Genomic DNA, 118,753 nt, shown 5'->3' on the forward strand with positions numbered 1-118,753 from the left:
CAGTGTTTTGGACTTTCTAATCCCATATCTGCGAGAGAGGAAGAGCAACATGGTGATGAATCAGACAATGAAACCACCTCTCACCACATCAAATAGGTGACAAGGCTTTCATCAAAAGAGAAGGAAAGCTCTTGGTCCTGCCCTTCCTATGACATTGGCCCCCAGTCTTACCATGAATGGCATCCACATACTTTTTATATTTTTCTACATTATCATCCTAGTCATACATTCCAGAAAAGATAAAAGGGAAGGAGATTCACTGGTAGCTCTTTGCTTCATGAGTAAACATGGAAAAAGAAGAGCTGAAATGATCTCATTGATTAGAACTGACACAGAAACAACAGACCTTCCTTTCTGTATGGGCTTTAGAATGACTCAGGCACAACTGCTATATTTATTGGCTGCAAAAAGGCACACACAATCCTTACAAACCAACTACCACCGCCCTTTCCAGAAAGACCTGTACAAGGAGGTATCAAAGGAAATTGAAAACATTTGCAATTGTATAGTGCCCTTAGCACAGTGAACGGTCCAAAAATGAACTAGTGGGAATTCTAGTGAGGAAGGGAGTTATGCAGCTAAAATATTTCTCCATATATTGTTTGCAAAGATACACAACCTCAAGAGAAATTAATACATTTTAAACATATTTTCAAGAAAAATGATTTACTTCATTTCTCAATGTCTACAAGATACAAATAGTCCACCCCCAATTCATTACCCGATGACTGCAGTTAACAGTCCATGCAGTTAACAAGTCTCATTATGCTGCTTGCCTGCAATGTATCATGCAGGTTTGTCCTTCTACCCTGCGTAGTTTTGGTGAGGTTGTGTACTCTTCCTTTTATTGCTCTGTGGGGCTGTGAGAAGGGCCACTGGAACTTCTGCTCTCAAATTAATTTGCCATGAGTAAATTGATTCCAGTTGGGAGGACTTTGAAGACCCACTTGAGAAAGTGCATTCGTGAGCTACTTGAAACACGCTCACAGACCTCTTCGTGCCATTTAGTCTCTCAAACGCTTCCTCCACATTCAGTCTCTTCTTGTTGGTTTCCTTATCATCATTTACAAAGACTTTGGCTCTTTACATCACCATTGAAGGTTCATTTTCAGTCATGCAAGCTTATGAGGCTACCCAGGATTGCTCTGGTGCAGATATCATTCTCCCAGGTCGAACAGCCAAGGGCAAATATACCTCCAGCACTGGTGTGGCTGAAATGTGTACAAATAGTGATCATGGTGCTGCTTCATTTTAACCTCCCTGACCCATTATCAGGACACTTGCAATATTCTAATCACCAATCCTGGCCTTTTCAAATTGTCTGACGACTGGAGTGTGGAACCCATGTCAGATACTCAGTATCAAACAACCCAGCATGAAGGGACCATTGTACCAGGACAGGGGACTCACAAAATTGGTCTGTAAGCCACCCAGAATGATGGTCTTCTCACATAAGAATGGAAGAGATTGTGTTTGTGAGTAGTGTTCTCAAAATAGCGCTAGGGCGTCACAGTAGTGTTGCTTGGGGTGTTCTGGAGTATGGAGTTCAATTCCAGCACCGCTCTGTCAGGAGACTCTGCATGTCTTCCCCGTGGAACGAACTGGATTATCCAGTTTCCTAACCTCAGTCCAAAGACATACCGGGTAGATGAGATGGTCATTGTAAACTGTTCTGTGATTAGGATGGAGTTAATCAGGTTTGTTGGGGGTTGCTGGGCAGCATAGCTTGAAGGGTCAGAGGGGCCAACTCCACATTGTATCACTAAATAAATAAAAATAGAGAACTGTATCTGCTGGTCAGTACTGGATACTCCTCATGGACGTGATTGCACTCGTCATTCTCCGTGGAAGCCCCTTTGTTGCTTGTCTGAATTCTTCGGGCTTTGCCTTCAGAGCCGTTGCAATCTGCTGCAAGGTTCGGGATGGCTGCAGGCCAAGAGCATCCATTACGTTGCTCAGGTAATCTGGGAACAGGAAGGTACACAGGAGATTGATTAGAGAGCTGTCCACGTACTCTGCGCACACAGTGCAGTGCAGCATCAAGGCAGAAAAGATCTAAATGAAGACTCAAAGTCACATTAGCTTTGGAATTCTAAGATGAGCCACAAAACAGCAAAGTTCACAAATGGGCAGCACGGTTGTGCAGCAATTAGCACAACGCTTTACGGTACAGGAGGTCCGGGTTCAATTCCTACCACTGCCTGTAAGGAGTTTGTATGTTCTCCCCGTGTCCGAGTGGGTTTCCTCTGGGTGCTGTGGTTTCCTCCCACTGTCTAAAGATGTACCGGTTGGTAGGTTAATTAATCATTGTAAATTGTCCCATGATCAGACTAGGATTAAATTAGGGGATTGCTGGACCAGAAAGGCCTATTCTGCACAGTATCTCAATAAAGTAAAATTTTAAAATTACAAACCTGATTCTAAGCTCAATAGCTGAGGTTGGGGCATACCATTACAGTGAGAGCATGAGATAGAATACTTAAATGCTGGAAGAAATAAGAACTGAAAGGTTAGAAAAACTTTCCTATTCAGATGAATTCTTGGAAGACCCAGCACAAGGTATGAGGGCCAAATGGCCAGCTGCATGCTATAATAACTTCATGAATACAACAGAGATGCTTCTCATTGTTTACGACTCTCACCAATGTCTGTGATGAGTTGCTTGGTTGCGTGTGGTGTAAGCTCCGAGATCTGCAGAATGGATTCACAGTAAGTATGCATTGTTGCCCTGGCAATAGAGCCCAGCCAGTAATCAGCCATGTTGTCCAGTTCTGGCACCTCATCCCCTAGGAGAGATTTGAAACGCATAAGTTGAACAAACAGTAACATTTCATCAGTAAATGAACAGCAACAGAAAGCTCCCATGGAAGTATTAGTGCATTCAATCTATTTTGCAATTTATCCCAAACTACTGGCAACCTCATCCTACCCATTCACCTACCACCCTCCAAACACAAATAATCCCATTGTTCCTCCTGACACCGATGTTGACACCACACACCAATTTCAGCTTATCCAGATTCCAGTTTTACAGAAGGGTCCACCTCGTGACTCCTACACTGACCTGCACAACTGAACTACACCGACTCTAATGTGAAGTCAAAGACTGAGAATAGCACGCTTTCTATTACACTGAAGTGCTCACTTCACAGACCTGAGCTGGTTTCCCATTCGTGAACAATGGTTATGCACTCAACATTACTGACACTGTCCACCTGCTCACTATCAACTAATAATGGATCACTGCTCACACGCAAGGATCAGGTCCCAGCTGCTCACACACTGACCAACGCACCAATACTGGTTCCCTGCTCCTCACACTGGCCAACATTAACAGCCTCTTATCAGTGACTGACCTTTGCCAGTGATTAGCATTGCCACATTGCATGATTTAAATTGGATCCCAACTCACCTCACTGATCTATTCACTGTCAATACCATCTTCCCTGATGCTCTCACCCACTGTGGCTTACTTCTCTAAATAAAGACATTGATTCCTCCTATAATCTACTCATGTACCGTGGCAACCTTCACACTTCTGGTGGCTGCGCTGATCTACATTGGTGTACCCTCTGTTTATGCATCTACATTTGCGGTACCCATCATCTCACAGAACCACATTGTTTTTTCTCCCACCTCTCGATTTAAAACTGTCTCCTGACTCTCATACGTTCGGTACTCTCTTACTCCATTGACCAATAATGTCTCCTCCTACCCCATTCCCAAAGACCAGCATTGAGCTCCCTCATTGTGATAATTTTCCTGACTTCAATGTCACACCAATCAAAACCAGCTCACTTCTCCCCACCAGGTTCGACTACTGCCCTAAATCACCTACATTCCCCATGCACACACCTCCTCGCTGATCTAAAATAGCTCTCATTACACTGGTCACTGTCCACAGGGTATTCTGACTGTGGCCCAACCAATGTCTGATAATATCAAACCAAGTCCTCCCTGTTCTTACACCCCATGTCCCAGCAAATAAAGATTAGCATTCCATATGCCTTTTTCCACCATTCTCGTTACCTGTGCTACAATTTCAGGATTCTTGATCTTTACAGTAAATTCCTTTGTTCCACAATACTTATCAGAATCCGATCATTCATGGTAGTTGTCTTATCCTTACATAATACATCATCTTACACTTGTCAGAACTAAAATCTATCTGCCAATGCCCTGCCCATCTTAACAGCAGATTAATATAATTCTGTAGCCAGCACCATCACTCATTTTTGTATCACCTGTAAACTAGTATTCACATCCAGGTTGTTAATGTTGATCGCAAACAATGATTCCAGCATCAATCTCTGTGCTACGCTGCTGGTTACAAACTTCAAAGCACAAAAGCAGCTCTCCACCGCCAGTCTCTGTTTCCTATTACCAAGCCCATATTGGATCTAGTTTACCAAGTTGCCCTGGATCCCATAGACCCTAATTTTTTTAGACCAGCCTACCATGTGACACCTTGTACTTCAGTAAGGCCTTTGATGGTAAATTACATCAACTGCACTGGACTCATCAAAATATTTAGTTACCTCTTCATAAAACTCAATTAGATCATTCAGACAATCTCCCACCAACAAATCTGTGAACTGTTGCTAACTAAGTACAGTCTTTTCAAGAGTGGGTTAAACGTCCCAATTATTTTCCAACCACCAACATTAACTGGCCTATAATTACATGGTTTATCCCTGTTACCTTCTTGAATATAAAGTACATACCTATAAAAAGTATTCACCTCCCCCTTGGAAGTTTTCATGATTTATTGTTTTACAACATTGTATCACAGTGGATTTAATTTGGCTCTTTTGACACTGAACAACAAAGCAAGACTTTCATGCCAAAATGAAAATAGATCACTACAAAGTGATCTAAATTAATTACAATACAAAACACCAAATAATTGATTGCATATGTAATCAACCCCTCCCTCCCCTTTAATACGACATACCAAATCATCACAGGTGTAGCCATTTGGTTTTAGAAGTCACATAATTAGTCAAATGGAGATCACCAAGGTGTCTCAATTAGTTGTAGTAAAAACAGAACTGTATCTGGAAAGTCCAACTGTTTTGTATCCTGACAAAAACTACATCAAGAAGACAAAAGAACACTCCAAGCAACTCCGCAAAAAGATTATTGAAAAGCACAAGTCAGGAGATGGATACAGTGGCATGCAAAAGTTTGGGCACCCTGGTCAAAATTTCTGTTACTGTGAATAGCTGAGCGAGTAAAAGATGACTTGATTTCCAAAAGGCATAAAGTTAAAGATGACACATTTCTTTAGTATTTTAAGCAAGATTACTTTTTTATTTCCATCTTTTACAGTTTCAAAATAACAAAAAAGGAAAAGGGCCCGAAGCAAAAGTTTGGGCACCCTGCATGGTCAGTACTTAGTAACACCCCCTTTGGCAAGTATCAAACACTTTCTGTAGCCAGCTAAGAGTCTTTCAATTCTTGTTTGGGGGATTTTCACCCATTCTTCCCTGCAAAAGGCTTCTAGTTCTGTGAGATTCTTGGGCCATCTTGCATGCACTGCTCTTTTGAGGTCTATCCACAGATTTTCGATGATGTTCAGGTTGGGGGACTGTGAGGGTCATAGCAAAACCTTCAGCTTGTGCCTCTTGAGGTAGTCCATTGTGGATTTTGAGGTGTGTTTAGGATCATTATCCTGTTGTAGAAGCCATCCTCTTTTCATCTTCAGCTTTTTTACAGACAGTGTGATGTTTGCTTCCAGAATTTGCTGGTATTTAATTGAATTCATTCTTCCCTCTACCAGTGAAATGTTCCCCATGCCACTGGCTGCAACACAAGCCCAAAGCATGATCGATCCACCCCTGTGCTTAACAGAGAAGTGTTCTTTTCATGAAATTCTGCGCCCTTTTTTCTCCAAACATACCTTTGCTCATTGCGGCCAAAAAATTCTATTTTAACTTCATCAGTCCACAGGACTTGTTTCCAAAATGCATCAGGCTTGTTTAGATGTTCCTTTGCAAATTTGTGACACTGAATTTTGTGGTGAGGATGCAGGAAAGGTTTTCTTCTGATGACTCTCCCATGAAGGTCATATTTGTGCAGGTGTCGCTGCACAGTAGAACAGTGCAGGTGTCGCTGCACAGTAGAACAGTGCACCACCACTCCAGAGTCTGCTAAATCTTCCTGAAGGTCTTTTGCAGTCAAACAGGGGTTTTGATTTGCCTTTCTAGAAATCCTCCGAGCAGTTCTCTCGGAAAGTTTTCTCAGTCCCAGACCTCAACTTGACCTCCACCATTCCTGTTAACTGCCATTTCTTAATGACTTTACGAACTGAGGAAACGGCTACCTGAAAATGCTTTGCTATCTTCTTATAACCTTGTCCTGTTTTGTGGGCATCATTTATTTTAATTTTCAGAGTGCTGGGCAGTTGCTTAGAGGAGCCCAGTGTTGGAATGAGATTTGAGGAGTCAAAGTATTTATAAAGCTTTGAAATTTGCATCACCTGGCCTTTCCTAACAATGACTGTGAACAAGCCACAGCCCTAACAAGCTAATTAAGGTCTGAGACCTTGGTAAAAGTTATCTGACAGCTCAAATCTCCTGGGGTGCCCAAACTTTTGCATGGTGCTCCTTTCCTTTTTTACCCACTCTAAAATTGTACAAAACAAAAATAATACACTAATCTTGCTTAAAATGTTGAAAGGAATGTTTCATTTTTAACTTTATGACTTTTGGAGAACAGTTCATCTTCTACTCACTTAACTATTCACAGTAACAGAAATTTTGACCGGGGCGCCCAAACTTTTGCATGCCACTGTACAAGAAAATTTCCAAGTCACTGAATATCCCTTGGACAAGTCAATCATCAAGAAATGGAAAGAATATGGCACAAATGTAAATCTGCCTAGAGCAGGCCATTCTCAAAAAATGAGTGACTGTGCAAGAAGGGGACCTATGACAACTCTGGAGGAGTTACAAGCTTCAGTGCCTGAGATGGGAGATTGCACATACAACAAAATTGCCCAGGTGCTTCACCAATCGCAGCTTTATGGGAAAGTGGCAAAGAGAAAGCCACAGCTGACAAAAACTCACATGAAATCTCACCTAGTGTTTGCCAGAAGGCATGTGGGAGCCTCTGAAGTCAGCTGGAAGAAGGTTATACGGTCTGATGAAACCAAAATTGAGCTTTTAGGCCATCAGACTAAACACTATGTTTGGCATAAGCCGAACACCACACATCAAAAGCACACCAACCCCACCATGAAGCATGGTGGTGGCTACATCACGCTGTGGGGATGTTTCACTGCAGCAGGCACTGGAAGGCTTGTGAAGGTAGAAGGTAAAATGAATGCAGCAAAATACAGGGAAATCCTGGAGGAGAACCTGATGCAGTCTACAAGAGAACTGCAACCTGGAAAAAGATTTATTTTCCACCAAGACAATGCCCCAAGCACAAAGCCAAAGCTACACAGGAATGGCTTAAAAACAACAAAGTTAATGCCCTGGAGTGGCCAAGTCAGAGTCCAAACCAATTGAGTATTTGTGGCTGGACTTAAAAAGGGCTGTTCACTCACGATCCCCATGCAATCTGACAGAGGTAGACCAGTTTTGTAACAAAGAATGGGGAAAAATTGTGGTGTCCAGATGTGCAAAGCTGATAGAGACCTATCCACACAAACTCATGTCTGTAATTGTTGCTAAAAGTGAATCTACTAAATACTGACTTGAAAAGGATGAATACTTATGTAATCGATTGTTTTGTGTTTTATATTTGTAATGAATTTAGATCACTTTGTAGAGATCTGTTTTCTCTTTGAGACAAAAGAGTCTTTTTCTGTTGATCGGTGTCAAAAAAGCCAAATTAAATCCACTGTGATTCAATGTTGTAAAACAAACCATGAAAACTTCCAAGAGGAGAGACAACTTCATATAAGCACTGTATCTCTGTCAGGGCAGCTGCAATCTGCTTCCTTACCTAACACAGCTGTCAAGAATGTATTTGTCAGGCTCTGGAAGTTATCCAGCTTTGGCATAAAGCTGGATGAATTTCAGAGCCTGATGAGATGCATCAATATCATATAATAACAACACCACAAACAAAAATCATACCAAGGTTATTGCTGTTTATATTGAGAAGCTAAAATTCCTTACCACTAAATCTTATTCATCTTGTACCTCTCAGTGATTTGTGCACATCTGTGCTCTTCTATTTCCTGCTGACTATTGAGAGGTCTGTAGTAGTGATCACTCATTCTTTGTTTTTAAGATCTACCCATAATATCTCATTTTTAAGAGCTTTTGAAGATATCCTCCCTCTTTACAAGAGTGATACTCACCTTGGTCAGTAATATAACACCTGTCCTCTGTTACATACCTCTTATCATGCCTAAAACTTCTGAAATGTTGAATTGCTATTCCTACATTTTGCAACCATGTCTCAGTAATTGCAACAATGTGATATTTCCATTTACTGATTAATACGAATCTCTTGCTTTAAAAGAGATATAATTTGGTTTCCTATGTGTCTTTATCATGCCTGTGCCTGCTCTGCCTACAAGAATGACCTAGTTTTTTTTAATCTATGTTTGACTGAACCTCACCCCAATCAGCACACCTACTGTGTCCTAACCCCCTGCTAACCTAGACCACCATCTCCCCACCAGCACATGCAGACCTCCCTGCAAGGATATGGGAGTCATTTTGGTGCAGATGCAACCTATCCTGCTTGAATAGGTTCCAGTTCATCGAGACACATTCCCACATGATCCAAGAATTTAATGTCCTCCCTCCTATACCATCTCTTTTCATCTAACCCTAAATGGCAGAGGGGAAGAACAGCTTCTTCCCCTCTGCCGTCTGATTCCTAAATGGACACTACCTCACTTTTTTTACTATACAGTATTTCTGTATATTTGCACAGTTTTTGCACATTTTTAAAAATCTATTCAATATATGCAATTGATTTACTTGTTTAATTATTATGTTTTATTTTATTTATTATTATTCTTTTTCTCTCTGCTAGATTATGTATTGCATTGGACTGCTGCTGCTCAGTTAACAAATTTCACGTCACATACTGGTGATAAAAAAATGATTCTGATTCCAGAACCATGTGGCTTTGGAAGTAATCCAGAGATTACATCCCTGCCCTTTAGTTTGCTCCCTAACTCCCTAAATGCACGTTGCAGGATGTCATCTATTTTTCTACATGTTGTCAGTAATGAAGCATACCACAGCCACTAGCTGTTCACTCTCATCCTTCAGAATGCCCTCTTTCCACTTCAGTCTTGTGTGATTGTTGATGCATTCACTAATGGATCAACAATCACACATGCCAAGTAAATTCCAATGGGTTCCCTCTTGGAACAATGATATGTACAGGCTCTGTGCCTGTATCTCAAATACCTCAAAACTGTCTAAATCTCACCTCACTGATTCCCACCTTACAGTAATTGAACTGGTTCCCCATCAGCTCACTGACCATACTGGCTCTTCTTGCAATGTGATGGAGATTCACTGTCCAGCCTTTTGGCCAAGCTCAGCTTTCTAACACAGCAGTTGACACTTCTAGAGATCAAAGAGCTATTTTTTGAGTAAAATAAACTTCCAGCCAATATTCTTTGTTCAGCTTCTTGTCATAAACAGGAGCCAGTCTTCAGTTCTTAATGTAAATGGTAAGCAATAATTAGTCTGAAGTTAAAAGGCCAGCTTTGCAAACAGGCAGTACTGCCTATAGAGCACACTGCTGGCCCACTACATGGGACTGACTGCTCAAGAGATGGAATGCAGGACAATGGGGTTATGTTAATTGGCTTGCATTAAACCATACAACACTGGCTAAGCTATTTAGTTTAAGAAAGTTTGTAGACCATAGTGATGCTATCACTTAGCACATCAAATAGCTGATTTACTAATAGTTGGAAAACTTACGTATTTAAGAATCAGCCCTAACAGGATTAATTGCGGGTGTTTGGGATTTCTGTCACCAGCAGATGTTAAGACCATCTATGTGAAGTCACACAAGTGGCACAAAAACAGTACAAATGTTAGAGAGTAGTCAGCCTTGTTAGGAATGGTTAAGGAACAGCAAGAAGAATGACAGAAAGATGCGGTGACTATACTTTGTTCCTCTGTCTTCACTATCTGTGACATGTTGAATCGTTTGTCTACAGCTCACTGGTGTGTCCTTTTAGCTTATCAGAACTGTGCCTGTATTTTGGAAATCCTGTGTGTTTTAGAAATTATTTGTAATTTGGAAATCTTTTATAAGATAGAACTCCTCTGTGAGTTTTAAATGTGTTTTAAGAATTTTGTCTGGGTTTAAACATGTAGTACTAAAACAAATTAACTGTGTTTAAACTACTTTGTGAGCTGGAAGTATCTCCTCCTTGGTAAGAAGGGGGGAGCCCAATGCTCAAGTAGTGTGTTTGGCAGATAAACTCACCATGGAGATTAAACAGGGAAGTGATCCAGCCTTTGAAGAGTAGGTGGTTACAGTATAACATTTCCTTAGTGAGCCTATCCGTAGCCATCTATTTCAGATAGGACTTAAGATCTTCTTTTGAGTTCAGAACTTCACGTATAGCAAACCAAATACTGAATGACAGATACTCATACTCCTCTCTGTGTTCACCTAGGTTAAGTCATCTGCTCCCCCAACTATCTAGTTTATAACTATCCTTGCTTTTATTTCATGCTACATCCTGGTTCTCACCTCTGCACACCACCCCCCAACCCCAGTCTGTAATGATCTTTGAAAGTTGTACTGTCCTCCAAAACCACTATTATCAAAGTTTGCCTAATTCTGTCCTTGAACACTCATTGCTTTATCAGATGTTTTCAAAATCCTTCTTCAAGCCCATCTTCCTTATCTCCCCTTCCCTCACTTCTCATATTGTTGCTTAATAGTTCATTTTTAGAAGGTGCTTCAGAAATGCAAGCTTTTGCATTTTGGTGAAATTTGGATACTGACTTAACATTTGCAGTAATGAAGGACTTCCACTTTGTTAGAACTCCATTCAAACCCAGACCCTTGAATAAGACTCAAATCCTTTTCAAACAAGAACTCTGTCACGCAGACATAACAACTGAGAATTAAGCAACTTTAAACAGCAGTCACAGGAGCCTAGGTCCTCACCAACTCCTATCTGAAGTGGATAATGAGCAAATACTGCAGACTTTGATTTGATTATGCAGGATAAAATGTTTTTGTAGTGAAATTACTGAACCAAACAGAAGCGTGTATTTTTTGCTCAAGTGCACAAGGATCGGAGAGTAACTTCTCTTCAACTTGCTCCAGCATTTAACATGATCATGATAGTTCTGGATTTACTTTACCTGACTTTACTCATAATTAATTACCCATCTCTCCTTACCTTGCTCTGGGGGATATGGGAGTTTTCCAGAATGCAGTGCCAACTCAAGTGCCAGATCCTCCTGTGTCACAAAAGGTTCCAGATGTAGAGGCAGGGACATGATATACTGCCCAATCTGAGAAGAACACAACACACTATCAAGTGATGAAAACCAAAACGTTTTGCTTGGTAATACGTTCTCCAATGTGAATTGGAGTAAACAAATATTGTACACTCACGTGATTATGATAAGCCTCATCTAAAAAACTTCAATGAAAAATACAACAACAATTCCTAACAAGTGCACTAGATTATCAGATGAGATATTTGTGCTTAAGGTCTTTTGGTGAGGGTTCTGGTGCTACAACAGCTGACAGACGAGAAGTACTGACAGAGTTGCAATTGACACCTCTTGTGGGAGTGTTACATGTCTGTGCAACAGGGTAACTTCCTGTTGATTTATAAACTTCATACTGATTAGCACTATAGTACAACAAGCTGAACAGCTTTTGAAAAAGATAGGTCATCATTTCAGGCATGAAACCACATCCTCCTTCAGGGTCTCCACCCAAAATACCGATTTACACCATCTGCTTCCAAAGATGTTGCTTGACCCATTGAGTTCCTGCAGTGTGCACATTCTAGCATCAGCAGTCTCTTTTGTCTCTTTTCATCCGGACTCCAATTTCAACCAAAACAATTTCATCCTTTTAAAGCAACACACACAAAATGCTGGAGGAACTCAGCAGACCAGGCAGCATCTGTGGGAAAAAGTACAGTTGATGTTTTAGGCCGAGATCCTTCAGCAGGACTGGAGAAATCTTCTCTTTTTCTCCAGTCCTGCCGAAGTGTCTTGACCTGAAAGTTGACTCTACTTTTTTTCCATAGATGCTGCCTGGTCTGTTGAATTCCTCCAGCATTTTGTGTGTGTTGCTTTGATCTCCAGCAACTGCAGACTTTCTTGTTTTTGATTGGATCATCCTTTTAGATGCTAATTTCTAGCATTTCTCCTTTCTGTTTCAATGATCTTGTGCTGTCAAACTCAACAAACTGATGCATATAATCACATAATCTCAGCATTTCTCAAACCTGTTCCCACTGTAATTATATAAGGGACATCCCCACATGCACGTTAACCCCACTCTGAGTGCAACAGAATCAGGTCTCCTTCATTACCACTGAACTCTCTACCGAACAACATTGCTGGAGTACCTTCACCATGCTGACTGGAGTTCAAGACATGGCCTTCTGCTGCAGTTCAGTGTACAGTACATGGTGGCCTTGCCAGCAATTAATAAAACACTTCCTTGTGAAAATTTCAGTCTGGCTGAAGGCAGAAACTGAAGACAAAAGATGCACAAAGAAAAACAAAATGAGTTTGAGAAAATAAGGTTCTTACGTTGCTGATGTATTCAAGGGGAACAAGGCTGAATGTTGGAAGATCCTCAGTCAGTGTCTCTCCTGTTGTCCCTGCATTCCAGGTCTTTTCAGAAGAAAGAATACATGAACCAATTTGAACCATAGAGTAGCCAGACATTGGTGTGATGCAATGATAACCCCAACATACGCATTTGAACCAGCACAACAAACAACATTTGTAACTTCTTTACTTTTTCAGAAGTTTTCTATTCTATTTGGTAGTTAGGTTTTAATCAATAATACTTAAACCTAAGTTAAAATCAAGTATTGGAAACATTAACCGCTTCAAAGGAGATTATGAATTTCAACTAACCTTAATAGATCATACCTCCTTCAGATATGTGACTTATTGACTTGCATTAATTTGATGACTACATTTCCTCTAAAAACTACATTGTTTCCAGAGTTGGCCTAGTACTTCTCTCAGAAACTGATTCAGGAAGACATAAACATAACGAGGCCTTTTCATTCATATAGCAGGCATCCCAGTCCAGAAAGCCCCAGAAGCACTAGTGACGGGCACTTCCAAAACAGCAGAATAAGTTTTACTGCAATACTTCAAACTGTGTATGAGGGTCTTTACTTTCTTAGAAGGTTAAAGAGATTCAGCGCATCACTAAACACTAACAAACTTCTACAGATATACTGTTGAAAATATCCTGGTTACAACATGGTCTGGTACGGCAATTTGAATGTGCAGGAATATAAGGAGCTGCAGAGAGTGGAGCACTCAGCCCAACAGATTGTGGGTACACCTCCCTACCACTAGTAGCATCTACATGAGGTGCTGCCTCATCCAGTATCAAAGATCCCCAGCATCTGGGTCATGCCATCTTCTCACAACTACCTTTGGGCAAGAGGTAGAGAAACCTGAAGTCCTACACCACCAGGTTCAAGAACAGCTACTTCTCTTCAACCATTCGGTTCTTGAACCAACCTGCACAACATTAAGCACTACAGAAACACTATGACCACTTTGCACCACTTCCTTGTCCTAACTGTGTTCTCCTTTGTTGCTCTTGTGAATGCTGCTTATCTGATGCTGTTTGCCCATGATACTGCTGCAAGTAAGCATTTCATTGTATCTATCCATACACACACTCGTGCACATGACAATAAACTCAACTTTAGCTTTGAAGCACAATCACACGGGGAATGAAGTCACCCATGCACTGATAGCTAGAAGAGCCTGGCTGAATTTCTGGCACGATGCATCAGAACACTTCACTCTTGGCAGAATAGGGTGGGTGGCTGGGGGTGAGTGGAAATCCAAGCTACACAATACTGAAGTGAAAAACTGTTTCAAATGAATTTTAAACTTACATCTTTGTACAACTCCACGTAAACATCCGTGAAGAGAAAATGAATATGAGACATCCAAATTTGACCAGAAGTTAACAGTTTGAATTGATACCTTAATTTCTTTCCTCATAAACTCCACTGAATCTGCTGAGTTTCTCTAGAGTTTCCTGTCTTTAGGAAGTTGTTGGAGCCAGGAAATGTATTATTTAGATCATATATCGCAGACACCTCACCCAGATCAGCATGAATAAATTGAGCCATTCTCTGCTCCCACCTCACCTCCATCCTAGGCACCTGTGCAAGCTGCTGCTTGATGCGGAGGAACACAGAGTCGAAAGCGAGCTGATGTGCTTGCTGGTTGAGACGGCCCAGAGTCGCTCGAGGCTCTGACAGCAGGTTGTAGTTCCCTGTTCCTTTTTCCTGCAATGCAGGGAAGAATTTTAGCATGACTATTTGACCAGACAGCCAATTTACTTGAAAGACAATTGATCTGTCTTCTATTGCACTTTCTCTACTGCTCTGCTGTAAGAAAGGCAGTCTTACCTTCAAGGTGTAAAGCATTTCCATTAGACGAGCATATTCACTTGGATTTCCCTTCAGTAAGTAATTGTATTCTTGCCAAGGATTCTTAGTGGAGGATTTTTTGTCAGAACAGCTGGTTTCTTGTATACCGGTCAAACTACATGGACTGTACGATTCTGATAAATATTTCCCTGCAGTGGACAGTATTCTGCAAGAGAGATTCCAATGGATTGGAAAACTGCTCACAACCTATCTTAAATCTGCCAAGTCATCAATAATATTGCCAATAACTGTACAACCAAATTACCATTGATAGATTAACTTATAGATTCAATTTTCCCAATGGCTTGTAATAAGAACATTCCATATCATAATGGAATTCTATGAAAAAGAAAATTGTGAATTGGTAGGAAGTATGCCCTCCTTAAGTCATAAAGATTTTGAGTTCAAATCCAGTTCCAGTGACTTGATCACCTCATGAGAGGTGGAAACAGGTAAGGTTGGCCAACAGGGCTCGGGTGAAACTGTATAGGCCAATCCCCTCTAGAGTTTATACAATGGATTACAGAAACACTGATTAATTCCAAGGACCTAAGGGCCCAAGAAGAAGATGACTTTATCATCAGTGTGTTGAGGGAGTTCTGACCTTTAGTGACCATGTTATTGAACCAGATCAGGATCACACTTTACATGCAAAGCAGATTGGGATGTTCAGAGCTTGTGAGATGTATTATAGGAATAGACATCTTTCTATCCGTTTTCATTATTTCAACTTGGGACTTTGCGTTGTTAACTAGTGAAATCAATCCATAATATATAAGTTGAAGACTTTGTAGATTGGCCGCAGCAAAAAAAAAGACTGAATTAGTCACTTAAGATCATGCATGTTTAATATAGGGAGCATTAAGATTCTTCTCCAGTTATTCAGCTTGTCAATGCAGCAACTTGCTGGCTCATTCAGATAGGAAACTGGCCGATTATAGCTGAGGCCAAAGGAGTGGTAGATGTCTTATTAGGGGAATCAGCATCCTGGTATAGGAAGGGCAGAACAAAACGCTGGCAGGGCTCCGTCTCCTGCATCCTATACGTTGGAACTGTATACAGAGTAAAAGATAGGGGAAGGACATAATCCAGTTGTGAGGTCTCTAAATTAAATCAGCAGTTCACATTCACCATCTAGTCTTCTCTATGGATATTGGCCAAATTTAGCAAAGTACAAGAGGAGGGATCAGACACTGAAAAAGGGCCAGAGCTGAAAAGTAGCAAAGGAAAAAAAAACCTTTAAAGATTATGCACGTATTCACAAAATGCAGGAACTTAGGTGTGAACTGTTGTACAGCCACCAATTTGACAGGTAACTCCCTTTCTTAACAATTCTCCTCCTGGCTCAGTGGCCTGACCTGTGACTTGAAAGGGTGAAGTAAATCTGTAACCAGCCTTACTGCTTTAACAGTGCCCCTTCCTCCACCCTGGCTTCCTTCCCACCCCATAACTAGATTTATGATAGAAGCAGATACGTTGCTCATGGCTGACCTGTTGGAGAGTTGCTGTTCAAAATCTCCAAACTGTCGCAATAGTTCACCACAGGTCGCTATAATTCTGGAAGTTAAAAGGAGGGTGTTAGAAACCAGAAAACAAAATAACAAACAAGGCAGTTGAAAACAACTTATAAACTTGGCTAGAAGAGGACTAGACCAAAAACACACGCAGAAAATGTTCACATTCATACACAGAGACTCCTATGAGAGGGGAAAGAGCTTCCAAATACTGGGTGCAATTGAACCAAACATCAGCACCCTACCTGCAGCAGATTTCTCCCGCTCTGCTGCAAAGCGGGTCCATTACAGGGTCAGTCTGTAGCGAACCACAAAACTGATCATGTCCCAATGCAACAAATAAAATGTTAAAATATGTCTGCTTGGTATAACTCTTATTAAATAAAATACACCCTGTTACTCCTTTATATCAAACTGGTGGGCTGTTAGTGTGAGGAAGGGTATAAAACAAGAATTACAGTGCCTTGAAAAAGAATTCAGCCCCCACAACTATTTTCATATTTTACTGTTTCATTTTCTAAACTTAAAATATATTTAAGTAGGAATCTTTGAGCGAATCTACAAAACATTGTGCATCGTGTCAAATCAAAAGAAAAATTCCAAAACCTATCAACAAATTAATAAAAATTAAAAATCAAAATTGTGAGGCTGAAAAAGCATTCATCCCTTTTGTAATTACGATGCTAACTTTCCTCAGGTGCAATATTACCTTCCCAACTCCCCCAATTTGTTGATGTAGAAAATTGGAGGATCACCTTCTCTCTGTAAGGTCCAGTAGTTTGGTAGATTTTCAACAAATCAAACCAAAATGAAGACAAAAGAGCATTCAAGGCAAGTCAGGGAAGTGATAATAGAGAAGCACAATCTGGGGAACAGTCCAAGACCATCTCAAAGGCAGTGAATATAGCTTGGAGCTCAGCGCAGTCCATCGTGAAATGTGAAACCACAGTCACATAGCCTAGATCAGGCCGCCTCACTAAAGTTAATCACCAGAGAAGAATGGCGCTTGTAAGAGAGGCTACTGTGACGCCAACAGTCACTCAGAGTAAGTGGCAGATGTCAGTCGCTGCAACTGAAGTTCATGGCTCCACAATCTCTCAGACCTGGCATGAAAAGGGTATTTATGGAAGAAGCCCTGGGTAGGGGAAAAAAGTATCCCTGCCCTTTAAAGATTTTGCAAAGCGTCATTTAGAAGATACTGTAAAGATGTGGAAGAAGGTCTTGTGGTCAGATGAGATTAAAGTGGAACTTTTTGGCCTCAACACTAAGCAGTACATGTGGTGCAAATCTAATACTGCACATCAGCCAGGTGACAGCAGCCCTACTGCTAAGTATGGTGGAGGTAGCATCATGCTATGGGATGCTTTTCAGCAGCAGGGACTGGAAATCTGGTCAGGACTGATGGGAAAATGAATGCTAATAAATACAGAGAGATCCTGAATAAAAAATGCTAGCCTCTGCCAACAAGCTTGCAGTCTTGAGGTAGGGAAGAAGGAAAACAACCCAAAGTACACTGCCAGAGCAAGCATGGAGTAGCTTCACATGAAGAAAATTGACGTCCCTGAGTGGCCCAATCAGAGTCCTGACCTTAGCCTGATTGAACATCTCTGGCAAGACCTCAAGATTGCTGTCCACAACTGCTCCCCAGCTAACCTGCCACAGCTTGAGCAATCTGGGCAGATCTTGCTTCATCAAAGCTAAAAAAAGACTTATCCAAAAAGACTACTGATTGCAAAAGCTATGAGAGGTGGTTCAGCTAAGTACTGAGCAAAGGGGGATGAATACTTTTGAATTTCTGATATTTCAGTTTTTGAACCGTTACTTTTCATACTTTAAAATTTACCGTTTTTTAACTCTACTGTGAAAAAAAGGAGCATGTGATTAACAAATAAAATATCTCAGTTAAATTGATCAAAATTCCTGGTTGTAATACTCGTTTACTGTATGTCAGCAAGGGGCTGGAGGCTGAATATTTTCACAAGGCACTGTACATCTTAAAAAAAGGGGAGTGGTACAGAAGCTAAGTGGTTAAGGAGGGGCTGCTGAGCATCAGTTTTCATAGCTGACTGGATGACTATCAATGTGTAGCAAAATGTTGAAGGAAAAGGTATCAAGATATAGCAAAAAGATATGGGCTGGAGGAAATTACAGAGATGGGGTGGGGCACGTTCTTCGAAGGATTTGAAAATCCCTGAAGATGACGATGTTACAATCAAGACATGGGAGCCAGTCCAATTCAGTAACAGGATGATGGATGAACCATACTTGGAAATAATCTGTCTTAATGATACTATGGACAAAAGAATACAACTCTGATTAACTAAGACTCTGAATGATCTGATTCATTGATAGTTGTCAGAACATGCAATAGGGATCGGTCTGTGACAGAGATTACAAAGAACTGTTTGACGTAATATTCAGGTATACAAAACTTCTGCTCATCCAAAACTAAATGCCAAAGAAACAGGTGACAATTTAGACGTAGTGGGGGAGTGAATGAAAGTAGTGGTGTGAAGTAGGAGGAAAAAAATCTGCTAATGCTGGAAATGTGAAACAAAATAGAAAATGCTGGAAGCTTTCAGATGATCCTCCAAGAGGACAACTTTGTCGTGGTTTGGAGGCTTGCGTGGACAGCTATGCTGACTGGGCTCAGGGCTTTATGCTTTAGCACTTGGTAGGGTCACCCACACCAAACAGGTCAAAGGGTAGAGGCCAGACCGGGAGTGGTCCACCAGTCCTCCAGGTTCAGGTCTTTAGCTCAGGACTAACAAACCGGACTGGTAAAACAAAACTGTTATGGAAACAGAAATGGAGAACCCTTCTGTAGCTGAGTTTGGTGGCATTCCTGAGTCCCCACCTGGAACTTGTGTGACTGATAGTAGTGAAAACCGAGCTACTGACATGATGAAGGAAGCCTTGAACACCGGCAGAGATAGAGGACCTTCATTGCTACCCTAAATGCCAGCAGCATAAACAGACAGGAGATTCAGCTGATAGCAAAACAAAACCTGCAAATGCTGGAAACTGCTGGTTGTTAGTGATACTTCAGTCTATACTCGATTACAAACATTTTATCTGTTCTCTCCACCCCTTCCCTTATGCACAACTTAAAATATGCTTGCCTCTGCATTCTTCCAGTTGTAGTGAAGAATACCTGTCATAAAATATTGACTCTTGTTCCCCATCCGCTGAGTGGTAATAAAGTACTGTGCCTAAGGCTTTTGCACTATACTGTATAAATTTTGATCTCATCAGTGAGCCATTAAGCTGGTGCGGATGGGGCTGGAGGAAAGTGAGGACAGGACAAGAGTCATAATAAAGGATAACTTCCAGGAATGACTTAATTACATGGCAATCTGGGAGGAGGAACGTTGCACATTTGCACATAATATCCAAGTCAGGGATATGCATTGGCAGCATGGAGGCGGAAGTGTACTGGCGGAGTGAGATGGGGTTATAAGCATGAATGTTCTATATGGCTCACTGGGTCATCACCTGATAGAGTTTTGGAAAGCAGTCCAGTCTTCCTGGAACAAGGAGTCATTGGAAATTTCCTCCAGTTTGCATTTTTTGCGGATGGACTGCAGAGTGCTGGCAAAGTCAGACACATACCTAGGGCAGAGAGAGTTAAACATCAGCCAGGAGCAGATCCTCAAACTCCAATCATACAACACGGGAGAACCTGCATCAGAACCTCCTCAGCACACAGCTGATGGCTAATTCAGATGGTCAACACAAATACTGTCCTAAACGACTATGTAACATGATAGAATAAAAACAGAGTTAATAATATTCTACAGGAGGGTGTACTGTGAATGATCCAAATGCAAAAATGAAAAATGATTGGGTAAAAATCAGAGAGATCGACAACCAATACAGGAAAAGATTTCAGCATTGTCCTCTGGATTTCCAAACTATATTCCCAGTTTGGGAAAGGCGACCAGAGGGGATAAAAGTGCATTGAGGATTGTGCAATGCAACACCCAATCGGGCAAAGTGACATACACACAAGAGACTCTGGAAATCCACAGCAACACGCTCAAAATGCTGGAGGAACTCAGCAGGCCAGGCAGCATCTATGGAGGGGAATAAACAGTCAATGTTTCAGGCCAAGACCCTTCATCAGGACTGAAAGGGAGGGGGAAGAAGGTGGGGAGAGAAAGAAGTCCAAGCTGCCAGGTAAGATGGAGGATGAAGAGCGAAGTAGGGTGGTGATAGCTGCATGAGATAAAGGGCTACAGGAGAAGGAACCTGATAGGAGAGGTCAGTGGATCATGGAAGAAAGGGACAGAGGAGGGGCACCAGAGGGAGGCAGATGAGAAGAGAGGTGGTAAGAGGGGAGCCAGAATGGGGAATGAAAAAGAGAGGTGGGGGAGAGAAATTACTGGATGTTAGAGAAATCGATGTTCTTTCTTTTTCAATCTTTTTATTATTGTTATTAATATCAACAAAATAAAATTGATACATAGATAATGGGATTACAAACATACACATTTCAACTGAACATGAAAGAATACATAAGCAATGATTACAGTATAAATGAGTATTCCCAAATCATGGACGATACAATATACAAATGAACAAGGCAAACCTAGGTATATCATAATATATAATTTTAAAAAACAGAAAAAAGAAAAAGAAAAAAAAATTATGCAAAAAAACTAATCTAATAATCTAATAACTAATAAGGAAAAAAACCAAAAAAAAAGAAAAAGAGAAAAAGAAAAAATGGAAAAAGAAAAAAAAGGGCTGTTTATAATATCTCACAAAAATACAAAATCATCAGTGTCGTCAACTCTGATCCTCTCAACATATATAAAATCGAAACTGGAAAATCAAATAGGCTTGGAACAGGGTCATATTACCTCATATGAAAATATTGAATAAATGGTCTCCATATCTTTTCAAATTTAATAGAAGTATCAAATACACCACTTCTAATTTTTTCTAAATTTAGACATAACATAGTTTGAAAAAACCAATGAAATACAGTAGGAGGATTAATTTCTTTCCAATTCAACAAAATAGATCTTCTAGCCATTAGTGTAAGAAATGCAATCATTCGACAAGCGGAAGAGGATAAATGGAGTGAGTCCACCATTGGTAAACCAAAAATTGCAGTAATAGGATGAGGTTGTAAATCGATATTCAATACTGCAGAAATAATATCAAAAATATCTTTCCAATGTTTTTTCAAAAGCGGACACGACCAGAACATATGAGTTAAAGACGCTATCTCAGAATGACATTTGTCACAAATAGGATTTATATAGGAATAAAAATGAGCCAATTTATCCTTGGACATATGAGCCCTGTGCACAACTTTAAACTGTATTAATGAATGTTTAGTACATATAGATGATGTATTAACTAATTGAAGAACTTTATCCCAATTCTCAATAAGGATAGTAAGGTTAAGTTCTCTTTCCCAATCATTTTTAGTCTTATAAAAGGGCTCTGAATGTATCTTCATAATTATATTGTAAAGTTTTGATATTAGCCCTTTCTGAAAAGGGTTTAGTTCAAACAAATTCTCCAAAATACCTGAAGACACAAAATTTGGAAAAGTAGGAAGTACAGTATTTAAGAAATTCCTAATCTGTAAATATCTAAAAAAATGAAATCTAGGTAAATTATATTTATTAGATAATTGCTCAAAAGACATAAAACAATTATCCAAAAATAAATAGGAAAATCTTAGTAATCCTTTAGTCTTCCAAGCTAAATAAGCTTGGTCTATAATAGAAGGATAAAAAAAGCAATTGGATACAATAGGAATATTTAAAACAAACTGAGTCAACCCAAAAAATTTCCGAAATTGAAACCATATACGTAAAGTATGTTTAACTATCAGGTTGTCAATTCGTTTCGGCAATTTAGAAAGAGCAAAGGGAAGAGAAGTCCCTAAAATAGAACCCAATGCAAATCCTTGTACAGATTTAATTTCCAGGTTCACCCAATGAGGGCTAAAAGATATATCCCAATCCTTTAACCAACATATCAAATATCAGATATTAACTACCCAATAATAAAATCTAAAATTAGGCAATGCCAATCCACCTTCCTTCCTTGCCTTCTGTAAATATATTTTACCTAACCTAGGATTTACCTAACCTAACCCAGACAGTGGAAAACATCCTGTATTGTCCCGGTACCGAAGAAACCACAACCAAAGGAGTTGAATGACTTCAGACCTGTTGCCTTGACGTCGCACGTTATGAAGACCATGGAGCGGCTGATAATACAGAATCTGAGGCCACAAACCAGGCACGCCCAGGATCCTCTTCAGTTTGCGTATAAGGAGAAGGTGGGAGTGGAGGATGCTATCACGTATTTGCTGCACAAATCACTCTCTCACCTAGAGGGGGTCAGTTGTGCTGTGAGGATTACATTCCTTGACTTCTCTAGTGCCTTTAACACCATCCAGCCCAAGATCTTAAGGCACAAACTAACGGAGATGGGAGTAGACTCTCACATGGTGGATTGGATAGTGGACTACTTGACAGATAGACCTCAGTATGTGCGGTTGGGAGACTGTAGGTCTGACACGGTGGTCAGCAGCACAGGAGCGCCGCAGGGAACCGTACTCTCTCCGGTCCTGTTCACCCTGTACACATCAGACTTCCAATATAACTCGGAGTCCTGCCATGTGCAGAAGTTCGCTGATGACACGGCCATAGTGGGGTGTGTCAGGAATGGACAGGAGGAGGAGTATAGGAAACTGATACAGGACTTTGTGATATGGTGCAACTCAAACTACCTGCGTCTCAATATCACCAAGACCAAGGAGATGGTGGTGGACTTTAGGAGATCTAGGCCTCATATGGAGCCAGTGATCATTAATGGAGAATGTGTGGAGCAGGTTAAGACCTACAAGTATCTGGGAGTACAGTTAGACGAGAAGCTAGACTGGACTGCCAACACAGATGCCTTGTGCAGGAAGGCACAGAGTCGACTGTACTTCCTAAGAAGGTTGGCGTCATTCAATGTCTGTAGTGAGATGCTGAAGATGTTCTATAGGTCAGTTGTGGAGAGCGCCCTCTTCTTTGTGGTGGCGTGTTGGGGAGGAAGCATTAAGAAGAGGGACGCCTCACGTCTTAATAAGCTGGTAAGGAAGGCGGGCTCTGTCGTGGGCAAAGTACTGGAGAGTTTAACATTGGTAGCTGAGCGAAGGGCGCTGAGTAGGCTACGGTCAATTATGGATAACTCTGAACATCCTCTACATAGCACCATCCAGAGACAGAGAAGCAGTTTCAGCAACAGGTTACTATCGATACAATGCTCCTCAGACAGGATGAAGAGGTCAATACTCCCCAATGCCATTAGGCTTTACAATTCTACCGCCAGGACTTAAGAACTTTTTAAAAGCTATTATTAATGCTTTTTGAGATAGTGATTTAGATGCATATCATATTTTTTACTGAGTTAAGTATTGTATGTAATTAGTTTTGCTACAACAAGTGTATGGGACATTGGAAAAAAAGTTGAATTTCCCCATGGGGATGAATAAAGTATCTATCTATCTATCTATCTTTTTATTCTGCCATATATATGAGGAAATTTTTGAATCAACATTAGCAAAAAAAGATTTCAGAATAAAAATTGGTACCGCTTGAAATATATATAAAAACTTGGGTAAAATAACCATCTTAATAGCATTAATCCGACCTATCAGAGATAAAGATAGTGGTGACCACTTAGTAAACAAACATTTAATCTGATCGATTAAGGGTAAAAAATTAACCTTAAATAAGTCTTTATAGTTTTTTGTGATTTTAATCCCTAAGTAAGTAAAAGAGTCATTAACTAATTTAAAAGGTAAATTTCCATAAATTGGAAGCTGTCTATTTAAAGGAAACAATTCACTCTTATTAAGATTTAATTTATACCCGGAAAAATCACTAAATTGAGCCAACAATGATAAAACTGCAGGAATGGATTTCTCAGGATCAGAAATAAATAATAATAAATCATCTGCATATAATGATAACTTATGTATATCTGTCCCACGATTAATGTCAAAAATATTCTGTGATTCTCTGATAGCAATTGCCAAGGGTTCTAAAGCAATATCAAATAATAATGGACTAAGAGGACAGCCTTGTCTAGTGCCCCGAAATAAACGAAAAAAGGGAGATCTTTGATCGTTAGTAAGCACCGAGGCTACTGGGGTATGATAAATCAGTTTAATCCAGGAAATGAATGTCGGACTAAAATTAAACTTCTCCAACACATTAAATAAGTATGGCCATTCAACTCTATCAAATGCTTTCTCCGCATCTAATGAAATAACACATTCTGAAGTGCTATGTGAAGGAGTATAAACAATATTCAATAATCTCCTAACATTGAAAAAAGAATAGCGATTTTTAATAAAACCGGTTTGATCTTCCGAAATAATTTGGGGTAATATCTTCTCCAACCAGGATGTCAGTAACTTGGAAAAGATCTTGGAATCTACATTCAATAAAGATATTGGTCTATAGGATGCGCAGTCAGTAGGGTCTTTATCTTTCTTCAATATTAAAGAAATGGAAGCTCTATAAAAAGATTGTGGCAAATTGCCCAATCTAATTGCTTCTTCAAAAACCCTGCATAACCAAGGAGAAAGAGTAGCGGAAAAACATTTTTAAAATTCTACTGTATACCCATCTGGACCTGGTGCTTTCCCAGAATTCATGGAGGAAATAACCCCTTTAATTTCTGCATCCGTAATAGGTTTCTAATATTGAAAGATCATCTGATGATAATTTTGGAAAATTCAATTTCCCAAGAAAATCACACATGGTATTGCGATCATGAGGGAATTCAGAATGATACAGGGAGGTATAAAAATCTTGAAATGATTTATTTATCTCATCATGGTTAACTGTCAAATCCCCATTCTGCTGACGGATCTTAGTAATTTGACGTTTAACCAAAGCATTCTTCAATTGACTAGCTAACAGTTTACCCGATTTATCACTATGTATATAAAAATCAGATCTGGTTTTCATTAATTGATTTTCAATCGAAGATATAAGTAATAAACTATGTTCCGTTTGAAGTTCAACCCTTTGTTTGTAAAGCTCCTTACTAGGAGTGATCGAATATTTCTTGTCAATCTCTTTAATTTTATCAACCAATAAAAGAGTTTCCTTCTTAATGCGTTTCCTCAGACCACAGAGTAAGAGATAATCTGTCCACGTATATATGCTTTAAAAGTGTACCAAAGTGTTCCGCAAGAAATATCATCCGTGGAATTAGTTGAAAAGAAGAAATCTATCTGTTCCTTCATAAATTTAATAAAATTCGGATCTTGCAGTAAGGTAGAATCAAATTGCCATTGTCTAGCATTAGAAGCTGTATCCGTAAATTTAATAGAAAGTTTTACTGGAGCATGGTCAGAGATGGCTATGATATCATAATTACAACCAATTACCGATGGAATAAAACAAGAGTCAATAAAAAAATAATCAATTCTCGAGTAGGAATGATAAACATGTGAGAAAAAAGAAAACTCTTTGTCCTTAGAATGCTGAAATCTCCAATTACAAAAATTCCATTATCAGTCAAAAAAGAGTTAATACAAGTGGCCGACTTATTGGGTAAAGTCTGAGTAGATATAGATTTGTCCATCAAAGGATTTAAACAATTAAAGTCACCACCCATTATTAACTTATATTCATTTAGATTAGGTAGAGAAGTAAATAAGGACTTAAAAAAATCAGGACAATCCACACCTGGAGCATAAACATTAACCATAGCAACCTTTTTGTTAAAAAGTAAGCCAGTAATTAACAAAAATCTACCGTTCGGATCCGAAAAGATATCATGTTGGACAAATGCAATAGAGGAGTCAATAAAAATTGAAACTCCCTTTACTTTGGCATTCGAATTCGAATGATACTGTTGACCCCTAAAAAAGTGATAATTGTCCTCTTTCCTCACATGAGTTTCTTGTACAAATATAATATGAGCATTAACTCTTTGGAATACTTTGAAAAAGAAATCGATGTTCATGCCATCAGGTTGGAGGCTACCCAGATGGAATATGAAGTGTTACTCCTCCAACCTAAGAATGGCCTCTCCATAGAAGAGACCCTGGACCAACAAGTAAGAATGGGAATGGGAAGTGGAAGAAGAACTAAAATAGATAGACATCTGGAAATCCCACCCTTTGTGGTGGAAAAAGTGAAGGTGCTCAACGAATCAGTCCCCCAATCTACGTCAGGTTTCCCCAATGTAGGTGAGGCTACATCAGGAGCACCAGATACAGTAGATGACCCTGTTAGACTCACAGGTGAAGTGTTGCTTTACTTGGAAGGACTGTTTGAGACCTTGAATGCTGGCAAGGGAAGAGGTGAAGAGGCAGGTGTAGCACTTTTCCTGCTTGCAGGGATAAATGCCAGGAGGGACGAGTGGACAAGGGAGCATGTAGAGAGCGATCCGTGTGGGAAGCGGAGAGTGGAGGGAAAGGAAAGATGTGTTTAGTGATAGTATCCCGTTGAAGATGACAGATGTAACGGAGAATGATGTGGTGGATGGAGAAGCCCGTGGTGAGGTAGGGAAGGTCAAAGGAAACCTTATCTCTGGTAACGTGGTGAGAAGATGGGGTGAGCACAGATGTCCAGAAATGGAGGAGGTGCGAGTGAGGGCAGCGTCAATGATAAAGGAAGGAAAACCTCACTCTTTGAAGAAGAGGACATCTCAGGTGTTCTGAAAGAGTAACAATTTGTACATAGAGCAACCAGACAAAAGACATGATGATGCGTGAGTGAACAGGGCATGGTCACTATATGACAGGGCAGTGTATAGCAGGGTAACAGTCACTGGTGAACAAAGAAACACATGATCATAGCAAAGAGAAGGGAACTCACTTCGAGAAGAGACCCTTGAGTGCTTTTAGCAAGCCGCAAAATGCAAGCCCATCAGTCAGTTTCACGCATCTATCCACTGCACCTCCAGCCAGGCTGAAGAGTTTATTCACCGACTGACTGAGCTCCTGCACGCAGTCAATCAGTTCTACACGCTCCTAAAAAAGACACAAAAGTGTTTCACTGCAACAGAGAAGTACACATTCTACTGAAGGGGTGTTGGGGTGTACGAACGGACCTAAACCAGTTTTGCTCTATTTTGCACCATCGCTATCCCCTCTATTCCGATCATTCCTCTCAAGTTGCAAGAACACACCTAACCTGCTTTGCCTCCCAGCACTCCACCCAGATGAAAAGTGAAAACATTCTTTCCTAATCTGCTCCTCCAGTCCTCAATTTCTACATTCGACAGCACCTATTTCCCGTTTGCTTTCCCTTCTCTCTGATCATTTTAAAGTTTGGTGTCTGACAGTGTAGCCCGAGCCTTTAAATATAACAATCAAATTTGAATGCTCTCACGATCGCAGATACACAGCCTATATTCAAATCTACATTGCAAAATTCAAACTTGAACTGCAGTCCAACATTTGGACAGTGAGTGCACAGTACAACATGCAGTGGACCAACAGCTAAATTACTGGAAGTTATTCTTCACAGATTTTAGACAAAATTGGCAATGATTAACATATGAAGGTTTGATTACTCTTTTTTTGGCCAGTCTTCATCATGCACCCCTTCCCCTCCCCATTACACAATGCACCCCTTGGCCAGCAGAATGCAATGAAGGTCTTACCAGAGGGATCGCACTGATCTGGATGAGCAGGTTTGAACCTTCGAGGTCACCATACTGCAGCTGATATGGCACGTAAGGACTATGGATTGCTGCAACTAGCTCCGTAACTTTCACCAGGTTGGTCTCACCTGTGGTCAATAACAGTAATAATGGTTTGAAGACTTGCAACTTGGTGCCAGAACTTGATCTAACACTTAGTCACATTCAGTTTGCGGGCAAGACTCAAAATGAGTTAAACTGAGCAACCACGTTGGAATCAAATCCCAAAGACATGGGCCATTCGGTTAATTAGCCACTGTAAAATGCTCCTAATAGGTAAGGGTAGATTTGAGGGACGTTGATGGGAATGTTGGGAGAATAAGTGGGATAGTTGTAAGATTAAACTGAATGTGTGGTGATGGTCAGTGTAGAGTCAGTGATTTGAAGGACCTGCTTCCATGCTGAAACCAGAAAAATTGGTGCTGGGTGTCATTGTGAAAATAGTTTCTACATCTTCCCTCTTTCTCTTTTACACTCCTTCCAGTCCACATTTTCCACTTTGGAGTTTTCAATGGCAAGACTTGGCTAGAACAAGTTATCCACACACACAAAATGCTGGAGGAATTCTGGAGGTCAGGCAGCATCTATGGAAATGGATAGACAGTCGATGTTTCAGGCCGAGTTATATTATTGTCCAAAAATGAAGAGGCCAACCATACATGATTAACATGAGTAAAGTTGCTTTAGACAAAAGGTAGCAAAACTTTGGAACCCTGAACTGAGAGGGTGTAGATGGACGGCAATTGAGTACATACACAGCTGTCAAATAGTTCTCAGGTACGAAAGGAATCTGGATATGTAGCCACAGGGCAGGAAATTGGAATCATGCAGAATCAGCCAATGACAACACTGAATAGTTGACATACACAAAGGAATGAGTGTGCTAATCCTCTTTCTTTCTCTACTTCAATGGCAAAAGAGTGGCTTTCTTGTCCTTTAGCTCCAAATATGAAATTACCCACTGTTGTATCTAGTATAATTTGAGAGAACAAAGCTTCTATGTAGCTGTCAGAATAAAAGGTAAAGATAACAGGTGTAAGAAATTTCACCGCCAGCTTGTACCACATTTTTCTTCCCTTCAACAGGTGTAAGGAACCTTAGTTTTCAAGAGATATAGAGGCCACTGGTTAAGAAAAAAAAGGAGATGGATAGCAGGTATAGGCAGGTAAGAACAAATGGGGTGCTCATGAGCACAAGAAATGCAAGAGAAAAGTTAAGAAAGAAATCAAGCGGACTAAAAGTATGAGATTGCCCTAGCAGACAAGGTGAAGGAGAATCAATGGGATCTACAGACATGTTAAGAGAAAAATGATTGCAAGGGACAAAATTGGTCCTCTGGAAGATCAGAATGATGATTCATGTGTGGAGCCAAAAGAAATGGGGGAAATCTGAAATTTTTTTTTGCATCTGTATTTACTCAGGAGATGGACAGAGTCTATAGAAGTGAGGTAAAGCAGCATCAACTTCATGCACCCTAAAAAGATTACAGAGGAGGAGGCATTTGTTGTCTTGAGGCAAATTAGGGTGGCTAAATCCAGAGAGCCTGAGAGGGTGCTCCCTCGGACCCTGCAGGAGACAGGTGCAGAAATTGCTGGGGCCCTAGCAGAGATACTTAAATCATCCTTAGTGACAAATAAAATACCGTAGGATAGGAGGACAGCCAATGTTGTTCCACTGTTCAAGAAAGGCTCAAAAAATAAACAAGGAAATTACAGGCCAGTGAGCCTGACCTCAGTAGTGGTAAAGTTATTGGAAGTTATTCTAAATGGCCAGATCTACAAGTATCTGGGTAGACATGGACTGATTAGGAATGTCAGCATGAATTCTTGCATGATAGGTTATGTCTAATGATTCTGATAGAGTTTGAGGAAGTTACCAGTAAAGTTGATGAAGGCAAGGCAGTGGATGTATGTGGTCTACATGGACTTTATATATTCTTGTATACATTAATAAAAATACTGAACGAGAAAAGCATTTCATAAGGTCCCACATGGGAGGGTGGTCAAGAAAGTTCGGTCACTTGGCATTCAAGATGAGGTAGGAAATTGGATTAGACATTGGCTTTGTGGGAGAAGCCAGAGAGAGACAGTAGATGGCTGGCTCTCTGACTGTTGGCCTGTGACTAGTGGTGTGCCATCGTTGCTTGTCATCTATATCAACGATCTGGATGATAATGTGGTTAACTGGATCAGCAAATTTGTGGATGACACCAAGATTGGCAGTGTAGCGGACAGCAAGATTTGTAGCAGGATCTGGATCAGCTAGAAAAATGGGCTGAAAAATTGCACTTCGGTAGGACCAACCAGGGTAGGTGTTACACAGTGAACAGCAGAGCACTGAGGAGTGTGGTAGACAAAAGAGATCTGGGAATACAGGTCCATAATTCATTTAAAGTAGAATCACAGGTAGATAGGGTTGTAAAGATTGGCCTTCATAAATCAAAGCATTGAGTACAGGAAATCAGATGTTCTGTTGTACAGTTTTGGTCACTTTCCCACAGAAAAGATATAAATAAGGTTAAAAGAGTATAGAGAAAATCTACAAGGATGTTGCTGGATCTGGGAGACCTCAGTTATAAGGAAAGAGTGAATAGGTTAGGACTTTATTCCCTGGAATGTAGAAGATTGAGGAGACTTGATTGAAGTATACAAAATTATGAGGGATCTAGATAGGATAAATGCAAGCAGGCTTTTTCCACTGAGGTTGGGTGGGACTGCAACAAGAGGCTATGGGTTAAAGGTGAAAGGTGAAAAGTTTAAGGGGAACATGAGGAGAAACTTCTTCCGTCAGAGGGTTGTGAGAGTGGGGAATGAGCTGCCAATGCAAATGGTGCATACAAGGTCGAACGCAATGCTTAAGAGAAGTTTGGATAGGTACATGGATTGTGGAGGTATGGTGGACTCTGGTCCTGGCACAGGTCAACTGGAGTAGGCAGTTTGAATGGGTTGGCATGGACTAGAAGAGCCTGCTTTATGTGCTGTACTTTTCTATGACTATATAAAGATTCTCTGTTGTCCCTACTGTTTCTGTAGAGTATCAGTTCTACTGTGTTAACATACCCAGGTGTGGTAGCATTGCCGCCTCCAGGCTCTTGGCAAAGTGAGCAGTGCTGTCGTAGAGATCCAGCAGCACACTCAACTTATCCTCCTGGCTTGCCTTCTCAATTGCAGTGCTGAGGCAGACAGGGATTGATGGAACGATGGCCCCAAGCGTTTGGATCTGTAGCACCGTAACAATCTCATAAGGATTCCTGAAGACCTGTTTCACAGGAAGTTCTGGATGTCGGTTACAAAGTCAGCATCACAGAAAGAACGTTCATCACAGTTACAGCTAACTTATTGGTGAATTAAATTGGTCAAGGCAGTCTTGAGAAGAACCTCATACAATGCATCCATGATGGCTTTCTTGAACAGCATGTTACTGAACCTACAGGGGAACGAGCTATCTTAGATCTGTTGGTCTTAGTATGTGCAGTGAGACAGGTAAAATTAGTGATCTTCTAGTTAGGGATCCTCTTGGAAAGAGTGATTACAGTATGATTGAGTTTCTCATACAAATGGAGGGTGCAATAGCTTGATCTAAAACCAGTGTATTATGCCTAAACAACAGAGACTACAAAGGGATGAGGGAGGATTTGGCTAGTGTAGACTGGGAACACAGGCTATAATGGTGGGATGGTTGAGGAACAGTGGAAGAGTTTCAAAGAGATTTTTCACACTGCTCAACAAAAGTATATTACAGTCAAAAGCAAGGACAGTAAGGGTGGGGAGAACCAGCCTTGGATAACAAAGGAAATAAAAGAAGGCATCAAACAGAAGGCTTGTGCATATGAAGTCACCAAGAGCAGTGGATTGCTTGTGCATAAATCGCAAAAGGTTAGTTTACAGGTGCAGCAGGCTATCAAGAAGACAAATGGAATGTTGGCCTTCATTGCTAGAGGGATTGAATTTAAGAGCAGGGAGGTTATGCAAAAACTGTACAGGGTGCTGGTGAGGCTGCATCTGGAGTACTGCGTTCAGTTCTGGTCTCCTTACTTGAGGAAGGATAGACTGGCATTGGAGGCGGTGCAGAGGAGGTTCACCAGTTTGATTCCAGAGATGAATAGGTTAGACTATGAGGAGAGATTAAGTCGCCTGGGACTGTACTCACTGGAATTCAGAAGAAGAGAGGACATCTTACAGAAACATATAAAATTATGAAAGAGTTAGATAAGATAAAGGCAGGAAAGCTGTTTCCACTGTTAGGTGAGGCTAGAACTGGGGGACATAGTCTCAAGATTCGAGGCAGTAGATTTAGAATGGAGATGAGGAGGAACAGCTTTTCCCAGAGCGGTGAATCTGTGGATCTCTGAATCTCTGCCCAATGAAGCAGTGAAGATTACATCAGTAAATATATTTAAGACAAGGTTGGATAGATTTTTGCATGGTAGGGGAATTACGGGTTATGGGGAAAGGCCGGTAGCTGGAGATGAATCCATGGTCAGATCAGCCATAATCTTTTTGAATGGCGGAGCAGGCTCGACTAGCCAGATAGTCTACTCCTGCTCCTATTTCTTAAATTCTTATGTGACAATATTTAATTTTAACTCTGTTTGCACCATAAATCCTCATCCTATCCATTGAATTATATCAAAAAGGCACTATAATATGTATGAGAAGTATGATAGAGTAGCCCTGATGTTCTTGGAGTAAAATTATCTTGTGATCATAAAAGACACATTTTACAAAGAAAAAAAGCACCCTCCGTTGTCCCCAGTTCGCACGTGTTGCCATCTTACCCGAAGCAGAATTTGAACAATTTGAATTTAAGTTTATTAGCTGCCATGGTGAGATTAAAACATATCACTATGTCAACAGCCAAGGCCTCTGAAAACTAATCTAACAACTACAGTTCTGTCACATTTTCTTCATAATTGTCACTAAGCCAGCCATTGCCTGACGGACTTCCCCAAGTTCTCCCTTAAAGCATCATTGACCAAAATATTTCTGTCTGTTAACAAATTAAAGTCCCTCTATAATCTAATTATTTTTACCTCATCCCCTTAACCTGTTTCATTTATACAGTCCGGTACAGGTCGATGGTGACAGGTAGAATAATAATTCAGCATGGACTAGTTGGGCCGAACAGCCTGTTTCTGTGCTGTAGTGTTCTATGACTATTTAAAACTAATTGTTTCCCAACTTAGACATTACCCTCCAGAGAGTAGCAAAGAAAAAAATGGGCCCAATAGAGACTAGTGATAATGGGCAATGTAGAAATACCTAAATATTTATGGCACACAGAAAACACAATTAGCAAACAAGAATAATGGTGAACCAAGAGCTTGATGATAGAAAGGAACCTAACTATAAATAACAAACACAAGAGAAAATCTGCAGATGCTGGAAATCCAGAGCAACACACACAAATGCTGGAGGAACTCAGCAGGTCAGGAGGTATCAATGGAAAAGAGTAAACAGTTGACGTCTCGGATCGAGACCCTTCATTAGGAGCTGTGGCTTGGCCCAAAATGTCGACCGTTTACTCTTTTCCATAGATGTTGTCTGACCTGCTGTTCTTCCAGCATTTTATGGGTGTTGCTAACAATAAATAATATTATTAAAGAGAGAGTGTGGGGAAATTAAGGGGACGGAGAACCAACAAGTCACCGTACTCTGGTAGTTGTATCTGTTCTAAAAGTGACAACTGCTGAAACAGTTGTATCAGATAGCTACATCATAACTGAGAGGTGCATACAGTACATCTCATAACGTACAGCAGCTGAGGTATCTACATTAGGTCTAATTTTCCAAATACAGCTGTCCCCTGTTTTACGAAAGTTCGCTTTATGCCACTTCGCTTTTACAAAAGACCTACATTAGTACTTGTTTTTGCTAACTGAAAGAAATCTGAAGAGGATTTTCGCTTTTACAAAAAAAGGCACCCGCTTTAAACTTGTGCTTACCCCGAGAAAGACTACCATGACTGTGAAGCCTTGCACGGGCAGGTGTGTGCGCATGTGAGTATGTGCTGATTTTTTTCTACAAATCAGTTTTGGCTAAATCTTCCTGATTCTGGTAAGTGAAACTAGACTGTACATACATTATTTCTACTTTATATAGGCTGTATATTTATCATATCATTCCTGCTTTTACTATATGTTAGTGTTATTTTAGGTTTAATGTGTTATTTGGTAGGTTATTTTTTGGGTCTGGGAACGCTCAAAAATTTTTCCCATATAAATTAATGGTAATTGCTTCTTCACTTTATGCCATTTCGGCTAATGAAAGGTTTCATAGGAACACTCTACTTTCGGATAGCGGGGGAAACCTGTAACTTAGATTCTGAAACAGTCCCAATTGATGGTAAATTATCACTATTATTCAAGAAAATCTCTTCAAGAGAAAACTGTAGACTAATTGGATATGAGGCAATGGAAAAATATTAGAATCTATTATTAAGAATATGATAATAGGGTAATTAAAATGATTAGACACAGTTAACATAGCTTTATGAAAAGAATGATGCTTCACTAGTCTTACAGTCTACTGAGGATTGAAAAGCAGGGTGGATAATGGGTAAAAATTGTGGATTTTCAAAATGCATTAGTTTCACCACAAATACTATTCACATAAAATACAGGCTTACGAGAATGGGGGCAACATGCTGGCATGAAAATAGGATTACTTAAAGGACAAAGAACAGTGTAGGGATAAACAAGTCTTTTACAAGTTGGCAGGTTTTTGCAGTGTGATGCCAAAAGGATTACCATACAGGGTCCTCAGCTATTCACAGTTTATATTATGAAATGGATGAAAACTGCAAGTTATATTCCAGATATACTGTGATACAATGCACAAAGATAATACAAGAATAAGCAGAATGCGGACTGGGACATGGACAGATTAAATAAGCAAGTAAGATAGCTGATGGAGAATAACTAGGTAGGAAGATGAGATAAATGGAATAATCGTCAAATTAAAAGAAACTAATAAATATTGGTGAATGGTAGATTGTAGCATGCTGTTTCATGAAACATAAAATGTTATCATGGGGGTACAATGGCACATAAAGAAGTGGTTTGTTGGTCTTTATTGCAAGGTAGCTATACTACAAAAGGTTATGCTATAATTGTGCTGGCTTTGGAGATAGTACCCAACCCCTTCTATGTTCCGTTTTTCATATTAAGAAAACATTTACCATGTCCTCTGGTCAGATAGTAAAGGGGTGTTCTTTAAAAATCAAAGTAATTTACAGTATAAAAGGAATTTTTTCCCTTTATTCATATGTTGATATTGGCCAAAAATGGATATTACAATTAACTCCACTTCTCAACTCTTGGTCCACAAGTGTTCATCCAGCATTTTTAAACATCGTTGAGTGCTTCTGTCTCCAACACACTTCCAAGTAATGAGTTTCAGATCTCCACCTCGCATGGACGAAACTCTACCACTAATTACCGAGTTCCCTACTCAATAAACATTCATTTGCTTCATATAATTAAGCTCGTCTTGTTTCTCCTGTCAAGATTTAGTTGAATAGCCCTCAGTTTCCTCTGATCAAAGGAAGCAAAGCCAGTCTGGATACTCTCCTCATTCTCCATTCCTGTCAACATCCTTGTAACTCTGCAGCCACTCTAAAGCCATCACATCCCAGGAGGAGAAACAGTGTAAGATTAGACACAAATATTCTCCAGCCAGACAATACAGACTTCAAACCTCACCAAGTCTAATATGCCTCTGTAAGATCATCTCCTATTCTTCTTTAGCCAAGTGAGTATGGACTCTTGTGCACTTGTAGCTCCATTGACTGGTGACCAATGGACAAAAAGAAAACATCTTCCATAAAATATCTCCAAGCTAATTTCAACTGGAGTTACTTTATCTTGTGCAACTTTTCAGTAAATGACATGATCCAACCATGTATCATCCTTACACAACTAACCAACTAACTTAGTTGTCATTGCATTTTACAATAATTTAATGTATGAGCCACAACAGAAGACAGCAATTCACCCCATGTCTGCACTGGTACAAGCAGTCACAATAACCCTCTCTCTTAATCCTAACATCATTCCCCCATCCAGGCATCCTCCAGTCCATAATATTCCTTGGTGGCATTTAACTGATTTCCTCTTAAAACTTACAGTGGTCTCAGCCTCAAGCGATCCCTGTGATAAAACATACAATGGTTTTAGTCTATGCGTAAAGAAATATCCCCTAACCACTTTCAATGATAACAATAAATGGGTACCTCGAAGCAGAGAAAACATTTTCTCTTGTAGTCACTGCAGTTAGCTCAGCGGTCCCATGACTCCAACAGCTGGAGTCAGGTTCCTGACCTCAGATGCTGTCTGCACACTCTCTCTGTGATCACACGGTGTTCAGTGTAATGTCTATTGCAAATTGACCCTGGTGTATGGGTGGATTAGAGGAGAATCCAGGAGGTGGGTCTGATGGGCTTGTCCAAGGCGGCAAGGGGGACAACGGTATTGATGAGATTATTCCTTGAGCTGCCTTTGACAGCTCATGGCATGAATGACCCCGTCTTACATCTTGAAACAAAATACATTCACTTGAAATTAGTCATTCTTCCTTAATTTATGATTACGGCCTCAAGTGCTTTGAACTTTTTTATAACAGTTCTAGCTGGAAACAAGAGACGGCCAGAGTTAAAACCGTCCAGTGCTGGTCCGATCAATTGGTCTCCATGCTACAGGACTGCTTTGATGACATCAACTGGAACGTCTTTCACGATGAGGATGTCTCCAAGTTCAAGGATGGGTTCACGAGCTTCATTCAGAAGTACATCGAGGATGTTGTCACCCAAAAAATGGTCAGGGTCTATCCAAACCAGAAACCCTGGATCAACAGTTCCATGCAAGCAGCACTCATCACAAAGATAAAGCTGATGCTGCTGGTAATCAGCAGGAACTCAAGAAATGCAGCTACGATCTATGCAAAGTCATCAAGGCAGCGAAACGAAAATACAGGGTCAAGATCCAGACGCAACTCTCCACCAACAACACACGCAGCTTATGGCAAGGTCTACACACCATTGCAGACTTCAAAGCTAAGCACAGTGATGCTGCCAACATCGCTGCCTCTCTCCCAGATGAGCAAAATCTTTTTTACTCTCTGTTTGATGTCACCAACGCTGAAACCCGAGGAGAGCTGTTGAAACAACCTGCACCTTGGTCATCTCTGAGGCTGAAGTACGCAGGTGTTTCCAACAAGTGGACAGTCGCAAGGCTGCAGGACCGGACGGCATCCCAGGGTGGGTATTCAGGATGTGTGCTGCACAACTGGCAGGTGTGTTTACAGACATTTTTAATCTCTCCCTCTCCCAGTGTAGAGTGCCCTCCTGCTTCAAAACATCCACCATTGTTCCTGTACCTAAAAAGACCAAGGTATCATGTCTGAATGACTGGTGTCCTATCACACTCACCTCAATAATAAGCAAATGCTTTGAGAGGCTGGTCAAGGACTACATCTGCAGCATGCTACCACCCACATTGGACCCCCTACAATTCACAAACCGACACAACAGATGATGCAATAGCCACAGCTCTACACACCATCCTTACACATCTAGAGAAGAAGGATGCTTATGTGAGAATGCTGTTCTTGGACTACAGTTCAGCATTCAACACTATAATTTCCTCCAGGCTTGACAAGAAGCTCAGAGACCTCGGCCTTCACCCTGCCTTGTGAAGCTGGATCCTGGACTTCCTGTCAGATTGCCAGCAGGTGAGAAGAGTGGGCTCCCTCACCTCTACCCTCTGACCATCAACACAGGAGACCCCCCCCCCCCCCCCCCAGGGCTGTGTCCTAAGTTCCCTCCTTTACTCTCTGTACACCCATGACTGTGTCACCACCCACAGCTCCAATCTGCTAATTAAATTTGCAGATGATACTACATTGATTGGCCTTATCTCAAATAATAGTGAGGCAGCCTACAGAGAAGTCATCACCCTGACACAGTAGTGTCAAGAAAATAACCTCTCCCTCAATGTCACAGAAACAAAGGAGTCTGTTGTGGACTACAGGAAGAATGGAGACAGGCTAACCCCTATTGACATCAATGGATCTAGGGCTGAGAGGGTGAATAGCTTTAAATTCCTCTGCATAAACATCACCGAGGATCTCACATGGTCTGTACGTACCGGCTATGTGACGAAAAAGGCACAACGGCACCTCTTTCATCTCAGACAGTTGAAGAAGTTTGGCATGAGTACCCAGATCCTAAGGACTTTCTACAGGAGCACAATTGAGAGCATCCTGACTGGCTGCATCACTGCCTGGTATGGGAACTGTACCTCCTTCAATCGCAGGACTCTGCGGAGAGTGGTGCGGACAGCCCAGCGCATCTGTAGATGTGAACTTCCCACTATTCAGGACATTTACAGAGACAAGATACGTAAAATGGGCCCAAAGGATCATTGGGGACCTGAGTCACCCGAACTATAAACTGTTCCAGCTGTTACCATCCGGGAAACGGTACCGCAGCATAAAAGCTCGGACCAACAGGCTCTGGGACAGCTTCTTCCACCAGACTGACTAATTCAAGCTGATACAATTGTATTTCTATGTTATACTGACTGTCCTGTTGTACATACTATTTATTACAAATTACTATAAATTGCACATTTAGACAGAGACGTAACGTGAAGATTTTTACTTTTCATGTATGTGAAGGATGTCAATTCAATTCCTGCACTCACAGGTTCAAGGAATTCTACAATTGAAACCATCTCAGTATATCTTCACCTTTCTATTGAGCAGATATTTTCCTGCCTTGTATTTCGTCTCATAACCCATTATGTTGCACATGTCCTTTCACTTATTCTGCTCACCACTGCTTTCCTACCACCTTTCACAACCACCCTCAATGCTCATGAATTAGCCTCTTATAAAAGACCGAATTAAATGCCTTTTTAAAATCAACATATGGTGCAGCAACTGGACCTCTTTTATCGCTCATTTCCAAAAAAAGACATACAGTTGATGAAAACCTTTGAAGGTCAATATGCCGACATAAATTCACCATCGCAGACAGTGCAGCACTCCCTCAGTACTGTGCTGATGCCTCAGCTGTTCGATGTGCTTGAGTCTCGGCAGCAAGTTAGAGAGCAGGAGTGCCAACAAATTAATCTATAGTTTATTGGTTTCCCTTATTTTCCAACCCATTTGTCTGCTCAAGGTCCCATAAAATGCTACAAATCATTTAAGGAACAGAACAACACCAGTATGGATATAGCTGACCACCCTAAAAATGTTGCCTGCAGTTATGGAACATAGCATGCCAGAACCGGATATATTTTACATGACAAATCACAATTATGTGTTTTTTAAGACAGAACATTTTAACATTTAATCTACTAACACAAAGTTATTCCTGGAAACTGATCAGAGATAAGACAGAACATTTATTAAGCTGTAACAAATCGTACTGAACTGAGGGCCACAGCCTCTGGGAAACAATGTGTAAAATGGCAACAGAGGCAAGTACTTTTCAATCCGTGGTGGGCTTAAAATCTCCATTAAAGAGGAAGAAATAAATCCTGGAGAGTATAAATATTCCATTAAGGTCAGAAATCAAAACTCTCTCTTGGCTTATTTCACTTTGCTCTCTTCACTACATTCTTCCTAACGCTCTCCATCATTCCCCTTAAAACAATCCCACGTGCAGAGCAGACAAAATTGAGAGAACGCAGCTTTTTGTAGAATGCACGAATAATGCAGACAATATATTCCCAGTGCAGTGCACATAACTTGCCGGAGGAACTCAGCAGGTCAGGCAGCATCTATGAAACTGAATAAACAATCAACCTTTCGGGCTGAGAAGGAAGGGGGGAGATGCCTGAATAAAAATATCAGAATCAGAAACAGGTTTATTATCACCGGCATGTGTGGTGAAATTTAGGGGGGTTGCTGGTGAAGACAGGCATCTGCTGAAGCCTGAACTGCTGAGTTCCTCCAGCATTTTGTGTGTTGCTTTGGATTTCCAGCTCCTGCAGATTTCTCATGTTTGTAATATATTCCCAGCGTTAGTGATTGAAAAGGAAACCATGTTGACATTTAATAGATACACAACACAAACTGTTGAACAAAAGAGTGGGAATAAATGATTCATGCTCCTTTGATATTAATCATGAAATATTGTGTGCAAACTATTTTACATACACTGACACGCTCAATGAATTTGTCTAACTTCGTATTTCCTTTCCTAGGCATACAATAAACACCAGTAACACCTTTGGCGGAACTGGAAATAACATGGGAAATGCGGTGAAGTTGTATACGACTAAACGAGTGGCTGTATGGCAATAATTTTTTTATTGGTCTCACACCCTCTCGATAATGGGAGTGTGAGACTGTGTTAACTCAGCTTACGTTGGACAGCAGTGATGCAATGATCAACATGGAGACAGATGGTGTAATATCAAGCAACACACAAAATGGTGACCTGTCTCTCGGAAGCAATTAAAAAGGCAAGTACTTTTCAATCCATAGTGAGAAGGGTGGGTAAACGTTTCCAGTAATGACTATGAAATAAACTCCAGGGAGTACAATTACTCAACTAAAGTGAAAAATCAAGATTTTCTCTCTCCAGCCTTCAGCACCCAAACTTGCAACTCATTTCTCCGCAACCACCTGAATGTGATTAAGGGCTCAGATGCAGGGGTTTAACCCAAGAACATCGAGAGTCCGTTTGCCTCCATGGCTGCTGCCTGATCTGCTGAGCTCTTCCAGCATTGTGTGTTGTTAGAATGGTCAATGTGGGAACACTGCCAATCTTATTTGCCCTCCAACTCAGAGTGGAGATCACATGGAAGAATTCCAATCCCGACCTTGCTAGAGGTCAGCCATCGTGGCGGGGAACCCAGACTCTCAGGCCAACTGGGGCTCAGCTTTGCCTTCATCGGGATGATTGCTATGGTACCGTTTTAGGTGATTTTGTGAGCAGGTGAGAAAGAACTGGAGGGAGGAAGGAAGTGAGCTGTGAAGCATCATGCCTTTTCAGGGCACTGCACACGGATTGTCATTAAACAAATTCCACTCGTGCAGTCCGGTGGTTAATGGAACTTCTTATCTAGATCTCATCAGAAGCTAAACTGACACGGTGTTGTTCATTTTTACTGTTATGGGAACATAAAAATGGGAACATTGGAATACCTGCAGGCAACTGAGACCTATTCTGCCCTTGCAATATCACACTTAGCACCTCAGTGCACACCTGTCAGACTGCACCACGATGGTCTACCCTTCACAGACGCACGTTCCCTCCGCCCAGTACAAACACTACATGTTCCACAAAAGCAACAACAGCCCTAGAACTTGATGGAATATAGCTAACCCCTCAGCAGGATAGGCAGCTGCTTGATTCCTTACTCAGATAGATGACTCGTAGGGACAAGGGATCTCTCACTTAAGCTCAGTCATCTTTACCCAAGATACATGCCCCCAAGACACAGTCCATGCATCTCAAGTTCACTCTTGCTGGAATGTAGTCAATGCTTCTACAGGGGTTCAGGCATGATAAGCTGGAAAGAGTGCAAAGAGAATTTACGAGAATGTTGGCAGGACGCGAGGGCCTGAATTATAAGAACTGGTCTTTGTAAATTGTCCTGTGATTAGGCTGGGATTGAGTCATGGGATTGCTAGGGAGTGTGACTCGTAGGGTCAGTAGGGCCTGTTGTGAGCTGTATCTCAATAAATAAATTAAATAAATAGAGGTTGGTCAGGCTAAGACTTTGTTCCTTGGAACACAAGAGACATAGAGTTAACCCTACAGAAGTATGGCATCCATTAGTCTCGCGAGATCATGGATCTGCGCCTGGAAAGTCTTCTCCGGGGTGTAGGCCTGGGCAAGGTTGTATGGAAGACCGGCAGTTACCCAAGCAGCAAGTCTCCCTCTCCACACCACTGATGTTGTCCAAGGGAAGGGCAAGGGCCGATACAGCTTGGCACCAGGGTTGTCGCAGGAGTATATAGATAGGAAAGGATTAGAAAGATATTGCCTCAACGTCTGCACGGACAAGTTGGGTTAAAGGGTCTGTTTCCAAGGTTACTCTATGACTATGGCAAAGTCTTAGCCACTCAGTCACCAGCCATCCTGAGTTTTCCCACTCCTATTATCACCTATGCTGAACTCTTTGATAATGATGGCTCAAAGGTCGATCATGCATCAAAGTTCAGACTTGAGGATATCAAGCTCAGCTAACTAGTTCACATACTCATCAAGTCATCAGAGAGATAAACCAGTGTCGTTCATTTTCTCTGTGCATCAAGAGTGCAAAAGCATGCAGGACAAAGACAAAACGAGCTTCATAGCCAGGTATGATAAGTGGGAGAGGCGAGGTCCTTATTTCCAACTGACACTGATGCACCATGAAAACACACTACAAAGTCAAAAAGTAAAGAGAATCAACACTGAGTGAAAGCACTGGACTGGGAGAAGATGGGAAACAGAGCTTGGGAAAACTACTTTTAATTTCTCCCCCATGAGATTTGTGCTACTGAACTATCAACACTGTTAAAAAAAGAAAAAAAAACGGTTTGGACTAAGAGATACATTTAATACCCAACAACCATAAACAGATGATCTTATCTTTATCATGTTGCTGGTCGTGGGAGTATACTGTGACTGAAGTGATGGCTATGCTTCCTAAATTACAAAATTATCTCAATTTAAAGCACCATTTACTGTACAGTGCTGTGGGGAATCACCTGGTACTACAGAAATACACGGCTTTCCTATTTTTAAAAGTCATGATCTGTGGTATAAGTCGTTACCTGACAGGTCCATTGTATTTGGGAGTGCCAAGTCACCAGGAGGGTGTCGTAGAACTCTCTGAGCTGGTGATCCAGACTGAGGTCACTTTGGCAAAGTTCCTGCCACACCGAGACCAACTGGCCCTGAAGGACAGCACAGTTCAATCGATGGAGTCTTCCACAGTGAACAACCTCCACCCACCAGCAAAATTACAGCTACATTTACATTATTAATTCATCCCCATTCAATTGCCACATTTTAGAATGAATAGTTAACACAGCAAAGTCTCCATTTTATGTGTAATAGCCAATGAGAATGCTCAGGTGAGAGAGATCCCAATTAGGATTTAAGTATAGACACTGTCCTAAGTAAAGGATCCTCTGCATCCACAGGAAACTCTTAGTGGGGGAGAGGGAGAGAGGGAGAGAGGGAGAGAGGGAGAGAGGGAGAGAGGGAGAGAGGGAGAGAGGGAGAGAGGGAGAGAGGGGGAGAGGGGGAGAGGGGGAGAGGGGGAGAGGGGGAGAGGGGGAGAGGGGGAGAGGGAGAGAGAATGGGACGAGAGGGAATTGAATCGAGAGAGGGAGAGAAAGAGAGAGAGAAAGTGGGAGTGAAAGAGAGAGAGTGGAATCGGGGGGGGCAATCACGAGAGGGGGGTGGGCGAGGGAAGGGTGGTTGAGAGGGGAGAGCGTGTGAGAGGGGAGTTGCCCAGAAGTCCTCACCCAGTTCAACAGAAGTACTTGCAATGATTCTCCATCACTCAAAATATCTCTGCCAGATAGTCTACTCTTCAGATTTCAAGCAATCTCTCACACCCACACGTTTCCCAGCGTTTGCTCTGAGAGCAAGTGCTGCAACCTACCTTGTGACACTTGTAGTAGTAGGTCAGGAGTTGAGGCATTCTATCCACAGCCACAAACACTTTCACAAAAAGGCGGGCCTGATCTGAAACACAAGGAAAACAGTCAAATGTTGGTTATGAAGGGTCTCGGCTTTGTTTGTACCTGCTCTTTCTCTCCCTGCCAGCCTCATTCTTGCTATCTGTTCTCTCCACTGGACATGCAACAGTAAAAGGTGCAGATCCCCTCAGTATCTTGGTAAACATTTATCCCTGAAAGTCAACCAAATCTGGATCATGTATTACACAGCTGTCTGTGAAAGCTTGCTGCAACATTAGCTGCCATTTTTATTCTCTTCCACACTTCAAACCTACTCACTGCCTAACAAGCACTTTGGATGTCCTGGGCCATGCACAATGCTGGAAGAATGCAAGTCACAGAATATTTCCTGAAGGAACAAAGGGGAAGGGTAGAAGGAACAGAGGAATAGTAGGGGAAGGGGAAGCTCCTTCTCCAGCTGCAAACCGTCCAGGTCATCAGGTTTCTGGCTATTATCATCAGACTTTCTTCAGGAATACCACAAGGCTTGGATTAGGGTTACTAACTTCTCTACGGAGCAGACAAATAAGGTCCCATTCTGATACCTATCTTTCAACAGGAAAATACTACAGAATCCATCTCTATCCTTAGATGCTTTTTTAGATACTTAGAATTGGGGAAGTATTGTTGGCATGCTAGCCATCTAGCACACATTTCTCTATTTCATATTTCCCTTAAAAACTATGGAGATGTTGTGATTTCTGTTCTCCCCTAACCTTACCCAATGCTGGAAAGGTCAAGAGAAATAAGTGTTGGTTTTAACTATTACTCACTGCTACCCTCTGCTGGCTGGTATAAAGATTTTCATACAAAATGCAAAATGGCAAATAGTCAAAGGCCACGTACCTCTCTCAAAGTCCTATCTTTCCATTTCCCTTCATTCTCTTCACCCATATGCATACTAACTTATGGTGTCTAAGCTTCAATTTTAAGATTCCTAGCCCTGTTTTCAAATTAGTACGATACTACAGCATCCATTCCAGTTGACCTAAAGCTTCCAGCCATTGGAAGCAGATTGAAAAAGGTTTGTGTCTCTCTGCTGAACAAGACACAGAAAGCCTGCCAGACATAGTGAACCATACACTCTATGGCCACTATTTGGTACAGGAGTGGAACCCAGTGTGGTCTTGTGCAGTAACTCTGCACACAATTCAGTTACTGTCACCTTCCCGCCAGCTTGCACCAGTTTGGCCATTCTCCTCTGACCTCAAGGCATTTTCACCCACAGAACTGCCACTCACTGGCTTGTTTTGTTTTTCACACCATTCTCTGTAAACTCTAGAGACTGTTGTGCATGAAAATCCCAGGAGATCTGCAGTTTCTGAGATACTCAAACCATCCAGTCTGATGTCAACAATCATACCACGGTCAAAGTCACTTAGAGCACATTTCTTCCCTATTCGGATGTTTGGTCTGAACAACAACTAAACATCTTTTACGCACTGAGTTTCTGGTACATGATTGGCTGATTCAATATTTACATTAACAAGCAGGTGTACAGGTGTACCTAATAAAGAGGACACTTTATTAAGTGATAAGATGTCAACAGTAAAGAAGACCTCAAAGAAATTACCCTCTATTTAAGAGAGGGAAAGAGCAAAGAGGGTAGTTAACCTAAATCATTAGTAGACGAAACGGTGAAATCTTTTTTGCAGATAGTGGTATCAGGGCCCTGGGAAAAATAATAAAAGGACAGAGGAGGATCAAGAGAGATTAAGAAAGGAGCAATAAATTATGTCTGACAAATCCATTGGAATTTTAAAAAGTTATTACTGGCAGAATAATGGTAATCTAGTTGATGTGGTGGATCTTAATCTTGAGAAAGGCTTTGATAAGGTATCATACAAGAGCTTATTACATAAAATTAGAACACATAGCATTGAGAATAATCTACTGACATGGATTGAGGTTTAGATAACAGAGAGGAAAGAGAACGGGAACATGATAATGGCACATTTAGTCAAGGCTGTGACCAGCAGGATGCGGTAGGGACTGATGACAGGGCCCTAACTGGTCGCAATTTATTTCAATAATCTGCTTGGGAAAATCATGTATTTATTCTATTTTGATGTTTATACAAATTTATGCAACAAAATAGACAGTGAAGAGGATTCAGAGAAGCTGACAGACCATAAATAGGCAAGGGCAGGGCAAATGAAAATATGCAAAAACACAAGGTCATTTAGTTTGACACAGGGAGATGGAGAATTTTTCAAAAGTTGTGGAATTGTCAGCTGTGGTGTCCATGTACACGAATCATTGAAAATTAACATGTAGGTGCAACAGTCAATTAGAAGCAAATTGTATATTGGCCTTAATTCAAGAGGATTTGAGTACATAGCTAATAGCGTAGATAGATACTTGATAGCCAGAACATATGTGGTGGAGCAAAAGGCCAACTTTTGTACCACACGACTCTAACTTTTCAGGATTTGGACACTACCAAAACACCCACCATTTATTGCCAACTTCCAAATGCCTCTTCAAAGGGGACTTGATGCTTGGTGATATGGAGTCAAAAACAGGCCAATCCAGGTTGGAAGACAGATACCTTCCCTGCAATGTCTTGGGGTCAAAATCCAGGAACTCTCTCCCTAAAGGTATACCCCAGTGACTGCAGTGGTTCAAGACGGCTGCTCGTTCCAACCTTCTCAAGGGCAACTAGGAATGAGCAACTAAGTTGCCGGCTCAGCCTTTAAAGCCCACGTCTCTTGACTGGATATTAAAAAAGTGGTCAAGTTTTTTAAATGATTTTGCTGTCATCATTACTTCAGATTACTAATCTGAATTTAAATGCCACATCTTCCATCATAAGATTTGAACTCGGGTCTCCAGCAATTTAGCAACTGCACCACCTCTGAACTTGTTTCATCTTCTTTTGAACACTCCCTATACCGCACTTTTTGGCCACGCTTTTAGTCAAGTGGCCAAATGACAAATTCTAGTGACATTTCCATGTACCTAGAGATGCCTTACTATATAAACTGAGATACAGAAAATACTGCAGGTACTGGAAAACTGAAATAAAAAGAAAATACTGTTAATACTCAGCAAGTCAGGCTGCATCTGTGCACAAAGAAACAGAGAAAATGTTTCAGTTCAATTACAGAAAGGATATTAATAAGGTTGAAAGAGTGCAGAGAAGGTTTACAAGGATGTTGCCGGGACTTGAGAAACTGCATTACTGAGAAAGGTTGAATAGTTAGGACTTTATTCCCTGGAGCGTAGAAGAATGAGGGGAGACTTGATAGAGGTATATAAAATTATGATGGGTATAGATAGGGTGAATGCAAGCAGGCTTTTTCCACTGAGGCTAGGGGAGAAAAAAACCAGAGGACATGGGTTAAGGGTGAAGGGGGAAAAGTTTAAAGGGAACATTGGGGGGGGGCTTCTTCACACAGAGAATGGTGGGAGTGTGGAATGAGCTGCCAGATTAAGTGGTAAATGCGGGCTCACTTTTAACATTTAAGAAAAACTTGGACAGGTACATGGATGAGAGGTGTATGGAGGGATATGGGCCAGGTGCAGGTCAGTGGGACTAGGCAGAAAAATGGTTTGGCACAGCCAAGAAAGGCCAAAAGGCCTGTTTCTGTGCTGTAATGTTCTATGGTTCATTAACCCTTAATCAGAAATAGGGAAAGTTAGAAAGTTAGCTTTAAGAGGTGACTAGCAAAAAAGGGAAAGTCTTCGATGTGATGGAGACAAGGAGATTGAATGACAGAAGGGTAGGGGTGTGCCTGAATGAAACCTGAAATACAAGAGCAAGGTACTACTGCACACAAAGTGGATATGTGTCCCATTAACAATTAAGGGGGCTCACCAACAGACTGAGAGTTGAATGCTGCCACAATCTGTGGACTAGCCATAGCCTCGAGCCGATTCTTTAATGCCTCCAGGTGAACGCATTTCTCAGAGTAATCAGGCGTGTCCACTAGCATCGCAAGACTGTTCTGCATACTGGTCAACTTGGCCGAAATGGCTTCAATGTCCTGCAGGAGTAAGGTTCATTTCCAACAGGTTATATTAACTAGTTTACATGTCGTCTTGTAAACAAATTGCTCTGACATGGTCACATAGCAGGTAACACGATGCTATTACAGTTTGGGGCATCGGAGTTCAGTTCTGGCATCGTCTGTAAGGAGCCTTTGTACATCCACCCTGTGGAATGAGTGGGTTTCCCCGCGGATGCCCAGTTTCTTCCCACAGTCCAAAGATGTACCGGGGCATTGTAAACTGTCCTGTGATTAGGTTAGGGGTCAGTTGAGGTTGTCAGAGGTTGCTGGGGTGACGGAGCCCAAAGGGCTGTATTGCTCAATAGAACTGATACTTCATTAAAACCCAGAGCATGCAAGCCGGTGGCACCTGATGCAACTTCTGCAGCAGTGAGCAGTATAGGTTGCAATCCAGCAGAGGCGCAGAATGTGGTACTGGTGCTGGTGGTGAGGGTTGTGGAAGAAAATGAAGGGAAGGACAAGATGGTCTGCTATAACTTATTCAACACACAGAATGGATGAAGCACCGAACCATTATCTATCTGCTTGCCACACCAGGGATTCCATGGTTAATTTTCTACACAACTGATCACACAGCAAGGTTCCAAATACTCCCTTCCATAGGCAGTGTATTTGCCAAAAGAACTAATATCATCCAAAAAGGCATCACTTCCAACAATGCAGCACTCACTCATTCTGCAGTGTAGTATAACATACTACATTCTGGATAACATACTCAGGTTTCTGAAACAGTGATAAAACCTCAACGTTCAGATTTAGAAGTGACACTGAAATCCAATTACAGATTACGAAGAGTTTAGAGCAGGGGTTTCCAAGCTAGTGACCCCTTGTTTAATGGCATTGGCCCACAGCATAAAAAAGGTTGGGAACCCCTGGTTTAGAGACATCTTACTATCAGTGACTTATGCCACAGGGAGTACAAAGCCCTGAACTTAGCTTGCAGCAAACTGAACAACTCACACCCTTGAGCCTGGAACATTTAATATACACACTGTAATACTTGTGTCAGTCAGCTCTGATCTCAAAGTCACCACACTTGCCTGCGACTTCAGTGTTTCTTCAATGTCGGCACTAAGTGTACTCCACTTGTCAGCCTCCTGCAGTGCCTCTGACGCCATCTGCATTCTTGACTTCACTTCATCGATCTCGATCAAAACCTGCGACACAAAAAGCAGAGGGTCCAGTCTGATGACTCACTTGCAATTATCTTTTTTCAGCAAGTTTCACACAGGTTAGAGTTGACTCAGCTCACCTGCGAACAAAGAAGAGGTTCTACAAAAGATTTACGAGGACATTACATAAAGGAGATAAATGTCAAGAGTTATTTATTTTCACAACTAACAGGCCCATCTGGCCCAACGAGCCCACACCACCCAATTACACCTATGTGACCAAGTAACCTACTAATCTGTACATCTTTGGAATGTGGGAAATGCACCCAGAGGAAACCCACGCGGGTCAAGGGGAGAACAAACAAACTCTCTACGGACAACAGCAGGTAAAATATTACACTACCATGCCACGTTAACGGCAGTTAACTGGTGGCTAGTTTCCCTTAATAAAGGAAGGTTAACAGATAACATGATAAAAGAAAGGAACATACATTTATTTAGCACTTTTCATGGAAACCATAAAGTATTTTACAAGTGTAGACATTTGTAAGTAATAACCAAGGCTAGTTTGGCCAAACGTACCTTTTGACTTCAAAAATAAACTGCTGGACAAATTCAGTGAGTTGTGAAGGAAAAGGGTTAGTCGACATTTCAGGACTCACCAGTTGAGAGAGACATCATTATTGGGCAAAACACTGGGAATAAATACCTTGGATCTTCTGTGAAACAAAGTAAACCTCCTGCAATACAGTTCGGTTTCATTCCGAGCAAATTGTCCATATTATGATTTTCCATAATGTCGACCTTTGACAAAAATTGACAATATTCGCCATTTCTTTTGTACTTTTTGTTTATTTAGTTACTTTTTCCTCACATAAATTCTTTAATAGGAATTTTTTATTCTATATGCCAAATATCATGGTAGAGGTTTGTAAAGGTAAAGGTAAATTTCCATAGAATGTATTCTTCAGTACGTATTGCTTTTATGTCCCCCTGGTGGGGATTCAGTTCAGCAAATCATCTATAAAATAGCATGTTCAACTATGCAAAAATGTTGTTTCAGTGCAGGCTCTTGCACTCCACTTGTTAGAGGGATTTTAACACAAGGTGAATGCTTATTCTTCTCCACAGATGCTGCCTGACCTGCTGATTTTGTTCAGCATTTTGTGTGTGTTACACAGCCGACATGAGATGCTTCTGCTTTCGGGATGAATAGAAATGGGCCCCATAAACATGCAATGGTCATCAATAAATCGTTTTTATGTAGAGAATGGTGAGAACCTGGTGACAGTGTGTAATACAGTATGGTCACCCTCGAAGACAAACAGTGGAAGCAAGGTGGGTTGAGTATATCATGTTTAGCCTCAGCTGTGCCTCCAAGCTTAATCCCCATATCATTTGATTCCTCCACCATCTAAAAATCTATCTCAGCCTACAAAATAATTACTTGAGTCAAACCATTCTTACTCTTCTCTTCTCTGGAACAAAGGTCCATTAATCTCGTCTCTGGAACAAAGGTCCATTAATCTCAATTTTCTTTTCTCTCTCAACTAGTTTTCCTTCATCCCAGGAACTATCCACAAAACCATTGCTACATTGTCACTAAGCCTAGCATCAATAAGGAGACCAACGCAGTGCACAGTACTTCTGATGCACTCACAGTCAAGTCCAGCAAAGTTAAGGAAAGAAATCTCCATCTGCTTGTAGTTCATCCTCCTTGCCACAAGAGCAATATTCCATTTGCTTTCTGAGTCACTTGCCAAAATGTTTGTTAACATTTTGCATCTTACTTTACAAGAACCCCCAGGACCCTTTGAGTTTCAGCACATAAACCTCATTGGATTTAAGTAATCCAATACCCCACTATCGGATTGTTAGATGCCGATGGACTGGCACCTGGCTCATCATGGCAGAGTGCTTCCTCACCAGGACCCCATTTTCCTCACTCCCTCTAAACTCGCCTGGTTCACTTACATTGATTGTACTACTCCACAGTATCAAAAAAAAATGAAAATTAGGTTGCAGTATTAGCAGGAGTAATATCCAGTAGTCTAGAAAATCGGCTGAAATATTGGTATTTTACTATACTTTGCTTTCCTTCCTACCTTTTTGTTTCAAAAATCTGCCAAACTTTTGCCCGTCCAGCTAACATCTTAATGGAGATTCTGTTAGCTCCTTGTATTTTATTTTCCTAATGTTTATGCAAGAAAACTTGGATACATTACACTTGGTCCTTCTTTTCAGTTATTAAAATAAATATTAAATATCTGCGATGTGAGAACTAATCATAAAAATACCTCACCAGTTGCACATGCCAACTTGGAAATTGTCTGTTAAATCTAAACTTTATCCGTAGACATTCAGTTCACAGCAAGAGAAATTCCTTATTACAATAGTAACGGAAATTTTTCTACCACACACAAAATGCTGGAGGAACTCAGCAAGCCAGGTAGCATCTATAGAGGAGGATAAATACTCACTCTGGGCAGAGATGCTGATGGTATGAATATCAATTTCTCCTCTTGGTGAACCAAATAAGACCCACCTTCCTCTATTCCCCACTCTGATCTTTTACTTCTTCTCACCTGCCCATAGCTTCTCCTGTGTCCCCTCCTCCTTCATTTTCTCCTACTGTCTACTCTCCTCTCCCATCAGATTCTTTCTTCTCTAGCCCTTGATCTTTCCCATACACTTGGCTTCACCTATCCCCTTCCAGCTAACCTCTTTCCCTCCCCCCAACTTTCAATTAAGGCATCTCCCCTCTTCGCTCTCAGTACTGAAGAGGGGTCTCAGCCTGAAACATTGACTGCTACTCTTCCATAGATGCTGCCTGACCTGCTGAGCTCCTCCAGCATTTTGTGTGTGTTGCAAAGGGAGAGGGCAGAAACCAGAATAAGATAGTGAGGGGAAGGGAAGGAGTACACGCTGGCAGGTGATAGGTGGGACCAGGTGAGGGGATAGGTGGATGGGCGGTGGAGGCGAATGAAGTAAGAAGCTGGGAGGGAATATTTGGAAAAGGTAAAGGAACGAAGAAGGAATTTAACAGGAGAGGACAGTGGACCAAAGAAGAAATGGAAGGAGAGGAGCCCCAGATGGTTGTAATGAGCAGGTGAGGTAAAAAGGGGTAAGAGGGTAACTAAAATGAGGAATGGAAAAAGAGAGGAGGGATGGGAGAGAAACAACTGTAAGTTAGAGAAATCGATGTTCATACCATTAGGTTGGAGGCTACCCAGATGGAATACCAGGTGTTGCTCTTCCAGCCTGAGTTTGGTCTCATCATGGCAGTAGAAGAGGCCAAGGACTGACATGTCAGAACGGGATGGGAAGTCAAACTTAAATGGATGGCCAGCAGGAGATCCTGCCTTTTGCAGCAGACAGAGCAAAGGTGCTTCACAAAGCCAAACCCCAATCTACACTGGGTCTCACTGATGTATAGATCACACGGTGAGCACCAGATACAATAAAACCTCAACAGGTTAGCAAGTGAAGTGTCACCTCACCTGGAAGAACTGTTGGGGGCGCTGGATGGTAGTGAGGGAGGAGGGGTAGGGGAACGTGTAGCACTTACCACGCTTACAGAGATAAATGCCAGGAGGAAGATCAATAAGTAGGGACAAGTGGACAAGGGAGCCACGTAAAGAGCAATTCCCATGGAAAGCGGGGGAGGGAAAGATATGCTTAGTGGTGGGATCCTATTGGAGATGGCAGATGGTAGAGAATGATGTGTTGGACACAGAGGCTCATGGGACAGCAGGCAAAGACAAGGAGAACCATATCACTGTCATGACAACAGTGAGAGTAGCATCGATAGTGGTAGAAGGGAATGCCGTTTCTTTAAATAACGGACATCTTAGATGTTGTAGAATGGAAACACTCAGCCTAAGAGCAGATGCGCAAAGAGAAACAGAGGAACTAAGAAAAGGGAATAGCATTTTTACAAGTGACATGGTGAGAAGAAATATAGACAAGATAACCATAAGATACAGGAGCAGAATTAAGCCATTTGGCACATTGAGTCTACTCTGCCATTTTATCATGGTTGATCCATTTATCTCGCAGCCCCAGTCTCCTGCCTTCTCCCCATAACCTTTCAAGCCCTGACTAATTAAGAACTTATCAACCTCTGTCTTAAATATACCCAATGACTTGGCCCCCACAGCTGCCTGTGGCAACGAATTCCACAGATTCACCACTTTCTGGCTAAAGAAACTCCTCCTCATTTCCTAAATGGATGTCCCCTCTATTCTGACACTATGACTTCTTGTCCTAGACTCCCTCACCACAGGAAACATCTTCTCCATATCCACTTCATCAAGGCCTTTCAACATTCGATAGGTTTCAATATTTCCCCTTCATTCTTCTGAATTCCAGTGGTACAGTCCAAGAGCCATCTTTATATGGTAACTCTTTCATTCCCAGAATCATTCTCGTGAACCTCCTTTGAACCCTCTCCAATGTCAGCACATCCTTTCTAAGGGGCCCAAAACTGCTCACATTACTCCAAGTGAGGCCCCACCTGTGCCTACAGAACCTCAACATTAAATCCTTTTTTTATTTCTAGTCCTCCCGAAATGAATGTTAACATTGCATTCGACTTTCTCACCACTGACTCAACCTGCAAATTAACTTTCTGGGAATCTTATACGAAGACTCCCAAGTCCCTTTGCACTTGGAATTTTGAATTTTCTTTCCATTTAGAAAATAGTCTATGCTTTTATTTCTTCTACCAAAGTGCATGACCATACACTTCCCGACACTGTATTCCATCTGCCACTTCTTTACCCATTCTCCTCATCTGTCTAAGATCTTCTGTAGCCTCTCTGCTTTCTCAACACCACCTGCCCCTCCACCTATCCGTTTCATCCGCAAACTTGGGCACAAAGCCATCGATTCCATCATCCAAATTATTGACATATAGCGTAAACAGAAGCAGTCAAAACACAGACCACGGTGAAATGCCACTAGTCACCAGCAGCCAATTGGAAAAGGCTCTCTTTATTCCCACTGTTTGCCTCCTGTCAATGCTCCATCCATGCTAGTATCTATCCTGATAACGTGCCTCATGTGCTTATCACCTTATCAAAGCCCTCATAAAATCCAAGTACAAAATGTCCACTGATTCCCCTTTGTCCATCCTGCTTGTTAGTTCTTCAAAGAATTCCAACAGATTTGTCTGGCAAGATTTTCTCTTAAGGAAACCATGCTGACAGTCAAACTATTTTATCATGTGCTTCCAAAAACACATCCTTAACAATCGACTCCAACATCTTCCCAACCAGAGTTCAGACTAACTGGCCTATAATTTCCTTTCTTCTGCCTCTCTTCCTTCTTAAAGAATGGAGTGACATTTGTACTTTTTCAGTTCTCCGGAATCATGCCAGTATCTATTGATTCCTGAAAAATCAATATGCCTTCATGATCTCTTCAGCCACCTCATTCAGAACTCTAGGGCGTAGACCATCTGGACCAGGTGATTTATCTACCTTCAAATCTTTCAGTTTCCCAAGCACCTTCTCCCTAGTAATGGCATCTTCACTCACTTCTGCTCCCAACACTCTGGAACTTCTAGCATACTGCTAAGTGCTTTCCATACAGAATACAAAATACTTACTCGGTTCACCTGCCTTTTCTTTGTCCCCCATTACTACCTCTCCAGCATCGTTTTCCAGCAGTCCGTTGTCCACTCTCGCCTCTCTTTTATTCTTTATATATCTGAAGAAACCTTTGGTATTCTTTTTAATATTATTGGTTAGCTTACCTTCATATTCCATCTTTTCCCTCTTTATGACATTTTTAGTTGCTTTCTGTTGTTTTTAAAAGCTTCCCAATCCTCTAACTGCCCACTAATTTTTGCTTTATTATATAACCATATAATATATGGTTATATATATTTATTATATTATATGCCCATTTATTATATGCCCCCTCTTTGGTTGTGAGAGTCAGTACGCCTGTAAAAGATATCAGTAGTTAGTCTGTCTCTGGAGATGGAGACAAAGAGATTGAAGGGGGAGAGCTGTGTCACAGATGGACCAAGTAAATTTGAGAGCAGAGTGAAATGAAAGTCGACAAAATTGATGAGCTTAGAATAGATGCAAAAGCAGCACCACTACAGTTGTCAATGAGAGGAGGGAAAGCTTGGGAACTGTTACCAGTGTAGGCTAGGAACATGGACTGTTCCTTGTAACTGACGAAAAAAATGGTATAGCTGGGGCCCAGGTGTTTAGAAAAAGATGGTGAGGATCCACACCACCAGACAGAGGAGCGTGGTAGTAGAGGGGAACTGGTAGGTCTGTTGTCAAGAAAGAAGCAGAGAGCTTTAAGCCTTCCTGAAGAGAGACTGTAGTGTGTATAGACTGTTCAAACATAGTGACAAGAAGGCCATAGATCTTAAAGTTACTGAAGTGATGGAGAGCATGTGATGTGTCATGAATGTAGATAGGGACTGAACCAAGGGGAACAAAATGGAGTTGACGTACGAAGATACAAGTTCAGCAGGGCAGAAGCAGGAAGAAACAATGGGCCTACTAGGAGTTTGGTTTGTGGACCGTGTAGAGGAAATAGAGATGAATAGTGCAGGGTAAGGGAACTCTGAGGTTGGTGGAAGAGGATGGGAGATCTCCAGAGTCAATGAGGTTGCTGATAGTGTGGGAGACAATGAGCAGGCACTCCTCAGTGGGGCACTATTCAAGGGGTAAGTGTTAGAAGAGGTGTCTGACAGCTGCCGCGTGGCTTCGGCAAGGTAGAGGTCAGTCTTCCAGACAACTGTACCACCACCCTTGTCAGCCGGTTTGAAGGTGGGATTGGTGCGGAGAAAGTGGAGGACAGTGTGTTCAGAGGGAGAGAGATTAGAAAAGGTAAAAAGTATTTCAAAACTGCATCACCGAGGAAACATGCAAGCTATCCCACGATCTAAATACTTTTCAGCCTCACCTGCATAGATTGTGCCGTCTCCTGTTCAAATTTCCGAATATCTTCCTTAACAAGTATCATCTGTTCCTTCAAGAAGGAAGCTTCCTGTTTCAGAGCTTCCATGTCGCGGAGAGCTCTGGGCATGTTCTGCAAAGCCTGATGACTAGTCTCTGAAAGCAAGAAAAACTGGGAGTGAACGGAGAGGACAGGCCTGTGCTGACACCAGTCAATTCCAGTTACCTGTCAGATACAGAAATAAAAAGGGCGTAAAACAAAAAAAAAATCCAGCGAGTGCCTGTTCTGTGAGCAAAAACATCTTGTTAAATCCACTTGTTTTTGGCACCATTCTTCGTAAGCTCCAGAGTCTGTTGTGTGTAAAAATCCCAGGAGATCAGCAGTTTCTGAGATACTCAAATCACCCTGGGCGGCACCTAATTAATTAGCTTGTTTATTTCGGCTTTTATCTTAAAGGTGCCAGACTCGCTCCGACAAGCACTGCACCCCTGGATGGAATCACCAAGAAGGTGTGCCAACAGCAATACTTCATTAAGACTCTGAGGAGACCAAAGACCCTAACAAATTTCTACAGATGTACCGTGGAGACCATTCTGACTGGTTGCATCACCACATGCATGACGTGGAGGCTCCAATATGCAGGATCAAAAGCGCCAACAGAAGGTTGTAGACCCACCCTGCTCCACCACGGGAACAACCCTCCACACCATCAACGATATCTCCGAACGGCAATGCCCAAAGAAGGCAGCGTCCATCGTGAAACCTGCACCATTTGGAATGTTTCTTCCTCTCATTACCTCCACCGGTAAGAGGTACTGGAGCCTGAAGACCCACGTCTAGCATTTTAAGAACAGCTTCCTGCCTTCAAATTCCAAATGCTCCATGAACACTACCTCACAATATTGCACTTTCGCACAATTTACTTCTTGCAACCTATGGTCATTTTCATACCTCGTTCTGAGGTGCTGCTACAAAACAACAAATTTCACAGCACATGTCAATGATAATAAACATGATTCCTATTCACACTGAAGGCTCAAATGTCGCCAAAACACTTCTGGGCATCCAGTTAGAACATCTCTGCATCACTCCAAAAGAACTAATGCAACCACTCTGTAGCCAACTGTGGTGGAAGAAACGGCTGCAGAGTGCATTCATCAAATTTCATCTTTCATCCTTTCTAAGATTCTGGAAAATCATGAAAGTGATTTCAAGAAAGAAGGGAGACAGAAATTTTGGAAAAATTGATACAATTGGTTTGACATCTGCCATTGGGAAAATCACAGAATCAATAACTAAATAGAAGAGGGACATTTTGAAAATGATAATACTGTCATGCACAGTCTCCTTGTTTGATGAAAGGGTAATCGAAGATTTACACCCAGAATCACCTGAAAATATCAGCATACTTTGGAAAGAATTTTTCATCAATACTGACACACTCCGGGAACTTCCATAAAAAACACATACCGTAGATTCCGGACTACAGAGCGCACCTGATTAAAAGCCGCTGGCTCTAATTTTAGAAATAAAATCAATTTTTTACTTGTAAAGGCCGCACCGGATTTTAGGCCGCAGGTGTCCCACGTTGTAATATGAGATATTTACACAGAAAGATATTACACGTGAGGATTTTTTAACTTTTAATTAAATCCATATGGTAACAAAAACAAATACATATTGCAAATGCTTTTTTTCGAACCGTGCCCGTAACGCGGCTACTTTTAAATATACGTTGCGTATACTTCTTTACTGAACAACATTCCAATATCTCCTAACGACTGGTAAAAAATATATATACTGCAGCCTACCAGGAAAAGTTATTGATCGCCTTTAACTTAAAAGCAGCGTTTTCGCTCCGCCGCTCGACCCCCTCCTTTCCGTTTATTCGCAAACGGCATTTTTCCCACAAGACGCGGCGAAACCGGGTGTGACGTCATAGCATCCCGCGATGTAGTACAGAAAACAAATATAGTTAAAACTCTTCTAACTTTAACTAGAAAATGAATTACTAAGCGAAAATATTATAAACTAAATAACTGCCATAAGGCAGCACAATGCTTCGAGTGTTTTCCATGTTGATGAGGGTGAGTACAAATGACTGATTTACAATAATTTAATTGTGAAAGTGCGCTTGATTTATCGTACAATTTCATTGGACCTCTGTGAACTACTCATCAATTTTATTGGTCTACTGTTACGAGGCAAAATGTTTACGAGGCGGCATGAAAAAAAATAATACATTAGCCGCTCCGTATTAAAGGCCGCAAAGTTCAAAGCTGTTCAAAATGTGGGAAAAAAGTAGCGGCTTAAAATCCGGAATCTACGGTACTTCCGACACGATGCTTTGTAGACACTGATGCACATGGTAGAAAATACTATAAATACTAATGTATTCCTTGATAAATCTAAAAAACCCCAGGTTTTCTTAATGAAAACATTTGAACACCTCCAGAAAGCCCCAGTAAGTCAAGGCAGACTACAAATGACCCACACAACAATTCAATTAACGAGATATAACTGACAACCACACAAATAACACTGCACGATGCACTAACCCCAGTGAATACGGACACACTCCGTACGTCCCCCAGTGAATACGGACATACTCCATACATCCCCAGTGAATACGGACACACTCCTTACACCCCCCAGTGAATACGGACACACTCCGTACGTCCCCCAGTGAATACGGACACACTCCATACATCCCCAGTGAATACGGACACACTCCTTACACCCCCCAGTGAATACGGACACACTCCGTACGTCCCCCAGTGAATACGGACACACTCTGTACGTCCCCCAGTGAATACGGACACACTCCGTACGTCCCCCAGTGAATACGGACACATTCCGTACGTCCCCAGTGAATGTGGACACACTCCGTACGTCCCCCAGTGAATGTGGACACACTCCTTACATCCCCAGTGAATACGGACACACTCCGTCCTTATCCCAGTGAATACGGACACAATCCGTACGTCCCCAGTGAATACGGACACACTCCGTACGTCCCCCAGTGAATACGGACACACTCTCTCCCTGTCCCAGTGAATACGGACACACTCCGTCCCTGTCCCAGTGAATATGGACACACTCCGCCCTTATCACAGTGAATACGGACACACTCCGTACGTCCCCCAGTGAATACGGACACACTCTGTCCCCGTCCCAGTGAATACGGACACACTCCATCCCTGCCCCAGTGAATACGGACACACTCCGTACGTCCCCAGTGAATACGGACACACTCCGTACGTCCCCAGTGAATGTGGACACACTCCGTACGTCCCCCAGTGAATGTGGACACACTCCTTACATCCCTAGTGAATACGGACACACTCCGTCCTTATCCCAGTGAATACGGACACAATCCGTACGTCCCCAGTGAATACGGACACACTCCGTACGTCCCCAGTGAATACGGACACACTCCATACGTCCCCCAGTGAATACGGACACACTCCGTCCATATCCAAGCGAATACGGACACACTCCATACATCCCCAGTGAATACGGACACACTCCTTACACCCCCCAGTGAATACGGAAACACTCCGTACGTCCCCCAGTGAATACGGACACACTCCGTACGTCCCCCAGTGAATACGGACACACACCGTACGTCCCCCAGTGAATACGGACACACTCCGTACGTCCCCAGTGAATACGGACACACTCCGTACGTCCCCCAGTGAATACGGACAACCTCCGTACGTCCCCAGTGAATACGGACACACTCCGTACGTCCCCCAGTGAATGTGGACACACTCCGTACGTCCCCCAGTGAATGTGGACACACTCCTTACGTCCCCCAGTGAATGTGGACACACTCCGTACGTCCCCCAGTGAATGTGGACACACTCCTTACGTCCCCCAGTGAATGTGGACACACTCCGTACGTCCCCCAGTGAATGTGGACACACTCCTTACGTCCCCCAGTGAATGTGGACACACTCCTTACGTCCCCCAGTGAATGTGGACACACTCCGTACGTCCCCCAGTGAATACGGACACACTCCGTACGTCCCCCAGTGAATACGGACACACTCCGTACGTCCCCCAATGAATGCGGACACACTCCATACGTCCCCCAGTGAATGCGGACACACTCCGTCCCTGTCCCAGTGAATGTGGACACACTCCTTACGTCCCCCAGTGAATGTGGACACACTCCTTACGTCCCCCAGTGAATGTGGACACACTCCGTACGTCCCCCAGTGAATGTGGACACACCCCTTACGTCCCCCAGTGAATGTGGACACACTCCTTACGTCCCCCAGTGAATGTGGACACACTCCGTACGTCCCCCAGTGAATACGGACACACTCCATACGTCCCCCAATGAATGCGGACACACTCCATACGTCCCCCAGTGAATGCGGACACACTCCGTCCCTGTCCCAGTGAATACGGACACACTCCGTCCCTGTCCCAGTGAATACGGACACACTCCGTACGTCCCCAGTGAATACGGACACACTCCGTCCCTGTCCCAGTGAATACGGACACACTCCGTCCCTGTCCCAGTGAATACGGACACATTCCGTCCCTGTCCCAGTGAATACGGACACATTCCGTCCTCGTCCCAGTGAATACGGACACACTCCGTCCCTGTCCCAGTGAATATGGACACACTCCGTACGTCCTCCAGTGAATACGGACACACCCCGTACGTCCCCCAGTGAATACGGACACACTCCATCCCCGTCCCAGTGAATACGGACACACTCCGTACGTCCTCCAGTGAATACGGACACACTACATCCCTGTCCCAGTGAATACGGACACACTCCATCCCGGTCCCAGTGAATACGGACACACTCCGTCCTCGTCCCAGTGAATACGGACACACTCCGTCCTCGTCCCAATGAATACGGACACACTCCGTCCTCGTCCCAGTGAATACGGACACACTCCGTCCCTGTCCCAGTGAATACGGACACACTCCGTCCCTGTCCCAGTGAATACGGACACACTCCGTCCCTGTCCCATTGAATACGGACACACTCCGTACGTCCCCAGTGAATACGGACACACTCCGTCCCTGTCCCAGTGAATACGGACACACTCCGTACGTCCCCCAGTGAATACGGACACATTCCGTCCTCATCCCAGTGAATACGGACACACTCCGTCCTTATCGCAGTGAATACGGACACACTCCATACGTCCTCCAGTGAATACGGACACACTCCGTACGTCCCCCAGTGAATACGGACAGACTCCGTCCCCGTCCCAGTGAATACGGACACACTCTCTCCCTGTCCCAGTGAATACGGACACACTCCGTCCTCATCCCAGTGAATACGGACACACTCCGTCCTCATCCCAGTGAATACGGACACACTCCGTCCCTGTCCCAGTGAATACGGACACACTCCGTACGTCCCCCAGTGAATACGGACACACTCTCTCCCTGTTCCAGTGAATACGGACACACTCCGTCCCTGTCCCAGTGAATACGGACACACTCCGTCCCTGTCTCAGTGAATACGGACACACTCCGTCCTTATCACAGTGAATACGGACACACTCCGTACGTCCCCAGTGAATACGGACACACTCCGTACGTCCCCCAGTGAATACGGACACACTCCGTCCCCGTCCCAGTGAATACGGACACACTCCGTCCGTCCCCCAGTGAATACGGACACACTCCGTCCCTATCCCTGTGAATACGGACACACTCCGTCCTTGTCCCAGTGAATACGGACACACTCCGTCCGTCCCCCAGTGAATACGGACACACTCCGTCCCCGTCCCAGTGAATACGGACACACTCCGTCCGTCCCCCAGTGAATACGGACACACTCCGTCCCTATCCCAGTGAATACGGACACACTCCGTCCTTGTCCCAGTGAATACGGACACACTCCGTCCGTCCCCCAGTGAATACGGACACACTCCGTCCCTATCCCTGTGAATACGGACACACTCCGTCCCTGTCTCAGTGAATACGGACACACTCCGTCCCTGTCTCAGTGAATACGGACACACTCCGTCCCTGTCCCAGTGAATATGGACACACTCCATCCCTGTCCCAGTGAATACGGACACACTCCGCCCTTATTCCAGTGAATACGGACACACTCCGTACGTCCCCCAGTGAATACGGACACACTCCGTCCCCGTCCCAGTGAATACGGACACACTCCGTCCTTATCCCAGTGAATACGTACACACTCCGTACGTCCCCAGTGAATACGGACACACTCCGTACGTTCCCCAGTGAATACGGACACACTCTCTCCCTGTCCCAGTGAATACGGACACACTCCGTCCTCATCCCAGTGAATACGGACACACTCCGTCCTTATCCCAGTGAATACTGACACACTCCGTCCCTGTCCCAGTGAATACGGACACACTCCGTACGTCCTCCAGTGAATACGGACACACTCCGCCCTTATTCCAGTGAATACGGACACACTCCGTACGTCCCCCAGTGAATACGGACACACTCCGTCCCCGTCCCAGTGAATACGGACACACTCCGTCCTTATCCCAGTGAATACGTACACACTCCGTACGTCCCCAGTGAATACGGACACACTCCGTACGTTCCCCAGTGAATACGGACACACTCTCTCCCTGTCCCAGTGAATACGGACACACTCCGTCCTCATCCCAGTGAATACGGACACACTCCGTCCTTATCCCAGTGAATACTGACACACTCCGTCCCTATCCCTGTGAATACGGACACACTCCGTCCCTGTCTCAGTGAATACGGACACACTCCGTCCCTGTCCCAGTGAATATGGACACACTCCGTCCTTATTCCAGTGAATACGGACACACTCCGTCCCTATCCCAGTGAATATGGACATACTCTATATGTCCCTCCCCCCCCACCGGTGAATACAGACACACTCCGTTCCTATTCCAGTGAATACGGACACACTCTGTCCCTGTCCCAGTGAATACGGACACACTCCGTCCCTGTCCCAGTGAATACGGACTCACTCCGTCCCTATCCCAGTGAATACGGACACACTCCGTCCCTGCCTCAGTGAATACGGACACACTCCGTCCTTATCCCAGTGAATACGGACACACTCCGTCCCTATCCCAGTGAATATGGACATACTCTATATGTCCCTCCCCCCCCACCGGTGAATACAGACACACTCCGTTCCTATTCCAGTGAATACGGACACACTCTGTCCCTGTCCCAGTGAATACGGACACACTCCGTCCCTGTCCCAGTGAATACAGACACACTCTGTCCCTGTCCCAGTGAATACGGAAACACTCCGTCCCTGTATCAGTGAATAAGGACACACTCCGTCCCTGTCCCAGTGAATAAGGACACACTCCGTCCCTGTCCCAGTGAATACGGACACACTCCGTCCCTGCCTCAGTGAATACGGACACACTCCGTCCTTATCCCAGTGAATACGGACACACTCCGTCCCTATCCCAGTGAATATGGACATACTCTATATGTCCCTCCCCCCCCACCGGTGAATACAGACACACTCCGTTCCTATTCCAGTGAATACGGACACACTCTGTCCCTGTCCCAGTGAATACGGACACACTCCGTCCGTATCCCAGTGAATACAGACACACTCTGTCCCTGTCCCAGTGAATACGGACACACTCCGTCCCTGTATCAGTGAATACGGACACACTCCGTCCTTATCCCAGTGAATACGGACACACTCCGTCCCTATCCCAGTGAATATGGACATACTCTATATGTCCCTCCCCCCCCACCGGTGAATACAGACACACTCCGTTCCTATTCCAGTGAATACGGACACACTCTGTCCCTGTCCCAGTGAATACGGACACACTCCGTCCGTATCCCAGTGAATACAGACACACTCTGTCCCTGTCCCAGTGAATACGGACACACTCCGTCCCTGTATCAGTGAATAAGGACACACTCCGTCCCTGTCCCAGTGAATACGGACACACTCCGTCCCTGTCCCAGTGAATACGGACACACTCCGTCCCTGTCCCAGTGAATACGGACACACTCCGTCCCTGTCCCAGTGAATACGGACACACTCCGTCCCTGTCCCAGTGAATACGGACAGACTCCGTCCCTGTCCCAGTGAATACGGACAGACTCCGTCCCTATCCCAGTGACTTCCAACTTTATTTTTACAAGGCACAAGTGAACTGTATTTAATGTTATACTGATTTATTTTCGGAGGAACCTTGCCAACGTTCTCATATCCTGGGTCACCAGTGTGCGTGTTCCTACCCCTCCCATTAAATTTCTTCACAAATCTTTTGTGCATCAGTGTGCGCATTGGTCACTGCGATCATTTGCATGAATCCATGTAACGAACAGATAATCCTGAAGCCCCAGATAAATTCAATTGTTACACACCTTCGATTGCATTGTTCACCTCCTGAATAAACAACTGCAGCTTCATCACCAGGGTGGCTGCATGACTGTCGACCTTCCCCGGGGCTTCCTTTTGAACTGTTTTGAAAGCCCCATTCACCCAGTCCTTCACATCGAAGTTGTCATCCAAGAACTTTGAGAAATCCATTTCACGTGGACTGAAGGATTCAATCCACTTTCAATTCAGGGAATGTCCCAATCATTCGATGCTGTTCTGTGTCCAGTAGGAAGCATTCGTCTGTGCAACAAGAGAAACAAATGTGCCAGTCAGTCAGCTGTTGAATACGAGAAGGGGTCAGTTTGAAACACTGCAGCCACTATAGACCGCAGATGCTGGAACCTGGAGCAAGTCGGAATGCTCAAGGATATCAGCAGTTCAAGCAGAACCCGTGGGGAGAAACACACCAACAACATTTCGGGTCCAGATCTTCCATGACTACCTGCAGTTCATTCTATCCACAAAGCCTTTTTGGCTGGTTGTTGTTTGAATCTTTATTCACAACAATATACATGCAATGGGGCATCAACGAACACCGCCAACAAAGAGATAGTGGCCAGACTACCAATCCAATATGGGTGGCAGGCTGGAGCCACATCTCTGCCAAAGGAGGTGTAAGGTGCTCCCTCCCTCCACTAGCCTGCAGGTCACCCATGGGCAATGTGTTAACGTGAGCAACCTGCAAATCCCCCTCCCCCAATCGGGATCACGTGAAGCCACGGGAGGAGGTGGTGATGGATAGTGGTATGATGCATATCACAAGTCCTGGTTATTTGAGGACAATCTCGGATGAGTATTGATAACGGCTGGGGTCGCCCGTCTTGTAAAGGCACTGCCCTGATAAAGGTATTGGCAAACCTCTTCAGCAGAAAATTTGCCAAGAACAATTATGGTCGTGGATAGACCATGATCGCCAATGTCATAGGACACGGCACCTCATGACGGACGGCCTATCCAGTGATGACAAGTGGGAGAATGTCCCTGGTGCAATGGATCCTTTTAGCCCACTACAACAGTAGAAGGGGGATTATAGCACTGCTTCGGCAGTACGGGACTCCCTTCTTTCGGCCTGCATCGTATACTGGTTCTTGGTCAGGGACTCGCAGCCACAACCTCCGGGTTCATTGCTTCAGGCAGCTCGGAGCCCTGAACCGGGTAGGGGGCCGGAGGATAGTAGGCCTCGATCGCCGCCCCTACCGCTACCCGGCTCGGCTCTTTCCCTGCGCAGCTCGGCTCGGCCCGACCTACCCCGTTCACCCTCTCCGTCAGCCCCCGCAGAAACAGCGCGGCCACAGCCTCGGAACGACCGTAAAATCCGCCGCCACACATGCGGAAACCGGATATAGCTTAACTGCGGTCGCAAAATAATAATCGCCATAAAGTGGTCAGCGGGACCTCGTGGCCGCCATCTTGGTGAGGGCAAGTCCCTGGGCGTGACTCAAGATGAAGTTTATTTGCCACAAACAATGAAATGTGGTCCCATCGCCCCAAGGACTCTCCATAAAGAGCTGAAGCTAATGAAGTGCTCTTAAAATGTAGGCTTTGATGTGGGAAATTGCTGAAGACTTTTTTTGCATGGTAAAAACTAAAAAGTTTAATTGGTGATAATGCAGGTTGTTCTCAGAAACAGTGCAGCCACAATCTAGGAACGATTCAGCCATGGCTGAAGTAAACCAGAGAAGGGGCAGCTGGAAGTAGAGGACCATCCCATGGACCAGTCTTGTCCCAGCACCAATTGTGGTGAACTACATATACCTGTCTGGACACGCCCCCTGCTGACTGCTCCTGTGGCTCCTCCCACAGACCCCTGTATAAAGGTGATGGAGGTCTGAGCCCGGCCTCTCTGTCTCCAGGATATAGTATGGTGGTCACTCACTGCTCGTTCCTTCTTCCAGTCAATAAAAGCCGATACCTCGCTTTTACGTCTCAGAGTGAGTTATTGATGGTGCATCACCAATATCAATGAATTTGTGGTACGGCCCTCTGGTTCAGAGGGAGGTGACTTCTTCTCCTCAGGCAGTCCCTTGAGTTTGGGGATCGCTTATTTCTATTCCAGTTTCTGTGTGTGTTTAACCCTAATAAGGACAATGGAGTCTCCAGGCGGGGTGGGAGGTGATTGACAAGATGGATGAGGTTAACATGTAAGATTCTAGCCCTGAAGCTTCTGTAATTTGAGTGGTCATTGGCCACAGATTCCCACAAGCTGGTGAGGGTGTTACAATTTTCAAGACTGAGAATCTCCTTAAATTGCTCTTAAGTTATGGAAAATTCTTGGGATCTGCTCTGATCTATCACTCAGAGTAGAGCTATGGCCCTGACCTCTAGAGGCAGCTGATTGTAATTATTGGCCTGTTGGTGAGGGGGAAATACTCTTGACATTGGTTCCCTCATCCTGCTGGAGGAGTTTGCAAAGCTGGTGCCTCGCAGACCCTGGTTTAATCCTGATTTCTGACACGGTCTCTGTGAAGTTCACTTTCTCCCAATGGCCGCGTGGGCTTCCTCCCACATCCCAAAAACATACAGGCTGTTGTAAGTAATTGGCCGTTGTAAAATGCTGTTAGTGTAAAGGTGTAGAATTTCAAAGTACTTTTACTGTCAGAGTATACAGTATACAACCTGAAATTCATCCTCTTCACAGAAACCACGAAACAAAGAAACCCCATAGGAGAAACATTGGAGCCCCCCCCTTTGCACAACACCAGTGAAAGCATCGTCCACTTCCTCCCCCTCACCAGTGCCAGAAACACTGACCCACCCACTCCCTCACTTCGCGAGTAGCAGAAGCACTAGAGTCCATTGATCAGTCCATCAAACTGCAGCTCACAAACCGACATGCTGCTCTCTCCCCATCGAGGGGGTTCCTGCAACAATGAGAGCGGATTCGATGTTACTAATCTTCTGCGTCACCTCTCTGATAGGCTCTCTCTCACCATCGAAAGAGAGCGGGGGAAATCACTTGAGCACAGGGGCCTTCCTCCGACAGCAGCCAGTGATTAGCAGAACACACCGTCAGCTGTCCCGGCCTCGATGCTTCAGTCGGCCAAAAACTGGGTCACCCATGGGGCCACTCCCCTGCCCTCCGACCTCCCAGCCCCGAGAGCACACAATTTCCAGGCCATTCCTGGAGATAGCGAAGCACTGGGCTGCACAGTTGTCTGGAAGACCCACTGCAGTGCAAAGCGGGGGGCGAACATAAGTGGAGATGTGGAGAAAGCGAACCAGCTGAACAACTTCTTCAACAGGTTCGACAGCTCAATCTCATCCTCACCGCAGAAATCCACACCAGGCTTACTTCCCTCACAGGAAAATAGCCACTCACAGGAGACCTTGCCCACGCCCAGGATTACGGCTGCACAGGTGGAAGGTCAACTGAGGAAGATCTGTACCAGCAAGGCGGCTGGACCGGATGGAGTTTCCCCACGATTACTGAGGGCCTGTGCGACTGAGCTGGGAGAACCACTACAGCGCATCTTCAACATGAGCCTGGAGCAGAGAAGAGTACCCAGACAGTGGAAAACATCCTGTATTGTCCCGGTACCGAAGAAACCACAACCAAAGGAGTTGAATGACTTCAGACCTGTTGCCTTGACGTCGCACGTGATGAAGACCATGGAGCGGCTGATAATACAGTATCTGAGGCCACAAACCAGGCACGCCCAGGATCCTCTTCAGTTTGCGTATAAGGAGAAGGTGGGAGTGGAGGATGCTATCACGTATTTGCTGCACAAATCACTCTCTCACCTAGATGGGGTCAGTTGTGCTGTGAGGATTACATTCCTTGACTTCTCTAGTGCCTTTAACACCATCCAGCCCAAGATCTTAAGGCACAAACTAACGGAGATGGGAGTAGACTCTCACATGGTGGATTGGATAGTGGACTACTTGACAGATAGACCTCAGTATGTGCGGTTGGGAGACTGTAGGTCTGACACGGTGGTCAGCAACACAGGGGCGCCGCAGGGAACCGTACTCTCTCCGGTCCTGTTCACCCTGTACACATCAGACTTCCAATATAACTCGGAGTCCTGCCATGTGCAGAAGTTCGCTGATGACACGGCCATAGTGGGGTGTGTCAGGAATGGACAGGAGGAGGAGTATAGGAAACTGATACAGGACTTTGTGATATGGTGCAATTCAAACTACCTGCGTCTCAATATCACCAAGACCAAGGAGATGGTGGTGGACTTTAGGAGATCTAGGCCTCATATGGAGCCAGTGATCATTAATGGAGAATGTGTGGAGCAGGTTAAGACCTACAAGTATCTGGGAGTACAGTTAGACGAGAAGCTAGACTGGACTGCCAACACAGATGCCTTGTGCAGGAAGGCACAGAGTCGACTGTACTTCCTAAGAAGGTTGGCGTCATTCAATGTCTGTAGTGAGATGCTGAAGATGTTCTATAGGTCAGTTGTGGAGAGCGCCCTCTTCTTTGTGGTGACGTGTTGGGGAGGAAGCATTAAGAAGAGGGACGCCTCACGTCTTAATAAGCTGGTAAGGAAGGCGGGCTCTGTCGTGGGCAAAGTACTGGAGAGTTTAACATCGGTAGCTGAGCGAAGGGCGCTGAGTAGGCTACGGTCAATTATGGATAACTCTGAACATCCTCTACATAGCACCATCCAGAGACAGAGAAGCAGTTTCAGCGACAGGTTACTGTCGATGCAATGCTCCTCAGACAGGATGAAGAGGTCAATACTCCCCAATGCCATTAGGCTTTACAATTCTACCGCCAGGACTTAAGAACTTTTTAAAAGCTATTATTAATGCTTTTTGAGATAGTGATTTAGATGCATATCATATTTTTTACTGAGTTAAGTATTGTATGTAATTAGTTTTGCTACAACAAGTGTATGGGACATTGGAAAAAAGTTGAATTTCCCCATGGGGATGAATAAAGTATCTATCTATCTATCTGCTTGTGAAGAACTTGGGGCTGATGATATAAATGTGGGGGAAACTAGTTGGTTAAAATCAGCATAGAATGGGTGTCTGGTGACCAGCACAGACTCGGCGGGCTTGTTTCTATGCCGATTCTTCATATCGCTCACTGGTTCATTATTGTCAGATGTACTGAGAAACAGCAAAAGCTTTTCTTTATATGTCATTCTGTACACAGGGACATCAGGTTGTACAAACGGGGATAAGAGGGCAAAAAGTAGATCGTAGTATTGCAGTTACAGAGAAAGTGTAGACGTACAAAGTACAAGGGACACAGTGAGGTAGACTGAGAGTTTGTCTTTATTGTACACTAGGGCTATTCGAGAGTCTTACAACAGCGGGATAGAAGCTGTTCTTGAGCCTGGTGGTGTATTTCTCCAGCTGTTATCTTCTGAGCCATGGGAGGAAAGAGAATAACCAAGTTGTGAGGGTTATTGACTACATTGGCTGCTTTCCTAAGGTAGCAGGAAGTACAGATGGAGGGGAGGCTGGTCGCATCATGGCCTGGGCTGTGTTCAAAACTCTGCAATTTCTTGTATCCTGGGCAGAGCAGATGCCATACCAAACTTGTGATGTGTTTGTTTAGGATGCTTTCTATGACCCTACAGAGTTGGTGATATCTCTTCACTGATTTGAAATGCCTTCTTATGATAGTCTATGTCACTGAAATATAACGGGAGTTGGCTTTGAGATTTTTGGTGAATTGAGCAGTGGGATGTAGAAAGAGTTATATAGTGGCCAACCATTTAAATTCACTTCCTATTCCCATTATGAAATGCCAGTCCACTGCCACCATGAGGCCAAACTCAGGTTGGAGGAGCAACACCTTGTACCGTATTCGGTCTGGGTAGCCTCCAAACTGATGGCATGAACATCAATTTCTTGAACTTATAGTAATTGCCCCCCCCCCCCACTTCACCATTCCTGTTTCCCCTCTCTTACCTCATCTCCTTACCTGCCCATCACGTCTCAGGTGCTTCTCCCCCTTCCTTTTCTTTGCGGCCTTCTGTCCTTTAAGATTTCCCCTTCTCCAGCCCTTTAATCTCTTTCACCCATCAACCTACCAGCTCTTTACTACACCCCTCCCTCCAGTTTCACCTATCGCCTGCCACCTTGTACTTCTTCCTCACCTCCCCCACCGTTTTACTCTGACTTCTCATCCTTTCCTGAGGGGTCTCGGCCCGAAACATCGGCTGTTTACTCTTTTCCATAGATGCTGCCTGGCCTGCTGAGCTCCTCCGGCAATTCTGTGTGTTACATGATAAACCTTTTTTTAAAAAAATGGACACAGTGAGAAGTTTGAACCTTTGTGATCCATCCGACACGGAGATTGAACTGAGCGACAAAGTACAGAAAAGCTGAGGAATTTAAAATATTTATTTTACCATTCTTAAAACAGAAATTCTAAAACTGGTTCAGCAAAGTAAATTAACACCTTTCCCACAATTGCACTGTCTGTGGCTGTGCACAAGTAGCATCAACAGATAAAGCACAAACCCTTATTAACTTGCACTCAGAAGTGCCATTAACATAGTAAAATGTCTCAATGTTTCACAGGAACATTTTCAGAAGTAGGCAGTTCTAGATTTTATTCATTAATGTAAAGTACCAGCTGGTTGCAATCTCACCTCTTAAGCAGATAGCTCGTGCACACCAAAGGCTTGAGCCCAAAAATCCTGGTCAATGTTCAATGCTCTGTTGGAGATGCAACTTTTCAAATGAGGGCTTTTATTACTGTATTATCTGTTTATCGAAGATCCCATCACACTGTTCAAGGAAGAGCAGTGGCGCGATTCCAAGGTCATTGACCAATAATTGTACATCAGATTACTAGGTCATTTTTCAGTGCTGCTCATCAGGATGAACATGAATTACCCTTCACTTTGACTCATTACAACAGTGCAATCAAATTTATATTATTAGCTGTAAACTGTTTTGGGGTGTTCTGAAAGGTCCTTTCTGTAAATGTAAATCTTTCTCAATTTCTAGGCTCAGACTTACCACACATCGGTTTGAATGCTTTGATATTTATCTTACTTTCCCTGAATTGGAAAGTCATTGCTTCTACAGGCACAAAGTTTAAACGGGTCATGCTTTTATTATTACAAAAATATAAATATTTGAATTATATTTGCAAGACTAATCTCTCCTCCCATAATTAATTTCCAAGAATGTTCTTAATAGTAAATTAGTTCTTCACTCAAAACAAGCTGTCATATTCCCACAGAATATTTTCAAATGTCTTCTTCACTATTCTTTCCAACAGAAAGATCATTTCTTTATTTAAGATAATGATAAGCCCTCTGAGAACAGAATACTTTTTTTTTGTTTAGATTGTAGAAATCATTACCTCCTACATATTGCAAAAGATACACGCAGACAAAATGAACAAGGGGTAAATTTTAAATCAAAATTTTTAAAAATTGCAGAATCTTGACATCTGAAACAAAAAAAAGAATATACTGGGGAAAAAAGCTCAGCAAGTCAGGACACATCCATTCTGAGGAGGAAAAGTTAATACTTTGGGTCTGTGAGTGTGATTTAAAAACGGGTGCAATACTGATTTTGAGTCTCTAGGTGTCACCATTACCCAGGTGACCAACCCTCACCATAGACCTTCAGTGGCAGGTGACCACTAATTGTTGCTGAAGATGAGTTGCAGTGGGCTTAAGGGACTTGGTGGACTTTATGAATTCCACTACTCCCTTCAAATTAATGTTATTTTCTCTGTGTTCACTGCCTCATTATGTGGTGACAAACTGCCAGCTATGGTTTTTGCAAGGGTGAAGAGTTGGGGCATCTTGTGGGTGGAATGGTCAACTTTGGTACTTAGAGCTGGAAGCAAAATGTCATTCCCATTTCCCTTCCAATGAATGCGTTTCCACAGAGAACAATTCCAGATCCAAGCGATTCACTTTCGTGAAACTGAACTTCTGAACGCCATTTGCTTCCTTTTATTGTTTGCACATTTTTCCCCCTCTGCACATTGGGTGTTTGACGGTCTTTTTTGAAATGGGTTCTTTTAAGGTTTCTTTGTTTTATGGATGTCTGTAAGGAAACTAGTTGTATAATGTATAGTGTACATTTTGATAGTAAATGTATGTTGAACTTTGTGTTTTACAGTGAAGATGAACACCCAAGTTACTAAGCCTCCAGCAGTCCAAATAATCCCACCTATTTCCACTGTTTGCATTTTCTATGCAGTGAAAGACAATTTGAATAGAATTCTTCAATTTGCTGCTGTTCCAAATTCTAACTTCTCCATGGCTAATTGTCTGGAAATGCAAACACTGGAGTGAAAAGGCAAATATGCAGCATCTGCTCTGCTGCCATTGACAAACTTTTTTAACAAAGATGTACTGGAGGGGTTGTTAAAACAAACAAGGCTTTTTAACCCCTGCAAGTGACACCTCACAGTGTGAGCCACACTCATTAAAAATATTACTGGGGTGGTGTGTGCAGATGTGACAGAGGACAAGGCCACTTAGGTTAGGTAATAGGAACTATAAATGAGCATTAATTATCAGGACTGTTCTTCTGTTCCACCCAGCAACATTACAGAAAGAGGGGGTAAATGAAATGCAATTTGGCAAAATGAGGATTCCATCCTTCAAATTCCTGTGTCATCTGTCCCAACAGTCACTGCTCCTATTAAGGAATCCAATTTAATTCTGTTGTATTTTGGCATCACCAAACAATGGTCCTGGTGCTTGAGTGTATGGCATCAAACTCCTTCAAGTTTTCTGTGACCTTCTCTCGTTCCTCAAAGAGTACCCCAGGTTTCCACAGCTGGGAACGCAGTGACCTCCCCGATCTCTGTGAAGGGCTGCTCAGCCAAGGTGTAGTGCAGCTTGTATCGCAAACGGACCTTCTCCTGAAACCAAGCACAGAACAGGCAACGGAAATTAACAAAGCCACGTATAAAAGCCAACTCTCCAGGGCAGAACTGGGTCTCTGGAAGTAAGTAATTAACCTCCACAGTTCTGCTGAGTTGGCAAGAAAAATGACTGTGGCATTAACAAAACATTCACTTATTTTATTTGCTTTGAATGCATATTTAATACAGTGGATTCTAGTTAACTGCGACACATTGGGACCAGTACATTTTGGCCCAATTACGCAGCTGCCCTAATTCGCCAAAGTTTCAAGGAAATAGTTAAAAAGGTATAAAAAAAAGACAAACTGCTGTTTAACTGAGTAACAAATTTTGTATTTAAATGAAATACAGGACAGATTAGAACACTACCGATCATACTACAGTACTATAAAACTGCATTAGTTACCGATTGTTATCGACAGAGGAATTCATCCACTGTATGCTGCCATCTTCTTTTGATTGATTGTAAATCGGCAAAACCAGCACAGACACCTTGTACAGATAATGAACTGTCTACATGCAATGTTTTCAACAACTGCATCCTCTAAATCTTCATTTTATTATAACAACCAAGATGATTGTCGCTACCTTCAATTTCTTCGTAGTTCCTAACTTGACAAAGTACTAAATCATTTCATTTTCACTCCCGATGTACTGACATCTCCAAGCCTGAATGCTTGAAACAGCAGTGAACAAAACAGTTCTGAATTGTCTTACTGCTTATTTCTCACCAACTATTAACAACAAAAATCATTGCATTTTGAAGATAAACACGTACAACAAAGGCTATTTAAAAACTGATCACTAAGCAGGGTATAGTGTCTAATGGGCACACAGGTACACGTGACTGGCACTATTTCAAAATTGTTCAGCAACAATTCCTGTCCCAATTAAACAGAGAGAATCCCAACTGAGTTGCCCCAAATAAGTGGCTACCCCAATTAACTGATAACCCAATTAATCGAAATCCATTGTAGTTTTATGATTTCAGAGATGGAGCAAAGGTGGTTGAATTGGGAAGATCTGACAGTCCAAGATCCAACTTTGACAAGAGATGGGAGATGATAAACGTTGACCATCAAGTGCATTCGGGATGGATGAAGAAAGCGAAGAGGTTAGACCCGAGGTGGGACCAGCGAGGTGACTGCAGCACAGAAGCAAGTATACAGGAAGCAAGGCAACAATGTGTGGAAAGGGCCTCATGAGGGTGTACATATTACTGGCCAAAGACAGGAGGGCACTACATGATTTTTTAAAAAAACTCTTTTTTGACTGTCCACCCACGATTGGTAACCTTGAAAGTCACTTGGCCACTCAATTTTCAACTGACCTTGGCACCCTGAGTGGAATTGCCCCTGTTCCACCAGCACAACTGCGATGAAGCTCAGCTTGTTTCTTTTCCCATTTATAAAAACCAGCTTAAAATTAGGAAATGGATCAAAAGAAAAAAAATGACTGATAAAACCCAATTCATCAGAGAATGCAAAACGGGAACAATTTTGCAGATAGGTTCTGGAATGGGAGTATTAAATCAGAGTATAGTTATAGAGCATAAGGTGACCTCTTGGCTCACCCTGTCCATTCTGTCTCACTATCAGAACAACTCTCTTCTTAGTCTTCCTGATTTTCCCTCACTGTATATTTCCGCTTTTTGCTCAATGGAACCTGCCTCTACCAGATCTGCAGATAGTGCATCCCAAAGCCCAGTGCCGTTGCATATAAAGGTTTTTCCTTCCTCATATCATTCTATCCCCTTTAGACCCATGACCTCTGATCCTCAAATCCTCAAACAGCAAGAACAGCCTCCCCATCCCCAACACTACCTCTCCCCCAATCCACTCTGTCCATCTCTCCGTCCAAACCTCTCAACCATCTCATTAACAAAAACAGGCCCAGTCTCTCTTGTAGTCACCCCTCATTTCCAGAGCTATTCTCATGTCTTTTCTGGACCCCTTTACATCTTTCTGAAATATGATGACTAGAATTAAACACATTACTCCAGCTGAGTTTGGACCAGTGTTTTATAAGAGTGCAGCATTACCTCCCTACTTTTATAGTCTATGCCTCTATTGATGAAACCCAGAAAATATACCTGCCCATTTCACAACCTTCCCTGGACTTTCAATGAAATTGTTCACCCATACCCCAGGTCCCTTTATTCCTGCACTCCCTTTGGAAGAATATTCTTTATTCTACAATGCCTCACCTACTTCTTCCTATCAAGTTAATAATTTCATATTTTTCGGCATTAAACTTCACCTGCCTTTTCCACCAGCCCGTTTACAAGTTGCTCTAATTTATCCACTTCAGTTTGCAGCTTTGTCAAACTTGAGATGGGGATGGATTTGCAGGCTGCAGTGGGGCTGTTGGCATCTTCTGCTGGTGGAAAGGAGGTATTTTCACGTACCTTCTGTCCCCAGCCCGTGCTCCACCCACACCTCACTGACCCATTACAATTGAGGGCTGAGCTGAGCCCAGCAGAGCTGGGCGCCCAAAGCAGACTTTCTCAGTGTCAGTGGGGCTGAGTGGCAGCCTCTCTTCCCACACCTCCTCATTCCCCCACCACAACTGTATCTGTGATCCTCTCCCACACACAGTCCGAGTCACAAACCGTTCTCAGGAAGAGAATCCCATCGTTTTCTCAGGACAGCCTCTATCAATAGGCGGGAGGTGAATGTAGAAACACCCCAGAGTACAGCCCGACTTAACACTTCTGGAGCACGGTTATATTACTGGGTGAAAGCAGGATGTCCAGTACCCTACCTTGCGAGGATTATGAAGGTGCATGACCTGTGAGATGACCGGCGGTGGGAGGAGGGGATTGAACGAAGGAAGCTCTGTGCCAGAGGCAGGCTGTAGCTTCACCCTCATCACCTGGAAACAAGCACATAACCAGAGCTGAAATGTGTGTGTGAAATAACAAGTCAACACTGTACAGGTGAGAATGCCCCAGAGACAGAGGAACCACACTTTAGCAACAAGTTAAACCGGAATGAAATTACTCGCATGGTAAAACACACGTGGAGCCACGGACGACTGCGTCGAGGAGCCTTACCTTCGGCACAGCAGCTTGGAAAAGGATGCCCTTTATTGGTTCGGGCAATGAGCTCAGCAGAGAAATAACAACAACCAACAGGTCCGGCCTCTGCAAGGGCAAGGACGAGGCTTTGGCAAAGTGAAAGAGGACTCGGAAGCCATTTTTGTCGTAGACTGTGACAGGCAGTATATGACCTGTGGAAGGAAGTAATTGCAGATGCAGCATGGGTAGAGCTAATGAGGGTACTGCAGTGCCCCCTATACAGTCACTGATCCGCCAGTCCACCACCCAGGGCAGCAGGAAAAATCAGAAAAATAAAAACACAAAATCCAAGTACCCTTTTGGTCAGTAATTTCCCTCATCAGATTTTGTACTTTCCAGTTTTAATCAAATTTCCAGTTATTTCACTTATTTCTTTATATACTCAGGAGACTAAAATGGACCCTGGCAGTTCAGGACAGGGCTGGGGAGTCAGGGGGGATCTGGGGAGAGGGTGCTGATAAAGGCAGAAGTTTGGCAGGATAAACCATCCCTCAAACAGTTCAGTATCCGTGCACCCACCTCCTTCACTACCACAGTCAAAGCATTCAGTGAATGAAGGAAGGCCTCTTTCGGCTGTAATGTCTTTGTACAAATGCTGAGCTGATCTACAACCCACAAGTTGTAGCACCTGTCCTACTGCCTCTGGTCTAAGTCACTCCCCCATCAACTGCCAAGTCTTTAAGTTCCAAAGCAAAACCTCTGAAATATTCTCCCTCTACATCTCTTGCTTCTTTCAAGATGCTCTGTAGAACTTTGATGAGTGCTAAGCTCATTTGCCCTATGATCTCCTTATGCAGGGTGGCGTCACACGCTGTCTGACACAGACCTGACAAGCATTCAGGAAATTTTGGCTAGACTAAAAATGCTATACAAACACAAAACGCTGTTGGACCAGGTACTACATATGCCCACAAATGAGAGAAGGTCAACCACAGGCTTCCCACTCCCTTACGTGGACCTGTTACAGCTGTGCTTGCTTCAAACACAGTCCTGAGCTCAGCAATAAAACATGAGCATTATCATTTTGAACAGGAATGGATCCCTCGTCCTTTGGGAGCTGTGCAGTGGTGCATCTCAGAGAGCTGCAACCTCGCAGCGCCCGGCACCCACGTTCAATCCTGACCTCTGGTGCCACATGCTACTGCGTGCACTTCCTCCAGGTGCTCTGGCTTCTTCCAGAACACGTGCAGGTTGATCAACTGGCCACTGATGTATTGCTGAAGGGTATAGGTCATGCCTTATTACACTCACGTGTACTAAGATACAATGGAAAAAGCTTTTGTTTACTTCCCATCCAGGCAGCTCTTTCCATTTGAAGAATCTGTAGAGAGTTGATGAGACTCCCTACAGAAAACAGGATGTATGTAGAAGAATAGCCCTTAACTGGGCAGTGGAGTTATTGGGGCATCATCATGATGGTGTTTCCCTAGCAAGCTATTCTTGTTGTTACGAGGCCGAATTGCCAGCTCGACGCTCAACCCGACTTGGATTCGAACTCGGGAACCTTTGCTCCGGAGTCTGGCGCTGATGTTATTGCGTCGCCGAGCGGGACAGGATGTATGTAGGTTGAGTGTAAATGGGTTATACAGGCTTGACAGGCCAAAGGGCCTGTTCCTGTGCTGTATCTCTGAATGACTCAGTGACATCATCCTTCAACCCGGACATGACACACCACCTTCTCCTACACCTCGGACTATCCCCCCCCAACGTCAAAACTCCAAAAGTCCACCCTCTCTCCACGGTGGATGCGAGCTCACGATGAGTGACACCAGTCTTGCTGCACCTACTTGTCCGAATGATCTCCACTGGCACAAACAGCGTCTTCCAGGGGAGTTCCTCACTCCCCACAATCGAGGGCCCATGTGCAGCAGGCGCTTGGTGCTGCAGCTGAGAGGGAGAAGTTTGCATCAGCTCCAGCAGCACCGCGGACTGAGAAAGAGCTGGTGCCGCAAGCGGAGTGCAGGTGGCAGGACAACACGGGTCCAAAGTGGCAGGGAGAGCGCGGGCTGGTGCCTGGTTCTGAAGGTCCTTCAGTGTAGGTTTGAGGCACGGCTGTTCCCTAGGGAAAAAGAATACTTTTACTTCCAAACAAAATGTTAAATCTCTCATTCACTTTCTTGGTGACTTGTTCCCTGAAGTTAGGTGTAATGCCCTGGTTAAGACTTTTACTGCTCTGCTGTAGGTATTTCATTTTAGCAGTTCTGTAAGAGCAGTCTGCTGCTCTCAGCGTGTTTGGGTTTGAGCTGAGATAGGAAGTTTTCTTATTCAGCTTAGGAATGTGGTGTCAGCCTGTCAGGATGGCAGATTTGGGAGGAGGTTCTGGAGGGTGCAGCCGGAGAGGTCTCTGTTGGCAGGAGCCGGAGGAAGACGGGGGAAAACAAGACGGCTGAGGATGCCGTCCCTGTTGCACAAGGTGCTTTGTGCAGATGAATGGCTTCATGGAGGAACAACCAATATTCCCTTGGGAGACCCATTTGTTCAAGATGGATTTTGAGCAACATTTAGAAAGTGGTGTGTGCTTTTACACAGACTGAGTGTCCAGCGCACGAGTGACAGACAAGTTCAAGATGAGCTCCAACTCAAGTGCACTTTTAACTATTTAAGAGTAATGAGCCCTTTTTGTTTTTTTTCTTTCCTTCATTTAATAACGGTTTGTTTAAATTAGCATTCTTTAATATACTTATTTATAATTGTATGCAGTGTACGATCTGTTATTTCTTGCCGGCACAGTAAATCACACAATATTCACCCAATCCGGGGTTTGGGTGGGCGAGACATCCCAACCTCATGGATTTGCCGGGACCAAAGTTGTAGACGTCGCAAAGGTACAAAGCCGGAGGAAGGCGAGGTTATCACTGCGGATTATTCCAGTGGCAAGGGATTAGCAAGATGGTTTTCCAGAGGTGCCCAGTAAAACGGGGGTTTCATAACCAATATCCTGGCCAGGAGGTTTGCTGGTGCTACTCAGGAAGGTTTAAGCTAGTTTGGCGGGGGGCAGGAGGTCAGACAGTGTTGAGATGGAGCTAACGTAGATGTCAGGGCCAGTAAGAACAGGGAGGAACAAAGTATATGATGGGACAGATAGTTTGAAGTGGGTGTATTCTAATGCAGGTCTGTTCTGGATAAACATGATGAACTTAGAACATGGACGATATCGTAGGCATCACAGAGACTTGGTTGAAAGAGGGACGGGGGAACAGGAATGTTTTAGAAAAGATAGAGGAGGAGGTAAAGGGAAGGGAGGGTGTTGGACTACTAATTGGGGACAATATCACAGGCAGGATCATCCACTGACTCTATGCAAGTAGAACTCAAAAATAGGAAGGTTGCAATCACTGATGAAATTGTATTATAAATCCTCCAAAAAGCCACCAGGAGACTGAGAAACAGATATGCAGGCAGATTAAGGAAAGGTGTAAAAACAACAGGGTTGTTGTCATAGTGGACTTCAAGTTGTCTCGTGTAAACAAGGACATTGAGATTTAGATGGAGCAGAATTTGTTAGATGCATCCAGAAGGGTTTCTTAAATCATTATGTACACAGGCACTGTACTAGGCCTAGTGATGGGTAATGAGCTTGGCTAGGTGACCAACTTTTCAGTGGATGAAGTTAGGGAACAGTACCCACAACTCCTTAAGTTTTAAGATATCTATAGATAAGTATAGACCTTGCGGGAGAGTATTATATTGGAGCAGGGCAATTTACAAGAGCATTTAGCAGGAATGAGGGAGAGGTAATTGGGAACAGCTGTTTTCAGGCGTCCAAACCTCACACCTCCACATGTTTCTTACTAACTTGATTTTTTTTGACAAGGTGATGAGGGTAATTGATAGAGCTGTGGATGTTGTCTACATGGATTTTAATAAGGCTTTTGACAAGGTTCCTCATGAGAGGCTTGTCCAGAAGATTAAGATGCGTGGGATCCATGGTAAATTATCTGTTTGTACTCAGAACTGGCTAGCTCATACAAGACAGAAGGTAGTGGTCAAAGAGTCTTATTCTAGCTGGAGATCTGTCCACAGGGATCTGTTCTGAGGCCCCCACTGTTTATAATGTATATGAATCACCTGGTTGAAAACAGATGGGTGGATTAGTAAGTTTGTGGATGATATGAAGATAGGTGGCATTGTAGATAGTGGAGAGTACTGGCAAAGAACACAACACGGTATAGACTAGTGACCAATATGGGCAAAGAAATGGCAGATGGAGTTTAAGCTGGCCAAATGTGAAGTGCTGCATCTTGGTAGGTCAAATATAAAGAAATGGTACACTGTTAAAGGCAAGATCTTGTTGATAGTGTGGTTAAGAAGGTATACGGCATGTTTGCCTTTATTAGTTGAAAAATCGAGTTCAAGTAGTTATGTTGCAACTTTATAAAATTCTAGTTAGGCTGCATCTGGAGTATTGTATACAATTCTGGTTGCCACATTATAGGAAGAATGTCGAGGCAATGGAGAGGGCATACAAGTTTCTCAGAACGTGACACCACCCTGCAACAGGCTGGGGGAGATATGATAAGGTTTATGACAGGTAGACAGACAATATCTTTTCGCAAGGGTTGAAACATCTAATACCAGAGGACATGCATTTAAGTTGAAAGAAGGAAATTTGAAAGGATTTGTATGGGGCATGTTTTTTCTTTTTATTTTATTAAATACAGAGAGCGGTGGGTGCCTGGAACTGCTGCCTGGGGTTGTGGTAGAGGTAGGAACATCAGAGACATTAAGATAGGCACAGGAATGTGTGGAAATGGAAGGATATGGACATCGTGTAGGCGGAAGGGATTAGTTTAGGTGGCGATTTGATTACTAACTTAGTTTGGCAAAACATTGTGGACCAAATGGCCTGTTCTTGTCTATGTTCTACATTTTATTACAGATAATCATTTGCCTTTGGCACCAGCGAATCGCGCTGGAGGATATGAGAATGGGGTGCCACAGAATTACAGCTCGGGGTGTTCGGGAGTTCCTCTGTAAGGGGTTTCTACGTTCTCCCCTAAACAGTGTGGGTTTCCTCCAGGTTCCCTGGTTTCCTCCCACAGTGCATGGGTGTACTGGTTAGTAGGTCATTTAAATTGTCCTGTGATTAGGCGGATGTTAAATAGGTAGGTTGCTGGATGGTGTGGCTTGTTGGGCTGGATAAATAATAATCTTTTACTTGCCTATGAAACAAAGATCTTTTTCATAAGCAACAGGAGTACTGAGAATAGGGCAGCGGAATTCGGACATAGAGTAGAAATAGTTTCTGTCACTCACCATTGTACTAGCTGTTTCTGGTGTCTAAGATACTGCTCCATCAACGCTGACCCCAGTAGGTCCAAGCTGTCCAAGTCCCTGCTCCCACTGGAGGTAGATCTTGGTGCGGTTGTAGCTGGATTTGCTTCCTGGAACACAAGAGTCATAGCATCTTGTTCAGGTCAGCCTGGGCTACATATGAACTTTAAACAGCGCACACTGCAGTTGTAGTGGGTTCAAACGGGAGCATACACCTGGTGTGAAATTGGTTCATCAACCTTATACAGTTACACAAACCCCATTGAACATAGCTGGCCCGCTCCCTGCCAGAAATGCAAAGAGGATCGGACTTCAGAAAGCAGGTCACACACTAGAGAAAGTGGCAAAGGCAAACGAATTAGGAATAAGGCGTTCACCCCTTCCGCCTGCTCTGCACTCTGGTACTGTACACTGCAGAATCTTCACTCCACTAGTTATCCAGAATCTGCCTCTCCTTCCAACATTCCAGTGACTCAGACCAGCAGGAAAAATAAAAGCAACCTCACCTCTATCTTAAGTGGGCAACCCATTATTTTTAACAGTGGTTCCTGGTTAGGGATTCTCACACTAGGGGAAATTCATTCCATTGAACACTGAGAATATCGTATGTTCCAATCTTGTCTCTTGTCACTTTTCTAAACTCCATCAGATACAAGTCCAGTTTCTCAGCATATATTTATACCATTACCTGACCCTTCCAGGTATTTATAAGCCTTCTCTAAATTACTTCCAATACATTAACAGGGTCCTTTAAACAGGGCGATTAATACTGTACACAGTACTCTAGATGCAGTCTCAGCACTGCCCTATATTATCGAAAAATAACACCCCTCAATTCAATTCCCCAGCAATACGTTGTTAGCTTTCAATTAGTTACTGTACCTGAATACTTGCCTTCTGAGAATCATGCATTAGAACACCAAGTCCCACTGCAGTCATTCTAGTCATTTATATAAACTATCAAAAGTTAAGAACACAGCACTAATCCAATGGCAAACCAGTCATTATATTTTACCATCCAACGGCTCAATTATATCAACTCTGCTACCCACACCAAATGTTACCTCCTACACTCTTACCTTCCATTTTCTGCAGTAGGCGTGGTGCTACCACTTCCTTACCTGGGATGTATTCTGATTCACAGCCTGCTCCATTAATGGGGGAACATTCAGATCTGGAAGAGCAGAGTGCCAGTTAATCATCGAGAGCCCATCCTCATTCTCCCAAACACTCTGCCATTCACTGAGGATGTACTCATTGATGGCAGTAGGGGAGCTCTGTCTGTCTCTCATTAAAACTGAGACTACTTCCAATCCCAATGAATTGCAATTAATTTCCTAGATTACTCTAAGCTTAAAAAATAGGGAAAGATGTTAGTAATTATATCACATGGACAACAAAATCATTTAACCAATTCAAAATCTCTGAACATAAACCCTCCCATTTTCTAATCGTACTGTAACATTCAGAGAGCTCAAATGATGATTTGGGTTTAAGGTTTCACTGGAAAGACATTATCAATATCCTGCTGTTGTACCTCCTCAACCAATGTGGTGATCCTTCAACAATGCACTTAAATATCTATCATAATTTAAATGTTACATCAACTGAAGTGTGCATCAAAACTTTCAAGCCATCTTACTAGGTGAATAAAAGATCTCACTGAGCTATAGCATCAGCTTCTTTCTTTACTTTGCAGTGCTAAAAGAGTCAAGGAATGTTTGCTTTGCCCTCTGGAGGAGATAATTATAATCCGGAGCAAAGTAGCAGAGGCCAAATGGCAGGTGAACAATTGAAAGTTACCAAGGTACATAGCAAGGCCATTACTTGGGTATAAGTGGTCAAAGCAAGAAGGGAGGAGAGGAAATAAAACTAAGTCGAGGCTATGGGACACATGGATCAAGGCTACAGATGGGTAAACACCTTTTCCTGTCTGTAAGGTGGGATGTGGGGCTGCTGAGAAATGCTACCCACCCAGAGACACCAGTTCTTCATCAAGCAAACACGGCAATTGCTGCTCGCAGCCTAAACCCTCATTGGTTTCAGGTTTTCCAAAGTCCAGCTCCAAATCAGATAAATCGAACAGTAGTGAAGACACTTCTGAAATTAAAATGATGAAGATTAAATCTCAATTCCAAAAAGTCACAAGTTAATTCAAACTCATAACATGAGCACCATCTTCAAATAATATCATTCTCCTCACCACCAAACACACCCTGACTGAGCAGAGCCTGACCTTCCCACAGTTAACTCCTCCATCCTCATCCTCATCCTCTCCAACGAAAATTGACAAACACTCAAGAAGCATCAGCCCACTTCACAGCCTGGATTTCAGAACAAGTTCAACCACTTTGAATCAACCAAAACTCCCCTATATAGAACAATAATGTAAAATGTTGAAAATATGTAACATCTTTGCAAAATGAAAATAGAGTTTGTTACGAACCCCGTAACTGGGTCACTTACCAGCAAAGATAGAGAGGTCCGTTGAAGTCTGATGGTACTATTTTTAACAGTATTTATTAGTAAAAATACACAAAAATAATATCAATGCAAACATACAGATAATATACGTCGTCAATACTAACTCTAAAAGTGCGGGTATAATAATAATCAATAAGAAATACGCTCTATCGTTGTCTGGGGGATAATGTATTGTCCGATGGAAATATAAAAGTCACTCAGTTCATGCAGGCTTCAGCCTTTGGGGACCGCTGGGTTTTCAATTGTTGGAGAGAGAGAGAGAGAGAGAGAGAGAGAGAGAGAGAGAGATTTTATAACTTGCCAGCTTTTCCTTTTTATGATGTCGATCCTTCGAAATTTCGTTGGTGGCCTCTTCTTTAGCTAAGCCGTTCTTCCGTGGTAACCCGCCAATTCCCAGGCGAGGGAAATGGACGCACGCGAGCCCCACTGGCTGTCGCTATTAAACGCTGTCACGGGATTTCTAGCGTTTCTCCTGGTGCGTCTGAAGGGGTTGTTCCCCAGACCCTCTTTTATCCTTACTCACGGGGTCTCAGATGTCAATCAGGTTGGGATGATGCAATCCCTCAACCAGCCCACTCTGGTCATTCCCTGAGGGCTTCAATGAATGGTACAGTACTCAATACACAATTCCGTCTCCAAGAGACAATAGTCGTTATCAATGGTTCCGCCTTTCTGGGGGCCAGGACACATTCCAAACCCTTGTGGATTCTGCGCGTCTCTCTCTCATTTCCTGGGTCCCAGACCTGAATTAATAGCGATCTTGCGATTCTCAAAAAGGAGGGGGCTACTTTGTACCCTTCGGCCCCTCAGAGTTGTGGCACATTCGTAACAAGTTCATGTTTCTAGTCAATGACCATTAATTAAAAGTGGGGATAATTGAAGGCAAAAAATTCAAAGTCAGGGAAGTCTGATAGGTAGAAAGCAAAAGTTAGAGAAAGTTCAGTGATAAACCTTAACTTTATCCTCTCTCTATAGATGCTGCCTGATTATAGAATTTTCTGATTTGATTCTGGATTTCTAATATCTGTAATACATTTAGTTTGTAGTCTAAGTCACACTTACCAAACAAACATTGGCCAGACCCTCTGGTAGAGTCTGCCAATCACAGTGACTATTATGCTCTGCCCAGGATTACCTGTTTTGGCTGAACTTCTGGGGGCCACACTGATTTCATGCCCCTGAATGATTTTCTTATACGAGTTGATTGTATCTGCAAGTGAGTCGTTGGTCTGCAGAATCTCCACTGCAGAGAGACAGAACGTAATCAGTATTACTTAGCCATCTGTTGAACCCATTCATCCTCTGTTAATCAGCTGCCCTGTTCATCCATCCACATACTACCACGGAACAGACCTACCCAAAGCCTCATCATTTTCCACAGTGTCACTCGCAAGTCGGAACAGTGTCGGCCGCAGCTTCTCACAGCGCTGATACAGGTTCTGCACACAAACAACAACGAGCCAAGTGAGAGAGCACAGCCAAATGGGATGCAGTACACACACTCACGCACACCGTTGGAATGAGCCAGAATCTGATAGATATACAGGATTGAGTATTTTATCAAAGGGTTTAGACCTGTGGAAGATTACCTTCAGAATTTCGATCTGGTTTTCGGGCAGGCCGTCGTTCTGGTGTATGGCCAACATCTCATTCAGCGACTTCGTACAGTTGGTCACTTCCTCGATGACACGAATCCTCTTGTTGATTTTTTCAGCTTTCTCTTCATCCTGTGAAGAACTGCAGTTTGAGAACATGCAATCTGAATCAATATCCTCTCACTAAGTTATCCAATAGGACCCGAGAGCGATGGGCGATTCAGCCATGTCCACCTTCACAGAACAAAAGGCTGATCTTCCTGAGTAAGACAAAGGTGAGCACACTGGACCCCAGCTGATCATCAGTCCAGGGGTGGGGCACAAACACCGCAGAATATTAAATTCATTATCTCATCACACTAGAAAAAGAAAACCCAGTGAAGTCAAATTGCTCATTACTGCAGTGCTGGGACCAGTTTTTGATCCAAAACATCCAACAATTCCTTTCTCCCCTCAAGGGCTGTTCGACCTGCTGTGTTCCTCTGCTAGTTGTTTGTTGGAGGTTATTCCAACTTGTTGGAAAGACGACATCCACCAACATCCGGCAATGGGAGACCTTCCCCCTCATTAAAGAAAGCAAGTGAGAGACACATACATCTGATTTAATGGGATCGCTGCGGAGGAGGGGTAACATTCACCTGGTATATTATGAGCACTGGGATTTAATCTGGTCTCCTCCCCCTTTTCATCCTCTTTTTACTCTCTCCCCCCATCTCCTCCTCTACCTCTACTCCTTTCCTTCCCACATCCCCTCCCCACTATCTACTTCTTAACCCCTTCCCCGCCTAATCTTACAAGTTCCTCCGCCGGCTTCTGCTTGCTCCTTCCCTATCCCCTCTCCTATTCAATGATATCACTCTGGTTCCTGTAAGTCAAGATGTGTGAGTTAATGCACGTTGGCCGGTGTACCAACTACCACACAGGTTTGGCTGAATGAGGTCAGGGTCCAGTGGTAAGTGCGGGTGGGGGGGGGGGGGGGGGGGGAGGGGGTCTGATTCAAGAGGCCACACTCTGCATCCAAATTTACATAAAACAAAATGTACACATGCATTCGTGTCACATTTACCCACACACAAACACCCACCCACACAGAGATACCTTACCAACAGCCTCCTCTTCAACACTTCCTCCACAAAAATCCACCCATTCGTCAATGGGCACCTTGCTTCCCTCAGCTTTAAAATCTCTCCTAAACTTTCCACTCTCCATAACCTCACTCGCATAGTCACTGATGTCCATTCCCTTCTCAAGGCATGCCACCCCCCCCCAATCCACTCTCTTTTCAGTGACCTTCGTGGGTCTTCCCTGCCTGCTGCCCCAGGAAAAACATCACAAAATGTTAACTATGTGATGATGCGATTAGTAGAAACCAGAGCAAGTCTACAGTTTTTAATTAGTAACTATTTTCACATGTACTGAGTTACAGTGAAAAGCCATCTATGGAGATCATTTCAATGCATTGGTATACTGAGCGGGGACAAGGGAAAGGCAATACAGAATGCAGAATTGGGCGTTATATTTACAGACAAAGTGCAGTGCTGGTAGACAATAAGTGCAAGGCGATAGTGAGGCAGGTTGTGCGGTCGAGCGTTAGCTTTATAACATTTGAGGCAGAAGCTGTCTTTGAGCCTGGTGTTATGGGGTTTCAGTACTTTGCATCTTCTGACCAGCGGGTGGTGGGGGTGGGGGGGGAGTAGTTGGCTATTTAAGGGGTGTCTGACTTTGGCCAATAAACTCCTCCCCTATTCTTAGGGTCAAGTTGTTTGATGCGGGTCCAGGGCTCATCCAAAACTGTGGGAAGGCCATTGCCCAATGCTGGCAATGTACAACCTCCCAGCAAGTGGGTCCTATATATCCTTTATATGGATAGGGATGGACATGTCATCATTACAGCGGCTCACACTACTACTCCCACCAGCTACACATCATTGCTTCCCCTAAACCAACAGTCCAAATCTGAAATTAGGGCAAAAAGTGCTAGATACAAATAAGATGGCACACGTGGGTAGATTTAAAATTTCAATTCAGAGAATCTTCATCAGAACTGGGGAAAACAGAAAATAAAAGTTGGCTTTGTGAACACATTGCTGATGAAATCGATACACAAGAGACTGCTGATGCAAAAATAGGGAACTGGCGGAAGTACATGTAGAGAGGCAGGAAAAGAGACAGTTAGCGTTTCAGGTCACGATGCTGCATCAGGACTACTTCAGACGCACATGAATTAGCTTGGGTGTGCATAGTGTTTAAAGAGGTCAACGGAGACAAAACCAGTCAAGGTTGTGAACATGCTCTGTGGGATTAACGAGGCCGTCAGATACACATCAATAAATTAAAAACTACTGTTCATGTAATCAGTGAGGAGACATACAACTGGATCAGGAGAGACACATTGTTCCAGCAGGAGTCTGTGTTTTACTGAGATTCCAAATTGCTGACTGATTCACCAATTGCTATGAATGAACTTACCTCCCTGATGACACTCTTGATCAATCTGTTGGCAGCCTGCAAGTCCTCTGGGTGGTTGCTTTTGAGAAGTCTCGCAAGGAGCTGTGGGTCAGGATTTTGCAGAAAATGCTGGTTAATATTTCTGGGTGCTCTTTAAAAAAAAACAACAGAATCCCATTTACAAGCTACAAACTAGGAACTCTCAAAACCCATAAATTACTAATTCACTTTCCTTATCCACCACAAAGATTTTTTTTTTTGGGGTATGTTCTTAAATGTAAAGTAAAATATTACTTTTCCTGATTTGGCCCTTAGCATTGTGATGGCATTTATCAGCTTAGAGAGAAAAAGGTTTGCATTCATGTTGACAACAGTTAACTTTCATTTATAAAAGCAAACACTGCAATATTGCACAATATCTGAAGGTACTGGAGTGAGAAAATAAAAAGGATGGCAAACCACTGAAATTAGATGGACATCTTTCTCGAAAGAGTAGCCTCTTTTGGAAGAGTAGCAAGGTTAAAGGAGGAAAGACAAACTGGAAAGGCAGAGAGGGGCAAGGGAATTTCCAGAGCTTGGTCCCTTGATATTAGAAGGCAGCAACCGATGATAAAATAATTGTATTTAAGGATGATGAATTGTCCAGAAATCAGTGAAAACAGGGTACCATAGTGGGATGGAGGACTGCAAGAAATGATTCAGGTAAGAAGGCCAATGTCAGTCACAAGTACAGGGTACATGGGTGAACAGACCCAGAATGAACTGGGGCAAAGTCAGTGCAGTTCCAGGTGATCTCAAGTTTGCTAAAGGTTCAGCACAGACCAGATGGACCGAATGGCCTATTTTTGTGTTGTATTTATCTATGGCTCTAGAAGGGAAGCCAGCCAAACTTCCACTGCGATTTCCAGAGATGGGTGAGAGGTAAGGCAGAAGCATAACATCAGAATTAGAGGTCAGCCATTTAGAATGGACAGAACTAGCTATAAACAGGGGTCTGTAAAGCAGTGGAATCTCTGTCTCAAGGGACTAGGGATGTTCATGGAAGGAGTCCTGGGGAAGAGTGATCGCGCTGGAAGGAGGTGAGTCTCAGGATCAGCGATGGATAGCAGAGCAAACTCCAGGGTTGAAAAGCCTGCTTCCAGCGGAAGATCATCCATCAATTAATGAGGCCGCAAGGGGATGCCAGGTAAACTAAAAGGTAAAGGATAAAGGTTGGGATGGAAATGAAGGATGAGGAAGAAGGGAGGTACAGTTCAAGGAGAGTCAGGCAAAGTTCAGATACAGTGCTAAGCGATGCCAGGAATCCTTGGTCAGAGCAGAGGCGCATTGCGAGTGTAGTGGGTCTTCCTTACCTTCGATTTTTCATCATCATCAAAGAAGGAACACTTCTTTTCTGTGGAAGGGGGTAGCAAAGGCTTCTCACCTGGTAACTTGGGATCCTGCTTGATGATACCTGAGGAAGAGGACATTTTTTAAATAAGTTTTCCCTCTGTGCTTTTTACTTTATTGGGGTGTCCAGGGAGGGGTAACACCTCTGGTGAAGGGGCTTGTCGTGTCCATTCTGGGGCAGCTCACTCACCTTTGGGCCCCACCAGACACTCGGCTCTCACCTGTGGCTCCAAGTACCTGTTTGCATGCAACAGGTCAGCTAAACCAGGTGAGGGCAGCTGTCTGATGAAATAGGGTCTGTCCCAGCATGCAAAGTCAGCTCCGATAGACTGCGTGGACGAAATGAACGGTGAGATCCAATGGCCAGGGAGGCGGTTCTGCAACGCTCCGTGGAGAGCGAAGGGCACAACAAGGCACATAAAGCATCATGGTCATCCACTACAACCAGGTCAAACCCCAGTTTGTAACAACTACTCATACCACTGGACCCAAACTTCTGAGGTTAACAGAGTGGACGTGCCCCAAAGCAATGGCTTTTCCACTTCAAAAACTCGCCTGCACAGGTCTCCTGTCATCATTGGACATGACAGACAACCACCATGTTATACCCCCTGCGCCCCTAATATTCCTGCAATCTATGTTGTGTGGCACCTTTCTCAAAGTGTTCCACTGCCTCTACGGGAGATTGTAAATGTGGCATGGGAAGAAAATGGAAAAGGGCTCACAATGGGCAGATTTTGGAGACTCATGAGACTACAGATGCAGGAATCCGAAGTGATACCCAAACCGCTAAAGGAACTGATGGGATCAGGCAGTATCCATGGAGGGAAATGGACGGTCGATGTTTTGGGTCAAGAACCTTCACCTGGTCTGGACCTGAAATGTCAACAGTCTATTTCCCTCTCGAGATATGCTAGAACTGCTAAATTCCTCCAGCAATTGTTTTTTTTTAAAACTGGGGGAGATTTTATCCATGTGTGGAAGGAACCATCCATCCCTAATGATGATATGTTAATGAGAACCCACCTGCCCTCTCCAATGTATGCATATGATCTAATGCCACTTTTTCCATAGGAAAGGCCTTCCTAGAACCCAGTATTTACCCTGGCATCTACACATTAAAACTGACTGTTTCCTCCCATAGTTATAAATGACAGGATGACATACATAAATTTGATGTTATGCTTCCTACACAGAATAGTAACCACACTTCCATTGAATATAAAAAGGCCATAAAGGTCACTATGGAAATACATGTTTATAGATAGATAGATAGATAGATAGATAGATAGATAGATAGATAGAGAGAGACACACACAGTCTCTTATCACCTACCTTGTTTCTTCAGCATCTGATAGGCATCTTGGATTTTTATTGCGTTTGGTAGCCACACTGTCCAGCTATACAACATTTCTATCACCTTAGACTTCACCCGTTCGGAGGACCACAAGCCAAGGTACTACCGGGGGGGGGGGGGGGGGGGAAGAAGCAAAGCAAAAGAGGTCATCTTAGTCCTGGCCACCCACATTCCACTACCATCACAGTCCTGTTCATCATTCAGCTTAACCACAATTGCGCAGTTCAGTCAAGGAGTTATATTCTATTTATAATACCATCCGGGTTTCCAGGAATGGGGAAGCGGTGACGCCCCTCACCCAAAACAATGATATAATGGGTTTCTTTCAGCAAGCTGCATGTTCGGAAATGTTTCCACAAAGGCAGAGGACCACCAGAAAACAGCCTTCAGCACTTGACAGCACACCCAATATTGTTCCTGCAAAGCCTGTAGCTGAGCTGGTACGAGAATCAAAAGGGTTCAACTATACGGGCAGGTTGCATTCCCTAAAGAGCAGCAGCAAACTAAATGGAGCCACAACTGAGGAACATACATTGTTAGCAGAAAACTCAAGATTCATTATTGATCAAGAAAGCAGGTACCTTTGGTGATAAGACTTTAATTAAATCATTTAAAAATCGAAACTTTCCAACTTCATTCTGAAACCGTTTGCCACAATTGTTCATGCATGTATCCAACACCTGCAGGAAAAGATTAAGTTAAGGAGAGAGACTATAGGTAGATAATTTAATTTCCTTTCTTTCTCGTTGCATAGGATACCAGTGGTCATAGCAGTGAGGATACCAGGCAGGATCGTGGAGTGCTGCTTTTGCAGGACGTGGGAAGCAGGGAGACCACCAGCATCCATGATGACTACATCTGCAGCATCTTACAGACCACATTAAGGAGTTGGAGCTGGAGCTGGACGAACTCCAGGTCATTCAGGAGCCTGAGCGGTTGATTGACAGGCAAGACAGGGAGGTAATTACATCCAAGATGAAGGACACAGGTAAGTGGGTGAACGTCAAAAGGGAGAAAGGGGATCGGCAGCCAGTGCAGAGTATCCCTGTGGCCGTATCCTCAGTTACAGGTACACCACTTTGCATACAGTTGGGGCAAAATGACCTAGCAGAGGAAAGCCACACCAGTCAGGTCTCTGGCACTGAGTCCACCCCTGTGACTCAGAAGGGAAGGTGGGAGAGGTGGGGTATGCAGTAATAGCTGATTCAATAGTTGGGGAACAGACAGGGGGTTCTGTGGAGAAGAATGAGATTCCCAGATGGCACATTGCCTCCTGGGTGCCAGGATCAGGGACATCTCGGATCAAGTCAACGCCATTCTTAAGTGAGGTAAGCAGCCGAAGGTCATGGCCCACACTGGTGCTAATGACACGGTTAGGAAGGGTGACATGGTCCTGCAAAGCGAGTTCAGGGAGTTCGGTACTAAGTTAAAGGACAGGCCCTCCAGGGCTGTGATCTCAGGATTGCCACCCATGCTAGATGCTAGTGAGGCCAGAAATAGGAAAATGGAACAGCTTAACATGTGGCTAAGGAGATGGTGCAGAGGGAGGGTTCAGTGTTTTGGATAATTGAACTCTCTTCTGGGGAAGTTGGGAATGGTAGAGACTGGAGAGGATTAATATCCTTGGCAGAAAGTTTGCTACAGCTGCACGGTGGGGGGGGGGGGGGGGGGGGATTAAACTAGAATTGCAGGGAGAGGGAACCAAAGTGCCAGAGCAGATAGTGGAGTGGTTGTGGGGAAAGATATTGTTAGGCGGATGAACACTATCTCACTTTTTAAATATATGTTATTTCTCTTTTTGCACAATTTTTAATCTATTCAATATACATATACTGTAATTGATTTACCTATGTATTATTATTGTTTTCTTCTATATTATGTATGCATTGAACTGCTGCTGCTAAGTTAACAAATTTCCTGACACATGCCGGCGATAATAAACCTGATTCTGATTCAGGGCAGGGATCAGCAGGTGGAATTATGACACTGGAGCCATTAGTGAGACTTGGTTACAGGAGGAGCAGGACTGGCAGCTCAATGGTTCAGCGTACCGTTGTTTTTGGAGGTGATTCAGCAGCATGGGTTAAAGGGGAAGGAAAAATATCACGGCCGTGCTCAGACAGGAAAGACTGCAGAGGCTATATGTGTGGACCTGAGGAACAAGAAAGGGCTGACCACATTAATGGGCTTATATTATAGACAATCCGATACCCAATGGGATTTAGAGGAACAAATTTGTAGGGAGATCGCAGACTATTGCAAGAAACACAAGGTTATGATGGTGAGTGATTTTAACTTTCCACATATTCACTGGGACTCCCATACTGTAAAAGAGCTAGATAGGATACAGTTTGTCAAATATTTTCAGGAAAGTTTCCTTAATCAACACAGAGTTCCCAATTAGAGAAAGTGTGATACTATTAGGAAATGAGACAGAGCAGGTCCAGGGGAACGCTTTGCATCTCGTCATTATAATGCCATTACAGAAGGATCTGGTAAGTGTGGATGGGACAGGCTGTTTTCTGGCAAATGTGTACTTAGTAAGTGAAAAGTGAAATTTTGAGAGTAGGGTTTGTATGTTCCTGTCAGAATAAAATGCAAGGATAACAAGTTTAGGGAACTTTGGTTTTCGAACGATATTGAGGTCTTGGTTATGAAGGAGGTGCACAGTAGGTATAGGCAGGAAGGAACAAATGAGATTCTTAAGTAGTACAAGAAATGCAAGGGAGCATAAAATTGATCCCCTGGAAGATCAGAGTAGTTATCTATGCATTGTACCAAAAACAATGGAGATCCCAAATGGATTTTTGCATCTATATTTACTCAGGAGATGGACAAAGAATCTATAGAACTGAGACAAAGCAGTGGTGAGGTCATGGACTCTACACAGATTACAGAGGGGGAGATGTCTGCTGTATTGAGAAAAATTAGAGTGGATAAATTCCCAGGCCTGACAAGATGTTCCCTTGGACCCTGTGGTAGACAAGTGCAGACACTGCAGGGGCCCAGCAGAGATATTTAAATATCCTTAGCAATGGGTGTGGTGTTGGGAATAAGCCAGGAAATTATAGGCCGGTGAGTCTGACATCAGCAGTGGTTAAGTTATTGGAAATTATTCTAAGGGGCCAGATATGTAAGTATTCGGATAGACGCAGACCTATTAGGGGCAGTCAGCATGGCTTTGTATGTGGAAGGTCATGTCTAACCAACCTTATACACTTTTTCAAGGACGTTACCAGGAAAGTTGATAAAGGCAAGGCAGTGGATGTTGCTTACATGGAATTAGCAAGGTCTTTGACAAGGTTCCACATGGTAGGTTGGTTAAGAAGGATCAGCTGCTTGGTTTTGAAGATGAGGTAGTAAATTGGATTAGAAATTGGCTTCGCAGAAGAAGCCAAGGAGCAGCAGCAAATGGCTGCCTCTCTGACTGGAAGCCTGTGGTGCTGCAGAGATCAATGCCTCTCATTCCATTGTTGCTTGTCAGCTGTATCAACAATCTGGATGATAACGTAGCGAACTAGATCAGCAGATTTGCAAATGACACCAAGACTGGGGGCGTAGCAGACACTGCGAAAGGATATCAAAGCTTGCAGCATGATTTGCACCAGCTGGAGAAGTAGGTTTAAAAAATCAAAGATGGAATTTAATGCAGATAAGAGTGGGCACTTTGGGAGAACAAACCAGGACAGGACTTGTACAGTGAATGGTAGGGCACTGAGGAGTTCAGTACAACACAGGGATCTGGAGGGATACAGATCCATAATTCCTTGAAAGTGGTATTATGAGTAGATAGGGTTGTAAAGGGAACTTTTGGCACATTGGCCTTCATAAATCAAATTACTGAAGACAAGAGCTGGGATAGTATGTTGTACAAGATGTTGATGAGGCCTAATTTGGAGTTTTGTGTGCAGTTCTGGTCATCTACCTACAGAAAAGATATCAATGAGATTTAAAGAGTGCAGAGAAAATTTACAAGAATGTTGCCAGGACTTGAAGATCTAAATTATAGGGAAAGGTTGAATCAGTTAGATCTTTATTCCATAGAGTGTAGGGGAATGAGGGGAAATTTGATAGAGGTATACAAAATGAGGGGCATATATAGGGTAAATGCAAGCAGGTTTTTTTTTCCCACTGAGGTTGGGCAAGACTGAAACCCAAGGTCATGGGCTAAGGGTGAAAGGTGAAATATTTAAGTGGGACATGAAGTGGGAACTTCTTCACACAGAGGGTGGTGGGAGTGTGGACTGAGCTGCCAGCAGAAGTGGTGGATGTGGGTTTGATTTCAACATTTAAGAGAAATTTGGATAGGTATGTGGATGGGAGGACTGTGGAGGTTTATGGTCCAGCTGCAGGTTGATGGCACTATGCAGAATAATAACTTAGCACTTACTAGATTGGCCAAAGGGCCTGTTTCTATGCTGTAGTACTCTACGACTATCACATAACTAAACGTAGAACCAATGGCAGCCAGCTAAAGTCAAAGTCGCATCCATGCAAGGACATTAAAGGTTGAACAATGGTAGCAGACAGTGTTGATTCATTCAGACAATCTGGAGTTTTTGGGATGATTTGGGATTCATACTGTAAGTAAAATGAACTATGAAGAGTGGTGAGTGCAGGAGGCAAATTCAAATCTATGGTTCCCTAAAGAGGTCTCTCTCCCTTATGTCTGCACCTATTGTATATTGCTGATAATAGCCAACAACTCCATTACCACTTTATAATGCAACTACCAGGATGCAGAAGATGAAGGAGATCCAAGTTGGTCTTTTCTCCTCTCATAAGGAAGTCAACATTTATATAAAGCAATTTTACTCTGTAACAAATTTAAACTGCAGTTGCCTTGGGAGTAATTGGTGTGATATTGGAAAACAGCTTCATCCACATCCAACTTCTGCTGTAGCTGCCCTTGGATCATTGCAGGGGTTAGTGTAGCGACACTTCCTGTACAATCAGTGATGTACTACCCTGGTGGAGTTTATATTAACTTTGTCCTGCTGCTCATTCCATATAAAATTTATACAAATAATCAACAGAAAACCTCACCGTGAGCGCATATAGAGCCTCCTTTTCTTGTGGCGACCGTATTTTGTGACCCAGGAGACGAGTTGCAAACTGTGGACTTAAGAGAGGAATTTACATTTTACTGGATGCATTTCCCCACTCTTCAATTAACACCTTTCTCTTAAAGAGTTTTTTTTAATTTTAAAAAGAGCAAGGCCAACCTTCAGGGCCTCAAATTGCCATTTTGTTACTTCTGCTATGATGTTAATATTGTAGAAAGACTCAAGGTGAAGAGAGGCCATTCAGCCAATTGTAACAATGGTGACTCTTTGACAAAAACAATTCAACCAGTCCCATTTCACTGTTCTTTACTCAATGCACTGTATAATTTTCAGGGACTCAGAGGTGAATTGGTGAAAGCAGAGAAGCCTGCAATGTAGTTATGGTATTTATGAGGCCCGTCTAGTTGATCCAAACTGCAAACCAGCACAAACGTACAATCTTAGAGAAATACAGCATGGAAACAGGACCTCAGCTCAACTCATCCATGCCAAAGTATCAATCCAAGCGAGACCCACTTGCCCATGTTTGACCCAAATCCCTCTAAACCAGGGGTTCCCCACCTGAGGTCTACACACCCCTCAGTTAATGGTAAGGCTCCATTGCATAAAAAAAGGTTAGGAACCCCTACTCTAAGCCTTTCCTATCCAATCTTTTAAAAATTATTTATCTGCCTTAACCACCTTCTCTGACAACTTGTTCCCTATCTTCCAAGAGGACTACAACCTTGTTGTGATTTGGAGTCCTGTGTATCTCAATGATCCGGAGAGCTAAGTTGGCTGGAGTCGGGGCTTTATGCTTTGGCTTTTTGTAGGGTCACCCATGCCAAACAGGTCAAAGGGTAGAGGCCAGATTAAGAGTGGTCCACCAGTCCTCCAGGTTCAGTGTTAATAACCCTGACTCGTAAAACAAAATTGTTACAGAAACAGCAACAAAGAATTCTTCTGCATCTGAGTGTGATGGTATTCCTGAGCCTCCACCCAGGACTCGCATGACTGAGAGTAGTGAAAACCAAACTACTGACACAATGAAGAGAACCCTAAACACTGCCAAAAGATGGAGGACCTTTATTTCTGCCCTAAATGCCAACAGCGTAACGGGCAGTAGGTTGCTCCATGTACAGACATGAAGTTGCCCCACAGATCCCTTTAAAACTTTTCAATATCCGATCACCCTATCTATATCCCTCATTTACAGCCTTTAATACAACATGGAACATTTAATGCACCTCTAAAAGGTCACCCCTCGGTCTCCAATATTCAAAGGAATAAAGTCCTCCCTATCCCTTATGCCCTTGAATCTTGGCAACATCCATGTAAATCTTCTTTACATTCTCTCCGGTTTAATTACATCCTTCCTATAACATGGAGACCAAAACCATACACAGTACTCCAAGTGTGGCCTTATCAACATCTTGCACAAATGCAAAACTATGTCCTAATTCTTACACTCATTGCCCTGACTGTTAGAAGAACTCAGCAGGTCAGGGAGCATCCGTGAGAAAAGAGTAGCCAACATTTCGGGCCGAGACCCTTCATCAGGAAAGACCTTCATCAGGTCTCGGCCCGAAACGTTGGCTACTCTTTTCTCACGGATGCTCCCTGACCTGCTGAGTTCTTCCAGCTTTGTGTATGTATTCTTTGATCCACAGCATCTGCAGTTGTATTTTTGTGTTTTGCCCTGACTGTTGAAGGCCAACATGCCAAATGTCTTCTTCACTAGCCTATCTGTCTTCAATGCCACTTTCAGTGAACTACGTGTGTAAACTCCTAGAACCCTGCATTCCACAATACTCCCCAAGGCCTTACCATTCACTGAAAAAGTCTTACCCTGGTTCATCTGATGGCAATATTGATGTTGCTGAAATCAAAACAAGGTGTTTTCACGACAGGATTATTAAACAAAATTTGGCACCAATAAAGCAGATGACAACGTGGTCTATTTTAAGGGAGTTTGAGAATTTTAGAGAGAGTGGTTCAAAGGTTAGCAGTGTAGTAACCAAAGCTTTTGCCTCCTATTGGTGCAGTTTGGAGGGTGAAGAGGCCAGAACTAACGGCACACAGAGATCACGGGGAAAGTAACAGACACGGGGTACTGAAATTCTTTTTAGATACTTGTTACTTTAGTAACTCATCCCTTTCTTACCCCTCCATCTCTAGATTGACCTGATCGCAGAATCCCTTGATGTATTCCCATTTCTCTTCAGTATTTAGAGGGTTGGTAGCTTTATCTTTAAAAGAAAAACATACAACACAATTAGAAGAAACTGTGTGTTGACAAAACTCCACGTTACCTGGTCTCCTCCATGGCAGATACTGACTGACCTACCAAGTCTTTCTGCTGTACTGCTTTTGTTTCAGACCAGCAACACCTGAAGAGTGTTGGCCTTTGTGTTATAGATGAAGTATTGAAGTTAAGTTTGCTAAATTATGAAATTAGATAAATTTATAAAATTATAGGAGGTACAGACAGATTAAATAGCGGGCATCTTTTTCCCCAGGGTAGAAATGTTTATTACGAGAGGGAATGCACTTAAGGTATGAGGGAGAAATGTTTTTTTTAAAAAGACTGGTGGATACCGGGAATACACTGCCAGGGGTGGTGGTGAAGGAAGATAAGATCGAGGCTCTTGGTTAGGGATATGAACATGCAGAGGGCAGGGGGATATGGATCACGAGCAGGCAGAAGGGGTTAGTTTAATTAGTTGACATTAGCTTTATCAGTCTGAGATAGCATAGTCCAAAGGGCCTGTTCATGTGCTGCGTGTTCTCTATATATTCTAACCTTCCACCAACAACAGCAACAACATCGTGTGCATATTTTATCACCTACCTACAGGGAAGATCCAAATAAGACTGAAAGAGTACAGAGAAGATTTACAAGGATATTGCCACATCTACAGGGCCTGAGTTATAAGGAAAGATTGGATAGGGCTTTATTCCTTGGAATGTAGAAGATCACGAGGAGATCTGATGGAGGTATACAAAATTAAGAAGGGTATAGATAGGGTAACTGCAATCAGGCTTTCTCCACTGAGGTTGGGTGGGACTACAACTAGGGGTCATGGGTTAAGGGTGAAAGGTGAAAAGTTTAGAGGGAACTTAAACTTCACTCAAGGGCCATGAGTGTGTGTACAGTGAGCTGTCAGCACAAGTGGTGCATGTGAGCTCAATTTCAATGTTTAGAGAAGTTTGGACAGGTACGTGGATGGTAGGGGTATGGAGCGCTCTGCTCACAATGTAGGCCAGTGGGAGTAGGCAATTTAAATGGCTTGGCATGGACTAGATGGGCTGAAGGGCCTATTTCTATGCTATACTTTTCTATGACTAACACGGAACAGTACAGCACAGTATGGGCCCTTCAGCCCAGGATGTTCTACTGACCGATTATCTCCCCTAAACTTTTCTCCAATCACCTTAAATGAATGTCCTCTGGTAATGACCACTGGTGCCCTGGATAAAAGGTGCTGGCTCTCCATTCCATCAATGCCTCTCAATCTTATACACCTCTATCAAGTTGCCTCTCACCCTTCATCATGTTGAAGGGAAAAACCCAAACCTACTCAACCTTTCCTCAGGTAACGTCCTCTCATTCAGGCCGCATCCTGGTGAACCATCTCTAAAGCTTCCACAATTTTCCTGTAATAAGGCAACCAGAATGGAAAACAATACTCCATATGTGGTCTAACTCAAGTTTTATAGAGCTGCTACATTACCTCGCATCTCTGAAACTCAATCCCCCAACTAATGAAGGCTAACACATTATATGCCTTCTTAACCACCCTAACAACTTGTTTGGCAACTTTATTCCTCTAGACTGCTAATAATCCTGCCATTAAGCTTTAGCTCCACTTTCAACTTCAATCTTCTGAAGTATATCACTTCACACTTTTCCAGATTGAATCCATCAGCCACTACTCCACACAGCTCTGCATCCTGTCAACATCGCATTTCTCCCACAGCAGCCTTCCATTCTTCCCACACCTCCAACCTTCATGTCATCTGCAAATACACTAATCCATCCCTCCACCTACTCATCTAACTCATTTATAACCCAAACACTATTGTGAGAAACCAAGGAAAGAAGCAACAAGTAACCCATCCCTTTCTTAGTCCAGATTGACCAAATAGCAGCATCCCCTGATGTAGTCCATTTCTCTTCAGGTTCATATAGTATACTGGATCCTGATAGTAAAATAATCTAATTAGACACACACAAAAAAAGCTGCTGGTGGAATTCAGCACCTGCAGAGGGAAATGTTTACTAAACCTAGATGAAGGGTCTCAACCCAAAACATTAGCTGTTGATTTCCCTCCATAGATGCTCCTTGACCCACTGCATTCCTCAATCTGTTTGACTTCTTGCTCTAGGTTCCACCATTTGCAGCCTGGTGTTCCTAGGCATCACAGATGTTGCACGCTAGACCATAAGGCCATTCAGCCCATCAAGTCTGCCCTGCCATTTCATCAATGCTGATTTAATTATTCCCTCGCATCCCATTCGCCTGCTTTTTCCCCATACCCTTTGACATTATTACTAATCAAGAACGTATCAGCCTCCACTTTAAATATATCAAATACCTTGGCCTCCACAGCTGTCTGTGGCAATGAATTCCACACATTCACCATCCTCTAGCTAAAGAAATTCCTCCTCACCCCTGTTCTAAATGGACATCCTCCTATTCCGAGGCTGTGCCCTCTGGTCCTACACTCTCACACTATTGAAAACATCCTCTCCACATCCACTCTAGTCTCAAGGTTTGAGAGGTTTCAACAAGATCCCTCATCATCCTTCTAGACTCCAGCGAGTACAGGCCCAGAGCCATTAAATGCACCTTATACATTAATCCTTTCATTCCCAGAAACATTACTGTAAACCTCCTCTGAACCCTCTCCAACACTAGCACAACCTTCTTTAGATACAGGGCCCAAAACTGCTCACAATACTCTGAATGGATCTTACCAATGCCTTATAAAACCTCACCGTTATATTCTTACTTTTATATTCTAGTCCTTCAAAATGAATGCTAACACTGCATTCGGCTTCCTTACCTACAAGTTAACCTTCAGGGAATCCTGTACTACAACTCCCAAGTCTCTTTGCACCTCTGAATTCTCTCCCCATTCAGAAAATAGCTTTCACCTTTATTCCTTCTATCAAGGTGCATGAACATACACTTCCCTATGCTGTATTCCATTTACCACTTATTTCTCCCAAACTGTCCAAGTTCTGCAGACACCCTCCTTCCTCAGCACTACCTACCCCTCCATATATTTTTGTATCATCCACAAGCCATCCAGATCACTTGAGAAGTAGCAGACCTAACAGGAATCCCCGAGGAGCACGAGGCACTGTCAGCCAACCCCCTTTATTCCCACTCTTTGCCTTCTGCCAGTCAGCCAATCTTCCATCCATGCTAGTACCTTTCCAAAAATAACACGGGCTCCTATATTGTTCAGCACCTTGTCAAAGGCCTTCTGAAAACAATATCCACTTACTCTTCTTTGTTGCTTCCTCAAAGGACTGTCAGGTAAGATTAAGGAAACCACTTTGGCTTTGAGCTATTTATCATGCGCTCTGTAGTCTGAAACCTCATCCTTTATAGACAATAGGTGCAGGAGAAGGCCCTTCAGCCCTTCGAGCCAGCACCGCCGTTCAATGTGATCATGGCTGATCATCCACAATCAGTACCCTGTTCCTGCCTTCTCCCAATATCCTTTGACTCCGCTATCCTTAAGAGCATGATAATGGATGAATATTTTAATGACTAATAATCCTTATTAATCTTACCAACCACTCGTCAGGCTAACCACCCTATAGTCTTGTCTCCCTCCCTTATTAAAGTGTAGAGTGACATCTGTGGTTTTCCAGTCCTCTGCAACCATTCCTGACTCTGATGATTCTTGAAAGATCACTACTAATGCCTCCACATGTTGTGGGTCATGTGGGGTGGAGGAAGGCAATTATCCTCCTGTAAGGCAGTGTCACGCCAGCAAAGAAATGAAGTACATGAGCTGCCAAAGGCCAGCAGCAAATACTCCTGGTGCCAGGTTCCCTTTGTCTTTTGAAGCTTATTGTCACCAATTCTGCTCGATGCCACCCCCGCGCTCCCCCCAGTGATTATTTAGAGTTGGATCCTTAACACTTGATTTATATACTTGGATAGAGTGTGATCCTGACATCTTAAAAAGATTGTGTCACTGCTGTTAAACTCCACCAGTATCTCATGATTGGTTGGATATGTGGGAATTAAAAGCAGTAAGTGTTGGGTACATGTAAAAGGTCTGGCACCATTGGTGGAAAGAGAAACAGAGTATGGAGTGAAACCTTAACTCTGCTACTCTTTCCACAGCTACTGGCTGACATGCTGTTTTCAGCAATTTCTGCTTTTAATCACTCCAACTACTGTGTAATGTTTATTTTCTTGAATGCAGATAACTAAAACTGTATAGCCACTGCCACACTCACAGTTACTCAGCGAGCATTAGGGCCAAACAAAATCATTACATGAGAGTCTTTTTTTTAAAAAAAATCTGCCCACTTCTGCACAGTCAATTTCCCCAGAACCAACCATGCTGCTGAAGTGTGGGAGGGGTTATGTCGCAAGTCATTTTGTCTGTCTTGTGACTTCCCCATGACTTACTGAAAGGCTAACTTCGGCTATAGCTGTTCTCAGTTCAATTTCCACAGTGAAACATTTTACAACCCTGAACAGTCACAACTTCAAATTAAGCATATCAAGCCTGCAAATCTACTTCCTCTTCATGTCACACAATCAATAACCCACTCAATTAGCACAGCAGATTAAAACAGGCCTCATGAACCAAAAAGCACCATCTAGTTAAGGCACAAGGCCAAGTTGAATGAACTGATCCATTAATCAGATGTTGTATGTTGCAATATAATTTACTATTAGCACTAATTCAGTGCATGAACATACGGAGACCCTGTTTTGGTACTTTGTGAAAATCAAAAAGAACTAGATTGTAAATTCTGAAGCTATGATAATTTTTAAATATCTATAGGAAGTGGAGATTTTGAACTCCATTGCTAGATTAACACCCTGTACACATCACGGTGTTCCTCACTATCCTTGTGTTTTGGTGTCAGTCGTGGTTCAGTGAAACCCACCTCTCCCAAACCACCAGCATATGAAAATAATCTATCACCCAACAGAAAAAAGGTGGAAATACTCAGCAGGCCAGGAAGCGGCGTTGGAAAGATCCATAGCATTCATTTGTGATCTTCTGAACTGGATTTGAAGAATTCAGTACTAGCATTTCAAGAAGAGCACTGAGTTTTTCCCCCCTAGTGAATACTTATTCTTCAACCAACATCTGGTCATGTATCTCAGGAGCCTGCCATGGTTTAAACCCCCCTCCCCTGCATAAGTGAGGAAACCTTAAAAAGTAAGCAAACCCCTCCGGACAATATGGGGTAGAGAGATCGCCATCAACCGTAGAGGAGATATGTTAGGCACAACAGATAGATTATAGCAAACAGGCTGATGCAGAAAGGTAGTCAGAAGCGGGCCAAGGACACCAGGTAGGTCCAGTTGGGAATGCATAGGCACTGGTAGCTTGGGCAGATTTATACTGTACGAATCAAATTGTGTTATTGAAACTTAAAAGAGGAGGCTCTTGAATCGGAGATGGGAAGGCTAGTGGGAGGACAGCAAGTGGCTCCAAGAATGGGAGACGGTGACAACAACGGGGAACTCTAATAGGGAAGGGTGGGGTAGGGATCAGCTCCCACGGGGAGTGGAATGGCAAGAGATTTGCGGGCCACTCAGAAGTCGATCACTTTCTGACCGGGTAGGGGGTTGGTGGCTAGCGTGTACCAGGAGACGCGGCCGCCCGCTTCCCTTGTAGGCGGTTACAAACTACCGAACAGCAACCACGGTAGGTCCGGGTTCTCAGACAGGGGCTGCGGCTCGCCGCCTTTTCCCCGGCCCCGCACTTACTCAGCCATGACTCCAGCGTCTGTCCTTCCTCGTCCGCCGCCATCTCTCAGACCCGCAGTTCAGCTCCTCCCCAAAGCACTCGCACCGCCCCCTTTATAAAACATAACAGCGGGGCCTGAAGACCCCACCCCGAGGACCTCGGCTCGAGGTTTGGCTCCGTCCCCAAGGTCTGACCCACCCTCTTGCTGGCCCTGCCCTCCCATCCCTGATCGATCCGAACTTTTCTTAAACGTTGACATCGAGCTCACGTGTACCCGCTTTGCGCTGGCAGCCCGTTCCACACTCTCACGACCCTCTGAGTGAAGAAGTTCCGCCTCATGTTCCCCTTAAATATTTACCTTTTATTCGTAACCCATAACCCTCTAGTTGCAGTCCCACCCGACTTCTGTGGTAAACGCCCGCTTGCATTTCACCCTATCTGTACCCCTCATAATTCTGTACACTTCTGTCGAATCTGCCCGCAGTCTCCTCCGTTCTAGGAGCTTAGCACGTTTTCTCATCGATGTATTTATCCAAACTTTATTAAATGTTGCAATTAAACCTACACTCACCAGTTCTTTTGGCAACTCGCACCACCCTCTGAGTGAAGAAGTCCCCCGAGGTTCCCCTTAAATATTTCACCTTCAATTCTACTTTCACCCAACTTCAGTGGAGAAAGCCTGCTGGCATTTACCTTATCTATACCCTCAATACTGTATAACGATCATCAAATTTACCCTCATTCTCATAAGTTCCAGGGAATAAAGTCCGAACCTGTTCAACCTTTCCCCATAACTCAGGTCAACTCCTGGCAATATCCAGGATTTGTATATCTGTGAACTGGTAATGCGTCTGTGACATCGTAATTTTCCTTGGGACCAATAAAATATCTATCCTTGTTAATCTTCTCTATACTCATTAAGTCTTATTGATATCTTTCCTGAAGGTAGGTTACCAAACCTCCAAATTTAGCCTCACCTATGTATCATACAACTTCAACATAATATTCCATCTAATGTATTCAATACTGATTCATGAACGCCAATATATCAATATATCCTGGTGGGTCCTACTGAAATGCAACACCTTGCATTAAATTATTGTATTAAATTCCATCCGCCATTTTCTCAGCTGCTCCCGGTTCCACTGCAAGCTCTGATAGTCTTCTTCACTGTCCACTACCCCTTTAATCTTGGTGTTATCCATACATTTGCTAATCCAGTTAACCACATTATCATCCAGATCATTAATATAGATGACAAACAACAATGGACCCAGCACCGATCCCTGTGGCACTCCACTAGTCACAGGCCTTCAGTCGGAGAGGCTACCATCTACTACTACTCAGGCTTCTCCCTCAAAGCCAATGTCTAAACTAATTTACTACTTCATCTTGAATGCCAAATGACTAAACCTTTCTGACCAACCTCCCATGCAAGACCTTATCAAATGACTTGCTAAAGTCCATGTAGACTTTATTTATCAACTTTCCTGGTAGCTTCCTTGAAAATCTCTATATTGTTTAGAAACGACCTACTGCAATACCTACAATATTCCAGAGGACCAAATTTGTGCCCTGTATTCCTTTTGCTCTTAACATACTTGTAGAATCCCTAGGATTCTCCTTCACCTAGTCTGCTGGGGCAACTTCATGTCTTCTATTAGGCATCCTGATTTATTTTTTTCTGAACTGTTCTCTTGCATTTCTCATACTCTGTAAATACCCCATATGTTCCTACCTGCCTAGACCTATGTGCCTCCTTTTTTTTCTTAACCAGGGCCTTACTAAGGGAACTTTCCTGAACACATCTGACAAACTCTATCCCATCTAGTCCTTTTACAGCATTAAAGTGGTCATACCTTTCTTGTTCCTCAGTTCCACCCACTAGACAAGTTCTTTAGTCTGTCCTGAGACCTGTTGTGACATTTTCCCTGACTAGTAATGCCACCCCTCCTCTTTCAATCCCTCCCGCTCTGTCACATCTAAAACGGAACCTCAGGATATTGATCTGCCAGTACTGCTCCTCCCACAACCAAGTCTCACTAAAGATTTGACCTATTCCTGGGGATTCCACTCCAAGGATTTGACCTCTCTCTGGTTTGACTTCTATCCCTGGGATTCCAACACATATCAGATTCAATTTCTGGGAGTTTCCTCTCAGGTTGTCCCCTATTCTCAGGCATCCTACCACTGGGGTCTCATCATGAACCATGACTCCCAATGCAGGGCAGTATCTTAAGAATCTGATTCTACTCCAGTGTGTGGCGTGGGTCTCTACCCAGCCCTTTCAGACTCTTGCTTTATGCCAGTTCTGGGTGGAAGATACCAGTGTCCATAAGCCTTTTAACAAGGAGTGGTCCACATGGACATGACAAAGTGAGGCCAGATTCAGTTACAAGGAAGCCCAAAGTGAATTGAGTCTAATCCTTTCTGCACAGACATGGCATCTGTATGTGGGATACATGAATGCCTGTTTACCCCAAGCAAACATCTAATCTCACACGCACACAAATATCTTTCACTCCCCACCTTATTCCTCTCATTATAATTCACTTTCCTTTGCCCTCTCCCTTTTTTCCTTCATACACTCCTAAGCACCCTGTAGTTCACACATCATCTTAGTTTCGTCTTCATTAACTGCTCTCAGCTTGATATTTTTATTTATCCCATCCTTCAGTTTTTTTTCACTTCAAATTCCCTCTGTCTCGTTATACATCACTTCCTACCCAATCTTCAGCTCCATTTTCATTAACTCCTGTCAGCACCCTCCCCTTCTTCCAGTCCTCTCTCATTTCCTTCCCATTTCACTCATCTCCTCTGTTTCAGTCGCACTCCACTCCAGGATCTGCCTCAACTTCAGCTCCCAGCACACCTTACTCCTAATTCCACAGTCCTGGATATCTGTAAGTCATTGATACATGCTAAAGAGGCTACCTATAAAACTTACTCCAGTTTCATTCATTCCAATGTTTATGTTTGGAAGGATGTAACTATCAGCTATCTGATTAACCTGAGGCTCTTTTCCTTATGGAAGGAAAGCTGCAGACTGGCCTTCTTCAAGTTCTTGAAATTACAAGGGCTCCCCGGGTTGCAAATAACCACACTTACAAAGACCCAGGACTGCCTGTGTAAATCGAGTGTACTGGCCAGCTGGGTCAGGAATTGCAGGACATTTGACTGCAAGACCCTATAAAGGATTATGAGGAGTGCTGAGAAGATCATCGGGGTCTCTCTTCCACCCACCAGAGATACTTAACAGGAGCACTTCTTATGCAAGGCCCTTAGCATTCTCAATGATCCATCCAACCATCTCTTTGACCCCCTTCCATCAGGCAGGAGGTATGAGCATTAGACAAAAACTGTTAGGTTGGGAAACAGCTTCTTCCCCCAGGCTGTAACACTACTGAACTCCCTGTACACCCCCCCCCAGGCTGTAACACTACTGAACTCCCTGTACACCCCCCCCCAGGCTGTAACACTACTGAACCTCCCTGTACACCCCCCCCAGGCTGTAACACTACTGAACTCCCTGTACACCCCCCCCAGGCTGTAACACTACTGAACTCCCTGTACACCCCCCCCAGGCTGTAACACTACTGAACTCCCTGTACACCCCCCCCCCCAGGCTGTAACACTACTGAACTCCCTGTACACCCCCCCCAGGCTGTAACACTACTGAACTCCCTGTACACCCCCCCCCCAGGCTGTAACACTACTGAACTCCCTGTACACCCCCCCAGGCTGTAACACTACTGAACTCCCTGTACACCCCCCCCCAGGCTGTAACACTACTGAACTCCCTGTACACCCCCCCCCCAGGCTGTAACACTACTGAACTCCCTGTACACCCCCCCCCAGGCTGTAACACTACTGAACTCCCTGTACACCCCCCCCCAGGCTGTAACACTACTGAACTCCCTGTACACCCCCCCCCCCAGGCTGTAACACTACTGAACTCCCTGTACACCCCCCCCCAGGCTGTAACACTACTGAACTCCCTGTACCCCCCCCCCCAGGCTGTAACACTACTGAACTCCCTGTACACCCCCCCCAGGCTGTAACACTACTGAACTCCCTGTACCCCCCCCCCCAGGCTGTAACACTACTGAACTCCCTGTACACCCCCCCCCCAGGCTGTAACACTACTGAACTCCCTGTACACCCCCCCCCAGTCTGTAACACTACTGAACTCCCTGTACACCCCCCCCCAGGCTGTAACACTACTGAACTCCCTGTACACCCCCCCCCCCCAGGCTGTAACACTACTGAACTCCCTGTACACCCCCCCCAGGCTGTAACACTACTGAACTCCCTGTACACCCCCCCCCCAGGCTGTAACACTACTGAACTCCCTGTACACCCCCCCCCCAGGCTGTAACACTACTGAACTCCCTGTACACCCCCCCCCCCAGGCTGTAACACTACTGAACTCCCTGTACACCCCCCCAGGCTGTAACACTACTGAACTCCCTGTACACACCCCCCCCCCAGGCTGTAACACTACTGAACTCCCTGTACACCCCCCCCAGGCTGTAACACTACTGAAACTCCCTGTACACCCCCCCCCCCCAGCGCTGTAACACTACTGAACTCCCTGTACACCCCCCCCCAGGCTGTAACACTACTGAACTCCCCTGTACACCCCCCCCCCAGGCTGTAACACTACTGAACTCCCTGTACACCCCCCCCAGGCTGTAACACTACTGAACTCCCTGTACACCCCCCCCCAGGCTGTAACACTACTGAACTCCCTGTACACCCCCCCCCCAGTCTGTAACACTACTGAACTCCCTGTACCCCCCCCAGGCTGTAACACTACTGAACTCCCTGTACACCCCCCCCCAGGCTGTAACACTACTGAACTCCCTGTACACCCCCCCCCAGGCTGTAACACTACTGAACTCCCTGTACACCCCCCCCCAGGCTGTAACACTACTGAACTCCCTGTACACCCCCCCCCAGGCTGTAACACTACTGAACTCCCTGTACACCCCCCCCAGGCTGTAACACTACTGAACTCCCTGTACACCCCCCCCCCCAGGCTGTAACACTACTGAACTCCCTGTACACCCCCCCCAGGCTGTAACACTACTGAACTCCCTGTACCCCCCCCCAGGCTGTAAACACTACTGAACTCCCCTGTACACCCCCCCCAGGCTGTAACACTACTGAACTCCCTGTACACCCCCCCCCAGGCTGTAACACTACTGAACTCCCTGTACACCCCCCCAGGCTGTAACACTACTGAACTCCCTGTACACCCCCCCCAGGCTGTAACACTACTGAACTCCCTGTACACCCCCCCCCCAGGCTATAACACTACTGAACTCCCTGTACACCCCCCCAGGCTGTAACACTACTGAACTCCCTGTACACCCCCCCCCCACAGGCTGTAACACTACTGAAACTCCCTGTACACCCCCCCCAGGCTGTAACACTACTGAACTCCCTGTACACCCCCCCCAGGCTGTAACACTACTGAACTCCCTGTACACCCCCCCCAGGCTGTAACACTACTGAACTCCTGTACCCCCCCCAGGCTGTAACACTACTGAACTCCCTGTACACCCCCCCCCAGGCTGTAACACTACTGAACTCCCTGTAACACCCCCCCCAGGCTGTAACACTACTGAACTCCCTGTACACCCCCCCCCCAGGCTGTAACACTACTGAACTCCCTGTACACCCCCCCAGGCTGTAACACTACTGAACTCCCTGTACACCCCCCCCAGGCTGTAACACTACTGAACTCCCTGTACACCCCCCCCAGGCTGTAACACTACTGAACTCCTGTACACCCCCCCCAGGCTGTAACACTACTGAACTCCCTGTACACCCCCCCCAGGCTGTAACACTACTGAACTCCCTGTACACCCCCCCCAGGCTGTAACACTACTGAACTCCCTGTACACCCCCCCCCAGGCTATAACACTACTGAACTCCTGTACACCCCCCCCAGGCTGTAACACTACTGAACTCCCTGTACACCCCCCCCCACAGGCTGTAACACTACTGAACTCCCTGTACACCCCCCCCCAGGCTGTAACACTACTGAACTCCCTGTACACCCCCCCCCAGGCTGTAACACTACTGAACTCCCTGTACACCCCCCCCCCAGGCCTGTAACACTACTGAACTCCCTGTACCACCCCCCAGGCTGTAACACTACTGAACTCCCTGTACACCCCCCCCCCAGGCTGTAACACTACTGAACTCCCTGTACACCCCCCCCAGGCTGTAACACTACTGAACTCCCTGTACACCCCCCCCCAGGCTGTAACACTACTGAACTCCCTGTACACCCCCCCCCAGGCTGTAACACTACTGAACTCCCTGTACACCCCCCCCCAGGCTGTAACACTACTGAACTCCCTGTACACCCCCCCCCCAGGCTGTAACACTACTGAACTCCCTGTACACCCCCCCCAGGCTGTAACACTACTGAACTCCCTGTACAACCCCCCCCCCCAGGCTGTAACACTACTGAACTCCCTGTACACCCCCCCCCCCAGGCTGTAACACTACTGAACTCCCTGTACACCCCCCCCCAGGCTGTAACACTACTGAACTCCCTGTACACCCCCCCCCCAGGCTGTAACACTACTGAACTCCCTGTACACCCCCCCCAGGCTGTAACACTACTGAACTCCCTGTACACCCCCCCCCAGGCTGTAACACTACTGAACTCCCTGTACACCCCCCCCCAGGCTGTAACACTACTGAACTCCCTGTACAACACCCCTCCCCCCCAGGCTGTAACACTACTGAACTCCCCTGTACAACCCCCCCCCCAGGCTGTAACACTACTGAACTCCCTGTACACCCCCCCCCAGGCTGTAACACTACTGAACCTCCCTGTACCCCCCCCCCAGGCTGTAACACTACTGAACTCCCCTGTACACCCCCCCAGGCTGTAACACTACTGAACTCCCTGTACACCCCCCCCAGGCTGTAACACTACTGAACTCCCCCTGTACACCCCCCCCCAGGCTGTAACACTACTGAACTCCCTGTACACCCCCCCCCTAGGCTGTAACACTACTGAACTCCCTGTACACCCCCCCCCCCAGGCTGTAACACTACTGAACTCCCTGTACACCCCCCCAGGCTGTAACACTACTGAACTCCCTGTACACCCCCCCCCCCAGGCTGTAACACTACTGAACTCCCTGTACCCCCCCCCCCCAGGCTGTAACACTACTGAACTCCCTGTACACCCCCCCCCCAGGCTGTAACACTACTGAACTCCCTGTACACCCCCCCCCAGGCTGTAACACTACTGAACTCCCTGTACACCCCCCCCCCAGGCTGTAACACTACTGAACTCCCTGTACACCCCCCCCCCCAGGCTGTAACACTACTGAACTCCCTGTACACCCCCCCCCCCCAGGCTGTAACACTACTGAACTCCCTGTACACCCCCCCCCCAGGCTGTAACACTACTGAACTCCTGTACAACCCCCCCCCCCCCAGGCTGTAACACTACTGAACTCCCTGTACACCCCCCCCCAGGCTGTAACACTACTGAACTCCCTGTACACCCCCCCCAGGCTGTAACACTACTGAACTCCCTGTACACCCCCCCCCCAGGCTGTAAACACTACTGAACTCCCTGTACACCCCCCCCCCAGGCTGTAACACTACTGAACTCCCTGTACACCCCCCCCCCAGGCTGTAACACTCACTGAACTCCCTGTACACCCCCCCCCAGGCTGTAACACTACTGAACTCCCTGTACACCCCCCCCCAGGCTGTAAACACTACTGAACTCCCTGTACACCCCCCCCCAGGCTGTAACACTACTGAACTCCCTGTACACCCCCCCCCAGGCTGTAACACTACTGAACTCCCTGTACACCCCCCCCCCCCAGGCTGTAACACTACTGAACTCCCTGTACACCCCCCCCCCAGGCTGTAACACTACTGAACTCCCTGTACACCCCCCCCCAGGCTGTAACACTACTGAACTCCCTGTACACACCCCCCCCAGGCTGTAACACTACTGAACTCTCCCTGTACACCCCCCCCCCAGGCTGTAACACTACTGAACTCCCTGTACACCCCCCCCCCCAGGCTGTAACACTACTGAACTCCCTGTACACCCCCCCCCCCAGGCTGTAACACTACTGAACTCCCTGTACACCCCCCCCCCAGGCTGTAACACTACTGAACTCCCTGTACACCCCCCCCCAGGCTGTAACACTACTGAACTCCCTGTACACCCCCCCCCCAGGCTGTAACACTACTGAACTCCCTGTACACCCCCCCCCCCAGGCTGTAACACTACTGAACTCCCTGTACACCCCCCCCCCAGGCTGTAACACTACTGAACTCCCTGTACACCCCCCCCCCCCAGGCTGTAACACTACTGAACTCCTGTACACCCCCCCCCCAGGCTGTAACACTACTGAACTCCCTGTACACCCCCCCCCCAGGCTGTAACACTACTGAACTCCCTGTACACCCCCCCAGGCTGTAACACTACTGAACTCCTGTACACCCCCCCCAGGCTGTAACACTACTGAACTCCCTGTACACCCCCCCCCAGGCTGTAACACTACTGAACTCCCTGTACAACCCCCCCCCCCAGGCTGTAACACTACTGAACTCCCTGTACGAACTCCCCACCCCCCAGGCTGTAAACACTACTGAACTCCCTGTACACACCCCCCACCCCAGGCTGTAACACTACTGAACTCCCCTGTACAACACCCCCCCCCCAGGCTGTAACACTACTGAACTCCCTGTACACACCCCCCCCCCAGGCTGTAACACTACTGAACTCCCTGTACACCCCCCCCCAGGCTGTAACACTACTGAACTCCCTCGTACACCACCCCCCCCCAGGCTGTAACACTACATGAACTCCCTGTACACCCCCCCCCCAGGCTGTAACACTACTGAACTCCCTGTACACCCCCCCCCAGGGCTGTAACACTACTGAACTCCCCTGTACACCCCCCCCCCCAGGCTGTAACACTACTGAACTCCCTGTACACCCCCCCCAGGCTGTAACACTACTGAACTCCCTGTACACCCCCCCCCAGGCTGTACACTACTGAACTCCCTGTACACCCCCCCCCCAGGCTGTAACACTACTGAACTCCCTGTACACCCCCCCCCAGGCTGTAACACTACTGAACTCCCTGTACACCCCCCCCCAGGCTGTAACACTACTGAACTCCCTGTACACCCCCCCAGGCTGTAACACTACTGAACTCCCTGTACAACCCCCCCCCAGGCTGTAACACTACTGAACTCCCTGTACACCCCCCCCCCCAGGCTGTAACACTACTGAACTCCCTGTACAACCCCCCCCCCAGGCTGTAACACTACTGAACTCCCTGTAACACCCCACCCCAGGGCTGTAACACTACTGAACTCCCTGTACAACCCCCCCCAGGCTGTAACACTACTGAACTCCCTGTACACCCCCCCCCAGGCTGTAACACTACTGAACTCCCTGTACACCCCCCCCCCCAGGCTGTAACACTACTGAACTCCCCTGTACACCCCCCCCCAGGCTGTAACACTACTGAACTCCCTGTACACCCCCCCCCCAGGCTGTAACAATACTGAACTCCCTGTACACCCCCCCCCCAGGCTGTAACACTACTGAACTCCCTGTACACCCCCCCCCAGGCTGTAACACTACTGAACTCCCTGTACACCCCCCCCCCAGGCTGTAACACTACTGAACTCCCTGTACACACCCCCCCCAGGCTGTAACACTACTGAACTCCCTGTACAACCCCCCCCCCAGGCTGTAACACTACTGAACTCCCTGTACACCCCCCCCCAGGCTGTAACACTACTGAACTCCCTGTACACCCCCCCCCCCAGGCTGTAACACTACTGAACTCCCTGTACACCCCCCCCCCAGGCTGTAACACTACTGAACTCCCTGTACAACCCCCACCCCCAGGCTGTAACACTACTGAACTCCCTGTACACCCCCCCCCAGGCTGTAACACTACTGAACTCCCCTGTACAACCCCCCCCCAGGCTGTAACACTACTGAACTCCCTGTACACCCCCCCCAGGCTGTAACACTACTGAACTCCCTGTACACCCCCCCCCCAGGCTGTAACACTACTGAACTCCCTGTACACCCCCCCCCAGGCTGTAACACTACTGAACTCCCTGTACAACCCCCCCCCCAGGCTGTAACACTACTGAACTCCCTGTACACCCCCCCCCAGGCTGTAACACTAACTGAACTCCCTGTACACCCCCCCCCAGGCTGTAACACTACTGAACTCCCTGTACACCCCCCCCCAGGCTGTAACACTACTGAACTCCCTGTACACCCCCCCCCCAGGCTGTAACACTACTGAACTCCCTGTACACCCCCCCCAGGCTGTAACACTACTGAACTCCCTGTACAACCCCCCCCCAGGCTGTAACAGCTACTGAACTCCCTGTACACCCCCCCCCAGGCTGTAACACTACTGAACTCCCTGTACACCCCCCCCCCAGGCTGTAACAGCTAACTGAACTCCCTGTACACCCCCCCCCAGGCTGTAACACTACTGAACTCCCTGTACACCCCCCCCCCAGGCTGTAACACTACTGAACTCCCTGTACAACCCCCCCCCCCAGGCTGTAACACTACTGAACTCCCTGTACAACCCCCCCCCCAGGCTGTAACACTACTGAACTCCCTGTACACCCCCCCCCAGGCTGTAACACTACTGAACTCCCTGTACACCCCCCCCCAGGCTGTAACACTACTGAACTCCCTGTACACCCCCCCCCCAGGCTGTAACACTACTGAACTCCCTGTACACCCCCCCCCAGGCTGTAACACTACTGAACTCCCTGTACACCCCCCCCCAGGCTGTAACACTACTGAACTCCCTGTACACCCCCCCCCCCAGGCTGTAACACTACTGAACTCCCTGTACAACCCTCCCCCCCAGGCTGTAACACTACTGAACTCCCTGTACACCCCCCCCCAGGCTGTAACACTACTGAACTCCCTGTACACCCCCCCCCAGGCTGTAACACTACTGAACTCCCTGTACACCCCCCCCCCAGGGCTGTAACACTCACTGAACTCCCTGTACACCCCCCCCCCAGGCTGTAAACACTACATGAACTCCCTGTACACCCCCCCCCCCAGGCTGTAACACTACTGAACTCCCTGTACAACCCCCCCCCAGGCTGTAACACTACTGAACTCCCTGTACACCCCCCCCCCAGGCTGTAACACTACTGAACTCCCTGTACACCCCCCCCCAGGCTGTAACACTACTGAACTCCCTGTACACCCCCCCCCAGGCTGTAACACTAACTGAACTCCCTGTACACACCCCCCCCCAGGGCTGTAACACTACTGAACTCCCTGTACAACCCCCCCCCAGGCTGTAACACTACTGAACTCCCTGTACAACCCCCCCCAGGCTGTAACACTACTGAACTCCCTGTACACCCCCCCCCAGGCTGTAACACTACTGAACTCCCTGTACACCCCCCCCCCAGGCTGTAACACTACTGAACTCCCTGTACACCCCCCCCCCCAGGCTGTAACACTACTGAACTCCCTGTACACACCCCCCCCCAGGCTGTAACACTACTGAACTCCCCTGTACACCCCCCCCAGGCTGTAACACTACTGAACTCCCTGTACACCCCCCCCAGGCTGTAACACTACTGAACTCCCTGTACACCCCCCCCCAGGCTGTAACACTACTGAACTCCCTGTACACCCCCCCCCAGGCTGTAACAGCTAACTGAACTCCCTGTAACACCCCCCCCCCAGGCTGTAACACTACTGAACTCCCTGTACACCCCCCCCCCAGGCTGTAACACTACTGAACTCCCTGTACACCCCCCCCCCAGGCTGTAACACTACTGAACTCCCTGTACACCCCCCCCCCAGGCTGTAACACTACTGAACTCCCTGTACACCCCCCCCCAGGCTGTAACACTACTGAACTCCCTGTACACCCCCCCCCAACAGGCTGTAACACTACTGAACTCCCCTGTACAACCCCCCCCCCCCAGGCTGTAACACCTACTGAACTCCCTGTACACCCCCCCCCAGGCTGTAACACTACTGAACTCCCTGTACAACCCCCCCCCCAGGCTGTAACACTACTGAAACTCCCTGTACACCCCCCCCCAGGCTGTAACACTACTGAACTCCCTGTACAACCCCCCCCCCCAGGCTGTAACACTACTGAACTCCCTGTACACCCCCCCCAGGCTGTAACACTACTGAACTCCCTGTACCACCCCCCCCAGGCTGTAACACTACTGAACTCCCTGTACACCCCCCCCCCCAGGCTGTAACACTACTGAACTCCCTGTACACCCCCCCCCAGGCTGTAACACTACTGAACTCCCTGTACACCCCCCCCCCAGGCTGTAACACTACTGAACTCCCTGTACACCCCCCCCCAGGCTGTAACACTACTGAACTCCCTGTACACCCCCCCCCCAGGCTGTAACACTACTGAACTCCCTGTACACCCCCCCCCAGGCTGTAACACTTACTGAACTCCCTGTACACCCCCCCCAGGCTGTAACACTACTGAACTCCCTGTACACCCCCCCCCCAGGCTGTAAACACTACTGAACTCCCTGTACACCCCCCCCCAGGCTGTAACACTACTGAACTCCCTGTACACCCCCCCCCCAGGCTGTAACACTACTGAACTCCCTGTACACCCCCCCCCCAGGCTGTAACACTACTGAAACTCCCTGTACACCCCCCCCAGGCCTGTAACACTACTGAACTCCCTGTACACCCCCCCCCAGGCTGTAACACTACTGAACTCCCCTGTACACCCCCCCCCAGGCTGTAACACTACTGAACTCCCTGTACACCCCCCCCCAGGCTGTAACACTACTGAACTCCCTGTACACACCCCCCCCCAGGCTGTAACACTACTGAACTCCCTGTACACCCCCCCCCAGGCTGTAACACTACTGAACTCCCTGTACAACACCCCCCCCAGGCTGTAACACTACTGAACTCCCTGTACACCCCCCCCCAGGCTGTAACACTACTGAACTCCCTGTACACCCCCCCCCAGGCTGTAAACACTACTGAACTCCCTGTACACACCCCCCCCCCAGGCCTGTAACACTACTGAACTCCCTGTAACACCCCCCCCCAGGCTGTAACACTACTGAACTCCCTGTACACCCCCCCCCCAGGCTGTAACACTACTGAACTCCCTGTACACCCCCCCCCAGGCTGTAACACTACTGAACTCCCTGTACACCCCCCCCCCCAGGCTGTAACACTACTGAACTCCCTGTACACCCCCCCCCAGGCTGTAACACTACTGAACTCCCTGTACACCCCCCCCCAGGCTGTAACACTACTGAACTCCCTGTACACCCCCCCCAGGCTGTAACACTACTGAACTCCCTGTACACCCCCCCCCAGGCTGTAACACTACTGAACTCCCTGTACACCCCCACCCCAGGCTGTAACACTAACTGAACTCCCTGTACACCCCCCCCCCAGGCTGTAACACTACTGAACTCCCTGTACCCCCCCCCAGGCTGTAACACTACTGAACTCCCCTGTACACCCCCCCAGGCTGTAACACTACTGAACTCCCTGTAACACCCCCCCCCCAGGCTGTAACACTACTGAACTCCCTGTACACCCCCCCCAGGCTGTAACACTACTGAACTCCCTGTACACCCCCCCCCAGGGCTGTAACACTACTGAACTCCCTGTACACCCCCCCCCCAGGCTGTAACACTACTGAACCTCCCTGTACACCCCCCCCAGGCTGTAACACTACTGAACTCCCTGTACACCCCCCCCCCCAGGCTGTAACACTACTGAACTCCCTGTACACCCCCCCCCCCCCAGGCTGTAACACTACTGAACTCCCTGTACACCCCCCCCAGGCTGTAACACTACTGAACTCCCTGTACAACCCCCCCCCCAGGCTGTAACACTACTGAACTCCCTGTACACCCCCCCCCAGGCTGTAACACTACTGAACTCCCTGTACACCCCCCCCCAGGCTGTAACACTACTGAACTCCCTGTACACACCCCCCCCAGGCTGTAACACTACTGAACTCCCTGTACACCCCCCCCCCAGGCTGTAACACTACTGAACTCCCTGTACACCCCCCCCCCCAGGCTGTAACACTACTGAACTCCCTGTACACCCCCCCCCCAGGCTGTAACACTACTGAACTCCCTGTACACCCCCCCCCCAGGCTGTAACACTACTGAACTCCCCTGTACAACCCCCCCCCCCAGGCTGTAACACTACTGAACTCCCCTGTACACCCCCCCCCAGGCTGTAACACTACTGAACTCCCTGTACACCCCCCCCCAGGCTGTAACACTACTGAACTCCCTGTACACACCCCCCCCCAGGCTGTAACACTACTGAACTCCCTGTACACCCCCCCCCAGGCTGTAACACTACTGAACTCCCTGTACACACCCCCCCCCCCAGGCTGTAACACTACTGAACTCCCTGTACACCCCCCCCCCAGGCTGTAACACTACTGAACTCCCTGTACACCCCCCCCCCAGGCTGTAACACTACTGAACTCCCTGTACACCCCCCCCCCCAGGCTGTAACACTACTGAACTCCCTGTACACCCCCCCCCCAGGCTGTAACACTACTGAACTCCCTGTACACCCCCCCAGGCTGTAACACTACTGAACTCCCTGTACACCCCCCCCCCAGGCTGTAACACTACTGAACTCCCTGTACAACCCCCCCCCCAGGCTGTAACACTACTGAACTCCCTGTACACCCCCCCCCCCCAGGCTGTAACACTACTGAACTCCCTGTACACCCCCCCCCCAGGCTGTAACACTACTGAACTCCCTGTACAACCCCCCCCCCCCAGGCTGTAACACTACTGAACTCCCTGTACACCCCCCCCCAGGCTGTAACACTACTGAACTCCCCTGTACACCCCCCCCAGGCTGTAACACTTACTGAACTCCCTGTACACCCCCCCCCAGGCTGTAACACTACTGAACTCCCTGTACAACCCCCCCCCCAGGCTGTAACACTACTGAACTCCCTGTACACCCCCCCCAGGCTGTAACACTACTGAACTCCCTGTACACCCCCCCCCAGGCTGTAACACTAACTCGAACTCCGCCTGTACAACCCGCTCCCCCCCAGGCTGTAACACTACTGAACTCCCTGTACACCCCCCCCAGGCTGTAACACTACTGAACTCCCTGTACACCCCCCCCCCAGGCTGTAACACTACTGAACTCCCTGTACACCCCCCCCCAGGCTGTAACACTACTGAACTCCCTGTACACCCCCCCCAGCTGTAAACACTACTGAACTCCCTGGTACAACCCCCCCCCAGGCTGTAACACTACTGAACTCCCTGTACACCCCCCCCCCAGGCTGTAACA

The 118,753-nt window shown here is 44.8% G+C and overlaps 2 protein-coding genes across 7 annotated transcripts; both read right to left on the bottom strand.

The window, feature by feature from the left end:
• Positions 1-649: 649 nt before the first annotated feature.
• cog7 (component of oligomeric golgi complex 7) lies at positions 650-65,341 on the bottom strand. 2 transcript variants are annotated; one of them, XM_073060903.1, is made up of 18 exons: positions 65,285-65,341; positions 63,917-64,172; positions 55,570-55,718; positions 48,565-48,681; positions 47,332-47,500; positions 43,436-43,518; positions 42,597-42,719; positions 30,879-31,077; positions 27,781-27,908; positions 26,991-27,145; positions 19,627-19,743; positions 16,109-16,174; positions 14,597-14,783; positions 14,333-14,473; positions 12,732-12,815; positions 11,354-11,468; positions 2,643-2,786; positions 650-1,964 (listed from the first exon to the last, which is right to left on the bottom strand). In XM_073060903.1, the coding sequence occupies exons 2-18, from the start codon at positions 64,080-64,082 to the stop codon at positions 1,798-1,800; spliced, it is 2,310 nt and encodes a 769-aa protein (XP_072917004.1). In that variant the 5' UTR covers positions 64,083-64,172; positions 65,285-65,341; the 3' UTR covers positions 650-1,797. The 2 variants fall into 2 exon arrangements, with proteins under 2 accessions (XP_072917004.1, XP_072917002.1); XM_073060901.1 differs by having other exon boundaries at positions 65,181-65,341.
• Positions 65,342-70,226: 4,885 nt separating this feature from the next.
• Positions 70,227-103,526, bottom strand: LOC140735632 (ADP-ribosylation factor-binding protein GGA1-like). 5 transcript variants are annotated; one of them, XM_073060904.1, is made up of 17 exons: positions 103,398-103,526; positions 97,580-97,664; positions 95,417-95,492; positions 90,952-91,050; positions 90,349-90,472; positions 88,977-89,077; positions 87,646-87,726; positions 85,171-85,308; positions 84,939-85,020; positions 84,717-84,824; positions 83,072-83,197; positions 82,219-82,271; positions 81,080-81,207; positions 77,611-77,882; positions 75,800-75,975; positions 75,508-75,618; positions 70,227-72,741 (listed from the first exon to the last, which is right to left on the bottom strand). In XM_073060904.1, exons 1-17 carry the CDS (start codon positions 103,438-103,440, stop codon positions 72,631-72,633), a joined length of 1,914 nt encoding a protein of 637 aa, XP_072917005.1. In that variant the 5' UTR covers positions 103,441-103,526; the 3' UTR covers positions 70,227-72,630. The 5 variants fall into 5 exon arrangements, with proteins under 5 accessions (XP_072917005.1, XP_072917006.1, XP_072917009.1 ...); XM_073060905.1 differs by lacking the exon at positions 90,952-91,050; XM_073060908.1 differs by lacking the exon at positions 75,800-75,975.
• Positions 103,527-118,753: the final 15,227 nt, after the last annotated feature.

The sequence above is a fragment of the Hemitrygon akajei genome, chromosome 11 (assembly GCF_048418815.1).
Source record: "Hemitrygon akajei chromosome 11, sHemAka1.3, whole genome shotgun sequence".
In the NCBI taxonomy this organism is placed as follows: Eukaryota; Metazoa; Chordata; class Chondrichthyes; order Myliobatiformes; family Dasyatidae; genus Hemitrygon; species Hemitrygon akajei.

What these genes read in the sequence shown, in the direction of transcription:
- cog7 (XM_073060903.1), bottom strand. Translation starts at nt 64,082, where the DNA reads ATGGATTTCTCAAAGTTCTTGGATGACAACTTCGATGTGAAGGACTGG. An exon ending in CCCTTGAATACATCAGCAAC is followed by an intron (nt 11,469 to 12,731) that starts GTAAGAACCTTA and finishes TGTTCTTCTCAG; the next exon opens with ATTGGGCAGTATATCATGTC. An exon ending in GCAACTCATCACAGACATTG is followed by an intron (nt 1,965 to 2,642) that starts GTGAGAGTCGTA and finishes TCCTGTTCCCAG; the next exon opens with ATTACCTGAGCAACGTAATG.
- LOC140735632 (XM_073060904.1), bottom strand. Translation starts at nt 103,440, where the DNA reads ATGGCGGCGGACGAGGAAGGACAGACGCTGGAGTCATGGCTGA. An exon ending in AGGCTCTATATGCGCTCACG is followed by an intron (nt 91,051 to 95,416) that starts GTGAGGTTTTCT and finishes CTTTTCCTGCAG; the next exon opens with GTGTTGGATACATGCATGAA. An exon ending in TCAGATGCTGAAGAAACAAG is followed by an intron (nt 89,078 to 90,348) that starts GTAGGTGATAAG and finishes CCTCTTCCTCAG; the next exon opens with GTATCATCAAGCAGGATCCC.